The 109631-nt window shown below is 36.1% G+C and overlaps 13 protein-coding genes, 2 long non-coding RNA genes and 2 pseudogenes across 19 annotated transcripts; 9 read left to right on the top strand and 8 right to left on the bottom strand.

The window, feature by feature from the left end:
- The first annotated feature begins 8937 nt into the window (after window positions 1–8937).
- Window positions 8938–12970, top strand: LOC137748583 (uncharacterized). The gene is made up of 9 exons (XR_011070083.1): window positions 8938–9448; window positions 9549–9660; window positions 10119–10169; window positions 10940–11081; window positions 11204–11314; window positions 11423–11489; window positions 11587–11669; window positions 11984–12083; window positions 12307–12970. It is a non-coding gene; the product is annotated as an uncharacterized lncRNA (long non-coding RNA).
- Window positions 12971–14346: 1376 nt separating this feature from the next.
- LOC137746951 (KRR1 small subunit processome component-like) lies at window positions 14347–16587 on the bottom strand. The gene is made up of 6 exons (XM_068486954.1): window positions 16500–16587; window positions 16314–16390; window positions 15804–15917; window positions 14832–14888; window positions 14703–14741; window positions 14347–14520 (listed from the first exon to the last, which is right to left on the bottom strand). Exons 1-6 carry the CDS (start codon window positions 16585–16587, stop codon window positions 14347–14349), a joined length of 549 nt encoding a protein of 182 aa, XP_068343055.1.
- An 855-nt stretch (window positions 16588–17442) lies between these two features.
- Window positions 17443–20193, top strand: LOC137746681 (KRR1 small subunit processome component-like). The gene is made up of 6 exons (XM_068486686.1): window positions 17443–17484; window positions 18292–18396; window positions 19044–19133; window positions 19475–19531; window positions 19634–19672; window positions 19766–20193. The coding sequence occupies exons 2-6, from the start codon at window positions 18304–18306 to the stop codon at window positions 19913–19915; spliced, it is 429 nt and encodes a 142-aa protein (XP_068342787.1). The 5' UTR covers window positions 17443–17484; window positions 18292–18303; the 3' UTR covers window positions 19916–20193.
- Window positions 20194–33993: 13800 nt separating this feature from the next.
- Window positions 33994–34562, bottom strand: LOC137747094 (uncharacterized). The gene is made up of 3 exons (XR_011069915.1): window positions 34405–34562; window positions 34119–34301; window positions 33994–34015 (listed from the first exon to the last, which is right to left on the bottom strand). It is a non-coding gene; the product is annotated as an uncharacterized lncRNA (long non-coding RNA).
- A 9031-nt stretch (window positions 34563–43593) lies between these two features.
- LOC137746982 (ninja-family protein mc410-like) lies at window positions 43594–47027 on the top strand (annotated as a pseudogene).
- Window positions 47028–48996: 1969 nt separating this feature from the next.
- LOC137746503 (E3 ubiquitin-protein ligase ATL42-like) lies at window positions 48997–50453 on the top strand. The gene has a single exon (XM_068486524.1). It carries the CDS (start codon window positions 49012–49014, stop codon window positions 50308–50310), a length of 1299 nt encoding a protein of 432 aa, XP_068342625.1. The 5' UTR covers window positions 48997–49011; the 3' UTR covers window positions 50311–50453.
- Window positions 50454–51121: 668 nt separating this feature from the next.
- LOC137746601 (E3 ubiquitin-protein ligase ATL42-like) lies at window positions 51122–52471 on the top strand (annotated as a pseudogene).
- Window positions 52472–54691: 2220 nt separating this feature from the next.
- On the bottom strand, window positions 54692–61827 carry LOC137746916 (protein phosphatase 2C and cyclic nucleotide-binding/kinase domain-containing protein-like). Its single transcript, XM_068486926.1, has 15 exons — window positions 60120–61827; window positions 59770–59901; window positions 59435–59665; window positions 59210–59335; window positions 58634–58696; window positions 58458–58540; window positions 58078–58309; window positions 57687–58003; window positions 57421–57508; window positions 57246–57312; window positions 56714–56991; window positions 56524–56589; window positions 56279–56400; window positions 55553–55709; window positions 54692–55448 (listed from the first exon to the last, which is right to left on the bottom strand). Exons 1-15 carry the CDS (start codon window positions 61152–61154, stop codon window positions 55203–55205), a joined length of 3243 nt encoding a protein of 1080 aa, XP_068343027.1. The 5' UTR covers window positions 61155–61827; the 3' UTR covers window positions 54692–55202.
- Window positions 61828–65458: 3631 nt separating this feature from the next.
- LOC137747162 (probable lactoylglutathione lyase, chloroplastic) lies at window positions 65459–68173 on the top strand. Of its 2 annotated transcripts, none has more exons than XM_068487196.1 (9): window positions 65459–65631; window positions 65938–66142; window positions 66262–66386; window positions 66523–66587; window positions 66751–66963; window positions 67087–67134; window positions 67447–67554; window positions 67638–67778; window positions 67892–68173. In XM_068487196.1, the coding sequence occupies exons 1-9, from the start codon at window positions 65493–65495 to the stop codon at window positions 67931–67933; spliced, it is 1086 nt and encodes a 361-aa protein (XP_068343297.1). In that variant the 5' UTR covers window positions 65459–65492; the 3' UTR covers window positions 67934–68173. The 2 variants fall into 2 exon arrangements, with proteins under 2 accessions (XP_068343297.1, XP_068343296.1); XM_068487195.1 differs by having other exon boundaries at window positions 65935–66142.
- Window positions 68174–68906: 733 nt separating this feature from the next.
- LOC137747263 (probable RNA methyltransferase At5g51130) lies at window positions 68907–72053 on the top strand. Its single transcript, XM_068487339.1, has 8 exons — window positions 68907–69401; window positions 70113–70227; window positions 70564–70611; window positions 70760–70961; window positions 71335–71422; window positions 71591–71656; window positions 71752–71820; window positions 71915–72053. The coding sequence occupies exons 1-8, from the start codon at window positions 69276–69278 to the stop codon at window positions 72002–72004; spliced, it is 804 nt and encodes a 267-aa protein (XP_068343440.1). The 5' UTR covers window positions 68907–69275; the 3' UTR covers window positions 72005–72053.
- A 354-nt stretch (window positions 72054–72407) lies between these two features.
- On the bottom strand, window positions 72408–76856 carry LOC137747261 (casein kinase 1-like protein 3). Of its 3 annotated transcripts, XR_011069937.1 has the most exons (17): window positions 76641–76856; window positions 76520–76560; window positions 76249–76318; window positions 75987–76135; window positions 75615–75710; window positions 75459–75529; window positions 75255–75316; window positions 75115–75178; window positions 74877–74961; window positions 74679–74805; window positions 74363–74430; window positions 74203–74260; window positions 73984–74099; window positions 73657–73841; window positions 73411–73534; window positions 72862–72938; window positions 72408–72557 (listed from the first exon to the last, which is right to left on the bottom strand). XR_011069937.1 is itself a non-coding variant. In XM_068487337.1 (15 exons), exons 1-14 carry the CDS (start codon window positions 76714–76716, stop codon window positions 73665–73667), a joined length of 1260 nt encoding a protein of 419 aa, XP_068343438.1. In that variant the 5' UTR covers window positions 76717–76856; the 3' UTR covers window positions 73186–73534; window positions 73657–73664. The 3 variants fall into 3 exon arrangements, 2 of the variants coding, with proteins under 2 accessions (XP_068343438.1, XP_068343439.1); XM_068487337.1 differs by lacking the exons at window positions 72408–72557; window positions 72862–72938 and having other exon boundaries at window positions 73186–73534; XM_068487338.1 differs by lacking the exons at window positions 72408–72557; window positions 72862–72938 and having other exon boundaries at window positions 73186–73528.
- Window positions 76857–78100: 1244 nt separating this feature from the next.
- LOC137749037 (uncharacterized) lies at window positions 78101–78917 on the top strand. The gene has a single exon (XM_068489220.1). The coding sequence runs from the start codon at window positions 78269–78271 to the stop codon at window positions 78683–78685; it is 417 nt and encodes a 138-aa protein (XP_068345321.1). The 5' UTR covers window positions 78101–78268; the 3' UTR covers window positions 78686–78917.
- Window positions 78918–79245: 328 nt separating this feature from the next.
- LOC137746573 (probable xyloglucan endotransglucosylase/hydrolase protein 26) lies at window positions 79246–80720 on the bottom strand. The gene is made up of 4 exons (XM_068486590.1): window positions 80531–80720; window positions 80300–80400; window positions 79946–80139; window positions 79246–79819 (listed from the first exon to the last, which is right to left on the bottom strand). Exons 1-4 carry the CDS (start codon window positions 80688–80690, stop codon window positions 79411–79413), a joined length of 864 nt encoding a protein of 287 aa, XP_068342691.1. The 5' UTR covers window positions 80691–80720; the 3' UTR covers window positions 79246–79410.
- A 1701-nt stretch (window positions 80721–82421) lies between these two features.
- Window positions 82422–85561, bottom strand: LOC137748675 (aldehyde oxidase GLOX1-like). The gene is made up of 4 exons (XM_068488844.1): window positions 84820–85561; window positions 84397–84557; window positions 83668–84239; window positions 82422–83104 (listed from the first exon to the last, which is right to left on the bottom strand). Exons 1-4 carry the CDS (start codon window positions 85453–85455, stop codon window positions 82509–82511), a joined length of 1965 nt encoding a protein of 654 aa, XP_068344945.1. The 5' UTR covers window positions 85456–85561; the 3' UTR covers window positions 82422–82508.
- A 3452-nt stretch (window positions 85562–89013) lies between these two features.
- LOC137746614 (protein SPEAR1-like) lies at window positions 89014–91271 on the bottom strand. The gene is made up of 5 exons (XM_068486623.1): window positions 91027–91271; window positions 90801–90911; window positions 89835–89914; window positions 89633–89711; window positions 89014–89295 (listed from the first exon to the last, which is right to left on the bottom strand). The coding sequence occupies exons 1-5, from the start codon at window positions 91246–91248 to the stop codon at window positions 89179–89181; spliced, it is 609 nt and encodes a 202-aa protein (XP_068342724.1). The 5' UTR covers window positions 91249–91271; the 3' UTR covers window positions 89014–89178.
- Window positions 91272–101292: 10021 nt separating this feature from the next.
- LOC137746773 (polyprotein of EF-Ts, chloroplastic-like) lies at window positions 101293–106991 on the top strand. 2 transcript variants are annotated; one of them, XM_068486780.1, is made up of 5 exons: window positions 101293–101445; window positions 102296–104171; window positions 104484–104690; window positions 105170–105881; window positions 106065–106991. In XM_068486780.1, exons 2-5 carry the CDS (start codon window positions 102356–102358, stop codon window positions 106702–106704), a joined length of 3375 nt encoding a protein of 1124 aa, XP_068342881.1. In that variant the 5' UTR covers window positions 101293–101445; window positions 102296–102355; the 3' UTR covers window positions 106705–106991. The 2 variants fall into 2 exon arrangements, with proteins under 2 accessions (XP_068342881.1, XP_068342880.1); XM_068486779.1 differs by having other exon boundaries at window positions 104415–104690.
- Window positions 106992–107098: 107 nt separating this feature from the next.
- Window positions 107099–109419, bottom strand: LOC137746775 (uncharacterized). Its single transcript, XM_068486782.1, has 9 exons — window positions 109255–109419; window positions 109101–109157; window positions 108816–108913; window positions 108581–108650; window positions 108288–108336; window positions 107940–108028; window positions 107755–107802; window positions 107572–107631; window positions 107099–107448 (listed from the first exon to the last, which is right to left on the bottom strand). Exons 1-9 carry the CDS (start codon window positions 109312–109314, stop codon window positions 107353–107355), a joined length of 627 nt encoding a protein of 208 aa, XP_068342883.1. The 5' UTR covers window positions 109315–109419; the 3' UTR covers window positions 107099–107352.
- Between the last annotated feature and the right edge of the window lie 212 nt (window positions 109420–109631).

The raw sequence follows: 109631 nt of genomic DNA, 5'->3' as shown, positions 1-109631 counted from the left end.
ATCCCATAAATTATGGAGTTCTATTTTAAATCTCATTAATATAAATAACTATAAATTTCATTTTTAAGGTGAAAAATATAATAACCTACATAGAACTACATTATTACATTAATGTCAAAGACTTCGATAAAAAACTAAAAACCACAAAAGGTTTTAGTCAAAGAACATTTGTAGTTAGAAATCGCATCTAAAGTGTCCCATACACACACACACACACATACATGTAGGAAGTTAGAGAGATCAGCTAGAGTGAACCAATTGCCAACCCAACAAGATTAGATTGAGCTGTTATGCTTTTATATATTGGTACTAATTTACAAATTATTTAGTTACCTATATCTTTTATTTTTATTTACATTTCTACTACATAAAACAAAACTTGTTGAAGAATGGAAAATGACCTGCATCTGCATTGACTAGTTGTAATATAATTTAAGAAAATGATAAACAAATACTTTTTTTTAGGTTCTTACACGTCTTTGTTTAATCATGATTGTTGATTATGTTTGATTTATTCAATTTAATGGTTAAAAATCAAGAAGAATATGTTAGAAGCTAAAAATTATATTTGAAAATCACTTCCCAAAATTTATTACTAGTATATGCCCACACACAAAGTGTGTGAATTTTTTTTACTTTGGTTGTTAAAATTGAAGGAGAGAGGAAGAAAGTGAGAAGGAATGTGGGAGTGAGGAGAGAGAGAGAGGGGGAGATAGGTTGTTTTTATTATTATTATTATTATTATTATATATATTTTTTTAAATTAGAGATGATAAACTAACATGTAGGTGAGGTTAAAAAAAATAGCAAAAATTTGTTTTTTGAAATTACGTTAGTGTTCTTAACTTTTTTGTTGTGATAGAAGACGAAGATATATTTTTACCCTATTTCAGTTGACAAAAAAGGTTTCATTAATGTAGTTTTTTTTTTTTAATTAGAGATGATAAACTTACATGTGAGTGAGGTTTAAAAAAAACAGTAAAATTTTGTTTTATGAAATTATATTACTGTTTTTAACCTTTTTTTTTTTTTTTTTTTTTGTGATAGAAGACAAAAATGTAATTTTATCCTCCTTTGATTAATAAAGAAAGTTCATTAATATAGTTTTAGATTATCATCATTTTTTTTTATAAATAGAATCTTGAATTTAAGCATTCAAGAATTCAACTCTCGTGTCTGGCTTTTTCCTCCACACCAAAAACCCAACTAGGTCATGGACTCATCATGCTTTTTTTGTCAAGTTGAGCCAAACTTTGGCTTAAATTTGGGTCGCACTTCCCCGATGACTAAATTAACTGATCATAATATTAATTCAATCTTATTTTATAAATAAAATTGTAAAATCTGATGGGAAAGTTGATAAAAATAGCAAACTGGAAGATAATATCGTATGTGGAAAGGAAGATTACCAAAACTGAATGTTTCTGTGTGAAGCCGCATGACAGGGGATGGGGAGGAGTGCATTCCGGATATTATCCAGTATTTGGATGAAACTTGAAAGCAGAATAACAGCTACGTTATTCATCTTAACTGTCAACCTCTACGAGTCCACAACCATTCGGATAAGGGATAAGGATTAAGGAAGAAGATGAAACAATATGACCAAAGTCTGAGTGTATGACTGGCACAAGCCATTTATCCAATCTGGTAAACCGTGCAATTCTAGAAAGAAATATTACTAGTAGGACTATTATTTTCTCCATAAGAAATCACACTAAATTTTGGTTGATATAATTTTTCATGAGTCGTTTGTCTCTTTGCACTTGCTTGATGAGGATGAACAAATAACATTATAATTTAACCAAAAAAAATACACTATCAAAATTAAAATTGAAAAGTAAAGCCTATATATTCTTAATATAGACCTTGATTGAATCAAAAAGGGAAGGAAAAAAAAACCCTTGATAACAAATTAAATGATCAAATATAATAATTTTTAAGACTTTATTCTCAAATTATGCAAATCATAACCGACAAACCAAAAGTTGGCAATTGTCACAAAATGATAGTGAGAGATGATCTGTCACTTTTATTCTGTATGCGGTTGGCAACTGCTGATTTGTACTCACAAACCATCAAACCCTACTTTTGAGTTTAATCAAAGCCCTATAAACTTTTAGATGAAATATTGTTAAACGACATGGAAAACTATCTGGTGATGTTATCAATTTATATATTATAATATGAATAAATAACGAATTTATGTTTTAGGGTAACTAATAAGCAATTTGTAGCCATTAAGTGTTACAATCTAGTGGTATTCCTTTTCATTTATAAGTGAAAGGTTTTAGGTTCGATTCTCGCCAAGGACGAATTTGAACCACATTATTGATAGCCCATTGTGAGGCTAAGTCCACTCCTCCCCTTAATGTAGCTAATATCGTTGGTTCAAACAAAAAAAAAATGCAATTTGTATGTAATTATGACACTTGTAGATTGGTTATATCACATCCTAGGACTTCCTTAGTAGAGTTTTAATTTTACCAAAATTGAGAGAGTTTATGGAGCTTTGGTATTCGAGCTTAGGCCTTTAATGGGTTCATCTTTGGGCCTGGTAGCTTTTCAACTAAATCGACCTAGAAAATGAGGTAATTTGGCCTTCCTATTAGGCACACTCCATATGAAGATTAAGAAAGGGATTCGAATCCCTAACCAAATCTAAAACAGTAGCATAACTTTTGTAAGACAACACCTCCTCATTAGTCATTGGTCGCCAAACATATTCTGATTCCAACCCAACAGTTGCTTCTTTGTCAAGAAACAGCGTAAAGGCCCTATTTCCTCTTTAACTCACTCTTCTCTTTTTCTTTTTTTTTATCTTCCCTCGTCCAAACATTAACAACTTGTGAAGAGTCTTCACAAAACCAGCCAAGAAAATTTTCCCTTCGCCCTCATGAATCCCAAGAGAAATACGAGATTGGGAGAGAGCTCTAGGCAAGACATGGATGATCAAGACAATGAAGAAGACCCTAATTATAAAGACAAAGCGATGACAACGAAGGAAGGCGCTTTAATTCTTATACATATGAAGCATAAGGTTTTGGATTCCGATAGTGCGAGGGAACTGGAAGATATGAAATGCAAATTTCTTGGTTCAAATTATTGGAAGAAGAAATACTCACGTGAAGGAACCAAGAGAAAACGTATAATCCAAGAAACTGAAGCTCCAGAAACCCTAGATGCTACTAACAATGTTGCTGCTGCACAAGGACAACAATCCTGCCCTCAAGAAGAGGAAGTTGAAGGAGAAGGTTTGTTCTATGGGAACTATGCCCCTCCTGATGTGCCACGTGTTCCAAGAATACAGCACTTAATTCAAGTGTGCAGCAAGCCCTTTGAGAAACAACTCACAAGTAGTGATGTGAGGGATAACCAGTGCAGGTTCGCCATTAGCAAAGAAGACGTCGAAAACCACATCTTCCTGTTGTTGAAGAAAGGTGAAGACACTAGCAAGGGCATCCATGTCACAACTTATGATGTGGAAGGTAACGATTACCCGATGGTATTCAAACTTTGGGCGGGTAAAATTCATGTCCTTACTGGAGGCTGGAAAAACTTCGTTCATGATCATGGACTCGTTGAGAAGCAAGATTTTGTGACGTTGTGGGTTTTCCGGAATGCCGAGAATGGAAGCCTTTGCTTTGTGATTAGTTCAAGAAGGTTGCCGGTGTATGAAACCATCAAGAAAAGAAGATTGAGGAGTAATTGAGATTGTGGACCTCATAAAAAGGGTTAATGATATTAGATTTATGGTTTTTCTCAATATTTCTGATTTCTGACATAATATGTCCATTTAGGATTATCAGATTTTGGGCATAATGTTCAGTATTTAATAGCAGTTCATTGATATATATTTTTTTTTCCAATTTTGTTGCTACAACGATGTTGGTGGAGTGTACGAAATTTACATAAATTGCTTTTTATTTTATTAGTTTATTCACAAATATATATACCATAAAATTTGGAATTGAATCCCATGTGTCGCGACTAATTAGTAAGCGAGTCCATCACATATGCTATATATATATATATATATATATATATATATATCTTAAATCTCATTTATAATAGTAAAAACTAGTGAAATATAGAACATTGAAAATATTTTATTAGACGCTATATATCTTTCCTTAAATTTAAGCATCTCAAACTAATAAAGCTAAATGACAAAGGGTTGACATGCGATAGATTGTACGGTATCAAAAATATACTACTAGAAGTGACTTGCTTTAAACGTTTCTGTAAGTCGATCTGCTCGTTCTTCAATCAGTAGGCTAGTCTCATTTCAATACGTCTAGGATGAAGAAATCTGAGCTTTGTTTCATTGTACTTAAATTATATTTAGAAAATCTTTAGTTTGCACTAGTATCTCACCGAAATTGAAGTGTTTAAATCAATTGTAAATACTTAATTATATATAATTTTGAAAGTCTTGTTTGTCATTTATACAAACATGCGATCAGAGTTGTATTTGCTTGCCCTACCTTATCAATTTGAACAAGCATTTAAAATTTTATTTTATCGTACCATGTCATGCGAAATTACAAATCGTTCTTTGTATAAAACACTTGGATGTGTGGTCTTTTTAGGCATACATTACGTGTTTTCAAGAATAATTGAATAACAGAAATTGAACTATGAAATAGGAAGTGAAATAACTCAGATGAAAAGAAAGTCATGTGAGATAACATGTTAAATTTTATCACCAAAAAATTGTGTATGGCATCTTGAATTCAACTCTAATGCTGGCTTTTTACTCCATACCACCAAAAATTCGAAAGCAGTAAAGACCAACAATATCTAAACATAAGTGCATATGTGTAATATGTGGTTTTTTGTCACATTTTATTTTGTTAAACTCGTACAAATCAAAAGCTCCAAAAAAATATAATTTAATATAATTTTTGACATCACCGAATAGTCATTCCTGGAACCCAAAACTTTCTGTTCCCTTAACAAAGCGCAAAGTACCATAATAAGCCCTTGCACTTCAAGTTCTAATCTTGCCAATAAGGTGTCCAGCATGGATTTTGTAATAGATACAATCTTTCCACAACTATACTAGCCTTAATCCTTCGAATGAGCCCCTAGCAACAACTGTTTCGGTCTTCCACTAATCATTTTCACGAAAATTAAGAATCATTAAATAGACAAAGGGTAATGTCTAATGTAGCAACCAAAATTACCAAGAAAGATTAACACTTACATTAACGACGATAAAACAATCTATCAGTTCTGTAATTGCCTACATCCCAATCATATTTGGTCAACAAACAGCTAGGAGAAAGAATTAACTAAATAAAAAGGGTGACCCCAAGCCAACAAGGCTTGTCGCTTTGCGAGCGTCAGGAGAAACATCTATCGTACGGAGTCATACACTTGCTTTCCAAAAAAACTGTTTTCACGACTTGAACCCGAAACCATTCAGTCACAAAGAAGCAACATTTCAAAGCACCAAGGCTCACCCTCCAGGAGAAAACCAACTATTCAATTTCCTTAGGGTTTTCCATTTCGTTTCAAGACTCATGGTTTAAAATTTAAGTCACTTGTATTCACCTTTATGTAGATAGCATCGGGGCCCGTGAGAAGTTCCTTCAATTCAACAGGTTCCACCTGCATGTGATTGTAGAGATTTATCCTTCGATTCAACAGGTTCCACCTGCATGTGATTGTAGAGATTTACATAGCTGACTAAGCTCACTCTATTCTCACAACATTAGTAGTTCAAAAATTCATGAAACCTTCTTGATTCCAAATTTTGAGATAGGCCCCTAATCTTGACTCCCAAACTTGATGATCTCACACTGCCTTGCATTCAACAATTCTATTGCCTGAAATAATTAAAAAAAAAAATTGTTAAAAAGAATACAAAATAGAGATCACATAGGAGAAAAGGATAATTTCCTGGCAAAACAAAAACACTACACTTACCACCTATTAGTAAATTTCTCTAATAGAAGTAGGGCCCGCAACGTATGTGAGTCACGTCGGCCGGCCTGACCTTCAACAACAACTGAACCGATGTAACCTGTGATCAATGTTTTCTACACACTAACATTTTTAAGGTAGTGCACGAATAGTTTTGCTTTTTTGTTGCAACTTAATTTATTTAAGGAGTTTATTTAATTCGCAAAGTTGTCTTGAAGAATCACACACATATATAGTTACTCTAGTATTACATGCATAAAGCTTGTTTATCCCAAAAGCGTCCCTAAGAAAACACCTTTGTTCGGTGTTTTTATTCTTGGTGTTTGAAGCTAGATAGTCTATTTCTTTTCCCTCTTTTCCATTGTTCCATCCAAGATAGCTCTGCCAACGGATGTGCCAGAACATTTAGATCGAGATGGCGACATGCATCAACCTCAACCTTCTCAGTTAGTTGCCCAGATAGATGTCGATGAATTTCGTAGCCTAACCCCCGAACAACTTTGCAGTAACGATTTGTGCTTAATTCTTGTTTTCCAAGATTTTCTCTATTCTATATATATTTTCCTTTATTTTTATTTTTATGAATTGTATATATTTTTATTCTATATAAATCTCCATTTTTTGGTTAAATGTGATAGATGATCTACAACAACTATATTTGTATACAGCAATAGAGAGGGGGCCCGGCGGTCATGATCTTCCGGATCGATGAGTCTACATTGGACAAGATCCCTTGGATAGAAACATAATTCTTGGATGGTGGATCTCTAAGATATCTAATGAAAACATATTAAGAATAAGCACGGATGATCATGAACTTCAAATTTCAATTGGATACAAGAAGTCTTATGTATACCATATAGGCAATAAGCGAAAGTATGTTGTAGGAACACACTGAATTGTTGGGACAATGTTATTTATATTCAGTGTGTTCCTACGAGAGCCTTTCGCTTATTGCCTATATGGTATACATAAGGCTTCTTGTATCCAATTGAAATTTGAAGTTCAGGATCATCTGTGCTTATTCCTAGTACATTTTCTTTAGATACCTTAGACATCCACCATCCAAGAATTATGTTTCTATCCAAGGGATCCTGTCCAATGTAGACTCATTGATCCGGAAGATCATGACCGCCGGGCCCCCTCTCTATTGCTATATACAAATATAGTTGTTGTAGATCATCTATCACATTTAACCAAAAAATAGAGATTTATATAGAATAAAAATATATACAATTCATAAAATAAAAAATAAAATAAATAAAGAAAAAAAGAGGAAAATATATATAGAATGGAGAAAATCTTGGAAAGCAAGAATTAAGCACAAATCATTACTGCAAAGTTGTTTGGGGTTTAGGCTACGAAATTCATCGACATCTATCTGGGCAACTAACTGAGAAGGCTGAGGTTGACCGTTTATCCACCTATTCAAGAAGTACAAGATTAATTCTTGGTCTGACGGCTCATCAATTACTCTATCCCTTATCTCATTAAGAAGCTGATGCATGTCGCCATCTCAAACTAAATGTTATGGCACATCCGGTGGTGGAGCTGCCATGGATGGAACAATGGAAAAGAGGGAAAAGAAATAGACCATCTAGCTTCAAACACCAAGAATAAAAACACTGAACAAATGTGTTTTCTTATGGACACTCTTGGGATAAACAAGCTTTATGCATGTAATAATAGAGTAACTATATGTGTGTGTGTGATTCTTCAAGGCAACATTGCGAATTAAATAAACTCCTTAAATAAATTAAGTTGCAACAAAAAGCAAAAGTATTTGTGCACTACCTTAAAAATGAGGTAGTTAGTGTGTAGTACTACGTAGAAAACATTGATCACAGGTTACATTGGTGCAGCTGTTGTTGAAGGTCAGTCCGGCCGATTTGATACCGTGGGAAGAGAAAAATCTCTTCAGTGCTGCATTTTATCAAACAGTGGATCTTCATGATCAAGAACTCCAATTTTCTTGGGAATCGGATGATCGTACTTGCCCAATTTTATCTCAAAAGTTGTACAAACCAGAGAATTGAAAAGAGAAAGAGAAATTTTCAAGGAGATTGCAGAAGCGCCGGATTGTTTCTTGACGAGGATACCATGTGAGGACTGAAGAAATGTAGAAAAGAGTGCATAGAGAATTAGAGAGAGAGAGAGAGCTTGAGAGTTTTGTAAATTGTTTTACAAAGAGAAAAGCCACAAGTGCTGAAAGATCAAGGTACTAGACCCGTGAATCAGCCCAAGAGATTTAGTAGATCGAGCACTATCTCAGTGATATGTAACGAGCATGAGAATCAGCCCAAGGGATTCAGACATGGATTGTTTGCCAACTAAAAGAGACGAGTACAAGGCTTAAATACTTTCGACCGCTCAAAATGCAGGTCAGTTATGTTACGACTTTAATAATTTAAAGGTTATGGAACCTGAGGATGTTAAAAGCGACATATGAAGAGAGGGGCAAGAGACAGAGGAATGCAGAAATTCTGTATGTTCCAAATGCTAACGGTGGTGTGTTAGCTTTGGTTCATCTGATGAGGGTTTTTGTTTGTGAGGAAACTCTCTCTCTTACTTGATCACAATGTAATAAAGCAGATTTGATTGGTATTTCTAACTTTGTCTAACAAAAGTATCTTGGTAAATAAAAATACCTAAAATAAAATATAAAGTTGAGATGTGTTATCCACACATCATTAATAAAAAAATATATACAATTCATAAAAAAAAATAAAAAATAAAAAAATAAAAAAAACGAAAAAATATATAAAATAGAGAAAATCGTGGTCTTTAGGGCAAAGGTAAAAGTTTTTAACCGAAAAGCCACAAAAAATTTGTTAAAAAAAATAAAATTACAGCTTTTGTTCAAGATTAAAATTAAATGAAAATTATACATATACTTAAAACCCAGTTTCGTTGGCACTGTTTTCACTGTTCGTAAACAGTGAAAGTCGGAAATGCCCTCGAGTTTCTTCTTTAGATAGCTACTGTTTCATTTTTATACAGTAAAAAGTCTATTTTGCCCTTCCCGGTCACGCGTCTTTCATCGTTTCTTTCTATGCTTGGACCGCATCTTTTCTACTTGACCTTTCCTCTTTGTTTTTCACCTTCCTTGCTGTGCGATTTTCTCCCTCTTCATCGTTCCCTCTTTTGCTGCCAAATCTTTGCTCCTTCTTCGCAGAATAGTCTTAGAAGAGATCCTGACTTTAATTTTATTTTGGATTTGGTTTCGGGTCTTCTCCGGTGTGCAACCCTTTGTTTGATTTTATTGGGTGTTTTGTTTCCGGTCTTCTCCGGTGACGAACCCTTTGTTGGTCAGCGTTTTGTTCTCATCTTGCCATCGTTGGGATCAAAATTGTAAGGTAGTCAAGGTTTTGTCGAAGCTTATAAAATTGGTTTCGAGCGTTCGTGGCCGTTGGTGCAAGAATTTCAGAGTGTTGGACTCTGTTTTCATCGGCGATCCCGGAGTTGGGACTGAGCACGGCGTGCCTTTAAATTATCGTCGGGCAAATTGTATTGAACTCTGGTATCTTCCAAAACTGCTGCATAATATTTTTTTTTTTTTTTTTTTTTTTTTTTCAAATTTGTGTTCGTTTGAATGAAACCCAAACAGTTTCATTTTGCAGTGAGTTGTAGCGGTTTGTTGAGAATTTTTCGGCTAAGGCATATTCTGTGTTTGGCTTCCTCTACTGACAAGTCTGAGAATTCGCATGAGCTGGAACGCTACTGTTGGTTTGGGTATGCCGTCCCTGCCTCCATTTTTTCACAATTGTCTCTCCGTTTCTTATTTGGATCAGTGGAGTTTGTGTTTTTCTTTTTAGTGTTTAATTTTGTGTGATTTTATTTGCTTGGATATTGGGTTTGATCGGATTACATGCTTATTTTGTAATTGATAATTGTTTTTCAATTAATGGGGGTATTTCGAATGAACCAGAAAAGTCAATCGGTTTATGGAGAGCATGTTTGTAGGTTGATAAATTATGAAATCTATGAAAACTGGGCAGATTGATAAATTACATACGTGCTCTTTGTTTGTAGAATTACATACATTATTTGATGCATGTTTGTAGAGCCAGTTTTAAACAAAAACACCTAAAAAATTCTCCCAGCAAGTAGTTAGCAATATTTCTGACTTTTCCAGTTCTGAAAACAATTTGATGCATACAAATTTATTCCTGCTTATTGTTGTTTTACAGCATAACCAGCTTTTCTGTATAGCATGGCCTCCAATCATCATTCATTTGAAGGTACACCATTCTTCCACTATCTTTTATTTATTTTGATAAAATTATCTCTCATATGTTTAACTTATTAACAATAACATGATTTCATGTACTAACTAGCTACCAGGATGCTTGCTTTTTGTATGATTTCCATTATTTGAAGTATCTGAGTAGAGTTTTGTTCGAATTAGAAAAATCAATTTAAACTCAAGCTTCTTTACAAGCTTGAGAAGAGATTTTAGTCTTATAATAGTTAATAATTAAGAAACAATTAGAGCCATACATGTACTACACATATTGCTAACTATCCTAAACAAAAAGTGTTGTCGTTGCTGCTTAAACATACCAATCAGTCTACATTGTGTGATTGCATATGATGACTGAGCAGTTTAACCCTCAATTATAACCTCATTTGTAAAGCTTTTGCTATCCCAACTAATACACACCTGTAATTTTGTATTTACACCATACTAAAACATTATCTTTTTCATATGTTCAATCAAAATTTTATCTAATGTACATTCCAAAAAGACAAGCGTGCAAAAATTTGATCACATCGTATAAAATTGCTAGAAAAAAGGTCATTCCCAAATCATGCAAAACCAGCCTTCTTTCCTGCACAAAAAACTGGGTAAACACAATCTATCCTTATTTTATTCATGATATAAGGTAATTAAAACTAAAATATCTTTTTTATGAACACCAATCAGCTTCTCTGCCCGCTAGGTCCATTGTTCTTCATTTCGCATGTCTTTATAGTTAATACTCCTCAATTTGGGATTTCTGTGTTGTAGATTTTGCAACAGCGGTTGCATGGGAAGCAGGGAAGCTGTTGGTGATGGAGAGGGTGAAGGTTGCTCCGCCTAAGGCCATGGAAATGAGGATAAAGGTCAAATATACCTCAGTTTATCACACTGAACTCTACTTCTGCCGAAGGTCAGCAATAATATCTACTACATACATATAATATACATAATATATATATATATATATATATGATTTTATATGATTAAGCTTTGAGAATTGCAGATTTGTAAACTACGAGTAGAGTTTTCCAGGCACATTTACTTCGAGTGAATACATTGTTCTTCATTCTGGCCGTCTTTCCAAAATCAAGCCCCTTGCTCAGTTGGACAAAGTTTGCATCCTTAGTTGTGCCATACCAACAGGTTTGGTGTCGTACTCAATGCTTTAGAGCCTTGAATTATGCATCCTCAACTGATACTACATATTGAATCGTTTGCATTATTACTGAATATTTTGTTTTTTAATATCAGGTTTGGGTTCCCCTCTCAATGTTAGCAAAATGAAAAATTATCCTCAGTGTTGTTTATTGGCCGTGCTGTAAGTTTGGACAAACTTTGTTGATCCCGAATTCTTTGTTCTAATAAATTGCATTTACTTTTTTTTCCGTATTTATACTGATACATGGATGATCTAGGCTACTAAAGGTGGAAAATTTTCTGAGGCGCCAGAGTATTGGGGTGGAGTCGGTGGACTTGAAGCCCAAGAGGTTTGACGAAGGTATTTATCTTTTATTTTTTATTTTTTATTTTTTATTTTTGACGTTTGGCTTTGGTTTAACAGGTAGTTTAGTGGGAAAACATAGAACATATTTTTGCTTAAACATTCTTTCCCTGGCCATAACTAAGAAATTCGGAGTAAATGAATTTGTGAATTCTAGTGACAATGACAAACCAGTGCACAAGATGAATAATGATTCGCTATTCTTATTATGTGTTGGACATGAATCAACATAGATAGTTAAGTTGTAACTTTAACTTATATTTTTATTTTCTTCTGCTTCTCATCTACCCAAGTTTACAACGTACATACAGCTAAGGAAAAGACCGAGACATCAACCAGTGCAGAAGCTCCTGATAGGACTAATTGCAGATAGCACTACAAATGAGCACTACAATTTTAAGCTTGATGTTGGTATGTAATTTCCACTCCATCTCATCTTTTTTTTTTTTTTTTTTTTTAATGTTAGTTTAATTTTCAAACCTTTTGTACGTATCAAGTAATTCTCCATATAATTGAATAATGGCCTTTTTTTTATGTTTCTCTTCACTCTTCCATCAATTCATTGGTTAAATAGGTTGAAAAAATTTATTTGTTTTATATTCAATTCTTACTGATTCCAATTCTTAATATATAGCAAGAGAAAAATTGTGGACAAAGCAAAAAATAACATGATGACCAAGAAAAAGATGGTCATTCCCAAACAAGCAAGACCAAAAGATTGACCAGGAAAAATCATAAACACTGAGCAGATGTGTGGTGCCAAGCTTCTGATATGGACATGATTTTTCGTATTTGAACGATTTTGATATTATGAACTTTTGTACATGAATATAGCTTTATAACAGTGAGGAATTGCACACTGCCAATCTCTATCTTAGGTATATAAATCTAACTTCAATAAATTCTGTTTTATGTATGTACAGATTATCTATCAAAATATTTTAAACACCCGCAACAACGCACAGGCACTTTTGCTAGTCTGACACTAAAAGGCTATCATAAAACAAATGGCACAAATAAATGATAAAATGCAAAATAAGGTGTGGATCAACATTGTGTTTGTCTAGCCACGTAGAGTTGGTTTAAGATTATGGTGCTTCTAAAAAAAACAGCTGATTAAAAATTTGGAGCAACACAACAAATGTGTTTGGAAAAAATAAAAAAATAAAAAAAATTTCTAAAAACTGTAGTCAATGATAGTAGAAAAATAGAAGTAGAGTTTACCATGCTTCTAAAAAAAGGTTTTTTTTTTTCAAAGAATAGTGAATAGTGCCCATTTAACAAAATTTTCAAAGTATACCTCCACATACTTTATAAAATTAAAATTTTTGCCCTTGCATTATTCTCTATGACAACTATTATATCACATTCAATACCATATCATTTTAGTCATTTAACATATCCACATTAATTTTATATAAAAGTTTATCAAACACTTGGATACTGTTTTTTTTTTTTTTTTGTTATAAGCACTTTAAAAAAAAAAAAGTTTATCAAACACTCAACAACTTTATTTTACAATTGTTTATTCTCAAAGCACAATAGAAACAATTTTTTTTTTTTTAAAGCACAACAATATCAAACTTGCTTTTAGTATTTCAGTCTAGTGGTATTTCTCTTCACTTGTAAGTGAGAGGTTTTAGATTTGAATCTCGGGATTTGCAAGTCGCAACCAATTTATTCCCTAACCCCCTCAATGTAAATATATTATAATTTTATTCGAACTTATGTTTTGTATCTCTACAGTCACATTCTATTTGATTTTTTTTAACAAACGATATTTATCTACAGTAAGGGGCTAAAGAGTGGGCTAAGCCTCATAGTGGGCTAGTAATAATGTGGTTCAAATTCGCATTTGGCAAAAATCGAACATAAGACATTTCACTTGCAATGGGTTAGCAATACGGTGATTCACATTCTATTTGATTTATGTATTTATTATATCGTTGTATCCAACATTAGTTCCTAAAAACCACCCTTGCTTGTGAAAACCCAGCTCAATTATCTAAACTTCTTTTTACACTCAACTAGTTCTCATTAATTATTAAGAAATGCAAAAATTAAAGGCGACTCGAATAAAGAACAGAACCCTAACAAAATTAATTTTCGGTTGCTACTAGAAAACCCTAACAAAATTTTGATCCACCTTTTGCCCACATCAGCATAATCCATACGCAATTATAAAGGTTTTGCATAACCATACTCCTTGAATGGTGATGAACATTGTAAACAAGGAATCCGGGTGACGACGTATGATCACAATATTGCTGGTGTAGGCGGGAAAAGTTTCCACACCAAAATGGTCTGGTAGATTGACACAGAACCAAAAATCTTACGTCTTATGGGTGTTAATTAACCAAATAAACTGAAAACCTTTACTCTGTAATCTGATACGATACTAGTGTAGTTCTTGTAATTGATCGTAGAAATTTTATAAATGTTGGAATAATGGGTGACATGCCTGCCAAATTAGCTATTGTGAATTGATTAGCTGAGAGTACAGGGTTGTTACTTGGTTAGTTAGTGGCTTGGCTTGCAAGTCAAGTATATAGCTTGTCAATTGTGCAAAAGGCAATTAAGAAGAATGTTGTAATGTCTTAGTAGTATACTTAGCCAAATATTCATAACGTCTAGAATTCTCATTGAAAAGAAACCCCATCCAGATCTCAACAAATCATATATGCAAATCTCGAATACCATTCATCGCATTCCAACCATGCAAACCCCCTTCCTTTGTAACCCTGGCGATAAGGGATTCAGCAGAAACTTTATAAACAAAGCAGTCTTCCACAACCATCCTGACTATCCTTAGTCCATTAAACGAGCCCTTAGCAAAGACAACGTCGTCCTGATCATTTACAAGCAAATTAAGACTCATTTAGTAGGGGGGTAATTTGCAACAATCACAATTAGATCAAATGGAGGTTTTGTTAAGATCAGGTCGACATGACCATATATATGTTTTAGACTAAAAAGACGTAGAATACAGACATCTTTATATAAAATTAAAAAAGGAACAATAACACTTACATGAACAACAACGAAACAGCTCGTCAATTCTTGAAGGGCCTACATCCCAATTATATTTATGAAATTTAATTAAACAAGTAGAAGGAAGGAATTAAACATGTTCCTAACAAAACGTGAAGCTATATGTACCTTTAGATAGGAACAGTTAGGGCCTACAAGAAATGCCTTCAGTTCAGGAAATAGTTCCTGCATGCACACAAGATTATACCAAGCTGAAAATTAGAAAGTTTTTGCATATCTTAAGCATTAAAGAAAGGGGCCTAGACCTGTCTAGGCACTCCCTAGGTCTCAACTCTCACTTAGACAGAAAATAAATAATTTTAATTTGTATTTTCTTTTTTCAATACATTATATGAGACTTGTTAAATACTTGATTGAACACTCATTATACACTGTCCACCTTGTTTTCATTACGTTTCAATACTTTATAATTTATATATAATTCTACTCCATGTTTGCAATATGTTTTAATATTTTAAAATTTATATATTATTCTATTTTGCAATTTACATATCCCAGTACAATTATATGTTTTTTTTTTTAAGTATAAGTAGAAGTTTAAATTTATATGTTGTCTAAAAATTAAAAATTCGCCTAGGCCCCAGCTGACGCTCGACTAATACCTAGCATCTTTTAGAGTTTTGGTTACACATAATGAGATATGTAAAAGGACAATTAGTGGTGATCCGATTATATGTTGTTAACTCATACGATTAGTCATTGATAGGCCTTCTACTCTCCGTATTCTTCGCATCTAATGTCAGTGTCAATGGTCAAGTTTTTCATGAAGTGAGTTGGCAGACACCATAAAAAAATGAAAGGAAATCTTTAAGAATTATACATACCCTCTTGATCCCATATTTTGAGCAAAGCCCGCCCACTTGAAACCCAATTTTGATGATTGAAAATAAACGCACACCCAGATATTTTATTGCCTACAATCAAATATTGTGCCCTAAAATCAGAAAAGTAAAACGAAATAGCTCAAAATCATTGTCATGTTGCTACCACAAGAGAGAAAAGAAATTATGTTTTATGAGATCAAGGAGAGTTCAAACGCGATATGAAAAACTACTTCGAATCATAAAGGATCTGACGAACCTCAGGTGCTGAAACAGTACTTGTTGAAAAAAGGAAAAGAACAATCCTAGCCTGGATAAAAATAACTTCGCTCACGTGCCATCTGAGTGCCGAGATTGTCATGGAACCCTCAACCTGACCATATGTACTTTTAATAAAGAAAAAGAGAGGAGATAAAAAAGACAAATGGACAAGATCGTCCGTAAATCCCAGAGAAGCAAAATTGTGCATAATTGGAATTTAACTACTAATCAATCTGAAGTTGATTTCACAAAGATCTATAATTCATGCATATTTAAAAATTCAACACAATTAAGAGCTTTAAAACAACGTCTATTAGGACGGTAGGACATGGCAAAATTTGTTTTCTGAAACAACAATGTATAATTTATGAGTAAGGAAATTTAGGTTAAACCATATCATGGACACATATAATAATATGCGGTATTGAAGTCGAATCTAAGACCTCTCACTTACTAAAAAAAAAAAGAATAACAATACTAGATTGTAGTACTAGTGGTTGAAACATACCAGATCTAGTGAGCATGAAATATCATAAAATTCTAGAGCCGATTTTACCATGGGCCAAGCTTCTTGCACATATTTTTCTACACATAGCAACGGAAAGATGACTCGCAGGTGAGAACATTTTGTTCTAAAAAAAATATGGTAGAAATAAGAAAAGATAACAATGATAAGAAAAGGAGAGGAATTTACCTTTGTCTTTAGGGAAGTGCGCAGAGAAAGAGAAAAAATTAGACGAAGGATAAACCTTCTCGATCTCCCTCAATTGTTCTGTTTTCATGGCGTGGATTTAGTAGAGAAAGATGTCAGTGAGATTACGGAAATTCCCTATGTTGAAGATTATAAAGTTAGGGCTTTGTGGAGGTTTTGGATTGAAATTCCACCGGCTTGAGGTTTATAAAGGCTAATCTCCTTGGGGGATTAGGATTCTCTAATCCTGACCATTCACATATATCCAAGGGTTAAAATTTCTTGCCACGGCTTTAACGCGTGTATTTTAATTAATTTGTTGCCCTTTCCCTTCTGACTCGTCTCTTTAAAAAGTTCTATATATGTATGTGTGTGTGTGTCTAGGGTTATAAGAAATGTTGATTAAGAAAAGGGATTCAAAAACAACAGCAGTAACAATGGAAATCGAAGAGAACAGCATCCTTGAGAAGCATAATGAGTTGGAGCCGTGGGACGAGGACCCAAACTTCTATGTAGATAATATCTATTATCGTTCAGATTTCACTAAAGATGAGGGTAACCTTTCTACCTAGTTTCTTATTTATTTGTTTATTAAACTGCTTTGAAATTTATGGTCCCTTCGTTTGGAGGACTTTAGGTTTGCAATTGTTTTTAATGTCTCATAAACCTGAATTCTTATTGTTTGATCAGCAATTTTAGTTAAGACTCATTGATCATCAAACCTATGAAAATCCCTTCGGACGGTTTAAAACTGAAAACTACAAACTATGCCATATCTTTTTAAGAATATTGTAGGAATTTAAAAGATATCCTAAGGCTGCCATTATTGGAACAAGTATTTTCTGATGACCAAAAAAAAGGACCAACTATTTTCTCAACTTATGGTCCTTAATTTTCATTGTTACGTGCAGAAAATTATGTGTTAGGTGCTTGGCCGAAGGTGAAATCTTTTTTAGAAGATCACGGTGTTTCGTGCGAATTGCATCTGGTATGGTATTCTTTGTGAATAAGTATATCGTTGTTACAAATCTACTCTAGGTCGATACATTGCAAATTATAAACATTAGGTTCAGCAGTAAACCAATTTATAGTTATAAGTGAATGAGGTTCAGAAGTAAAACACTTTATAGTTTATTAAGTGAATGAGGAAGAGCACGTGAGCCAGACAAAGTGTTAGAGACTTTGGGATAAATTTCAAAAGCTTTTCAAGATTGGAGATTGATCAATGTTCCTTTGGGGACTCTATATCTATGAATCACCCAAATCGAAGTAGATAACAACAACAGTCAAGCTTTATCTCACTAATTGGACAGCTGTATAAATCTTAGAACGCCATTGTGCTCGGGTTTGTGCCAAGTACTCCATACTTTTTCTATAGTCTTTTTCAAAGTTTTTCTACGTCTTCCTCTACCTCTTTTGCCCTAAGCTTCCGTCTCATAGTCACATATTCTAACCAAAGCATTTGTAGGTATTCAGTTCACGTGTCCAAACCATCTCAACCCATTTTCTCTCATTTTATCTTCAATTACGGTCACTCATACTTTACCTCGAATAACCTCATTTTTAATCCTATCATTTCTTGTGTGCCCACATATCCAACGAAACATTCTCATTTCCGTTACATACACTAATTTTTGAAAGCTGATACGGAATGCATTAAAATGTGGTTAATTAAAATGGTTTAGGCTATATTTTCTTGGTTTGTTTTGTATATGGATCCATCTTGGCTTGTTATTCTCTTTAGTTTTGTTTTTCTTATATATAAAAATAAAAAAAATAAAAAAATTATGGGCAGGCTGAGGGTTTCATGACAATTGCAATAGCGAGGACTGTGGAGCAAGATATTTTCGATAAGGCTAGGGTTGTTCTTGACCTTTTGCCAAGTGATCTGGCTCCTTGGGTACGTATCTTTTATTTGTTATGCATCTATCATCTATTCTACGAGGTCAAATGGTTTGAAGTAAGTTCTAAGGTTAGAAGATAATTAGTTTTTGAACCTATTTGGGAGATTTGCTTTTAAATGGGTTAAAAGTGTTCTCTAACAATTAAAAGTGCTTCTTCTCCATAACTGGTAGAAGAACTTAAAATACCTACGGGGAAGTGTTTTAAAATGATTGAAAATGTGTTTGATGAAAGTATTTTTGGAACCAATCCTTAGTAAAGATGCAAGTACATCCTGAAAAAATACTTGAAGTGTTTTCTGCAAAAAAGAACGTAAATGGTGTTTCTTCCAAGATGAAGTGCTTTTGAAACCTAAAAACACTTTCACTAAAAGCACTTCCAATCATTTAAAAAATATTTCCAAACATGCGCGTAATTTGCAGGAAAACAACCTGGTAGGTGCTTCTTCATGAAGCACGTAGATTTTTAATACATATTTTGACATGGTTATAGTAGACAAAATACAAAGAAACAGACTCAAACTGTCAAACAACCCCTTTAATCTTGCACTGAAATTTTCCTTTGTTGAGACAGCATACAAATGATTAATTTTTGCATTTTTTAAATTTCTTTTTCTGATTTGAGTACACAACATTTTGATTCCAGGCAATAAAACTGCTGAATGCAAGGCAATATGAGATCATCAAGATTGGATATGAAGATGACGGGCTTATCGCAAAATTTGGGATCGATGAGGTGTTGCTTAAAATCCCTTCCAGTATAATTACCCTGGACATTTCTATGATTTTTCCATGCAAGAAATATAAGCTACTAAACTCTTGTCGTTTATGTGTTTGAATCATTCTTTTTAATTGTGTTGCCGTCAGTTTGTGCATTTTAATATGTTGATTAGTTGAAACTTTTTGTTTCATGTTAGAATGGTTTGAAGTTTATGTAGGCTTAAAGAAACATGAACTAATGTTGTGAGAATACAATGAGCCTAGTCAGACCCAAGGCTTTTTTCTAATAAGCTGGTGATATGCAAATACTCACACTTTTCGGCTTGTTCTTTCCAAATATACTACTATCGATTGCAGAGGGAATGTGATGAACGGAAGGAACTTCTCCTTGGCCCAGATGATATCTACATAAAGGTGCCTATAAGTGACTTGAATTTAAAGCATGTGCTCAAAATAGTTTCATTCTTTCTGCTAACTGTTTTCTTATTTTTTTTACCATATATAACTGGGATGCAGCCACTTGAAGAACTAACAGGATGTTTTGTCATCGTTAACGTAAGTGTTGATGTTTTCTTTTTTATTTTGATGGTCGCATCGCACTGGACTTTTTTTCTTCTACTTAATGACCTTTTTTTGGTAAATGATTAGTGGAACACCGATACTGTTATAGCTACGGGCTTGTTTGAAGGACTAAAGCTAGTCAGGATGATTGTGGAAGAGTGCATCGTTTGTAAAATTCCTGCTGTCGACATTATCAGTAAGATTAGAACTCAGGGCGCTGGGGCTTTATTATGGTGATATCTTTCTTGTTTCTGAGGTGATATACGTATATGAACTCTTAAGGTCCAAATCAGTTCAATCTATCAAAACGTCACGCAAAAAATTGTATTTGAAAACGTCACACAAAAAATTGTATTTGAAGGATCAAGGATAATATCTTAACGCAGTTTTATCAAGGTCTAGTAATACTATCTCTGATGTTGGAAAACTTCCTAAGTTTGAATCCCCTACAACCCTACCCTCCTGATAAAAAGAAAATAATGAATAATAGAAATTTTCCTTGCCTTAGTATTTTATGTGTGTGCTCACCTGCAACATTATATGGCATTAGGGTTGTATTTGATCGATCAATGATAAATTGAATGCAATTCTACATTTGGCTGCAAAGACCAGTTTTTTGGTTTTTTGGGAAGATGGAGACCAACTCCAACATTTGGAAGGAAGTTTTTCGGCAGCAGCTGCTGCACTTTGAGACGAGAGGAATTTGTTAGCTTGCTCTCAAACGGTTCTTTTTTTTTTTTTTTTTTTTTTTAATGAAACGATAGTTGAATCTAATTATGAAAAACAAGTCAATCATGGCGGGGGGAATCCTCAAGGAGGATATCAAGGATTAAGTCCGCCCATGGGGGTGTACCCATTTACAATCATGATCGAAGTAAGACCATATATCACTTACAAGTGAAGATGAATAACACTAGACCGTAATACTAAGTGAGAGAGGTCTTAGGTTTGATTCTCGTCAAATGCGAGTTTGAACCATATTATTGCTAGCCTATTATGAGACTAAGCCAAAACCCCATCATCTGTCTTGTGTAGATAATATCGTTTATTAAAAATAAAAATCCAAAAGTATTTTTTCTCCTCCAATGCAAGATTATTAAATAATGAATTTAGGCAAGTTTTTTTTTTTTTTTTTTGTAACTTTTAAAAAAATAAATTTATGTAAATTATCCTAATTTATTTTTAATGAATATTTTAACTTAAAAATATTTAGATTCCAATAAATAATAAAAAATCACTAAACCAGTCGCATGAAACGTTAAAGTCATGGAACATGTGTTTTATGTAACTCATGGAGTAACACAGAAAACACTTTCTACATATGTACAAGGAAGTCATAAAACAAATGATAGAAATGTATAACACACGAAATAGTATGAAACACATGAAGCAAATACCACCATGGATATCTCCCTTTCTCTGCACCTTCTCTTCTTGTGTTTCTCTTTCCTAGCTTTTCTCTTTCAGTATTTTCCTTTACAGGCTAAAAATTCTATTAATTGGTATCAAAGCCACAGATCCACCATGGGTGTGGTGTGTGGTTCTGATCATTCGACGATTTCACCCCATCATCCCCACGGTTCAAAGTTTCATGGATTTCATGACTGCCGTCCAGAATTCCAACAAATATATTTGTACACACCAATAGTGCGGGTGTTGGACGATTACGATCTTTCTCTAGCAGCCGATGATTAAGCGAATTCATGACATACACTATGATCTTTCTCTAGCAGTCGGACGATTATATTTATTTTGAAATTGTTACTTTTGGGTCTTGTTTGGTGTGCCCAAAAGTAACCATTTCAAAATAAATATTCCAAACTTAGTGAAGTTACAAAAATGCCATTTCGTTCCATAAATTCCGGAACGGGTTTTCATCTTAATCTTACATATGGAACCCTTTAAATAGGAGGGTACCTTACATTAGTAGAATAGGCAATTAATAACATATTATAGTTACAATGCAACCTATAATTAAAATAGACAAAAGCATGGCTTTGATAGACGAGAAGCCACCAACATCTATATTTAATATAGGGACCATACTTGTTGTAGTGCCTACATCAGACTCTTGTTCTCCAAAAAAATTCGCCCTCGAGTGTACATTGGTCTTTCCTCGATCTTTCGGATGTCCGACTAGTACATTCCACAATAGCCAGTTTAGCACCAAAATTTTCCAATTCCATGAGCAAATCCAAATACTAGAATATTCCAAGTATTTTGCTTTCCAAAACTTTCTCAAATTATGTGCACCCCTTAACCGTTTCATGATAGCAACAATTTCTTTTGAAAATTGCTCATCAATCTTCTAGATTTCCTTTTGATATTGATGAATTGGAAAAATGCTTTGCTCCAAGTATATTTTCCTACTATGGAAAGCAATAAAGGATTCCCAAATGTAGTCACATATATAATGGGTATCAAGGTCAAATATTACCTCTTTATGATGATGCACACACCATTCTTTCACAGATGAACTCATTCTTTTGTCAACGTAGCAGTATTCATAAAAAATTGGAGTAGGATTGGCATTGACTCCAAGTTGCAAGCAACACTAGTAATTACCCACTGTAAACATAACCTTGTAATCTTCATCTTGCCAATCACAGCCATAAATTAGTAGAGAACACCCATCGAAAAATTCTCTTCGAGGTCGTTATCACCATCAACATACTCATCATAAATTGGTGGGGAATTCTAATTGACAACAGTGATTTCTTCAATAGTATGCTCTTTAAATAAATTGTCAATCACAGCCATAGTCTTCAACTGCAGCGAAAAACCTGCTCTAATGCCGCTTGATGCAGAAAAGACCAAGGGGTTCGAAAAGACAAGGGGAAGTAACCTGGGAATCACTCAACCAGGGGCAACAGAATCACTCACGTTGCTAATCGTGGAATCGCTCAACACAACCAAGTTTCACACTTGATTTTAAGGAGTAGAAAATCACTCTCTTTCTTAGATTGATTATAATTCATTGAATTGACTTCTTAATCTTACATATGGAGCCCTTTAAATAGGAGGGTACCTTACATTGGTAGGATAGGCAATTAATAACAGATTATTGTTACAATGCAACCTATAATTAAAATAGACAAAAGCATGGCTTTGATAGACGAGAAGCCACCAACATCTATATTTAATATAGGGACCATACTTATTGTAGTGCCTACATAATTTTCTGTTTAACGATCCTTAATTTTTCTTTTCATGTAAATGATTAGTGGAAGACCGAAACAGTTGTTGCTACGGGCTTAATCGAAGGATTAAGGCTAGTTAGGATAGTTGTGGAAGACTGCATCTATTACAAAATCCCTGCTGCACACCTTATCGACAAGATTAGAACTCGAGGTGCGAGGGCTTTATTATGATACGTTGCGCTTTGTCAAAGGAGCAAAGAGTTTTGGGTTCTAGGAATGATTATTGGGAGATGTCAAAATTATATTACGTTTTTTTGGAGCTTTTGATTTGTACCCATTTAACAAAATGAAATGTGGGAGAAAAAAACCACATTAATATCACATATGCACTTATAAGTAGATATTGTTGGTCTCTATCATTGGGGCATATGTATCGTAGATTAAATATAGTTTTCAGTACCACATTTTTCTTAATCTACCTCTTTCGTAAGTTCTTTTTGTGTTTGCTCTATAATGTAATCCACCTCCATTTATACAAATCAATATTTTATTTTCTAAAAATATTAAATTTTTTTGTGTTTGCCCTATAACGTAGGCATATTAACATCATACATGTATATTAACCCTAAAATGGTGGTATCATATGCTTTCATCGTTTTTCAACCTCATTGATCGATCATACATTCAATAGATAGTCATCATGCATATATGCCATATTAGTTGGTACTCTTTTTTCAAATCCTCGCTTACAAACTAGTAGACATAATCCTACATCAAAATCTCAGAAAGAATTACACAGAACATTTCTTAATCTCATATCATAAGAATTCAGAACTTGTATCTTGAGGTAACTTGCTGCAGAAGAAAGTTGCCTATTCATATCGTACTGAGTCAATATCTTTTGGGGTGTATACCTTCTCAGTGTTGGCAAACTGAAATAAGTATAATAAGTAAGTTCTATTCCAACCCTATTCTCAAGCAAACCAAACAAAAACAACTGATATACAAATTCAACATCTAATTCATACTTTTGAAATCAATTTTTTAGTAAATAAATGCAAATTAGCACCAAAAGATAGTACCTTAGTGTGAAACGACAGGGCTTGGATCTTCAATTATCTCTTTCATGTATAACATCAGAAAATAGCCACATTCTACCCCACCTTTTTATTGAGGAGTGCCCTGTTGAAGTTGTCAAAGAGTCTAGCTGATAGGTTTCCTTGTTTCTAGGGTTCATTCCCTGGACGTGCTAATAACCCTCCTATACTTGAGGGACAAGTTTGTTATCTGTTTTGAATTAGTCGTTTACCACGATTCTAGGGTTGTTGTTATCGTGGGCTGTTATTCCTTTATTGATGTAAAGCTATTTAATAGCTGGTTGAAGTCTTTCAGTTCAATAAGAATGCTTCTGAGTTTTCAAGACTAAAATACTTTTTGTTCATATTCATACAAACTTCACGTAAACCTAGTTCAGTTTCAACATCTGGTATCAGAGCCCCATCACAGGGGCCTGACCAAAACCAGCAAGCACAGTTGCTTACGTGAAAGAACAAGAATATGACGTCCGAGAACAGTTTTGTGCAACCGGCCATTCCAAGGCTCGACGGGCACTACGATCACTGGAGCATGCTTATGGAAAACTTTCTGCGTTCCAAGGAGTATTGGAACCTGGTGGAGACGGGGATCACTGCAGTCGCAGGAGGAGTGGACTCGAGTGATTCACAGAAGAAGGCACAGGAGGAACTGAAGTTGAAAGATCTTAAGGCTAAGAACTATCTATTTCAGGCCATTGATCGTTCTATCCTTGAAACGATCTTGAAGAAGGACACGGCAAAGGACATATAGGACTCTTTGAAGCAGAAGTACCAAGGGACTGCACGTGTGAAGCGAGCTCAGTTGCAAGCACTTCGAAAGGAGTTCGAAGTATTGCATATGAAGGCTGGAGAAACTGTCAATGATTATTTTGGGAGGACACTCACTATAGCTAATAAGATGAGGATACATGGCGAAAGAATGGAGGATATAGTGATCATTGAGAAAGTTTTGAGGTCTATGACGTCAAAATTCGATTATGTGGTCTGTTCGATTGAGGAGTCGAATGATTTGGATACTCTATCCATTGATGAACTTCAGAGCAGTTTGCTTGTGCATGAACAAAGGATGGGTCAACATGTGATGGATGAACAAGCTCTCCAAATCACCACTGGTTTCCAACAAGGAGGAAGGAGTGGTGGCCGTGGCTCCTATCGGGGAAGAGGTAGAGGAAGGGGTAGATTTGGGTTCGACAAATCTATCATAGAATGCTACAATTGTCACGAACTAGGACACTTTCAATGGGAATGTCCTAAGAAGACTAGGGACTCCAATGCTCACTTTGCAGAAACAAGTGAGGAAATGCTGCTAATGGCGTTGGTGGATGACAAGGAAACTGAAACGGAGCAGATTTGGTTTCTTGACTCAGGATGTAGCAATCACATGTGTGGCAGAAAGGAAGCATTTGTCGAAATAGATGCTAATTTTCGAGAGTCAGTCAAGCTGGGAAACAACTTCAGTCTCAGTGTGCAAGGAAAGGGAAAAGTACGAATGGAGGTGCATGGGATCATGCATGTGATCACAGACGTTTTCTTTGTCCCTGAATTAAAGAATAACTTGTTGAGTATTGGTCAACTGCAAGAGAGGGGACTCGCAGTGCTCATGCAACATGGAAAGTGTAAGATTTTTCACCCTGAGAAAGGTCTCATTCTCGAAACTGAGATGACATATAACAGGATGTTTGCCTTGAATGCTCGCTGCCCAGGAAATGAACAAAGTTGTCTTTCCATGACAACCACAGATCAAGCTGATCGCTGGCATCGTCGATATGGACATTTAAGTTGGAGTGGTCTGAAGGTGTTACAACAAAAGAACATGGTTAAGGGGCTGCCAAAGCTCAAAGCTTCTCAGAACGTGTGTGAAGGCTGCCTTGTGGGGAAGCAACATCGTGAATCTTTTCCTAGGGAAAGTACATGGAGAGCCTCAAAGATCCTACAATTGATACACGCTGACATCTGTGGTCCCATAAACCCAATCTCAAACAGTAAGAAGAGATATTTCATCACTTTTACTGATGACTATAGTAGAAGAACTTGGGTTTATTTCCTGGTGGAGAAATCAGAAGCTTTCACCGTGTTCAAAACATACAAAGCCAAAGTGGAGAAGGAAACTGGATCATTCATAAGAGGTTTGAGGACAGATCGAGGTGGTGAGTTCACATCAAATGAATTCACAGATTTCTGCAATGAGAATGGGGTTCAAAGGCAGTTGACAGCTGCTTATACACCCCAACAGAACGGGGTTGCTGAACGGAAGAATCGAACCATCATGAATATGGTTCGATGTATGTTATCAGAGAAGCGAATTCCAAAGACCTTCTGGCCTGAAGCAGTGAACTGGGCTGTCCACGTGCTAAATCGAAGTCCAACGCTTGCAGTAAAGAGCAAAACACCTGAGGAAGCTTGGAGTGGGCGCAAACCCTCAGTAGAGCACTTTAGGGTTTTTGGTTGCATCTCTCATGTGCACGTACCAGATAGCAAGAGATTGAAGCTTGATGACAAAAGCCTCAAATGTTTACTGTTAGGGGTAAGTGAGGAGTCCAAAGCTTATAGACTGTTTGACCCTATTTCAAATAAAATCATTATAAGTCGAGATGTAGTGTTTGAAGAAGATCAACTATGGAATTGGGATGACAGTCATGAGCAAGATATTCTAGCTGATCTTGATGAAGAAGCAGGTACTGGAGATGAAGGAAATGAAGAAGAAACTGCTGTTCATGGGTCAGATGACAATAATTTGTTTGAATCAGAAGAAGATGCCATAATTGAAGGCAGTGCACCTCCAGAGGGACGGACTCGAAGGCCACCAAGTTGGATGAGAGACTATGACACTGGTGAAGGTCTTTCTGATGAAGAAGGTATGAACTTGGCTCACTTAGCTTTGTTTACAAATGGTGATCCTACTAGCTATTGTGAAGCTGTGAAAAGTGAGAAGTGGAAACAAGCAATGGATAGAGAAATAGAAGCAATAGAGAAGAATCATACATGGGAATTGACTGACCTACCAACAGGAGGAAAAACCATTGGAGTCAAATGGATTTTCAAGACAAAATTGAATGAAAATGGGGAGGTGAACAAGTATAAGGCCCGGCTTGTTGCAAAGGGATATTGCCAACGATATGGAGTGGATTTTTCTGAAGTATTTGCACCAGTGGCACGAATGGATACAATTCGAATGGTAATATCCATTGCTGCACAAAGGAGCTGGAAAATTTACCAACTCAACGTCAAAGCAGCTTTCTTGCATGGAGAGATCAATGAAGAGGTTTTCGTTGAACAACCACCTGGATATGAACAGAAGGGAAGGGAAGGCAAGGTTTATTGTCTCAAGAAGGCACTATATGGGCTCAAGCAGGCTCTACGAGCATGGTATAGTCGAATAGAGGCATATTTTATCAAAGAGGGATTCAGCAAATGTCCCTTTGAACACACACTGTTTGTCAAGACAGCCAGTGAAGGTAAAATTTTGATTGTATGCCTATATGTTGATGATCTCATTTTTACTGGAAATGATAGTGTGTTGTTTGAGAAGTTTAAGAGATCCATGATGACAGAATTTGATATGACTGATCTCGGGAGTATGAGATTCTTTCTTGGCATTGAAGTAACACAGAAACCAGATGGCATTTTTATAAGTCAGCGTAAATATGCACAGGAAGTGTTAGACAGGTTCAACATGGGTCAGTGCAACTCAGTGCACAACCCTGTGGTACCTGGATTCAAACTCACTCGTGATGAAGGGGGAGCAAAAGTAGATAGCACGCTGTACAAGCAAATGGTTGGGAGTCTTATGTATTTAACAGCTACACGACCTGATCTTATGTACGCTGTAAGTCTAATTAGCAGGTATATGGAGAATCCCACAGAGACACATTTGTTGGCAGTCAAAAGGATCTTAAGATACGTGAAGGGAACTGGTGACTTTGGGGTATTTTACAAGAAGGGAGGAAATGAAGAACTCATTGGCTATACAGACAGCGATTATGCTGGTGATCAAGATGACAGAAAGAGTACTTCAGGTTATGTATTTATGATGAATTCAGGAGCAGTTTCATGATCCTCGAAGAAGCAACCAGTGGTCACTCTTTCTACTACTGAAGCAGAATTCATTGCAGCTGCTTCAAGTTCATGTCAAGTAGTGTGGATAAGAAGAATTTTGAGTTGCTTGACTCTGAGGCAAACTGGTCCAACAAAGGTTTACTGTGATAATGTATCAACCATTAAGCTGTCAAAGAATCCAGTAATGCATGGTCGCAGTAAACATATAGATGTAAGGTTTCATTTTCTTCGAGATCTTGTCAAGGATGAAGTAGTGGCGCTACTGCAGTGTTCTACTCAGGAGCAGATTGCAGACGTGATGACAAAGCCACTGAAACTTGAAGTATTTCAGAAACTGCGAGACCAAATGGGTGTATGCAGATGGCCTGGAATAAACTGAATCAACAGTATTCAGTTTAAGGGAGGAAATGTTGAAGTTGTCAAAGAGTCTAGCTGATAGGTTTCCTTGTTTCTAGGGTTCATTCCCTGGACGTGCTAATAACCCTCCTATACTTGAGGGACAAGTTTGTTATCTGTTTTGAATTAGTCGTTTACCACGATTCTAGGGTTGTTGTTATCATGGGCTGTTATTCCTTTATTGATGTAAAGCTATTTAATAGCTGGTTGAAGTCTTTCAGTTCAATAAGAATGCTTCTGAGTTTTCAAGACTAAAATACTTTTTGTTCATATTCATACAAACTTCACGTAAACCTAGTTCAGTTTCAACATGCCCTGCATTTGTGCACCAAGGTCCAAAATAGGTGATTGTGTATTAAATTCTTAGTGATAGATTAATCAACTAATCGAATGATATAATACCCTAAACCCTAAAATCTTAGTGATTGTGTATTAAATTCATCTAGCAGCCGATGATTAAGCGAATTCATGACATACACTATATCTTTGCTCCTATTAATAATTGTCAAAAACCAATGATTTCTGCAAAATTGAAATATATTATTAAACGCGCCCTATATCATCGTCTACCGTGGTCGTCGTTTCCGAAAACCGCCGCGAATCCTGCCTCTCTCCCACCTCCAGGACATCATTCGGGACTTGGTGGGTAATCCCTTCCCTAATTTTTTTTATATATTTTTTTTCTTCTTATGAACAATAGATAGTAATTAGTGACTCAACTTTTTTTGGGTTTTGTCTTCGAAATGTTTTCAACATTAAAAAAGAAACATAAAATATAAAAGTTAACCTTGGTTAGACACATGGCAAGATTTAAAATGTGTGGTGAACATGCAGAGTCTTTTAAAATCAGAAGGATTCTCTCCTATCGTATTCTAATCCTTTTCTCTTCTCTCCTCTCATACTTTATTTTTTATCTTATTATCTCTATAAAAAAAATCAATATAAGATGTTGACGTAACCTAACCGTAACGTTCAAATAGGAGGAGATGTCAGTGAAGAGAGATTAGGAGGAGAGAGAATCCTCCTCCTTTAAAATCTCCTCAAATTCTAGTTTCACTACACCTCTTAAAGTTTAAAACCCTAACCTTAATTCTCCTCTTATTTTGCAGCGTTAAAACCCTAAAAGCTCCTGAATTTTCCTCTTCTTCCCCAAAATTTCCCACAAAAATACCTTCTCCTAACCATTACCTTTGGCAACTTTTCCACCAAAATCTTCAATCCGTCTGGTCTCTTACGTGCTTGGGAAAAAAACAACACAGGAATTAATGGAAATCGAGAAGGATTTCCCCTCGTCCGATTTCTTCTTTGCAAAGTATGATTACTTAAACAAGGGTAACGTCCTCTCTTGTTCTTATTATTTTTAATTGTTATCCTTACCATTTATTCAAACAAATACTCTGACATATGAACCTTTCCATGACTATGTGCGCAACAAGACCTGCTAGAAGCTCAGCCCGTACTGAAACATGCTCTACAATTTTATGATATTTCATGCACACTAGATCTGGTATGTCCTAATAAATGAAAACTTATATTCTTTGCGCAATCCACTCAAGATTGATGAGAGTTAATTCAAATATATGGTCAGGATGAGGGTTTCATGACATTGTCGGCACTCCGAAGGCATGTGCACGAAGACATTTTCATCAAGGCTAACGTTGTTATTAACCTTTTTTTCGAAAATAATATTCCGAAAGTAGCCAAGTTTCAATCAGCAGATCCTTTGCTATCTGTAAGATATGAGTTTAATTGATTTGAAGTTAGTCTTTCAATGCTTTTTCTCCTCTTTTCCGGAAACAGCATATGAAGGAAATGGATCTATTCTGTATAAATTTTCTAACTTGTTTTACTGCAGGCACTAGAATTTCTCCATAATCCTCAATATGACATAATCAAAATTGGGTATCAAGTGGGCGGCCTTTGCTCAAAATATGCAATCCCAGAGGTGTGTATTGCTTACATTTCGTACGTGCCTGCAAATTTTTCTTATAAGTGATAAACTCTCAATATTATATGGAAAACTCACTTTTGATCATATTGGTCTAATAATTGAATGCAGAGCCATTATTGGGGATTGAGGTCAATTTTTCCGGGTCCCGGGGGCTGCTTTCTAAAGGTGCAACGAGGGATTTAAATTTGAAACCATGTTTTTCACTGTTCTCGTTCATGAAAAGACACAAATAGAGATATCAGAAGGCAAAAATATATCTCACGTTTTGTTATGGACATATTTAATTCTTTCTTCTAGCAATGCTTTACAATATAACTGGCGTGCAGGATCTACAAGAATTGACGGGTTGTTCTATCGTTGTTTGCGTAAGTATTGTTCCTTTTTCTTTCCTATTAATGTTTGACTTGTATACCTCTTTCTGGTTTTGTACATCTTAAACAGAACCACGAGATGAAGTGAGAGTTTTTTTTAATGTAATTAGTTTTAAATTCTATTAAATTAACAGGGGGACGATGTTCTTGCTACGGGTTCATTTAGTGGTCTAAGGATAGTCAGGATGATTGTGGAAGACTGCTTTGTTTATGTTGTTACAGCCAAGTACCTTATCAATAGGGTTAAAGAGGCGGGTGTTCATTGTGCCAGGGTGATGAATGGTATTCAAGATTCGCATATCTGAATTGTTGTGATTTGTAACTGCATACCCTTCTTTTTCTTCTCATTATTTTCTATATTCGTATCATTATTAATTTACCTAATTGATTTCTAGTAGGGTTTCAAAACAAGCAGCATGTACCATTGGAGGTCGACGAGAACAACATCCCCCCGAAGCGCGACAACTCCAAGTCAATTGAAGAGGAGTCGAACAGCTGTGGAGATAACATCTATTACCGTACGAATTTTCCTAAAGACAAAGGTGACTTCCTCTCCTCTTATTATTAATTTGTTATCTGTTTGAATGGAGGAATTAGGATTTGGTTGTGTTTTTAAATTGTTGCTTATAAATTACAATCATACAGTTTGAGATAACTGATTTCAAATAAACCTTCACTGTTATATGCAGAAAAATATGTGCTAGAAGCTTGGCCAAAGGTGAAATCTTTCTTAGAAGAGCATGGTATTTCATGCGAACTCCATCTGGTAATTCATTATGACAAATCTTCTAGTGAATATGTACATCTACGATCTAGATTAGATGCCCTTGTTAAAGCCTTGTTAATTGTTTCAAATTATCTACCCTAGAGAGTTAGAGACTTCATTTAGCATAAATTTCAAAGAGGTTTCATTGTTTGAGATGGATGAGAATTCATTTGAGGATTCTCTAAGAATACAGATTATAGCCAAATGTTTTGGCTATTAGGGTTAAGGTTATGGACATTTTGGCCACCTTAATTGGCTTCTTACATATCTTCTTTGGTTTGTGTCTTGTACAAAAAACAATTTGGCAACTAAGGTTGAGAGTTTTATGACAATCTCAAGAGCGAAAACGGATGTGGACCAGGATATTTTTGATAAGGCTAGGGTCGTTCTTGACCTTTTGCCAAATGATCGGGCACCTCAGGTACATAAGACATCTTTAATTTTATTGTTTTCTTGCATCTAATCTGTCATCTATTCTGTCACATAATTTATTTTTTGTTTTGCCAATGAAATTATCCTTTTCTCCTCTGTGATATCTATTTTGTATTTTTTTTTTCTGATTTGAGTAACAATTTTTTATTTATTTCAGGCAATAGATTTGTTGAATGCAAGGCAGTATGAGATCATCAAGTTTGGGAATCAAGATTACGGGCTTATCTCAAAATTTGGAATCAAGAAGGTTTAATAAATTTTTGAACCACTAATGTTGTGAGAATAGAGTAAGCTTAGTCAGCTACGTAAATCTCTTCAATCGCGTGCAGGTGGAACCTGGTGACTGGAAGGAACTTCTCATAGGGCCCGATGATATCTACACAAAGGTAAATAAAAATTACTTAAGATTTTAAACCTTGAGTCTTAAAACGAAAAAGATAAACCCTAAGGAAAATGAATAGTTGGTTAATTCTTTCTCTTAGCTATTTGTTTACCATATATGATTGGGATGCAGGCACTTACAGAACTGACAGGTTGTTTTATCGTCGTTAATGTAAGTGTTAATCTTTGTTTGTAGTTTTGGTTGCTACATTAGACATTACCTTTTTCTGTTTGATGATACTTAATTTTTTTTTTCACGTAAATGATTAGTGGAAGACAGAAACAGTTGTCGCTACGGGATCATTCGAAGGATTAAGGCTAGTCAGGATAGTTGTGGAAGACTGCATCTATTACAGGGTCCATGCTGGACACCTTATTGACAAGATTAGAACTCGAGGTGCGAGGGCTTATTATGGTACGTTGCGCTTTGTCAAAGGAGCAAGAACTTTTGGGTTCTAGGAATGATTATTGGGAGATGTCAAAATTACATTACATTTTTTGGGGCTTTTGATTCATACCTTGATCAAAATGAAATGTGAAAAATAAACTACATATTAATAATAACATATGCACTTATAAGTAGATATCATTGGTGTCTATCATTAGGGCATATGTGTCTTAGATTAAATATATTTATCAGTACCACATTTTTTTTAATCTACCTCATTCGTAAGTCCTTTTTGTGTTTGCTCTATAACGTAATCCACCTTCATTTATTACAAATTAATTTTATTTTTTACCTATATAAAAGTAAAATATAAAAGTTTTTTGTGTTTGCCCTATAGCATAGGTATATTAACATCATGCATGTATATTAACCCTAAAATGGTGGTGTCATGTGCATTCATTGTTTTTCAACCTCATTGATCGATCATACATATAGCAGATAGTTATCGTGCATATATGCCATATTAGTTGGTACTCCTTTCTCAACTCCTCGCTTACAAAGTAGTAGATAATCCTACATCAAAATCTCAGAACGAGTTGCACAGAACATTTAATGATCTCATATCATTAAAATTCAGAACTTGTATCTTGAGGTAACTTGCTGCTGACGTAAGTAGCCCATTCATATCGTACTGGGTCAATATCTTTTGGGGTGTACACCTTCTCAGTGCTAGCAAACTGAAACTAGTATGAGAAGTAAGTTATATTCCAACCCTATTCTCAAGCGAACCAAACAAAAACAACTAATTATACAAATTCAAACTTCATACTCATGAAATCAATTTTTTTTTTTTTTTTTTTTTTTGGTAAATAAATGCAAACTATCACCAAAAGATAGTACCTTAGTGTGAAACGACAGGGTTGAATCTTCAACTATCTCTTTCATGTATAGCATGAGAAAATAGCCACATTCTACCACACCTTCTTGCTGAGGAGTGCCCTGAATTTGTACACCAAAATAGCTTTATTTTGTGATTGTGTATTAAATTCATAGTGATAAATCAAGTAATCGAATGATATAATACCCTAAACCCTAAGGTACCTGCAGGATTCTCCACTCTGGTACTTTATGTTGTCTCCCAGTTTGCTCATTATATCCTTTAATCCCACTACAATACCAAAACAGAGACTTAACTTATAGTGAACGATTTTTAATCACAAACTTTGGATAACTTGCTATGATAGACTAACTCACGTATTGATAACATTTTTCCAGTTTTCGTCCAGCGGCCAATTATTAATTGAATTCATGACATAGACGATATCTTTACTCTGACTTATGATTGTCAAAAACCAATGATTTCTGCAAAGTTGAATTAATGTTATTAGACGTGCTCTATATCATTCTCTCTACTGGACCACAAACTAAAGGAAAAGTAAATAAAAATTGACAAAGGTTAACTTACGTAGGATTATATGGTATAAGAAAGATACTGCTCGATGTCACTTGCATCAGTCGTTGTGTCAGCCGGCCTGCCCGCTCTTGAATCTGTGGGTTCTTCGAATTCCCAGTGTTGCAAACATGTGCGGGATCCACAAATCTTACCACTGAAGTTGTGGTTGAATTCTTAGACTGCTCATATAAGTGGCTGTCCAAAATATAAATGTTGTTGTTATTCTAAGCGACTGAACATACAGTTTTACTAAAAGAGTTGTATTTGGATCATATTCTAAAACAGAGAGAAACGTTACCTCATGTAAGCCGCTATAACTTCTTGTTCAAGTTGCCGCATTTCAATTAAATCCAAAATACTGCTTCTTCCAAGCAACACAATCCTTGAGTGACCAAATGCTTGATCTTCGGCGGCGAAGTCGACAAGCGAACCATCATGCATCTTGTTCTTAGCGTGGTCTTCTAAATCCTTCCATGACTGGGGTCGGTTATCTTGAACGGCCTTAAAGCTTTTTCCTTTTAAGCTTCTCTCTTTTGGTACCTGCTTTTCCTGTAAAACCATATGTTAAACGCAGTCATGGAAGTAGAGCATCTTCATCCATTCCTTTGGTACGATAGAGTACGGGAAGACAAGTTAGGATACAGAAGCCTAGTAAGTTGTACAAGTAAGGTAATTAATTACACACCTTCACCCCTTTTTTTAGCATGATAACAAGATCCCTCGGCCAAGCTACAATAGACTTAACGGCATCGCCAACAGTTCTCATCTCTCCTCCAACTGGGATCGGAAGTAGAGCATCTTCATCTAAGGCGAGATTAATAGCTACTCGCACGTTGCCCTCTCCAAGTGAAACATTATGAATATTACTACCGAGCGTTAAGATCTGGCCGCATGCAACTGCTTTTTTCTTATCACCCAAATGCAGTACGCAATGTGTCTCCTAACAAAAATAGAGAATTATATATATGATAATCAATAAAGTTGATAATAATTAAAAAAATCAATAATATAAATAAAAATATAATGGAAAATTAAATTAAGTCATTATCAAGCAAGATGATAACCGACTGAAGCACCACGATAAAATCAACCGAATTATTTCAAGTATACAAGTCATCATCAGTAAGCCGAAATATATATATGATAATATATATATACACACACATATATATAAATTTTCTATTTTTGTAATATTTAATTTTGAACAAACTTACATTATTGAATTCATCAAAATCCAGTGCGAGATCTGCGTCTTCTGGAATAGTTGGATCTCGTGGAACATTAATTGGACAACTTCCATCGTGACACTGAATATAAATAACATTGTCCCAACAATTAAAACGAATATCGTAAGATGAATATGATTAAGCATTGAAAAAACGTCATAAGGTTTGGAGCAGGTTCTAACATATTCTTATGCTAAAAATAAACAACATTGTAAATAAGAAATTAACCATGCTATATAGCAAGTGATTCTTTATTCTTTATTTCGTATGCCTAAAGTGACTATTGACATTGCAAAGTGGTTTCGACAGAAGAAGGAAAAAAAAACCAAACCAAAACCAAAACAAAACAAAACTATATAGAAAGTAAAGAGATTGGTTAAACGTCATATCGAAAAGAAAAAAATAAAGACACTAGAAACTACAGTACTGTGAGTGTATATAAAATCTCTAAAAACTTACCTCATCAGCATGCACATTATTAGAACCACGACGTTGCCTAGTAGACTTTTTCTTGCCAAGATATATCCTTTTTAGCGACCAATTGTACAGCTGCAGTACACATACTAATTAAAAGTGTTAGGAGTAGAGATATCACATAGGTTTTAGTATACGTACTAAACAAGTTACCGAATAACTTACAATTCCTGAGCCCTTTGAGTTTGAATGATCTGGTTCTGTAGTATACTCAATCATATGCCAGTGTGTTCCTACGGCATCCTTTCGCTTATTGCCTATATGGTATACATAAGGTTTCTTGTATCCAATTGAAATTTGAAGTTCAGGATCATCTGTGCTTATTCCTAATATGTTTTCTTTAGATACCTTAGAGATCCACCATCCAAGAATTCTGTTTCTATCCAAGGGATCCTGTCCAATATAGACTCGTCGATCCGGAAGATCATGACCGCCGGGCCCCCGTTCTATTGCCGTATACAAATATAGTTGTTGTAGATCATCTATCACATTTAACCCAAAAATGGAGATTTATACAGAACAAAATATATACAATTCATAAAAATAAAAAATAAAAAAAGGAAAATATATATAGAACGGAGAAAATCTTGGAAAACAAGAATTAAGCACAAATCATTACTGCAAAGTTGTTCGGGGGTTAGGCTACGAAATTCATCGACATCTATCTGGGCAACTAACTGAGAAGGTTGAGGTTGACTGTGTATCCACCTATTTAAGAAGTACAAGATTAATTCTTGGTCTGACGGCTCATCAATTACTCTATCCCTTATATCATTAAGAAGCTGATGCATGTCACCATCTCGAACTAAATGTTCTGGCACATCCGGTGGTGGAGCTGACATGGATGGAACAATCGAAAAGAGGGAAAAGAATTAGACTATCTAGCTTCAAACACCAAGAAAAAAAACACCGTACACAGGTTTGAGAAAAGTCTGAAGTTTAGTTTGTAAAGAACAATCCTAAACTAGGTTATATATATCCAACATACCCTAATCAATTGGGAAACACAAAGGGAAAATCCCTGATCAAAAAAGGGAATGCGAACAAAACCAAAACGGTAAACGAATCAGAAACACAAAGTTAATTACCTGTTACGGCGTATCCTCTCGAATAACTTTAATTTGAAGCGTTTGAGGCTTGATATCGGAGGACCTAAGGATTGAATTTAACCATCTTGCCCATAAGATCAGTTACAGAAAATTAAAATTTGGTGATTTCTTACGGACGCTCTTGGGATAAACAAGCTTTATGCATGTAATACTACAGTAACTATATATATATATGTGTGTGATTCTTCAAGACAACATTGCGAATTAAATAAACTCCTTAAATAAATTAAGTTGCAACAAAAAAGCAAAAGTATTCGCACACTACCTTAAAAAATGAGGTAGTTAGTGTGTAGTACTACGTAGAAAACATTGATCACAGGTTACACCGGTGCAGCTGTTGTTGAAGGTCATGCCGGCCGATTTGATACCGTGGGAAGAGAAAAAAAAATTCACTACTATGTTTTATCAAACAGTTGATCTTTGTGATCAAGAACTCCAATTTTCTTGTAAATCGGATGATTGTACTTGCCCAATTTTATCTTAGAAGTTGTACAAACTATCGGATTGAGAAGAGAAGAGAGAATTTTTCAATGAGATTGCGGAAGCACCGGATCGTTTCTTAGCGAGGATACCATGTGAGAATTGAAAAAATGCAGAAATTATGCAAAAAAGACTGCATAGAGAATGAGAGAGATAGCTTGAGAGTTTTGTGAATTATTCTTTCTTCATGAACAAGTAATTGTTTTTCAAAGAGTCTTATATGCTAATCCACTACAAAGCTTGCTAGTTAAGTTAATACAATGTGCTAGCACCATATTACAACAAACTACAATCCTAACAATCTTTATAACAACCCTCTTCATCTAGTGACGAAGACCTGTATTTTCAAAAACAATTATATAGTAATTATATGTTATGTATATTTATTAATTTCAGAAAGTTTTGTCTTTACTTCTTATTTAATCGTTAATTCCTTTATTTCATTTTTTCTATACTCTAATTTAATATTATTTTGAACAAAATAAGTTTACCACACCAGTACGGTAGTATTTGAACTATATAGTCATATTATTCATTTTCTTTTCTTTGATATTATTTTATTAAGCTGCATGTTTTGTTCTATTCTAATTGGACCAAAAATCATAGCCAATTAAAGGGCTTTTAGTTCATTCCTATCTAAGAATCTGCCGACTTTGTATGACCATAAGTAGAAACCCAGGGCTGTAGAGCGGTGCAGTCTGCGAGAGCGAGAGAGAAGATGATAACTGGATAAAAGAGGGGACGTTTACAGAGAAAGATGTAGAGGCACAGAGGGAGAGATTAATTTGATGGAAAATACAAAGTGCTAAGTTGTTTATGAGGCTGTGGTATTGAGAAGGTAACTCTTAGGGAAATAGATGAAAACGCAAGAGAGGGAGGTGTTGTATAATCAGTAAGCCACTGCTTGTTCTCGTCTGCCAGTTTACCAAAGGAGTATTCGGTGTCTGAAACAGGACTTTATCAAGGTGGTGGATTCTTGTGTTAATAACTCGGAGGAATGCTTTGGATCTAGGTAGGTGAAATTCTCGGGAAATCTTATATATGAATATTACTGGCTTCATACACATGGTTATGCGATATATGTTAATTGGTGCAATTGTATAACTATTTGATAGCATGATTGAAGTGCTTATGAGTTTGGCTTTGGTTGATATTTCTTGAAGAATATTATTCGTTTGAATTATCATTTGGATATTGTTTCATAATTATCATGAACGATAACTGTATCATGCATTGTGGACTTATTGGGAAAGTATTAGTGGAATTGAATAACTATGATCATTACATGATCATTTGTTGGAGTCCCCAATTGGGAAAGTATGTGATTTATGGAAAGATGGAACTAAAAGTAGTTGAGTCCGCTCTCATGGCACCAAGATATTTGTTCAGCCCAAAGTGCACGAAAGTGAAACCCTTTCAGTTAGAGTCCGATAAAACAATCTATTCGGGTTTCGGATTTGGGACTAATAGTTTAACAAGATGACTAATGAAAAGAAATGGGGTTATTTGTTAACTGGGTTAACAAAAGTAGGATGAAGAGGCAACATTACATTCATGCATCATCATTGTTTCCGTTTTGCTAAATGCATTGTGGTTATTGTTCCTACTGAGCTAGTAGCTCACCCCTTATGAATTATTTGATAGGTGTTGAATTAGAGATCTGAAAAAGTTGTTGACTTTCATGGGAAGTGTAAAGGACTCTTGTAACTAATGTAAGTTAGAGTGTGATTGTATTGTTATGTAACGTTCTGATGTAAATATAAGAGATGATTAATTTCTTTTCTTATTATTTGCACTTTTATTCACGCACCGGGTACGGGGTCATTTATTCCACCGACCTCAGGTCTGGCGTGTGACATGATGCATGGTACAATCTTAACCAGTGTATTCTTTTCACTTGGATTATCACTTGGATCACTAGTTTTGATATCCTTGCAAGTTTGACCTGTACGACGAATTATGATTGGGCGAAGATTAATTATACTGTTAAGATTTTAATCTGCACAAAATCTGAACCCAAATTTGTTTGATTAGGTACTCGGTTTCAACTTTTTCTTTCCTGCGTATAAAAGTATTTAATTGTCCTTGGTCAATTTATTTTACCCTATATTTTTTTTCTTTTCTTCAGGATTGAGTCAACCATAGCAAAATCAACGAACAAAATAAAACTGAGGATTATTGCAAGAGGATTAAAGCCGAATGTGACAATCACTTTTCTTCTTTTAAACACACGATATTGTACATATTTTAACTTAAGGAGGAGGGGCAATTTTAGGCTAAGCCCACATGAATATAATTAAATTGAACTACCTCGTTGACGTTTGATTAATGGATTTATTCCAGTGATTAGGCTTTCATGTGAGGTATTAACGTGATGACTTTTTAACGCAGAGTCCTTTTGAACTTGTTGAAACAATAAATAGTTGTAAATCCTTCGAGATGGGCCTTAAGTGAAAAGCCACAAGTGTTGAAAGATCAAGGTACTAGACCCGTGAATCAGCGCAAGAGATTTAGTAGATCAAACACTATCTCAGTGATATGTAACGAGCGCATGAATTAGTCCAAGGGATTTAGACCGCTCAAGGCAATGGATTGTTTGCCGACTGAAAGAGACGAGTGCAAGGCTTAAAGTACTTTCGACCGCTCAAGATGCATGCCAGTTATGTTACGACTTTGACAATTTAAAGGTTATGGAACCTGAGGATGTTAAAAGCGACATATGAAGATAGAGAGGGGTCAAGGGACAGAGGAATGCAGAAATTCTGTATGTTCCAAATGATAACCCTTAGTTTATGGTGGTGTGTTAGCTTTGGTTCCCTCTGATGAGGGTTTTTGTTTGTGAGGAAACTCTCTCTCTACTTGATCACAATGTAATAAAGCAGATTTGATTGGTATTTCTAACTTTGTCTAACAAAAGTATCTTGGTAAATAAAAATACCGAAAATAAAAGATAAATTTATAAGTTGCGTATAATCCAAGTTACTAAAAACTTGTAAGTTGCTCGTAGTGCTCATGACTAGGAAAAAATACTCTCACGCGTGCTAGTTATTATTATATGCAAACAATCTTAGTGAAGGGGGCCGGAATTTCAAATCGTGGTCTTGAGGGCAAAGGTCGAAAAGCCACAAAAAAATTGTAAAAAATAAAATAAAATTAAAGCTTTTGTTCAAGATTAAAATTAAATGAAAATCTTACACTAAAAGGCTGTCATAAAACAAATGGCACAAATAAATGATAAAATGCAAAATAAGGTGTGGATTAACATTGTGTTTGTCTAGCCACTTAGAGTTGGTTTGAGATTATGGTGCTTCTAAAAAAAACTGATTAAAAATTTGGAGCAACACAACAAATGTGTTTGGTAAAACAAAAAAAAATATTTTTCTAAAAACTGTTGTCAATGACAGTAGAAAAGTAGAAGCAGAGTTTACTATGCTTCTAAAAAAGTTTTTTTTTTCTTTTTCAAAGAATAGTGAATAGTGCCTATTTAATGAAATTTTCAAACAATAAGGATACCTCTGCATACTTTGTAAAATTAAAAATTTTACCCTTGTATTATTCTCTTTGGCAATTATTATATCACATTCAATACCATATCGCTTTAGTCATTTAACATATCCACATTAATTTTATATAAAACTTTATTAAACACTCATACACTTTTTTTTTTTTTTTTGTTATAAGCACTTTAAAAATAAATAAAAAAGTTTATCAAACATTCAACAACTTTATTTTATAATTGTTTATTCTCGAAACACTATAGAAACAATTTTTTTTTTTAAAGCACAACAATATCAAACTAGTTCTTAGTATTTCAGTCTAGTGGTATTTCTCTTCATTTGTAAGTGAGACGTCTTATATTTGAATCTCGAGATTGGCGAGTCGCAACCAATTTATTCCCTAACCCCCTCAATGTAAATATATCATAATTTTATTCGAACCTATGTTTTGTATCTCTACAGTCACATTCTATTTGATTTTTTTTTAACAAACGATATTTATCTACACTAAGAGGTTAGGGAGTGGGCTAAACCTCACAGTGAGCTAGTAATAATGTGGTTTAAATTTGTCTTTAACGAGAATTGAACATAAAGACATTTCACTTACAATGGGCTAGCAATAAGGTGATTCACATTCTATTTGATTTATGTATTTATTATATCTTTGTATCCAACATTAGTTCCTAAAAGCCACCCTCGCTTGTGAAAACCCATCTCAATTATCTAAACTTCTTTTTACACTCAACTAGTTCTCATTAATTATTAAGAAATGCAAAAATTAAAGGCGACTCTAATAAAGAACAGAACCCTAACAAAATTAATTTTTGGTTGCTACTAGAAAACCCTAACAAAATTTTGATCCACCTTTTGCCCACATCAGCATAATCCATACGCAATTATAAAGGTTTTGCATAACCATACTCCTTGAATGGTGATGAACATTGTAAACAAGGAATCCGGGTGACGACGTATGATCACAATATTGCTGGTGTAGGCGGGAAAAGTTTCCACACCAAAATGGTCTGGTAGACTGACACAGAACCAAAAATCTTACGCCTTGTGGGTGTTAATTAACCAAATAAACTGAAAACTTTTACTCTGTAATCTGATATGATACAAGTGTAGTTCTTGTAATTGATCGTAGAAATTTTATAAATGTTGGAATAATGGGTGACATGCCTGCCAAACTAGCTATTGTGAATTGATTAGCTGAGAGTGCAGGGTTGTTACTTGGTTAGTTAGTGGCTTGGCTTGCAAGTCAAGTATATAGCTTGTCAATTGTGCAAAAGGCAATTAAGAAGAATGTTGTAGTGTCTTAGTAGTATACTTAGCCAAATATTCATAACGTCTAGAATTCTCTTTGAAAAGAAACCCCATCCAGATCTCAACAAATCATATATGCAAATCTCGAATACCATTCATCGCACTCCAACCATGCAAACCCCCTTCCTTTGTAACCCTGGCGATAAGGGATTCAGCAGAAACTTTATAAACAAAGCAGTCTTTCACAACCATCCTGACTATCCTTAGTCCATTAAATGAGCCCTTTGGCAAAGACAACGTCGTCCTGATCATTTACAAGCAAATTAATTAAGACTCATTTAAGAGAGATCAGGACGATACGGCCATATGTTTTAGACTAAAAAGATGTACAATGCAGACATTTTTTAAATAAAATTAAAAAAGGAAAAAATAAAATAAAATAAAAAACACTTACATGAACAACAACAAAACAGCCCGTCCATTCTTGAAGTGCCTGCATCCCAACTATATTTTTGAAATTTAATTAAACAACTAGAACGAAGGAATTAAACATGTTCCCAACAGAATCTGAAGCTATATGTACCCTTGATTAGATAGGAACAGTTAGGGCCTCCAAGAAATGCCTTCAGTTCAGGAAATAGTTCCTGCATGTACAAATTATTAGACCAAGCTGAAAATTAGAAAGTTTTTGGATATCTTCAACATTAAAGAAAAAATGTCTAGACCTGTCTAGACATCCTAAGTCTCGACTCTTACTTAGACAAAAAATAAATAACTTTAATTTTACATTTTATTTTGTCTCCATTCCAAATTTATTCATCCTACACATTAATTATCAATCAATCCGCTATTCAATCTCCAAATAAGTGAGATATAGCATAAGCATTACTATAATAATTATAAACTAGCTATAGCAAGGAAAGAAAGTTGAGTCGAGGAAGATGATCATCACTGCCACAACAATACACCACTAGCACAATTTACACTATATTTGGATTAAGAAAATAAACTTTGAATTTTGACAGAAGTAAGAACGTATAAAGTGACATGCATCAATTCCCTTATTTGGATTCATAAACAAAAGAATTTAGAATTTCCACGTGAGAGTTTAAAAACAAACAAAATCTATACTTAAATTTCATTGTCGTTTTAGGTCAACCAAACAAACAAATTCTAAAATTAAAATTCCTTCATTCTAAAATTTCTTCATTTTAAAATTCTTTAGCAATTTAAAATTTTTTTATCCAAACACAGCGTCAGATTTTTTATTGGTGCAAATCAAAATAATCCAAGGCCAGCACAAAAACTAGGATGACATGAAATAAAATAAGTATTGTGTCAATGAAAATGACCTAAAATAATTTTCATAATATTCACGTGCGCTAAAAAAATTAATAAAATGCAAAACAAAAAATAAAAAATAAAAAAAATGTAAGAGATGTTTTTGAACATCTTCTTCCCCATTATATTTTGTACCAAATTTTACATCTCTCTCCGCCCCTCACTCTTCTCTGCACCAAGCAGCTCGATTTAGGGCTTCACCACTTCACCATTTCTCTTCGAATCAAGGTCTCTATTTCTCTCCGTATTTTGTGTTCCTCATTGTATTTTCGTATTTTTATGCTAAAGTTTCCAATTGCTTGATTAAATCATTAATTAATCTTTCTTTTTTTTCGTGAAATATTTGGGATCGGTCCAGAAAAGGATCGAATCGCATTCATTAGCTAATTTTCCATCTCATCCGATTGTAAATTGGTTTAATTGAACTTTAATTTCATTGTTCAAAGTTCCTAGTTTCGGTTTCGTGGGAAAAATTCCTATTTAGTTGAAAAATAGGCGTTCATTGGTAATCTGGGTGAGGAGCAGATCTGGGTTCCATTGTTTGGTAGCCGAGAAAACGTAGGAAAATAAATCTTAATAAAATTTTGTGACTTTTTGCTTTTGTGTCCAGTAATTTGAAATCTTTGGCTCAGCCGTGCTGTGTATTAGTTAGGTTCAGTTGCATGGATTTTGTTTTTAAGATCAGAAACAATTTGAGATTGAAATTTTTGTTTTTTTTTTTCAGTCCGTAGTTATATTAGTACTTATTACTAGATGGAGTCTAAGATCTTGGATCGAATTAATGGTGCACATCCCTCCGAATTTTTGTTTATATTGTAGAGTAGATGTATTCGATCCTCGGTTGTTCACGGCATAACTTGCTGAGTGCTTTTGTAGTTTAGCTCTACTAATAAAAAGTGTCATTGCAAATGAGAGATTGCTTTCTCTTTGTGATACACTGATTTCCTAAATTGTTGTCCAAATATCTGTAATGGTTGATTATGGCTCGCATATGACTGATATCGGGAACCTCCTTAACGATTTCTGCCATTCTGAAGTTTGGACCTGGTTGTATAGCTAATGTTCTAGTCTTAGAACACTTGCAAAAGCCATTCTTTCGGTGGTAGTCCCATTATACCAGATGATCGAATCGCCCCCAATGTTATAATTGCTGTTAATGCTTAAGAGTTTAGCCTAACCAAGCTACATTTAGTTATATGTTGATACTTAGATTGCTTTGATCGTTTCATATGTTTACTTTTTGTTCTATTCTTTGCAATGCATACCATGATGTGGTTTCATCTCTGTCAAATTGCTTTTGTGCAGGAATTACTTTTTGGAATGATTGCTCTTTGTGTTGGTGTCAGTGTGGTTGGGGATATCTTCTGAATAGAATAGAGGATCGGAAAGGGTTATGCTCGATTTCTATTGACAGTTATTCTCTGTCCAAAAAAAAAAAAAAAAAATGGAGGATGATAATGGACTTGAACTTAGTTTGGGTCTCTCTTTTGGTGGATCATCTGCCAAAGCCAAGGGTAAAAATGGTGCTTCCCCAAATGCTAGAGCAGAAGAAGGTGATAGAAGCAACAAACTAGTGGATGATTTTAAGGACTTTCTTCATGGTGGGGCTCAAAAACAAGAATCTAGTAGTAGCTCTCAAAGAAGTGATTCAGTGAAACCTAAAGAAAACTTCTTCAATGACCTTTCCAAGGCCAGTGTTGATGCTGATGCATCAATAACCTTGAACGGGAGAGGAGTCTGGGGTGTAAACAATAACAAGTCTGATGAAACAGAGGAGGAAAAACAGACTGAAGCTGCTAATAAACGCAAGAATTTGTTTGACGAGATGAACCATCAAAAGAAGCATGAGAGAGAAGCTCATTACTCTGATATGCATGACAAGACAAAAGCATCACACATTTCCATTACAGAAGATGGCTCAACTGCTGAAAATGAAGACGTGGCAGATTCTGAACTGGAGGGTTCATCCTCAGTGCCAATTTCTCAACATGTTGAGGGTGCCAAGCGATTTGTTGGATCTGGTGACTCTTCTGATGCTCAGAAGGAAGTTTGCAGGTTTGCTGATTCCAAGGTTGTGGACCTAAATGGACAGAAGGGGTTCGATATCTCATCAGAAAATGAATACAAGCTTGGGAATATGGCGTATGGGAGTCCGTTCTCAGTGCAATCAATAAAGATGATGAACATGCCTTATTCTCTCCCGACAAAGGAATCTAATTCAGTTGGTGCGACCACCACATCAGGACATCCAATGCATGGGATGATGCAGGCGATGCCTACGGTTACTGGTGAGCGAACAGGGACTCAACCTGTGAATCCTAAAAACTTGCCAGTTATGTTTGGCTATTCACCTGTCCAGCTCCCAATGTTGGATAAAGATAATGCCTGGGGTGCGATTCCTCATACTCAACAATTCCATCCTGCCTATGCTGGCAGAAATCCTCCAAACTCAGGTGACAATAATATGGATTGGAACTTCTTTGTGCACGTTGGACTAGAGAGCATGGAAACACCTTACGGTTGTGGTGTACTCATCTGTTTTATAAAACGTATTGGATGCATCTCTTTATGTTGGATATGTTATATCTTATTGATAGATATTTTCCATTTCCATACATGAATAGCACTCTGGGGGTGTTCTTTTGTCAAAAATTATACTGATATTATTAGTGATACTTGACCAAAAGAAAATAATATTAGTGATACTTTTTTTTTCTTCTCCGGTTGAATGTGATCTGTTCAGTATGGTTTAAGTCCAGATGGTTGAGAACAGATTCTTATCCTCCTTGTGCTGATGCAGCTATGATGCATGTCGCTTCAAATAATTCATCTGATATTGCACAATATGATGGGAGGATGTTAGAACGGGCGAGAGGTGATGGCAAAAAGAATGTCACTGAAGAGGATGCATCTTCTCAGGCAGAAGAAGACACAAAAATAAGCAGCGCGAACCTCAGGATGAAAGAGGTACCTGACCGCCCAACGGCAGAGGACTTATCTCTTAATTTTTCATCTATAAAGCCAGGTATTGCTGCAGACATAAAATTTGAGGGATCTGGTTCCTCCCCGAATCTGCCATGGGTTTCTACCAAAGGTCAAGGCCCAAATGGTAAGACAATTTCTGGTGTAACTTACCGATACAGTGCAAACCAAATCAGAATAGTTTGTGCTTGCCATGGCTTGCACATGTCCCCTGAAGAGTTTGTTCGTCATGCAAGCGAAGAGCCTTCTAATCCAGAAAGCGGCACTGGTTTGGCAACATTTCCAAATGGCAATCCCGCTGCCTCGGCTCAGACCTGATTCTGTACCATGTTCGCAGTACGTTTAACCAGACTAATAAATATTTATGCTCGGTCTGGAAATCCTGGCGATGTTTTTGAACGCTTAACTCGTCGTTGTGCTTGTGTAGTAATAACCTTCTTCAGTTCCTCTCAGTTTTCTCTCAACTGCTGCAATCAGGAATTGCAGGTGTATGTAATAATATTCCATCATTATTCTATTGTGATATGAAGGCCAAGTATTTCAGTTCTACTCTATTTTGTGATATATATATACGTATAATACCGGAAAATACAAAAACTGGAAACTTGTATACGTTAACCTGCAAAGATGATTAGTTGATTAATGATTCTTATTAGTTTCAGATTAGCAATCTACAGACACTTTACAAATGGAGAATTCATGGATTAAGAGTCAACACTTAGGTTAGGGTTGAGCTGCTAATTTGTATCATTTAACTCTTGGATTTTTCTGTTCACTCACCATCCTCCATGTAACATGATGGAAACACTGGCGGATTTGTTGCTTCTATGTTACGAAAATGATTCTCTGAAAAATTGTATTTTTTTGGAAATAAAATATAAAGAATTGTTTAATTACTGGCAAGGACAAAGCATTTCTCTTGTTTATGAAAGAAGGAAAATGATCTACGCACCCTTTATCTTTTTGACCGATTTTTTTACTTTTTTTTAGGGGCCTCGGAAAGGTTGTAATTCTCTCTGTGTTCTAAGGGGATACGGTCATATACAAAGCCCTCAGTTTTGGTGGAATTATCCAAAGGACTTGGCCGTCAACAACGTTGAAGAGGTCCCTTCTTCTCAACCAACAATATCCCACAATCGGAGCATACCTTCTATCTCTGAGCATTCCTATTTTTCTTCATAGCCATTAAATTATATTATTCAAAAGAGAATCAAAATATTAAAACGAAAACACACAAAGGTGCAAATGAAGAAAACAAGAAAGTGAAGATCACTACATGGTAGTAAATACTTGGCTTTAGTTTTTTTTAATTCATTAATTTATCTGCATGCTTACATTAGAAAACTTAATTGTAAATCTTTTTTTTTTTTTTTGAAGAACTTAATTGTAAATCTTTGACAGGATGTTTGCCCTTCTTCTTCGTAATTAATTGAAAACTAAACACATTCGTGAAGGTGTAATTACGTGATGCAAAATAGTATCTTCGTAATTAATTGAAAACTAAACACATTCGTCAAGGTGTAATTACGTGATGCAAAATAGTAAAGAATTCTATCATCAATTTTGTCGAATAAAGAGCTAAACTAGTCTCAACATTATTTTTTTCGAACTGTGGTTTTCACTTCCGTTTTCTCTTCCTGCACGGTATGTTTGTTTATCCCGGAATGTCAACTCAATATCAAATTCAGACCAGTTCAAGCTTGTAGTTGGAAAACACAAAAAGCATTATTTGAGTTAGTTTCATCCCTAATTGATGCTCTATGCAATGAGGTCAGCAAAGCTCGATTCAACAACTCAACCCTCTGACTTTCTCAGGTTATTTGCATGCACCATACGCAACTAAGAACTTTGACTTTCATCCTACAGTTAAAAACCCTAATAAACTCTTTAAAATTAGTCAAATCACAAATTAGTAGTCTCATTACTAAACCTTTGAGAAGACAAAGTAATCCAATGGAGGGAACAAATTACATGTGAACCTCGTAACAAAATTTCACCTTACTAGTCGAGTTATATTAGCATCAGTTGTCCACACAAGCATGAATAACTGTAAATTAATGATAAATCGTGAGCAACAATAGTATAAGAAACTTATGTGTAAACCGGTGAGACTAGCATTTTTTTTCTTTTAGTCGGAGTTTAACCCGTCGTGTATATGCAACACATTTGTTTATGATTTGTCTTAACATAATTGATGTCATGTTGCAGGTGGTGCTTATATAAATAATGTAGCCTGACATAAGAAGCAATATTTGTTTACATGCTCAACTCTCAATTATCTTATTAATTAATAATTAATAAACTCCAATACTATAAAAATGGTTTTATCAAATTAGACAGACATGAACAACCCAAGAAGTAAAACAGAAAACGAACACATCACGAAACCAGATTGATATATACCCTTCCAGGAACAGACATTTCCACCCTTTTCCCCTAAACATCAACTCCTCGACAACCATATATCTATATATACACACATATACATACATACATACATATGTATATTTATAGTTCCTTCTAGCTTCCAAAGATGATTAGAATTTTGGGTCAGTCTCAAATTTTCAAATTTCCAATGTTTCATTCAAGTTTGATTGGTTTTTGGCTTCTGAATTTTCTGGTGTTCCATGTAGAAGCACAGCCTACAGGGATAGAATATTCTACTGATGAACAACTAAACTTTCAACCAAGTGTTGCTTTGGTGATTGGAGTTCTAGCAATCTTCTTTGCACTGACTTTTTTCTTTCTTATATATGTGAAATTCTGCCACGGAAGGGCTTATGTGGTAGGAAACAACCGTCTCCAGGCAACAGGACTTGTCACCGCAAGTGCTCGATTTTCCGGTATTGACAAGACAGTGATTGAGGCCCTACCCTTTTTCAAATTTTCTTCACTGAAAGGGTCGAAAGAAGGCCTCGAATGCACAGTCTGTCTGTCGAAATTCGAAGATATTGAAATCCTCAGGCTGCTTCCCAAATGCAAACATGCTTTTCACATCAGCTGCATTGATCACTGGCTTGAAAAACACTCGAGCTGTCCTCTCTGCAGACACAGGGTTAGTTCCGAGGACTTAACTTCCATTACCTACTCAAACAGCATGAGATGGATTAATCAATCAGAGTGCCGCCAGGACTCGAACATAGAGCTCTTTGTTCAGAGAGAGGAGGATCACCACGGTTCTTCAAGATTCAGTGTGGGAAGCAGCTTTCGAAAAGTTGAAAATGCGATTGATAAGGAACTGTTGATCCAAGAAGTTGCTGATGTGACAGAGGAAGGTCAGAAGATCCTGCACAAGCACAAGCACAAAATTGTTGTTTCGGATCTTGAGTTTAAGAACAGATGGAGCAATGTGAGTTCCTCTGACCTCCTGTTCTTGAATTCTGAGATGCATAACACGATGTCAAGCGATAGGTTCTCTTTCAGACAATTAAAGGATGAGCAGTTTTCGCCTGCGAAAGCAACAGGAAATCAGGAGATTGTGAAGATTAGGGAGGAGATGGAGATGAAGAGATTGTTTGAGGACAAATTTAGTACAATGAGCAAACATAGTTCAGCTTTGGTTCCTTCTGCTTCAGATAGCATAGAGACGTCAGCTCTTGCCTCAAGTTCTGTGAATCAAGGCGAGAAAAGATCCATGTCCGAAATCACTGGTCTTTCGAGATTTGGGACTTTGGGTTTTAAGAACAGGACTAGAGAGCTTTCTCTGCTTGAAAACAATGCGAAGGAAGAAAGAACAAGGCGGCTTTGGTTGCCGATTGCCAGAAGAACAGTCCACTGGTTTGCCAACAGAGAGAAAAGGTCTCCACAGCCTCAACGGCCTTTAGATGTATAAGTTGGATCAAGAGAAGATTTAGGTTTCATAGGATTTAGGTAGTTTGTTTCGAAGTTTTAGAGGATTACACGCACTTTCAACACTGTTTTATTTTTCGATTCCTTTGTAACAATACATCGTTCTAAAATTTTAAAGACACTTGTAGCTTCTATAGATGTCAATAGGAGTCTTATACAGATATCAACTTCTTGAATCAATGAAATTATATGTTGTCGTTTGTTTTTGCTTCGAGAACATATTGCTTCTTTGCCAAGAAAGGAATTTGGATAACTGCAAGACAGTACCAAAATTTTTAGAAGACAAATAAATCACATACAAAACTGAACTGAAACATAGAGGTGACAAGCTACCTGCGAGAGCTCGTAACAAAAATTTCAATCTCTTTAACCGGTTTTCACCCTGCGTGCTAACGACTGCATTAGCTTATCTTAACGTGATATGTTAATGTTTTCTTTTTCCTAGCAGGCATATTCCTCCTTTTCCATCACAAAAATTCTCTAAAGCTCGTAACGAAAATTTCAATTTGTGCAACGGGTTTTCACCCGTCGAGGTAATGACTGCATTAGCTTAATGGTTTGTATTAACAGGACTGATGTCATGTGGCAGCTGGTGATTGTATTTATAGTGTAGGATGATTCCAAAAGAAAATCCATAAGAAGCCACAGTTGTCTAAACCCTAATATACTGCAATATGAAAATAACTTATCGAATTAGGACCCACAAGAACTGCCAAAGAAGAAACCAAGAAAGCTGAACTATTACAAACCAGATTGATATTTCCATTAAACTTCAATTTTTCCCACAAGCATATATGTCTATATAGTTCCTTTTTTCGTTTGCAGAATGCTTCGAAAAGATGATTAAAATTTTGGGTTGTCAATATTTCGATCTTCCAATGTTTCATTCAAGCTTGTTTGTTTTGCTTCTCAACTGTGTGGTCTTCCATGTTGAATCACAAGCCCCAGATGTGTCTTCTGATGAAGGAAATAAATATCAATCAGGTGTTCATATGGTTATCGGTGTTCTATCTATCATGTTTTCATTAACTTTTGTGCTCCTAGTGTATGCCAAATACTGCTATAGAAGAGTTCCTGTTCGACAAAACAGTCTCCTGGAAACAGGACTTATCAGTAGTAGTTCTCGGTTCTCTGGGATTGACAAGACAGCGATTGAGGCACTTCCCTTTTTCAGATTCTCTTCTCTCAAAGGGTCAAAGGAAGGTCTCGAATGCGCAGTCTGCCTATCGAAATTTGAAGATATTGAGATTCTTAGATTGCTGCCAAAATGCAAACATGCTTTTCACATCAGCTGCATTGATCACTGGCTGGAAAAGCACTCAAGCTGTCCTCTCTGCCGGCACAGGGTTAGCTCTGAGGATCTTACATTCGATACCTTCTCAAATAGCATGAGGATCTTGTCGAATAACCAATCAGAGAATCAACATGACTCGAGCATAGATCTCTTTGTTCAGAGAGAGGAAGATCACCGCGGTTCTTCGAGATTCAACGTAGGACGCAGCTTTCGAAAAAGCGAAAAGGTGGTTGAGAAGGAAGATGAATTGTTAATCAAGGAAGAAGCTGCTCGTAGTGATGTGACAAAAGAGGATGACAAAATCCTGCACAAGCACAAACACAAAATTCTTTTTTCTGCTCTCGAGTTCAACAACAGATGGAGCAATCTGAGTCCATCTGATCTTATGTTCTTGAATTCGGAGATGCTCAACACGGTGTCAAGCAACAGATTCTCTCCCACAAAATTAAACGATGAGCAGTTTTTGACCGCGAAAGCAACGGGAAATGAGGAGATTATGAAGATCAGGGAGGAGATGGAGATGAAAAGATTGTTTGAGAACAAAGTTAGCACAATGAACAAAAACAGTTCAGCTACAAAGTCAATTGTTCCCTCTACATCTGATACTACAGCAACTTCAGCTCATGCCTTGAGTTCTACGAATCTAGGAGGGAAAAGATCAATGTCCGAAATCACTGCTCTTCCGAGATTTGGGAACTTGGGCTCCAAGGACAGGACTAGAGAGCCTTCACTGCTCGAAAACAATGCGAAAGAGGAAAGAATGAGGCGGCTTTGGATGCCGATTGCCCGAAGAACAGTCCAGTCGTTTGCCAATAGAGAGAAAAGGTGTCCACAGCCCTTAGATGTATGATGATTTTGGTATCAATTCATGCTTTCAGTTTCCATAGATTTTAGGTACTTTATTCGCTAGTTCAATATAATTGCTATCAAATTTCAAGTACCAACTTCTTGAGTCCATTTTTTTTTACTTTGACAAGACGATATCACAAACTACTCTATTCTACATGGTGTGGACTTCGAACTTCGGTTTTTTTCCAAGAAAACCACCCTTGTTCCATGAACAAAAATCATGCTATTTCCCTCAGTTTCAACAATTAATGATTGAATCTCTTTTTATATATCAAACTCTTTGATGAAATAATGATGAAATTGTTAGCCACCTAAATTTACACAAACCAACAACAACAAAGCCTTACTTCACTAAGTGGAGTTTTACTGTATGAATCTTAGAACGTCACTGCACTCAGTTTTGCGCTAGGTCTTTTGTTAACTAAGTACTCCTTGTATTTTCTTAGAGTCTCTTTCTAATTCCTCCTAAAATTACACCAAGCCAACATCAATTTATTTGTAGTTGACTTAAAAAAAAATTATAAAATTACAGCTCCCACATTTTTAAGCCAAGTAAATTAATCTAATTAGTCCTTAAACTTAAAACGTCATGGTTAATCGTGTCTAATGATGATCACATCTGAAAACGACTTTGATGAAAAGATTAAAGAAGATGCTCTTTGAAACCATCGGACGGACCATTTTGATCTCTTTGGTTGGAAAAATTCAACTTTCATCTGTCACTTGTTGTTTTCTCATGAAATTTAGAATCCTGAAATGTTATCCATTATTTTTTAAAAAGTCAACAAAATTACTGGTCACGGTTGTGGTAATGATGTCAGAGCTTAGTCTGCTTCATTTGTCCTCAAGGAAAGCAGTCACTAATCAACTTTGCATGTTTATCTTAATTATGTATTAATCTTAATTTTTTGTTTTTGTCCTTACAAGTTGTCGTCGGCTTGATCCTCTTAATTATTATTTTATATTTTTCTGCAATTCTTATATTATGAAATTAGTTATTGGATTAGAATTCGTTTTGAAGTATTTTTTTTAAATGATTGAAAGCGTTTTTATATAAAATATTTTTGAATATCAAAACACTTAAAAGCACATTTTTTTCAAGATTCACTTGCATATTACTAAAGATTGGTTTTTAAAAAATTCACCAAAAGCATTTCACATATTTTAAAGCATTTCCAAACAAGTTCAGAATAACCGTGACTTGCCACCAATTATCTATTTTAAACAAAAATAATAATAAAATAAAATAACTCCTGCATTATATAAATATATGATGACCCCATTTGTGATGGTACTTCGATACTTAATTGGAATGGGATCCAATAGGTGCTCTCTTCTCTTTGTTTGAAAATCCTTCTAGAATGGTTAAGAGCGTTTTTTGATAACTAAAATGCTTTAGCAATATTTGGCAAAAATAATTAAAGGCGATTCTTGATTCTAAAAGCAATTTTCGATGTTTTGTGGACAATGTGCTTCTTCAAGAAATACTTCCACTAGATTCTTCATGAAACAAAATAAATAAATAAACAAAAATTGTTGCCCTCCAAGATAATTTATAGCATGAATCATTGAACCCGTATAAATGCAAGTACATCATACAAAAGCAAGCATTACTCGCAATAATTGTGCATAAAGCGTATGTAAGTGACTTTTTTAAGTCCTTCGTTGAAGCTCAGGCTCAATCCTGGACAGACGGTAGAAACTACCAAACTGGAGTAGAGTAGGGGTAGAAAGAATTTCTGATGGAGCGGTGAAATACGTAGAAATCAAAAAGAACACCAACGAATTAGTTTGACAAAATAAACACATCATGTTGATGAATGTCGCAGACCCACATTTAAAGGTGGTGAGGTTGGTTCCGTCGGTTCTTTAGGATGCTCTAACATACCTGATATTTAAGTTGTTTTAACCATTATATCTTTATTTAAAAATACAAAACTAAAAATTTAACGATTAAAACATCCGGAGCACCCAAGAGTTTTTGTGGTTCCATTTGGAGCTCCAAGTGGCACTTGCAACAAGTGAAGCAAGTTCATGGTCAAGAGTTGAAGAACATGTTCGGCCCCACACACAACACCACCCAAGTCCGCGATGGTGTCCCCACCCTATGGCCGAACAACCAAACATTTTTAAACCTTGGCCCTTAAAATTGACAAGCTATATGAGAATTTGAACAATCAAAGCATCAGAGAAAATGAGAACAAGATTTAATAAAACTTGCTGGAGATCAATCAGTAAGGTTTTCCATAAATCAGAGATTCAAGTATTTACAACACATAAGAAAATGTTACAAGCGAATTCCAATAGTAATCGATAAGAACAATGGATACTGGGAGACTCGCGAGCCGCAGAAGTACAACTGGAAAACTATAATTTCATCAAGGAATTACCCCTCATTCATCTACACATATATGTATTTACAGAGGGGAGAAATTCGCCGAAAAGAAAAAGAGTGAAAGGAACAGAAAATTCATGAACCGGCCTCTCCATGAACTAGTCAAACGGCTATCAGTAGCGGCCTGTGATCCCAGAAGATATATGCTCTTCTAATGCAGCTACTATGTAATCACGTAAAATATAACAGGACCACAGGCAAGGTGAATCTCAGGATTGTACGTTCTGCATTTCCTTTATGGGTTTTGTATGTCCTGCGAGTCAAATCTCACAGCAGAGACGAACCCCCACCTGGAAATTTTTTACAAATGTGGGAATTCGTGTATTTTTTTATCCTTCTACCAGTCGTCAAACCATTCAGGAGTGTCGAGTTCTTCTCCATTTCGAGATGGAGAAGCTGGAGGAACAGAACAGTTCTCGGAGTGACTTCCCAAATGTTGAGTTATGCGAGAGGTGATCTCATGAGGAACGGGCAAACTACGGTCTTTGATCCCTTCCCAGTCAGTGCCATCAAACCAGGGATGCCTTTTGACAGATTCATAACCTTGGCTCCCTAGTCTGGTGTTTTCATCAACCTCGAGTAACTGAACATATTATTATAAATAGAAGCATGTGAAAATTCCTTAAGAGAGAGACAGAGAGAGAGAGAGAGAGAGAGAGAGAGAGAGACTAAAGATTCCTACAATACCTTAGTGATGAGATCAACAACTTCAGGACTAAAAGTTTGCGGTAGAGTTAGCTGTCCCCTTGCGATCTTTGCAAATGTATCAAGCTCACTTTGTCTCCATGAGCCGAATGGCATTTCACCCCGTAGCATGAAGTATATCAACACTCCTAATGCCCACCTGCAAATTTACAAACAAGTTCAGGACTGCAGGAGGTCTCAGAAAGATACTGTCAAGACAACCATAAAATAAAACAATATGAAATATATATACAACTTAGATCTCAATGCCTAAAACTGCAATAATTCCACCGTTACCAACAAAGGAAGGGGTCTGTTTCCATCTTAAAACTTTTTCCAGAGATCTTAAACAAATCTAGATACTTGCAAATCTCACCGGGTTTCCTAGTAGAATCACATCTTCTAGCAAATATACACTCAAGTCCTCTAGCATATATTCTCACTATACCATTAATCCTAATACTGATTTTGTAATTTTATGAATATTTCTGTCGAGAATTTTATATCAACGCTTAGTGGGATAATGCCTTGTTGTTGTTGTTGTATGAATATTTCTGTCGAGCATTTTCCTCGAATTTCTCGCAAATTCTCTAAGCCTCCATACTGTCTAATCCTGAATAATTTACTTCTACAATTTATTTCACATTTTCATGAAAAGCTACATAAACTTTTTTATTGATGTATAGAATATCTAGTTTAGGATAAACAAAGAATGTATTGCCTTATTACCAGTCGGATGGAAAACCATGGCCTTTTCCCTGGACTACCTCTGGAGCTAAAAAGTCCACCATTCCACAAATTGTATATGTTCTTTCGCCGGATAACTTCTTCCCAAACTTGAAGTCCACTAGCTACAATATAGCAAAATTTTAGTAATTAAGCATATTTCATCTTCCCCCTCTTCAATTATTCCAGCGTCAATCCAGATACTATGAATGAACACGATTCGGTATGAAAAACAAAACATTACAAACCTGTAAATATCCGGTTTGGTCCAACATTATAACATCATGAGACAACCCTCTGTAGAGAACGTCATTCTGAAAGTCAAATTACAAAGAAAAATAAAATGAGAGATGTTGAGAAAGATAGATGTTACTTAAACAGTCACGGGACTAGGAGTTAAAACAAAATGGTGGAATAAGCTATTTCCAGACGATGGACCTTGTGGAGATCTGCCAACCCAGCAACTAGAGAGGCTGCAAAAAATTTAGCAGACGGTTCATCAAGGGGAGTGCGAAGTATCGAAGCCAACGGACAAGCAAGGCAAGTATTAAACAGTATGCCAGCATGTGTCTGATCAACACACGTGCACAGAAACTGTGGCACACACGCTGAAGAGCTCATACTCTTGATTAGATCCTTCTCTTTTAACACTTGCGCTTCCTTTCCCATCCTTCTGACCATTTGCTTTGAAAATCTTTTCAAACTGAACAATTTTTCTGATAGGCAATCAGATTTAACAAGAAGAATTCCCGTCAGCTTACGTACTGTTTTAAACAATAATAAATTCTTCTCAAAATGTTGCATCTACTAATTGGTCTCCCCCATTCAATGCAGTATGTGTTATCGACTTCTTTGTGTAACAAATGATACATCATTTATTACTTCAACATAAATCCTGCATCATGTAGAAGCCCAATCTAACAAAATAAAACCAAAAAATGAAACGAACCCGAAAACACAAACAACCAACCTGAATCTCTTAAACGAACAACTCCAATTTCACTGCAGTCAGTGCTATACAAAATTGTTCTCCATTCCTAAAATGGAAAAATATATAGCATCAACGAATGACACAATAACTCAATTAAGCATTTATCCTTAGAAACTCGGAAACGTATAAACAAGCAGGACACTCAATTCCATACTAGATCAGACAACTGGACATCAGAAAGAGCAGACATATCAATATTCTTGGCAGATTCCTTTGGAACTTCTGAAGAATAATCCCTCGACCTACAAATGACATCAACCAACAGCATCAGAAATATGCAACAGTCATGAGATATCCTGTCTAATAAAAAAATAACTTTAAGAAACTGTCATATGCCATTAGAGAGTTCCAGTGTTAACCATGGACTTCAAAAAGGTAGATTAGTAAAATTTATGAACTGAGACTTCCAGAGTAACATACTTCTGATCATCCTGAGAAATCTTTGTCAAAGGGCCAACGGCTGAATCAAAATTTTCCTTTGTTAAAACAGCACAGGTGACATCTCCCACAGCAACTGCTCTAAACAAATCAATATGTTCTCCAAGAAGTGCCCATTCACCAAAGCAGCTTCCCTCCGTCTTCTCCACTGAGAGCTCTTTACTGCTCTGAGGATGATCATCTTCTTTTTGATAGTCAGACTTGAGACTCCGGACAACTGAACTACTAGCTGAATTTGCATCACAAGTAATCCTGACTTTTCCCTTCTGGATAATGTATAATCCAACTAGGTCTTCACTCTGCATATACGCGTGAAATACACATTATATATAGGAATAAAGAGTAAATGATATTCTTAACGAAAATAAAGTACCTTACTGACTATTGTCTGGCCTTCTGAAAAGGAAACTTCAGACAGAGAATCAGCGATATGGCTTAGCTGTAAGATTGTCAGCCTCGATAGAAGATCCACTGATCGAAGCAACTTCAAATATGACAAATTAGAAAACTCTGACGTTAAAATTCCACGAAAGTCTTCTCTTTTCAAAGCCCAAAGAGTTCCACTGGTCACAGCATGAACGGAGGCCTGCAGTGGTTTGTTATGCCTGTAGTACCATATATCCCAGAATCAATTGAATAGAAATTAGAAAAACATATGATGCACTATTACAAGGCGAATCAGACAGACCAAGGAAAGCCTAAACAACCATTTCCTAAACCAACAGATAAAAAAGGTAGAAATAATTAACTCACATTAGCGCTAGTTCTCCAAAGGATGACAGCTTATCAGCTGTATAGTGCTGCAGAACCCTCGGAAGCTCTCCATCTTTTTCTTCCTGCCATGATCGTATCCAGTCAACAAAAAAGCTGTGGGGTCTCATGAAAATGACCCAAATGAATTTCAAGTAGAAAAAGGATATATTTAAAACCTGGGTCGCCAACACCTCAAATTCTCCACTGCCAACAACATAAAAGCAGTCACCCTCACCACCCTACAAAATACAATAATTGTTACAAGTAATATAACCACACAAAATCGTAACATTTAACTTCTCTATATTTTGTACATGGAGTCTGTAGGCTGTTTTTGGCAATGGATCAGCATTGTGAATGTAACTTCAAAAATTAAACCACTATTGCAACCCTACGGACCACTCATTTACTAGGCAGGAGGTCCAGAAAATTAGTTACATAAATTGTAAATAAGTCTGTTTTAGTTACATAAATTTCTTGGCCATAGGGGTAATCATTAGTTTGTATATACTATTTTCTTCTTTCCGTAGAAGTTCACGATCCTGAATCCTGCTGTTGGAAAAGCATTCCAAGTAAATTTCAACTACACCTGAATTGATAGTTTATTACTTATATTAATTCTTTTCAGATTGGTGATGTCATAAGTCCATGGCTGCCACTCATGACTCTGCCCAAAGCACTACAATTATGCGCAAGAGCTATGAAAGGCTATCACTATAAACAAGAAAAAGGAAAAATTAAAGAAAACGAACCTGTCTAACAACAACATCTCCAGGCTGGAACTCAACCCTTTCCATGCAATCCAATAACACCTGACACTGAGAATCGGTGAGCTTTCTGAAGAGGAAATGGTCATGCAAAGCCCGCTGAATGTGTGCCTATTTACCACAAGAAAATTTTCAAAGTAAGAACTCGCGGTAAAGAAATTGGTATCATTTCCGCTCTTTCATACAAATCACAACAAACAGAAAGCATACTTCTTCCTCCCAAGTCTTTCTGTGGGATGGAGGTGGAGGAACCCAAATTTGCCCATTTTCTAGAGAACTCTCAATCACACGAAGGCGTGCCCTTGACAAATCATGTCTGGTGCGCTGGTTGCTAGAGTTCCACCCAGTGGGTGAAGGAGATTCGCATCTTGTAACCTCTACAACTTGAGGAACAGTTGGTCGTAAAGCAGCAGCACAGCTTACTGATTGACCGATGGACATCTATAATAAAAAGACATTATTAGTTGACTACATTTCAGCAAATCATATTTACATGAAGACTATGCACAAAAAAACATCATTGTTTGGACAGCAAGTCCTCTTACATCAGTCAGCCCATTCACATGCACAACGATCACTGTAATATCATCTGTACGAGTTTCATACTGCAGCCAGAGTTTATATGATTCAGCTACAATTGCAGCACAAGCATCACGGGGATCTTTAAATTTTGCAACCTGTAAATATAGTAACAGAATCAAGAGAAGTGGAAAAAATAGAAAAGACCATGAAGAAATGCTCAACCAAACTAAACTCGTCATGCCCAACAATAAGAAAGCAAACAAACAATCATAATCAGTGGCAACGAACTTATAAGCGTCGAATAATCAGAGATAAATAAGTCTTAACAGATTCCACACTTGAATTGCAACAAAGAGAAAGCAGGATACCTTACCATATCCACCACAGCTTGGCTAGAAAGGAACTCAAAAACTCCATCACTAGCAAGCACAAAGAAAGGATTATTCTGTGTAAGCTCTAAAACCACGATTTCAGGGTTGGCAACAACCCCAATTGTTTCAGCAGTCGAATCACCAATACTCCTCGTAAAAGCTGTTCCAGGATACATTCCGTTTGGCACCCACAATCTAGGTGGATCACCATCATCGCTTTCTTCGGTTCCCCAACACTGCACATCTGGATTCTTCAGCCCTTCAATCTGATCCAATGTAAGAACTCTTGCACCACAAAGCTTAACCCTTTCGAGCTCGTCCACTCTAAATGGGGTTTGATCAATTGAAAGATCCACAGCCACGATGTCATCCCCTTTCCTCTCTGCTATAACAGCCCTTGAATCACCCGAATTCGCAATGCATATTGTCCTACCTCGAACCAAAACTGTAATTGCAGTTGTCCCGCTCATGCTATCATCCAAACTATCAGCGTGCAACTGAGAATTGGTTGCAATAAACGCAGAATGGCATGCCTCGACAGCATCCACTTGAAACTTACTATTCCTAAGCAAATTCTCACACAACTTTCTTTTCACAAACTGCGAACACTGAGCTCCGAATTCTCCATGACCGTCAAAGACCCCAAAGAAATGGTCATCCGGATTTGTCCCGAATGGCGTGTGGATGCAAAAGCTATCTTGGTTAGCCTTATCAAGAGCATCAGGGTAATAACCTCTCTGAGACAAATAAGAATACCGCATTTCGAAGTTTCCCGAAGGAACCTTGACAGTTCTTGACCCATTGGGAGGCAGAAACTGTGATGAAACCCTACGGAGCCTAGTGATACCCACCTCAGCATCCCCAGTTAAGCCAGACTGGTTGAACTGGTCTTGAAGCTCACCTACTTCTCCATTGGAGGAAGTAGGAGAGAACACTGGGATCTCAGCCCTCCTCACATCCTGATTCTCTTTCAATTTCGGACCTCTCGGAGAACAAACCTCTCCAATGCAAACTCTCGAATACACACAACCCATCATTCAAAAACACAAGTTGAATCGAACCCAGATGCCAAATTTACCTGAAAATTCATCAGTTTCAAGTTCGAACGAGCTCAATCACTCTGCAACCCATCGCTCGAAAAAGCAAATCGAAAGGAACCCAAATGCCGATTTACCAGAAAATTCATCAGCTTCGAGTTTGAACGAGCTCAATCACTATACAACCCATCATTCAGAAATGCAAATTGAATTGAACCCAGTTGCCAAATTTAGCTGAAAATTCATCAGTTTCGAGCCTTCGAGTTCGAACGAGCTCAATGACTATGCTTCCTCTGCTTCTTCGAGCAAAATAAATGAGATTTTGTTGGATTTTTCTCCGGCCTTATCTTCCACAGCTGCCCAGAAAACTACACTTTCAGAGAATGAAAGGAAACCGACCCCCCCAAAAGTATTAATTTCCAAAGCCTTTATGAGATATTCAAACTGTTAGATATTGTACAGCAAATTGGAAAGCGACGTTCTTGATCTACTGTGCCTCTCACAACAACCGTTACAATAAAATACAACAATAATAGAAGCAAGTAGACGCACTTCTGGAAAAGCACTTCTGAATCGTGAAATATTGGAAAACAGAGAGTTGGGTTCTGCCGAGGAAGCCCAGAAATCTGTTTGCTTGAGTGACAAACTCAGCAGGTACTTCGCTTTTGCTTTGGGGAAGAGTTTGGGATCGGGGGAAGAGGGAAAGGGAAGGCGCGTGGGGACAGGGAGTGGTGGGGGTGCGGGTTGCGGATTACGGATTAGGCCGGTGTCACGTGTCAGTGTTGGCCTATGCAAATGTCACTCTGCATGTGTTTTTGTGGACGATGCTATTTCCACGCGCCGTGACGGGAAGTGTTCTTCACTTTCATGTTTTTATGGTATGTTTGTTTGGAAAAGTAAATTTAGAGTAATAATCACTTCACTATCTTAAAGTATTGCATTTTTTTAACTTTTATTCATTAAATTTTTTCTATTTCAATTTCATACCTAAAGTTACGTTTTTCTTCCATAGTCATACTTTCGTTAGGTTAATTGTTAATAAATTTGTTGGTAAATGGTGTCAAATGGTGTCTAGTCATGAGAGTGTGTGCCAAATAGCATCCAATCATGAAAAAATGAAAATTTTCAAACTTTAATAATAATTCCGACAATCCAGCTTATTGGTCACGACAATGCCTAACATTTTTCAAATCTTATCTTTGTAACTTAGTGTTGTCTTGTAAAAAGATTAGTTTTTTTTTTTTTCTCATAATAATTCATAAAAATTCTTTTCTATATATAATTAAAATGATAGATGAAAAATGATGCGACCATTCTCTAGGTTTTCTTGCATATGTAGATTAAGAATGATGTTGAGAGATCATCTACTTAAATTATATTTTGAAGATCACATGATACAACGGTTGTTGATTGTATTTTTTTTTTTTAATTATTTAAACAAGGAATTCAACAATCAACCGTCAGTACCACTTTTACAAAATAAGATCTGTAAACTAAAAATTTAGTGGTTCTATGGGAAATGAAAACGACTTTGTAGAATGCGTCCCTTGTCACACTTAGCCTTCTTTTTTCATGCAATAATTGAATTATGCTTTTACAAAAGTGTGTATGCATATGACTATCTTCCATACTTTGAATGAGAAGGCCTCCCACGTTCACTCGTAATCACATAAACTTTCCCTAGTGGCCCTTCACTTCAAAAAGATATGCATGCCCCCTTCAATTAACCTTCATTAATTTTTTTTCAGGTTCCAGAATAGTAGACTGTAGTAACTAAGCCGCCAGCTAGTTTCTTTTTGAAAAAAATTAAAAATTCATGTGTAGTTTAAATGTGACTAAAGGTGGGCAGAAATGCCTTTAGCCTTTTCAAATCCCATTTAAAATTAGTCCTATACACTACTGATCGAGTGTGGGATACCTCATGCTTCGACAAAAACAAACAAACAAATGGTATGATCTTTCTTTTATTCAAGTGATACTAGCTATAATCTGATCTAAATTACTAAAAATGTGAACTTGTGCGTAAGATGACACGTTACCTTAACCAACTTGACTACGTGAGATTTGCGATTTGTTCCCTTTTTAGACTTTGCCTGCAAGCAAGTGATAAGAACTAAATTCTTTGCTTTACTTGCATCGTGATTCTTCATGATATGTTCAAGTAAACCATGTAAATGTTTCTGTGGTGAGCTTATAAGTTACGTGCACATTATAAAAACAAGAAATTGTGTGACGCTGCTTCTGCTTTTTAGCGTATACTTTTAAGACGAGAACATGGATCATGATCGCAATCCTGTGGGCGTGGGAAAATGGTGGAGCAACCAGAAAAAAGGGTAAATGTGCAGCTGTGGATGGCGTGGCCTCTTAATGTTCTTTTACTTTACTTTATGTGGGAAGAAAAATTATAAAGAAAGGGACAAGTACAAATGAATGAGTGAACACTCAGCAGGTAACAAATTAAATAGGGTTTTGTAATAAAGTTGTCATCATGATTTTCAATTAGATTAAATAGATAATAATCGGCAGCTCTTCCCTAAACATTGTATACGCTTTAGCATAAGCACATATTGTTAAGCCGCTAGTAGTGAGAGTAGGCTGATTAATGAAGGAATGAATACGCAAGGTTCAGTATTCGAAACTATCTAACAAAGTAAAGTAAAAACGCAAATGATCGATGTATTATTAAGCAAGCACAAATGACATTTCTAAATAACATGTCAATTACGACACGTATCGACATATTAAAAAGTTGATTAGATAATTTAGGTATCCATGTATGCTAAAAGTCAGACGTGATATAAAGAATTTTGATAATACTAGACATGTCTAAATTGTGGGACGGAGACTTTATGACATAGTTTGGGTAGGGTTGTGTGAGTCTTGTGACCAAATTGCGAGTCAGTGTCAATTGCAATGGCGGTGGAGATCAGATGACGTGCAATGGAAGTGATCAGAGCCGTGACTCATGAGAGGGAATGAGATTCGCTCTAGATTATCAAGAGATGTGGAACGTTTAAGAGAGAGAAGGTGATCTAGGTTATTCAATTTTTTGAATTTTTGTGAAGTGAATTAGTAGAATAAGCTAATAGTGGTCGTAAAATTAAAACTCAAGTATCCTGGTCCTCTAGATCACATCAGCTTTGGACAAACCCTAAACCCCACAATTCCCACCCCCAACTTAAATTTATGGCCACAGCCATGACCTAGCTACTTAGATCAACATCTGCATGCACATATATGTTATATGATATATGCATGTACGTGTTTCTTGCTCATTGGTCGGTCATAACTCATGCATATTGCATGGGAAGTACGTCACTTGTTTTTCACAAACAATATAATTTTAGGGGTTGGAGAATAGGATCTCCATCAGACATGACAAATTAATACACAAATTTTGCACCTGGTAGTTTAAATCATATCTCTATTTCGGTTTCGGTACAACGAGAGAGAGTTTACTATATAAGAGTTTCTATGCCTAATGACATTACCGAAGTTTTTTGTGATAAAATTCAATAACCAGCAGTAGATGGTTAAGTTGAGACAATATTAGTAATATAGGGTGATGGATCATGCTAAACCTAAAAAATTTGTTAACAGGATCTACACGAATTCATTTAAAATATTGAGAGATGAATTTGAATAAAACCTCGAGTGTAAAAGCAAATGTTTTTACCAACACACATCCATCTTTTAACTATATATTAGCTTAAAGGTGCAGATCTTTTAACTATATTTTTTAAGTAAATGTTGTCATGTGTATTAGTTGAGTCAAGACATGTGCTCTAATGTCGTCATAAATATGGTATTAAGTTTCTACTCATGTGTCTTGTGGTCTCGGTTTTGAAACACTCTTATATTCTACATTTATGTAACAGTTTCGAAAATTTCCTTTACTCTGTAATAGTAAATAAATTTGTTAAAAAAATGGTATTAGTTGAGTCGAATACTCAATGTTGGAGCCCAATAAAATTAATCAGGCTTCCTATACATGTTTATGTGCGTGCTTTTCACACACAAGTTCTTAATAACATTACACTTGAAAAATTATTGGGCCTTGGGCTGGGCCCAAATTGAAAACAAACCAGAAGTAGCTCCACCCTCCCCCACAAGGGGGACGCATATCATATCAGAGCCAACCTCGTCCACGACCGTTGGATCTCCAAAAAATCGCAATCGAATCGGAATACAAAGCGGCAATACTTCTCCTCTCACTTCACTCCACCAGTCACCAGACCTCCAGGCCTTCTGTATTCCCTCTCCTCCTTTTTTCCCAAAAAAAAAAAATAAATAAATAAAATAAAATAAAATCTTCACGCTCACAGAGGAAGGAGAGAGATGGTGGGGATAATTCCCATGGCGTCTTCAATCAGACCTTCGCTCTCGACGTTGAGGTTCGCCGGAGCTTCTCGTCTGGGCCTTTCCCTCGCTTCCTTCACTCCTTCACGGCGACTCGCTTGCTTCCAACTCGCTAGTGGTAAATATATATACGAAGTCTGCCTTTTTCTGCTTACCCTTTTGTGTTAAATCCTAAATTTGCTGTCTTTTTATCTGAATTCGTCGATTTTTGGTTGAATTGGGGTTGTGGGGATGTTAATTTGGTTGTATATATGCGTAATTTGATTAGTGTGGAAGTACTTGATTGGAAATTTTATAGAAAGTTTAGGATTTAATTGTTGAGACTCTATTTGTTCTTGACAATCAAGTTACGGCATCGACAATGTGATTTGATAAGGTTTTGTGATCATTTCGACCTGCTTGATGATTTTGAATTGTATACCAGCTGTGCCTCAGTCGCCGTCTGTCGGTCTGAAAGCTTCTAAGCTGTTGAGAGGAGATGGTAAAACCACGGGGGTGGCTGCTGCTGGAAATGCCGCACAAGCTAGCACGACAGCTTCCCCTGAAAATGTCCTTGAGTGGGTCAAACAGGACAAGCGGAGGATGCTCCATGTTGTTTACCGCGTTGGAGATTTGGACAGGACCATAAAGTATGTCTGCTCAATACATCTTGAACCATCCTGTTGATTTGATATACTATGTCCTGTTTTCATATGATTATAATGAGACAACGCAGAGTTCAAACATAGATATGTGTTGTGCCCCGCAGGTTCTACACAGAATGCTTGGGAATGAAATTGTTGCGAAAACGTGACATACCCGAGGAAAGATACACCAATGCTTTTCTTGGATACGGGCCAGAGGATTCCCACTTTGTTATTGAACTCACTTACAGTAAGACAACCAACTAGTTTTCATCAATTTTTTTCCAAAATGAAAGCTTTACCTTCTTTGAACTACTTCCATAAGCACTTTTCCTTAAAAGTAAATTCATACGATTGATGTTCATTTCATTTGATGGCACTTCCAGATTATGGAGTTGACAAGTATGATATTGGAACTGCATTTGGTCATTTTGGTATTGCTGTTGAGGATGTAAGTCATTTGTTTTTTTGTTAAATTTTGTTCTTTAAGCATGCCTGATGCGGCAAAATTTTATGAGAATTGGTATTCTCCTGTTACTAGTTTTGTAGACTGTTCGGGATTGTCTGTTCTTAAAGGACGTCTTCTACAACCTTACATATGTTATTGTGGTTAGGTTGCCAAGACTGTGGAGCTTATAAAAGCTAAGGGTGGTAAGGTTACTCGCGAACCTGGTCCGGTCAAAGGGGGCAATACGGTAATCGCGTTTGTTGAAGATCCTGATGGTTATAAGTTTGAACTTTTGGAAAGAGGGCCTACCCCAGAGCCCTTGTGTCAAGTTATGCTTCGTGTGGGTGATCTTGATCGATCCATAACTTTTTATGAGAAGGTAGGAGGAGTTTGGACAGAAATATGCTGTTTGCCTTTCATGTTTTTACTCTTCACTGCTAATTTGTTTTGGAACTCATTTACTTTTGGTTCTCAATCCTTGTTTCCTTTTCCATTCATCTAGGCTTTTGGCATGGAGCTCCTTTGCAAAAGAGATAATCCGGAATACAAGGTAATTTTGCATTTTTCTCAAGACCGATAGCCTTTTATTTTTGTACACTGATTGATGGCAAAAGATTTGTTGGAATTAAGATTCAGATCAGAATACCCGATTGATGCCTCTCTCACCCACAAAGATGGATCAAGTATGATAAGATAGTAACGTGAGACTCTAGATTGAAGCGTGATGACAGAAGAACATAGCAGCATGCCCAACCAATATTTTTAGAGATTTGTACTTTTCATGTTGCCACAATTGTCACTAGTTACAGGAATCCTCTTTTGCACCATACCTTATTGACACAATTGTGCTCATTACTTCTAGTATACTATAGCAATGATGGGTTATGGTCCCGAAGACAAAAGCGCCGTTCTGGAGTTGACATACAATTATGGGGTCACCGAATATAACAAAGGAAATGCTTATGCTCAGGTAGACACCGGACCTCTCCCCACCTCTTCTTTTGCTAACATCCCTTCTTCTGTTGTAAAATGGTTTCTTTTTTCTCTCAACAGATAGCAATAGGCACAGATGATGTCTATAAAACTGCCGAAGGAATTAAACTCTGTGGGGGCAAGATTACCCGGGAACCTGGGCCATTACCTGGTCTCAACACAAAGATCACTGCTTGCTTGGATCCTGACGGATGGAAGTCGGTATGGCTCATACCTTTAAGCTTTACGTTTAAATGCACCCTGACAACCGAAAGTTGGTTGGCGGCTTATTACCCCATGATTACAAGGTCTCATCTCTCATCTTCATCTTGCAGGTTTTCGTGGATAATGTTGATTTCCTCAAGGAATTGGAGTGAGTTATAGATGGCTTACACGTACCCATGCTTGTGATACTGAAAACTGAAATCTCGGGCCAAGATGATTCTATGAAGCTGGTTCTCCTGAACGTACGTGTTGAATTCTGTTTTGTAGATAAAATTATAATTAGCTTTGAATAACCTTTGTAACAAATATTGATCTCACGATTAGCGTTGCAGACATTGTAAGAAAAAGGAAAACAACAATTAGTTTTGCAATGGTATTGTTAGTTTGAGATATCGTTATTATTTTTTCGTAATTCACCTGTCACTGTTGCTGTGGGAAGTTATCCTCTCAAAACTTCTGATCGATTCAGACTCTGCTCAAGCTGTTGTTTTAGTTTCACAGGCTTATATACATAATGTTCCTCTTGGTTTTTTCTCGCCAGAGACCTTTCCTGGCGGTCTGAGATTAGCATATTTACTAGGAGATGAATATGGTTGTGTATGGGATGGCCACTTTCGATCTTTCCTTGGACCCGGGGGCTTGGTGAGAAGAGAGTAGTGACAACATAAACCCTAATTTTGTTGTAATTTGGGTTGGCGGGAAGTGAGTAGGGCGTGTATTTCTTTTGGTGTGAAATTTGTTGCAATCATGGATCACGGAAAAAGGAAAAGAAAGGAATTGGAGAGCTTAAAAATAGGAGACGTAAGGAAAGGAAGTCAGGTCAGTTAGTTTTTCTTTGCTGATCTAATTCTTGATTTTGAGGTATTTGATTACGGATTTTAAAAGAAAGAAAGCTTACACTTTTCTTCTTCATTACTCGTAAGTAAAAAAAGTAAGGAAAAGTTAAAAAGGTAACTGAATCAAAATAATTTCAATTCGTATTTCTTGCACGTAAAAATACGCCGATCCAACTTAAAGTAAAGAAATACTAAGGAGATGCTCAAAAGTTGAATTTTCCATTATTTCATATTTTTTACATAATATTTTATAATATTTACACAATGTTATATATTGTTGGCACACGAATTCTGTAAAAAAATATAAGTTAACGAATAATTTAAAAAGAAGTCCATTTTGAGAGATTCTTTCTTCTTTTAACATTTCTCGTGTAAGAATTGCTCTATTTTTACGCTGCAACCAAAGTTTTGGCGCGTACCCAAATAAAAGAAGCAGCGTTGCGTAGGAATTTTAAATTACCGTTATTATTTTCCGTTTGTTTCCCCGATAAAAATTTAAAATTAAATCAAGGTGTTCATATAATATAAAACCCTAAACCTTCATATAAAAGCAATTAAACTCCCCATTCCCCCTCTCTCACCCTCCTTCCTTCGACCTAAGAAACTCTGAAAGACTGTAACTTTACTCCGCTTCGGCTACGAAATTCCGTTTTTGGCCATGTCCAGCTCACATAAACAGAAGAAGGGCGCAGAGGAGCGCGAACAGCAACATGGGCAGATCAGTAATAAGAAACGGAAAGAGATTTTCCCCTACGGAAACTACAAAAGCTACTACGGCTATCGGGTAAGTCGAATCCCCTCCTTCCCCCACAATTTTTAACTTTTGAATGTTGTTATTGCTCTGATGGGTTGTCAGGGAAAGCTTAAACAAGTTTAAAGACAACTAAAGGTTCGATTTTTTGTTTGGGATTTTCTGGGTTTTTTTGTTTATTTGGTTGTTTGAAGCTGATATTGAAGTGGGGTTTATGCATAATTGAGTTTAAGGATACCCAATTAGGTGTTTGTCAAATTTGATTAAAATTATGGTATTTCGTTCGAGTTTCTGTGGGAATTGGTGTTCTGGATTATCAATGCAGTGCATTTGTGAAGCTTCTAAGTAGTCGGATTGATATTATGGATACTGTTTCGATTTATGTTTTGAAAATTTCTTAAGCTAAATTTCACCCATGAATAGTGTTTTAAAAAACGCGGCTAGGCGGCTTTGGAGGCGAGGCGACATGAAAACACCTTTGCCCAGCGGGAGTTGGCTTAAACTCGACTGGACATGGTCCGACTGTGCCTTTTTTTTAATGGAGATTTGGCAACGAAGAAGATGGTATTACCTTTGATTTAGATGAAGAGAATTTGGATGAATGATTTCTTTTTTTGTATGTTTGTAAGATAAACTTGTTTGTGACGTGCACTTTTGAATGACAATGGATATTTGTTTAACCGTCTCGATATTTGTTCGCTCGATAGGAATGTGAAATCTTAGTGCCTTTATATTGTGTTTTAGATTGGTCAAGAAATGGAGGAAGATGCTAGATTGAAGATTTTCAAGAAGGAATGGTTCGAAGGAAAGGATTGTCTTGACATTGGCTGCAATTCTGGAATCATGACCATTCAAATTGGTACTTTTCTCTGAGTTTAAATCGTATTTGAAATTTTTGTTTTACGACTTTGTTGATTATACTATATCGTCTCTGTTTATCTTTCAGCCGACTCCACTTAGTGGGAAAATGTTTTGTTGTTGTTGTCTTTGTTAATCTTTCGTAAACAAATGGTAAATTTAATTCTTATTTGGATAGAAGTTCATAGTCTGAGTCGGCAAAATGTAGTGACTTTCTTGGTTTTGTCGAGTTTAGGCTCTTTTGTAGTTGCGGGTTGAAATGCTTTCTTTACGTATGTGGTTCTCGAGTGTGATTATTCTTGCCGTGGCATCGACATCTTTATGTGCTTGCCTACAGCCAAAAAGTTTTGCTGCCGGAGCATTCTCGGTGTTGACATCGACGCCAGTAAGATTCTGATCATGTGTTAGATTCTTAATATAATCTCATTGAAGTTCAAACAAGTTTAAAATTCTTTACTTTGTTCTCTAAATGTAGTCAGCTTGCTCGTGTATGCATAATTCCGTTATTATATCTCAATGTTGTTTTCTTTCAGATCGAATTCAGGATGCGTACTGGCACGCCAGGAAATTTTTGAGAACGGAGAATGCTAGGAAGACTCCCGGAAAGGCTTCTAAATTGGAGGGTGTAAATGGCTCTTCCGAGGAGAAAGATCTGCTCGACACGGTATCTTTCCGAAAAGAAGATTTTGTTAACAGTCGGGATCCACACAAAAATCATTACGACACCATTACATGGTGAGCTCCGCCGACACCTTTTTCTCAGTTATTCTGATATATTATGTTTGTTTCAGTCCTACTAAGGATATCATTAGTATGTGAAAACTTGCTATGATACTAAACGGGTTGACCAAATAAAAATAACGTAGAGTATAGATCGCCATCGAGTTCTGAAATTTCAGATTTTTCTACATCTAAGAAGTAACGAGGTATTGTCTATCCATCGACCATCGAAGAGTTGTATTAGTACTCCATGAACAAGTACCTCTTATGAGACAACTAGTGTTTTTTATGCAAAATTTGCGTCTTGACGCGTGCTTTTCTATACAGTCATGACGTCGCATTTGCTAGTATAACATTACATTCCTTATTGTGTTGTTCTTGAATACAGTTTGAGCGTGTCGAAATGGATTCATCTGAATTGGGGTGACGATGGATTGATTACGTTATTTACAAGGGTTTGGAGTCTCCTTCGTCCGGTAATTCTTATAACCATTGATGTGCCATGCTTGTTTCGTTTTTCTTTTCTCGCCTTCTGTCAACTAAGCATGGAATTTTAGTTTAAGATAATCTTGATTTATAACGTCCCCTGGTAACATGATAACCCTGCGGAGAAAAGTATGACGAATTTTTCTTCGTATGAGCAGGGCCGAATTTTTGTGTTGGAACCTCAACCTTGGACGTCCTACGAAAAGAATTATAGAGTTTCTGAGGTAATCGTCTTTTAAGGCATTTGTGAATTTTCGAGTTTTAGGTTTCATTGCTTTACTGGAATTGATTCTAAATATTTATTTGTTCCGTTGTGCAGACAACTAAAGAAAATTATAGAAATCTTATGGTGTACCCGAAAGATTTTCAAGACTTACTTCTGGATAAGGTATTTTCAATCGGCTTATAGTTCGAATTCAGGTGGTATTTTTGCTAATTATCGGTTTAGATCTGGGAATATCTGATGTTTCATATGATTACAGATAGGATTCAGAAAAGTGGAGGACATCACTTCAAGCGTGTCGGGCAGCAAAACCGGATTCAACAGACCAATTTTAGTGTTCCACAAATGACATACCTGGTAATGCAGCTCCGGGAGTAGGGCTGGTTGTTCCGTCTGAGAAGCCGTTGTTTATGTGCCAATAGATGGAACATGTCCTGTCCCAATTTTGCATCTGCTCCTAATATGTTGTACATATACATTATAATGTATAAGCGGGTTACCAATTTTGAAGAATATTTTATGTTTTCCTCCTCTTTACGTACTGTTTCACGATGGCGGAAAGGTTCATCGGCCACTCCCACATGTGAACTTTTGATGTCGAAATGAATTACAGAACCAGATTTACAGCTTAAATTTGAAGTTTATAAGGAAACTGAGACTGGGAATAGTTAAATAAGAGGCAAACAATCATAGTACCCGTTAGAAACGAATGATGAGGAGCTCCACAGGGTGTTTGATAGGTGATTCTTGGCTGTCCTGGCCCTCCCTCTTCCTATACATAATCTGTATAGGAAGAGGGAGATATGTCCTCGGGTGTACGCTAGAATCTCCCGTAGATGAGGTACTTGAGCACCAGCACCAACATCGCCTATATATGCACTCTCCTAGTTCAATGGATGTCCCTGAAACCCAACAAACGAATACCACTTCAACAAATAAGCCTCCATTGCCTAAGTAAATATATATAAAAGAAAAACAGACTCCGCTCCAATGTCGCACAAAGGCCATTAGTTTATACTCAAGCAAGTGAAAGTTAAATTGCAAAGATCGACTTTATTTAAAGACGAAATATTGAACAATCCTGGGCAGTCCAATACGATCTACAGTTCAAGCACATACATGATCGATTAAAACGTTGTATGTCTGTGTGTGACTGGGATCAATTAAATGATTAGCAGAGAGAGAGAGAGAGAGAGAGATGCGTACCTTACTATGGACATCCAAGAAGCGGAATAGGAATTCGAGTAATTTGGGAAAGAAATCTGCCATACCTGCCAAAAGACCTGTATGTAACATAAGTGCCTCTGACCTGTTTTCTGTATTTTTTCAACTTCTCGCAAAGTTTATAAAATATAGCCGAAAACATATGAAAATGTCAAATAGAAATGTCTGGTTCCGATAACTTAGTTACACACACAAAAAGAAAAAAGAAGGTCCATCATAAGCCAATCAGCTCCTGAAGCTGCTTCATTCGAAAAACAAATTTATTTCAGATGAATTTTAGGAATCTTAAAATAAAGAGACTGTAAATAAACATCAAATGGCATGGAGACTCCGTATTATATAACAACAATGAAAAAAAATAGCATCACACATCATTTGTGTTATGAGAAAAACTTAAATACAAGACACGGCTGTGTCACTTATGAGAACTATGTACAGCACAGAATCCAAGCTTTGGGTTTTCTGTATCTTATAACCAACACATTTCTAGTCACCTTATGGAAAAAAACTAGCACAAACCAAGGAACTAACTCAATGTCTACGAAGATGCATCCGTAAGATCTTCCTGAATAGACACATTGCATATTTGACAATTAAATCGCCGTACATCTGCAGCTTCAAAGATGTGCTCGAATCTTATAGAGCAAACCTGTTGCTAAAACACAGCGGAAAGCACCCGGTCAACAATAATGCTTAAGAAGATAGACGAGAGCATTAGCCGCAATTACAAAAGCAGCCAACCAAATGATGACCCCAAGTATGAATAAAATGAATTACCATAAAGGTCACTTGGCTGAAGAGATGCGCTGCAGTGATTGAATCCAGCTACTCGAAGGACCTACTTTATTGCCATGTCCATGACCAGTGTTTGTAGCTTCAGTGGGCAAAAGAGGTTTTGTGGGGTTCCTTCTTGAGGTGCCGGAAAATGAAGTAGACGGAGGAAGGTATGCTTCATTCGCAATCTAAAAAGGGAAATTTTTATCCGTGAGTTATATTTGGAACTAAATTTTGAACAATGTAACAGAGTAAAGATACTGCGTAAAAGGAGCGAGAAGAAAAAATTTCTTTTCATCACAGTAGTTACTGGACGGTAATATGACTTACATTCTTTTCAAGAGGGTTGTCATAACTTAAATTCCTGCCCGTTGTTGGAGATTTAAATTGCATGCGGACACCAGGACCAGTGGGATTGGTTGATCTAATTCGATCTGTGACCTCAGCTGGGTAAGATATGCAAAAGTTCACTAAAGGAAAATGCTCGCTCTGCTGTACTAGAGAAGTCAGTTATTTAAGATATGCAAAAGTCCATCACGAAGATCTAACCTTGATGATTATCTACCCGCACTGGCATTGCATGACTGTTGCTTCCTCCAGGAACCGGCTGAACATGTGGGACTCAAATTAGAAGCGCAGCAGTAACCCAACGTTCTCAGAGTCATACAACTAAAAAAATCTGAAAAGACTGAACAGCAATTGCACTTACAGAATCATTCTTTTGTGATTGCTGGTACTTAATGATGGTCCAATCAAATACGTAATCAAATTCATACCCTGCCATTTGGAGACAAACATCCAGAATACTGAATCCGCATCAAAATAAAGCTCTAAAATGTTCATAGAAGTATATGAGATATATAGTTCGTATATAACATAATTTATCATATGGGAATTTTAGGTAAGGGGAAATTTGGGAAATCAAACATATGAAAGCACATTGACTTCAAGCTAAGAGGACCTAAGCAACGTGAAGGACTTAATTTACAACATATGAAAAATCTGGAAAGTTCGAACACCAACACCTTCACGAGAAAACAAATCACGGAATAGGCGTTTCAAGAATCCGTAATCAGGTCGCTGATCAAATGTCAGTGAATGGCAGTAATGGAAATATGATGCGAACTCCACCGGGTGAGATTTGCATAGAACCTTTAGAAAACAGCAGTCAGACCAGTTGACACCAGATAAAAATTAAAGTGCACAGAGTAGTTGACACAAACCTCAATAGGCGTTGATAACTTCTTCTCACAAATTTTGTCATATTTTTGCTTTTTTGTGGCAGCTTTTAAACCCTGCCACGGAAGGCTATAAGCAGGAAAAGTAAAATTGTCAGGGGACAAGGGGGTCAAAACATAATATGGCATGAACAATATATCATCGGGTTCTCCTACTGTATAAGTTTTTCAATTCCTTTCTACAAATTAAAAGTAAAAAAATGGGTGGAAACAGAATAAGTACCTCCCTCTGAGAAAATATAGAAGAACATATCCAAGAGACTCCAAATCATCCCGCCGACTCTGCTCTAAGAACAAAACAATAAATAAGGTTAATGAGTATTTATGCCAACAGATTAAAGATTTTAACACCGAGCAACTTACCAATTCCAAGATGAGTATTGCAGCTTGCATAACGTGCAGTTCCTGTTAAGTTCTTATTCTCCCTGTATGAGGCAAGTGTTAAAAATAGTAATATAAAGCAATATAATAGTAAAAAGGTTGCATGTTATATTTCAATTGTTCCTCAAGCGTCTCAGCACACAGAGAAGAAAATAAGAGATCGCCTTGATATGAAACTGGAAATACCTGTATGGGATGTGACGATTGGTTGTCGCGTCTCGATATCTTTTCGCAAGCCCAAAATCAATTATGTAAACCTAATAAGATAAGTGAAAACAGATTGATGGCAATATAAACTCGAAATACATCTTAAACGATAAAAAGACAACGAAGATGCATCACCTGATTTGCTTTTCGACCAAGACCCATGAGGAAATTATCAGGTTTTATATCTCTGTGCAGAAAACCTTTCGAGTGCACAAACTCTATCCTCGTAATCTTGATACGAGCACACATAAACATTATATCATTCAGTGACATGAAGAATGCGAATTACAAAAGTGAAACTCAATAAAAGTAATGAACTTTTTCTTTGAAAAATTTTCAACTTTCACAAAGGGAAGAAATTTCATCACGAAAAATTGTAACTTTCATAACGAAAATGATCTGAAAAGAGTAAGGTAGCAAAGCAGATTAACTATATGCGAACGCATGTAATATAACGCATGAGCTACGCTGCGCAAGCTCCACTTAAACCCCGTCACAATGTATTACCATTTGATCAGCAAGCATTAAGACGGTCTTGAGCGAAAACTTTCTCCCACAATACACAAACAAATCCTCAAGACTCGGTCCCAGCAAATCGAGAACCAGCACATTGTCCTCGCCGTTGATTCCCGACCATTTTATGTTCGGAATACCGCCTGAACAATTACATACACTCAAATTAATCAAAACAGTAACGCTCAGTTGCTCACAGAAACACTAAACCAACAAGTACTAATATAAAATATACGTATACGTATACAGCACGTACTTCCTCCTTGAAGGATTTTGTATAATTTCGCCTCGTAAAGCAGCTGTGGATGCTTCGTTTTGCTGTTCTCCTGCATTGAGCAGAAATTAAAATCAACTTAATTACTTGAATTAACTGGTAATTAAGCTAAAAAAATGCTTCTTCACTAATTAAGTAGGCAAAAGACTTCAAATTTGATGACAATTGAAGCGCATAAACATAAATTAAATTAAAAAATCAGTTTCAACTGAGAATCGAGAAAAAAAACGGAGAGAGATAATTAGGAGCTTACAATCTTAACGGCGACGATCTCGAACGTCTCGGTGTGAGTAGCTGCAAATGAAATTCAAACAATTTACAGGATTCAGCCACTGTTTCTACGATCAACGGCTCAGATTCAACACGACACTCACCTAGGAAGATTTCGCCGAACGATCCGCTGCCGATCTTGCGGCCGAGCTTGTACTTGCCGCCGATGACCCGCTCCATGTCCGAATTCCCGGATCGGGTCACTCAACTCACAGACTTTCGGATTTTGGATCCGAATCGGAAACCAGAGAAATCGAGAAAAAAAATAAAAATTTAATTTTCGAAATTTGTATTTTTATACGTTGGAACTGAATAACTGAAGCCACACACTGGCGACTTGTTGACTTGTTGTGGCATGGATAAAGAACGAACGTAGAAGGGTAGTTTCGGAACTTTCGGTTGGTGGAGGCCATTGACTTGTTGACTTTGTAGAGATTTGTGTCGGAATTGGACAGAGAGATTTTTTTTTTTTTTTTTTTGATCAAATGATAACTTTTATTAAATTCTAATGTAAACGTTTACATCTTCAGTAAACATATTAAATAAAAACTCCAAACCAAAAACATTTCAACAGAAAGCACTTCCATGCGAGATAATATATGAGGCTACACCATGAGCAGTATATTTCCATTCCGCTTCACAAACACAAATCTCATCCCTCGAAGAGAGAGTTTTGGGGATTTTTGCTTTTCACTAAGGGTATTGTTGTCAACTCGTGGTTTTACCGCCAAATGAGTCGGTGTCAGTTCGGTAAATAAATTGGTAGATGGCGGGTAAATCTGGGAGGGCAACCACGTGATTCCCGCGCAGGTACATTCCTCTGCCGTCGTTTGTAGATTCCTTTCTGGATGCGCGCTCTTATGGGTTGTACCTTTTTTCTGGTTGGAGAAGAAGCGTTGGTGTTCTCGGGAAAATGGAAGCGTTTGCAGAGGATCTTGATTTACCGCCGTCGCGGTCTTGTTTTATTGCCAACTAGATTTGGTCACGTGGACCACAACATGCAATAACATGTGAGGTGGTTTACAATGCTACCCTTCACTTTATGTTTGGGGATTCTCGGAGACGAATTTCAATTGACGGCGATGTCTAAAATCGTAATTATATGGTTGAACGAATTTTAAACTTCGAACATATGTAGTGAATATATAGATATCTTAAAATTTAAATTAATTTAAAAGTGATAATGCTGTGAATACTAATACCATTAAAAATGGTGAACAAAAATACACTTGAAATTTGATGCAATCAGGTAATGAATTGTTTTGATCAGCTAGTCTAATTCACATTTTCGAAGATAAAGTGAGCGGTGCTATTCACAGATTCATTTTTATTTTTCACATACCTTCTTATTCTTCGATTTTCAAGTCAAATGAATTGAAAAAAATCAATGAACAAAAATTAACAAGAGTTTGTGAGACCTAAAAAAGATTGGGTGAATGACACTACCCAAAATAGAATGATAATCCTCTCTAGATCATCTGACGGTATAATATACGATAAACGGATACAATTTAAAAATCTCTATAATCCTCACAAAGAGGATCCGAAGATCCTCATTCCCCAAAACATTCACCCGTATAAGTTATTGCACAACCGAAATAACGAATCATCCAATGCGGCATCGTTTGGTTGCATTTAGTTGTAGTTTTCGTTGATTTCCCACCACCGGACCATACGGGTCAAGTAGCTGCAACACAGAGCAGAGACTCACAGAGAGATCAGATCAACGCCGATGATCGGAGACGTCGAGAAGATGATCGGAGTGGGCCTCATTTGGGGGGCCACCAACGCCCTAATGCGCCGCGGCGCCCTTCTCTGGGATCAAGCCCTCAAATCCTCCTCCTCAGCCCAGGCCCGTGCCCAGCCCGGCCCAATCCACCACAAGCTTCTCGCCTCCCTCACGGGCTGGCTCAAGCTCCTCGCAATTTGGCAGTACACAGTCCCCTTCTTCGTCAACCTCTCCGCCTCCGCTACTTTCTTCGCCATACTCAGCCACACTCCGATCTCGCTCGCCGTCCCCGTCACTAATGCGACAACGTTTGCCGCCACCGCCGTGTTTGGCTTGCTCTTGGGGGAGCAGACCCACCTCGGCCTGGCTATGTTCGGTACGGCTTTGATTGTTTTGGGCATTTGGCTTTGTATCAATTAATTGGATTTTAAAATTTTGCGTAAACTTTATGCGTAGATTAGCTTGTTTTGTTCGATTACTGAATGCTTGAGTGTTTGGCTGATGAGAAAATGAGGGAAAATCCAGAGGAAATTTTTGTCATTTTATTAATACATGATCTTTCTCTGAAATTTATTAATCTGAGGAACTGAAAAGGTAATAGAATGTGACAAATGTGAATGATAGATTAACATTTTAAATTGCAAATTTTACTTATTGGGTTCATTTACTTTATGAATTAGGTTTGTATAAAGTCTAGGCTTAGCATTTGATATGCCGTAGAACTCGATTTTATTCTGTTAAATATCCGTTAGATTACTTGTGTTGCATAGCAAGCTTGATTTGTTTGATTAAAATCGAGTTCCAAGGGGCATAGTTTGCTTGATTTGTTTGGTTATTGATGTTTGAGTGTTTGGCTGCTGAGAAAAGCAAGGAAAATCAACAGGAACTTTGTCGTTTAATTGATACTTCTTTTTCTCTGAAAGTTTATAACTTTATAGATCCATGTAACTGGAATACAAGTAAAAGAATTGTACAAAACAGCAGAATACAACATAATTGAAAATTTGAAACAGATAAAAACCGCGAGGAAAATTTATTTGTCAGTTGTGAACTGGAAGAGGAAAGCCAATTAAGGCTGCAGAATCAGTCGTCTGGTTGAAACCGGATTCGGGTTTCTTTCTGTAGCTTGATTGCTTAGCCTCAAATCAGAATTGTTGTTTAGAACATTCAGGTGGAGTATTTCCACTGAATCGTGTGGTGTCTTTGCAGTAGTCATAGATCATGTAGTTATTCCTGACCCATTGCAGCTGGCCGAGCTTACTGTTGCTCAGCTGGCTGTATATAGGGGAAGTCCACCAGTTAGCCTGGGAAGTGGCGGCGCATACACTAATGCTGGCAGCTCCATTCCACTTGCAGGCTCTTGCCCTGAAGTGTTTGAATCCGGCTGTGAAGGGCGCACTGGTCCAATTTATCTTCACTAGCCCACCTCTAGTCGCCCAGTTATCAGCATTCCATAAGCTGGAGTAAACCCGCATCCCTTGCTTGTTGGGGTAAGCAATCCCCTGGTTTTCGTAGTTTCGGAAAACACGAATGGGCAAACTATCAACATACCACCTGAAATCATAAAAATGAATTGAAGTTTAGAAATTGTTTGGTTCCATGACTCATAGAACTAAGGATGATTTCTTTTCACCCTGTTGAGATTGAAAGCAAAGGCGCCTCGGTCGTTAGGTAACTTACACAACTTCAGTAGGGTTCCAATGTATGGTGTAGTTGTGGAAATCAGCAGACGGGTCAAACCAGAGGTAAAATTGCTGCTCTTTGCTTCCATTTCCTTGTGTATATATGTTTGTGTGGACAATGTAAGGTTGTCCAGAAACATTCCCTAGGAATTCAAAATCTATCTCGTCGTGTTTGGTTCCTGTTGACGATAGCTGCACAAATTCGAGTATGAACAAATTAGCACACGTTAGTTTATTCTGTAGGTCCCTGGAATTGGGGATTCATCGTCAACGAAGAGAGATTATCTCACTCTGGTTTTTTTTCGGTGTTTTTATGAGCTATCTATCTTGCTTCAGTTAGTAATTAACTTACATAGTAGGCTGTTACTGTCCCAGCGGAATTCCCAGGTACCAACTTAATCAGCATCTCGATGCTTCCGAATAAGAAATTTCTCTTTGACATAGCAGCAGACCCTGCAAAGCAAAGACAGTATTAATGTAGTCTGGTTAGAGGAGATAACTTGATCATTACGCATTTATTTGCTTGGTTTCTTTGATCTAAGCACGTAGAGCACGAGAAATTTAAGGAGTAAGTTGTTCTAACCTGAAGTTTGATCGAGCACGAGGTTAAGATTCTCGCCTTGAATCACAGCGTGTTGGGTACCCCAGGTGAGGTACATGCTCTTTGCAGCAGTTGCATCAGCTACATTTTGATGGAACACAGTGATGCATAGAGCTACCAGGAATGCTTGCAAAACTGCCATTTCGACTTCAGTCCCAACTAGATTTTCCTCTTTTTTCTAGGACAACAATTTACTTGTTGGAAATGGGATCGATCGATGCGTCTTGCTTTGGATTCTTGATGGCTTTATATAACTTTTTGTTTTGCAGTGTGCAAAATATGCTCTCCTACGACGTAGTCATAATTTTTGACATTCTTGTTTTAATCAAAAACGTTGAAGCATGCTTCTCAAAAGTCAAAGCTTACAGTTCACCAAAATGTAAAAAATAAAAATAAAAAAAGTCAAAACTTACCAATTATATTGCAAATACATTTTTTATTTATTTATATTCAAGCGATACATTCTAATATAATTTACACTAGAGGAGAGGGATTCGAACTTGGATATAGAGAAGAGCACATTGTCAAACTATTTTAGCCGGATTTGAATTTGAGCGCAGAAAGGGGACATTGCCCTAGTAAGGTGGTAGGGAGGAGGGGAAGAAACAAAGATGCATAACTGAAACAAAATCTTAAAAGTGAGTTTTCATTTTTTTTTTTTTGTAACAAAAAGTTTAGGGAGAGATTGGTTACTCTCAACACCAATGCCAAAGCATACCCATAAGCTCGAGCTAGGAGAACTCACACTTGGCACCTAACTACCAGCTGCCAAGGGTATGAATTAAATTTACGTAAGAATTACAAGTCGTGCACTAACGAAGACTGATGATAGTGGGACTTGAATCTAGGTGGAGCGACACACAAGATAGGTATATAACCGAGCCAACCGTTGTTGGCATTTTTCATTTTCATTTTGTGACCACACGACATAATTTTCCAAGGTCAATTTCGTTTCTCTCATATATCTATAATGCAAAAATTAAACATAAAAACTAAAAACGAAATGACCATAAACGCTAAAATTATTGATTAATACGTTTGACTTCTAATTATTTGTTCATTTCCAATGTTTTCGTGGGGTCGTGGTGCAAATGTCATAGATGTTGTAAGAGTAGGAGAGAATGGGTGTCATTAGCTGGGACGCGGTGCGATTAGGAATTTAGGAGAAAATTGTGCTTGGGACTAATGCTAGTAGTGGGGACAGCTGAGCTGGCCAGCTGGGAAATGACGAGTTCATAATTTGCTTGGCCAGTTGGCCTGACGTGCAGCCCTGCAGAGAGGTTTCATACAAAGTTCTCAACTATTTATATATTTGGTGCTTACAAGGTTTGTTCAAGGAATTCGATCAAATAGTTCCCTTTTGCCTGGTTGAGCCTGCACGGCTTGGCGCCCGCTGTGAGTGACAGAAGGAAGATGATTCGACCGTAAAACTTCTTCCAGCATATTTTAGTCAACTCCTTTTTCTTGGGTTATAAATGAAAGATAATCTATATTTTAGTTATTAATCATGAGCAAAATAATCATAGATACTAGTGTTTGTGGTAATCCGACCCTTTAAAATTGTTGGTTAAGAGTATCATAATTATAAATTAGGGTTATATGTACCCGTTTAACCTCGAATGGAAGGTTCAAAATGGTGAGAATGTTACACTAATCAACAACTTTAACTCAATTCTAGTTATCACACCAATTTTGGCCCCCTTCAACTAAAATTTTTGTTTGGACTAGCATAATGATGTCTAGTCATCCAAAAGTTAGCGCATTTAGTGGGAAAATGTTTTGTTGTTGTTATTGTAATTTCGTTATAAATTTGACGTACATCGATCAAAATTAATATGACGAAGCAAATTAAGAAAAGAGAAAGATATCATGGTATAATCAAAATAATTAATTAATTTTGATTTAAACATGAGTGAAGCAGGCGATCATGAAGCTAGGAAATTAAGCCAGCCCTAATTAATTACAGAATCTGCACCCAAATTCCCACGCTAGGCACACCGCGATAGGCAACAAAAAGCAGGTAGTACCCTGGCGGAGCGAACATGCTCGAACGTGGCGCCGCCACTTGAAGCTTGTAAACACCCCGTGCCACCTTCTTCAAGTCATTCTTTCCCAAAATAACCAACCTCTGGTTCATCGAGAACCCGTGAGTCGTGAAAGGCGGCGCGTACATTGTCACCTTGATGTCTGCAATGGCCGCGGGGTTGTCTTGGAGCTGAAACTGGACGTTGAATGGCTTGCCGTACTTCAACTTGATGTCGGAGTTCTTGTCCATGATGGCAGGGCGGTGGATAGCCAATGCCGGGTCTAGGTAAGGCGGCGAGAAGTGCTCGATTCTCATCTCGGTTTGGTACTTGGCCTGGAACTGGTACCCTGGGTTGGTGTTGCTGCCTGCTACAAGGATTTTGCCATTAGGGAGGAGTGCGGAGGTTGAGTGGTACATTCTTGCAATCAGAGTCGGTTGCAAGTTCTTGAATCGGTTTCCTGGTTTGTTGTTGGGACTGTAAAGCACAGGAGTGAAGTTGGGTTGCTCTGCCATAGCCCATGCTGACACACCTGTTGAAAAAAACTAGGGTTACAAATTGCTGTATTTATATTGTTCTTTTGACAGACTTATGTTACTTGATATATTAGAAATTTAGAATATGCCTTTAGTTTGAGATTAGATTTTGATTATGGTTCTTAGGGTACAAGTAAATTGTTATAAGGATTGCATGTATGTTTAGGGTTTTTTTTAAAGGTTTGAAACTACTTCTGGAGAAATGAAAGGACCTTTATGTCATAGAAGCACACCCCCAATTGCATTAGAAACACTTAAGCTTTAATTTAAAAGTGATTCTAACAAAAATATTTTTAACAAAAGTGCTTATACGTGAGTGTTTTCCTCTTCTCGTTTGGCGCACCAAGACAATCAGCGTAAGTATTTTCTACCGAAGTAATTCCAAGCAAGCCATCATTATCATAATAACTTACCGCTAATCAAATGACATAAATCAAACTCTAATTTAACATCCGAACTTAATCAAGAAAACCATTTTATTTACCAAAAGATGAAAAATCTAAAAACCCCAGGGAAAATAAAGTTCAGAAAAACCTTTACGAGAATGAGGCAAGCATACCTAGTTGGGCACCGTTAATAAGCAAGAGGTCTCCAGTTGGGAGGATAAGTAGATCTCCCATGACACGGCGAGAGGGCATTTTTTCCTTAACCCACTTAGGGTCAGCGTCTGTAATCCGAAGCCTTGCACAATCTTGCAACGCGGGAATGAACTTCTGCTTGCCTGCAAGGGCATAAGCCCCGGGTTTTGCACCACCGCAAACAATGACCTCGGCAGGGACGAGCTGAGGGTTGGGGACACTCAGGTCTATCGGCAGCAGGGCTGACATCCCTGATGCCGGGTAGTTTCGCGATCCACCACCCAACACGCGGAACTCTTTGATTACTTTATTGGTCTGAGGGTTGAGCAGGACAGAGCGGCGGTTGGCGAGGATGAAGAGGTTGCCATCCGTCGAAAGGTGGACGAAAGGATAGAGGTTGTTTTCGTCTAGGTCGGTGGTTTCATCGAGCATTGGCAAGAAGATGGCTTGCTTGTTGGCTTGTCCTTCCCGTGGAACGTACTCAAAGCTGTATGCCTTGCGGCCACCGACTATAATGAATCTACCGTCAGGCAGGGTAACTTGTGTTGAATACCTATGATTTAAACAACAAAAATCTTAATTAACACTAAACAATCGTTTGTTTGAAAATATTTAATTTAAATTAATGTTTCGAGGTGTTTTAGTGGAAACCCTAAACCAATTCTTGGTGCACAAGAAACTAATAGGATTGTCCAATAATGTATACGTACCATCTTGGTTCTGCCAAAGCGTCGGGGAGATCCCTAAAGTCACATGTGGGGCATGCATCGAAGTATCTAACACTTCTAGTTCCATCCAACCAACCACCGGTGCTTATAAACCTACCGTCGGCGGTCAGCCCTCCTGACGAGCACCATGGGTCTGTAAGGACCTGTTTATAGATCACCACCGTCACTGTAGCCCGTATTTGGAAATAGATTCGTAAAATGATAAACTCAAAACTTATTTTTGAGCGTTGGCATGCGAACTAGCATGGACTGTATAGCAACATAAAATGCTTATATATGATCAAGATTCACAATCAATAAAATGTAAGCATTTATACGACACCAATATAAGTCTGATAAAAAAACGTTATTCATGTTGTAATATATGCATAAGTTGAACGAGTGCAATATGCATGTGATCCGAACCTTTAGCGGCCTGACTGCATTGGTTTGAACATCATATTCAACTGCATGAGCCCAACAATCTGTTAACTGCTCGCCCTTGTCATTCTTGAAGGGTATGCATTGTCCGTTAGGCAATTTAAGGTTGGAAATACGGAAGGCAGTGGCATCGTACATTAGGATCTTGTTGTTGGGGAGCAAATTCAAATGCATGGCCGACACGCCTGAGTTCAATTGAACAACTTGCCACGCCCCAGTGAATTGGGTTGGGAAGTCATGTGAAGGTACATCTGCCGCTGGCTTGCCAGGCTGAGGAACACCGGGAAGTCCCGGCAAGTCAAGCTTGGGACGCGCGGCACGCTTCTTATTGTGGAAGTTTTGCCTGCTGCGTTTAAGATCAGCAGCGGGCTCTGCCTTACCGGCAGTAGGACCATTATGGGGCTCTGGCCTATCAGGCCTTGGATCAAAGCCTTCAGCAGAAGCAAAATCCGCGCCCTCAACTATGCGACCATTGCCATCTCGTTCATCGAAACCCAAGGGGTGGAAGGAAGGGAATTGAGGGAAATGAGGCAAATGAGTAAAATGAGGTTCTGCGTCAATCCCATTAATTATAAAGAGGAGAGGGAGAAAAATGAGAAGCTTGTAATGCAAGGCAGCCATTGAAGAACTCAAAATTTCTCCAATAGCTCTTCAATTTCCTTGCTTTGTGCTTCTCTGTTTTGATTCCCAGCTTAACCCTCCATCTCTCCTTTTATAATTTGTAAGTATATATCGCCACCAATCGGTTAAGATCTTTTGCAAAAATAGCAATGTGGTTGTTAATCCTTGTTTGCAGGCACCCCTAATCGTGACTACTAATCATTTTTATCGGTTATCACCATTTCCTCAATTTGTATCGTCCCTTAATTTTGAATGTCAATTCAAAGGCACCAGTTCGTTTTAGGGGTGTAAACTAATGGCTATGGTGAAAACCCATTTATAGCAGTTCCATCGATCAAGAAGCAATTGCTATTTTTGTGGTGACAATTAATTTTTGGTCATTACCCCTTAATCCCATCGTAAAGTAATTTCCAATTTTTTTTTGGCTAAACCATATAATGGGCAACTTAATTTGGTATCGAATTCACCATCTACGAGATTCGAACCTAATACCTCTCATTTTCAAGTGAAAAGAAATATCATTAAACCATAGTACTGAGTGATAATTTTGGAACCATATTATTTGCCTTTGAATATGTCATATCTCTTTTACAACAACATGTGTTATGTACAAATTTTTTTTAAATAACGATATTCATTATATAAACTTCAACCGTACAACAAAAAATGATTTTTTTTTTTTAAATTATAGAAAACGATGCCACACTTAATTAATAGCTGGGTCTAATATATATGGTATCCAAACAAGTTGACAGCAATTTTCTTTTTCCTTTTTTTTAATCGAAAACAGTGACTTTTAACTGGAGGCCCCTCCACAAATGATAAATTTGGCAATCAATGTTGCACATATTTATATACATACACATTTCCTCGAACATTATAAATTAATGAAGAACTTTGTTTCTTGACTTCGCGTATCATATTTTTTATTATGCCTCATTTGACAACTCGAATCGTACTGACTATTTCAATCGAATAGGATAAATAATCATCGAATAATGCTAACTAAATTAGTTGAGTATTTAGTGCTGTGTCGAATTAATCTGTGCATCGAATAATATGTCAGACTAAAATAATTTTCTAAAAAAGTTCTACAAAATGAAAAGGGGAGAAAACCCAAAAAAAAAAAAAAAAAAAAAACCACAGACCAAAGACCAAGAATAATGCAAAGTACTTGTGTACGTTGAACTTTATAGGTGAGTCAACATGTGTTGACACTATGTTAAACATGTCATAGGAAGAGAACTAAATCTAAACTACCTATTAATAGAATCCGTTTGTCAACCAAAACTTTAAGAAATTACCATTATAATTCTCTAATTAAAATTGAATATAAATAAAAATTATAAGCAATTTATTAATTACACAAACACGAATTTTACTATCTTTACATGAGCCTATAGCCATGTAATAATAACATACCCTATTTAAAAATTCAAAATTAAATTAAAAAACCAGAAGCAAACAACCTCCAATCATACAAAAAATAGAATAATAGGCTTACGAAAAGAAGAGTAAGGTGGAGCGGTTGTTTGATACGGTGCGAATGGACGTGGGAAGACGGAGAAGAGGGTGTAGGATTCTTTCCTCTCTTTTTTTCTCTTTCTTTCCTTCTTTTCCTATTAGAACGGTCACGGTTAAGTTATGTCAATATCTTATAGTAATTTTTTATAATAGGAGAACGACAAAATAAGAAAATATGAGAAGAGATGATGAAAGGAGATGGAAAGAGGAGGGGAGAGAATTCTAATTTGGAAAAGAGGGAGAAAAGAAAAGCAAGGTTCAGTTCACTGCTCTCCCTTTTTTTTTTTCTTTTTTTTTTTTTCTTTTCCTTTTGCCCTTTTCCTTTTGTTTTTTTTTCAATGACAATCCCTACTCACAACAAGTCGTAGCAAAATAAAAAGACGAATTAGTTGCACGCCCAGAGGATACGTGCTGACTGCTAGTTTTATTGGAAACAGAAAAACGAATTATTAAGATCGTTACTGATGTATATCTCACACAGCAAAGAGTCCGGATCCTCAATGGATCCTTTTTGTGAAGATTCTGAAAATTCGTGAATCGTATCTATTTATCGTGCATTATGCGATTAGAAATTATTTTAAATATTTTTATTTAAAAATAAACATAAATAGTACTTGACAAAAACTTATCTCATAATGTACGATAAATGAACACAATTCACGAATCTCTAGAATCATCATTTAAAAAAAATCCGAAAAGGATCCTGTTCAACAAACACCTTCTAGCAAACTCTACATCCTTAGGCCTCTATTTTCCTTCTTTAACTAACTCCTAACTGACTTACAAAACCAGTTGTATAATCTGCTGACATCTGGCACAATCTTGGCTCTTCATTCTTCACCCTTTAACTGATCGAACCGTTGAGTCTTTGACACCTAAGCTCAAACCCGTACCGCATAAAAAGTAGACAACGTTATCTAATCCATATCCCACTTTGTTATTGAATTATTGCTTTTGTACGAAATCAGGGCAACGCATCAAGTTTGCCGACAAATAAACCTCTGACAGATTATCCATTCAAAACTAAGAATACTGAATAATACACACTGTTGAAAAGGGCGTCGATTGCCAAGTTAGACATTCGATTAGGTATTGTTCTGCAACTCTTCTATATACTTTCCAGCTTTGCAGGGAGGACCCTAAATTTAAAAGCAAGACTGGACTCCGGAACCCTAACGGTACTTTTCAAGTTTTTTTCATGAGAAAAACACTCTCAACCTGTGAGCCATGGGAATCCAAATGTTTTTTTCATTTTTTGGTTGAAAACAAACAGTATGAAGACTTGATGCATGTTATTATTCACCCATAAAGTTGATTTCTATATTTTGCTACATGATCTGAAGAAAGCTAAGAAGGCAACAGTTTTATTTACTTTCTATAAGCAAATGGAATGTATATGCTATGGGTTGGATTCGTTCATCTTGTATAATCACACTTTTCTTAATGTCAATCGACAATCATAATAAAGAAACCACTGAGTATTATGAAAATAATTGTATGATCTAGGTCGTGTATACAACAAGATTCTCTACTCATATTTTCTGAAATAACATGTGTTATGCTCTTTTTTTGTTACTGCATATGTGTAAATAATGGAAAGTGTTTTTCACACTATTGCATCATGTTTATTTCTGGCTTTTGAAATCAATGGACATGAATAAGCATAATATGAGGAAGAAAAATAGTGGTTTTTTTCCTCTAAAAAATGATTATATTCGGATGTTAAACTAATTACTAGATCTCACTTTTACTGAACAGATTTAGAATCCGCTTGACTCAATAGTAGTTAATCATATCCTTAACATATTTTCTTTATTTTAATTGATTCACTTTTTAACTTTCGTACAAAAGCTTACTAGTTACTATTGATTAATAGGACTTAGAGAGAATAGAAACATCCCTCAAACCAAGAAATCAAGAAAGTTTTACTATGTATCAAGGAAAATATTAGTACTAATGTTGTTCCTTCTTTTCTTAGGCAATATGAATTCAACGGTTCAAGAAGAATAATTCATCACTGTATTATGCAGACAAAGTCAATAAACTTGCATTAAATGAGCTTTTCCACATGAAAATGAAAATTAATTAATTTGTTGCCTATGCGCAATTTGAAGCGCCACATATTTTGATGATCAGCTTGAAATTGCAAGTAAAACGTACGTACGCATGTAGTTATGAACCCATACAGACTCGAGCAAACTAAAGTGAGAGTCTGAGCTCCAAATCTAGATCTTGGGTGTCACTTGATTCAGAGTTGTGACTGCTTGAGCCCATGGAGCTACTTCTATGTTTTCCGGTCTTCCTGTGCTGAGAGTCCTACAGATATAATAAGATCACCAAATCAATTCAAACTTGGATCACCAGTGCATATATATAGAAATGTGAAATAAATAGAATCATAGTTTACCAATTGAGAAATTATTTTTGCATCCAATTTTTTTTCTTTTTGGACATCTCTGTTTATTTTTGTTCATTGATTCTCTTTTGATTTAATCAAGCAAAATGCTAAATGGACAGGGATGTGCAATTGTGCATGTTAAAAAAATGGGTGTGCGGAACTCTATCACCTATTAATTTTGTTTCATTTTATCAGAATTAATGTGTCAAAGTAGATCTACATTTGATAGGTGAGAAAGCATGTAATTACAAGTACCTCTACTGGAGTTTGATTTAGAAGGTCTCCAGTCATGCTCGGTTGCACAAAATGTTTGGTGTCTAGGATGACGTCCCATCTGGTTTTAAGAAATTGAAATTACACGTACGGGTTAGAAACAAAAACAATTTCAGGAAAAGAAAAAACAATTCGCAGAAGTCACAAAGAATTCGAGAGAGAGAGAGAGAGTAAGCATACGCACCCTCCTGTTGTACTATGTTGGGAATTATGATCACCACCATATATCATGTTTGCTCTTTCATATTCACCAAGACCGCCCATCTGCAATACCAGGGAAATTTTAAGGAATTTAATTAATTAGAAACTCCATAAGATTGATCAGAAGTACTACTTGTTGAAATTGTTTTTAGATCGATGAGATGGGATCTCATTCTAACGACACCGATATTGTTCCCAACTTTACCACCTGCCTAATCCGTCAGGTGTGGAGTTTTACCACAAAAAATCTCGGTATTAGTTAGAGTAGGGTAATCATATTTAAAGCCACCCTTGTTGACTTCCCCCATCGATATGGGACTGCCAACATGCCCCCTCATGTGTAACCCCATTTAGTAGTTCACACGTGGAGATTCACATATCGGCAATTGAAACTCAGAGGCCGGCTCCAATGGAGTCCAGACTTGTTTTCAGTTTTTAAGAAAGTGCTTCTTAAGAACTCAGCTGATAAAGGCTGATCAAGAGTATGGTTTTTCAGAGGTAATGAGGTTTGACTATAGAAACTGGATTTATTGCAACATATGGCCTGCGACTAACTAGGGTTTGGAGCCAAATAACGAATAAAATTAAGTAACTTCCTATATGTAAGAAAAGTCAATCAATTAGGAGGAGGAGGAGGAGGAGGAGGAGGGGGTTGAGGGGGGGGAGGGCGGGGCGAACCACTATTGTTCTAATAAAACCACTATCGTTTCTATTAAACCATTATCGTTCACCTCAGAAAAGGGGGAAGAAAAAAATTGCTCCAATTGGGTAAAAATGATTGAATTGTAAGCATTTGTTGTGGGTGGTGATGATCATGACATAGATGAAGTTGGACACGATTTCACAATCATTGATCAACATATATGTGTGTGCATGGTGACCCATCAACAAATTAACTGGAAACGAAATTACGATTAACGAAAATTGTGGAAAATTACACAAAACGCACCATGATGTTGGGGTGGAAGCCATAAGAGAGTGGGGAAGATGTGGAGGATGGTGAAGAAGAGAAAGATGATGATGGTAGGGATGAATAAGCTGTTTGCACTCTGGTGTCCTCCTGCAAGATTATAATGAATTTACATTAAAACCCCATGAGACTTAAAATTCTCTCTCTGCAAATGAACCCAATTACGAATTACTCAAAGATGGAGAGAAAGTATATGCGTACGTACGTTGTTGAAACTAGTGGAGTATGGAGAGTGGAGGGAAGGATGATAAGTGGAACCCATTTGACCGTGTAATCTGATCTTCTCCAATTGAGCCACTCCAAGGCCTCTCTGGGGTTGCTTTGGCTTGTCTGAATTACTCTTCTTTCCTTTCCTTGAAGATGAAGAAGAAGAAGAACCACCACCACCTCCTCCCATGTTTGGCTCCCCAAAATAACTGCTTCCCATCTGATCAATCTTCTTAATTTCGATTTCTTCCTCGCGCTATGTATGTACGAGAGTATCAGACTAACCCTTTCACAGAGAGAGAGAGAGAGAGAGAGAGAGAGAGAGAGAGAGAGAGAGAGAGAGAGAATATAGCAAGTAGAGAGAGAAAGAGAAGATAGGTTTTGCAAATCCAAAACTTTGTGGCAAGCTACTCTGAGAAATCAGAGATCTCCAGTGACCCTTAAGCTGGCTTGCAAAGCCAGTAATTATTGCATCGCTGGATCAGATTGTATGTAGATTCTTATGTTTATATACTTAGATTTTATGCTCCTCCTCTTTTTTCCAGTAATTTCATAACTCATATAATTTCATTACTTTAATATTTTCCATATTTTTTTATATAATTGTCCTACAATATTGTATTCCATTTATCAAATATTTTCTTTTCCTTTAGATGTGGACTTTATAGACTACTACTTGAAAGCGATTGTCAATGTGATTTGAAGTGTTAAAATATTGTGCATCAATCAAACAAGAAACTACTCCAACACGCGCTGCAAATGAGTTGCATATGTCACTAGTTTATGCTGTCTGCAAATTTTATTATAAACATTTAGTTTTTTATGATAAATTAAGTTAATTAACAATGACCATTTTGCTTCCCGAACAATTTATAATAATTATCCTACAGTGTTTTATGGTGGCTGTCATATTTATTACATAATTTTTTACAGTAGCATCTTTAGCATATGTGGAAATGCGGGTATATGTAATTGGTAATAAAAGATAGTGGAAATTCAAAAAAATTTCTTTTATTTGATCAAATGAATGCAAAAAAGAAATATTACTTCTTCTCATTTTTTTTTATGGATATCTTTTCTGATTTTATTACAAACGATATTATTATTTTGAAATATATTGAAAATAAGAGGTTATGGATAATTCAGAATGCAATGAGTTAAAAACGAGGATTCTATCAATCAAACCATTAGAACAATACTTGGCTACTCAAATATAAATAGGAACTCCTACTTTAAACTTTTCGTGTTTGAATTACAAAGTTTTGTGCTTTTGATTTATAAGTCCTCTGTAAAGATAATCTCTACAAAAATGAATTAAAACTAAAGTTATTTAGTAAATTTATTATAGCAAATACAAAGACTGTTCGTAATACTTTTATCAATCTCGTTCGTCTGTTTTAATATAGTTCGATGACTAAACGACCTTAATTTTAATTGATTTTTTAACATAATTAATTTTACATAATGATTTATAATAGGAATCGATTATGATCATAAATACAAAATTCTAAAAATCGACAACGAATAATTTTAAGTAAAATCTTCAAATCATCATTTGAATTTATTCATCAAATAATCCGCCATTAGCATATCATTTCTGCCGATTGTGCAGGTTTAAACTTAAGGTGGGTTCCACATTTACTTGTGGTTTCCAGTTCCATGATAAAATTGTATGTATGTCAGCTTACGGGTGCCCTAAAAGCCCCAGCTGTTAACAACTTCAGATTTCTTTAAGCAACTTATTAAGAAAGGAGAAGGGTTTAAAATATATATTATATGGCACATTATGGAAGCTAGACCAAATCACATTTAATTTGTCTTCCAAAAAAGAAAAATCACATTTAAATTTAGATTCTAGAAATCTTTTTTGCAGCTTCATAGGGATTGTCTATTAGTGATGAGGATTAAATAATAATAAAAAATATTGGCTTCTCAAGCAGCTAACATGCTGTACTTGCGGATCGATCTTATATATTTAATTAATTAAATTTCACCTTAATCTTTTCCATATAAGATAATTAAGAGAGATCAATGTAAAATATATAAATTGTTAAAATTCTCAAATTTAAGTAGTTTCTCGAAAAGAATGGTTAAATATGGAGAATTGACCAACACATGGTGAGAAATTCGATTAGATATATATGTTTGTTTGTTTGTTTTTTTTTTTTTTTTTTTTTTTTTGTGGGAAACATATATATATATATATATATATATATATATATATGTGAATGGTTTAAGGGACCAAATCTAATTGAGCTGTTCCACGGATGATCTGTGGGTCACATTTTATGTGTTGTGTGGTGGAAAGTGAGGCTGCTCCATTTGGAGTATGATTCTACATCCTCTTTTTTTTCCCTTTCCTTTATTCCTCTCTTATTTGAACGGTCACAGTTAAATCACGTTAATATTTTATATTCATTTTTTATAGAAAGAAAAAGACAAAATAGAGAATGTGAGAGGAGATGATGGAAGGGATGGAAAGGGAGAGGAAAAAATCCTAGTACGCTCCATTTTCTTAAACAGACATGTGAACTCATGCAATTACCGAAAACCTCATTTTGAAGTTTCTTTAAATTTGCAGCTACTACTTAATATAACTGTTTAGTGGTATTCCCCTTTACTTGTAAGTGAGAGGTCTTAGGTTTGATTTTCGTTAGGCGAATTTGAATCACATTATTGTTAGCCCATTATGAGGCTAAGTCCCCTCCCTTTTAGTGTAGATAATATCATTTGTTCAAAAAAAAAAAAATCATGCAACTTGTAAGTTAGAGATTTTAGGTTCAAATTTTATCAACGTTGAGTTTTATATAATTTGCTCCTCAGTTTTAGTGTAATTATATAATATTGTATATAAGAATTACATGTATGTCATTAATCATAATTGGATCATTACGGCTTTAACTCGTTGAAGACATAAAATTATTTCCAATAATGCTCTGTATTCTATAGAAAAATTTTAGCTAAAATTATCAAGAAGTTATTCTATGGTCTCTCTAAAAAAGTTATTTTCCAATCATACTCCCGACTTTAGAGAGTAGTAATGGCTATGAGTCAATATAGCTAATAGGAAATGCCCCTATGAGTCTTTTTGGAAGTAGGTTGTCGTGAGGAAAGATGGGTTGTCGTGACGAAGATACCAGCTGACCTCCTTTTTAAAGAAAAAAAAATAGTTAGAAGGAATTAATTATTTATTTAAAACAATTAGCAAGAATTGTAGAGAGCCACTAAAAGCTCATTTCTCCCTCCCTAAATCTAGGACCTCCCAGATGAATCTCTATCTTAGAATGTAGATAGAGAGCATGATTGGAGTTAATTTGGCTAAAAAATCCTCTCTAAATTTTAGTTAAGAGCTCATTTAAAAAGTTCATTGGAGATCCTCTAATATTAATTTGTAAATTAAAAAATTCTTAGATGCTCCGAAGTACCTGTTAAAACACCTGGAGTTCTGAAATTTCGGGTACCCAAAAAATCCCTTGTAAATTAGGTCCTCGTCTTGAAATCATATTAATGAATCACATCTTTTACATAATTGAGACTATAATTGTATAGATATCTACCTAATAGAATATCGTCTTTATAAACGATGTACTTGACTATGTGATACGTATATCTAGTGCATGTTGTTGAATTTACAAAGTTTCAAGTTATATTTGTTTTTCTTCTGGCAAATTCATGATCTTGAGTTTGAGACGGGTGTTGGAAAATATAAAAAAATTAAAGGTTATATTTACTTAGAGGTTTTGTTTTATGTTATTTTATTAAAGGTCTAGGTTTTCCCTAGTACTTGTGGACTAAGGTTTGTTTGATCTATTTTCTATTATTGCTTCCCCGTACTATTATAAATACTATCTTATGAAAAAGAACAAAATAATTGAGTTTGTATTTAAGAATTATGAGATTGTAGAGAATTTTGAATTTTTAACACGTGGTATTGATTTAAGTTGGGGAGAAAAGTTAGTTCTTTTTTTTTTTTTTTTTGTTTGTAAGATTAGCAGGTGCCTTTGTCACGGCAATCCACTTTTTCGGAGACCGGATACACTCACAAAGGCATTTCAGCTCTTCATGACTACCATCGTGCGATTCACCAGTGTCATGAATTGAACCATGTGAAATACATGCTTGAAATTTATCCTCAACCACTAGGCCACCCCACCATGGTTAAAAGTTAGTCTATTTGACTTATTCTAAATTATGAAATAACCATTAACCTATTTAGAAGATAATTACAAGCTCAGCTGATCTAAGTCAAGCTTTATCCCTGTGTCAAATAATGGAGCCCAAAACATGCTGGAGGGGAATTGTAGAAAGCGTTCATATTTGGTTTTGAAACAAAGAAGCGAATAATTAATCGAGACTGAAAGATAAATGAAAAAAAAAATAAAAAATTAAGAATGTCACATCCCGGCTTGGGTTCCGACCACACCTTCACGATTTTGTTTTTGGGAACTCTCACGAGAACTTCCCAATAGGTCACCCATCTTGGGATTACTCTCACGCGCTACTCACTTAACTTCGGAGTTTCGATGGAACCCGAAACCAGTGAGCTCCCAAAAAGCCTCGTGTTAGATAGAGATGAGAATATACATATAAGGCTTACATGATCCACTCTCTTGGACGATGTGGGATGTTACAAAGAACACGTTGAATTCCAAAACGTCATTTTTGTGGTGTGCATGCAACGATTTCAACCATATCCATTTATTTAAATTAGAGTAATGCTAGGAAGACTAAATTTGTAAACTAAATGAGGTGTCACAAATAAAAAATAAGCACGTTTATCAACGATTAAGTAATAATCCAATCACTAACTTTCATGTCATTTAGTTTACAAAATTTAATTTACAAATTGAATCTCTCTAACATTACTCTTTAAATTATATTCGTTAACCAATGCTTGAAGCTACCAACTGTGCAAAATGAAGCAGGATTAGTTTCCTTCCAAATCTCTCTTTCTTCCAATCCCTTCTTATTTGAACAGTTATAGTTAAGTTATGTTAATATTATTATAATATTAATTTGAAAATGAGGAGATTTGGAGGTGAGAAAATCATTTTCGGTACAAAATGCATCTCTAATTAGAAACATTATTATAATAAACACATGAGCAGCACTAAGTAGACTGCCTGTAATGTACATTATGACATTCAACTGCTTGAGTAAATTATACATGTCGTGAATCTTATGATTAAAAACAATTATATCTACAATGGTCACATAATTTAATTGGATAATACTAGGAAGACCAAATTTAAAAACTAAATTTGTAAACTAAATGATGTGTCACCAATAAGAATAAGCACGTTTATCAACGTGTAAATAATAAACCAATCATCAACTTCTATGTACTTTAATTTTTTTAAATTTTATCTACAAATTTAATCTTCTTAATATTACACAATTTAATTTATTTGGTATTTTCCTATATCAATTTGAAGATGGTGTGATTTCGGAGGGCCCTATTAATATTGTGCCATGTGTAACGTTGTCATCGGGCACTGACGTCCACAATTCTTACTTACCAATAATGTTAACATATATTTAGTAAACATACATATAATATTACATATTTCCTTTGACAATTTGACAAGAAATTCTTATTCAATATTCACAAAGAAAAACGTACAAGAAACTAGATTTTAGATTATGTAAACATACCATTCGTGTCATATGCAAATTGTGTATGTAATGTACCTTATAAAATTATGGCTTATTAATTTTGAAGTGTTTTTGTATAAGGCGTTTCATTCAAGCACATTTTCCATGATTATGTTCAATGATAGAATATTTAACATTGTTTGATGCACACCAATTGCTTATTTAAATAGTTACGTGATTTTTTAAACTCAAATATATTTTTCTTATTTAATCGATCTAAACAAAAGAAAAAAAAAATCAATTAGTCATGTGAAGTCACTTTTAGAATTTGTCTGCAACACTCAAAAAGAAGAAGGAAAAAAAAACCCTAAATTTTTTTTCAAAGTGCTTTTAACCTAATTTGGGTTAGAAAACCCAAAAGGAAAAGGCATAAACAACTTTTTACCAGGAGAATAAAAGGATTTTAATAGTAGTAAGGGTAGTGGAAAAATGGGGGAATATATATGTTAATTGGATTTGATTTGATGAGTGATGGAGTTAGTACAGTAATATAATAGTAAGAAAAAAGAAAAAGAAAGACAAAGGGAAGTGGAGAGGGATGCAGGGAATATATGATATCTACTGTAGATTTGTAGGCACATGCAAACTTACATAGTGGATTACTCCGGACGATTTGCAAAGCAAAAGAAAAAGAAAGAAAAGGAGAGGTGAAACGATCTTTGGAAAACCCAGTGTTTGTTTTGCGTATGAAAAATGCTAATGTGACTCTTTTAAAAGAGAATTTTTTTATAAATTTTTTGCTACTTTATATTTGTAGCACATTGTATTATGATGTTGGTACGAAAAGTAATGTTAAACTGTGAAATATTAGAGAATTTATAAAGAATCATATTATGAGAAAATCTCATTAGCATTTCTCTTTGTATCTTCAGGGATTGAAAATTGAAAACCTAATTCTATGTGAGATTTTTCGTGTACTTAAAATAATAAATAAACGACTGAATTGATATATTTTATTTTTAAAGTAAAATCAAGTTACAATACGTTGTAAAATCTGGCCAAGTCAACCATCCACCATTTCTGTATCCATTCAAACCAGCCTTAATCCCATAGGATTTCCCAGAATTAAATAGTATTCCAATACAGCACATGGGGAGTTGCACCATAACTTCTCAACTGGTTAAGGATGTTAGGAAGGATAATTAAGAAAATTAAGTACGTTAATCAATTTAAATTTGTAAAATATGTGATGTTTTATTAATAAAAAAATAAATACATTAATTAAAATTTAAATAATAATTTAATTATTAATAACACATCATAGAATTTATAAATTTAGTTTAATAAATAACATCCTTAGCATTACTCGAGAAAAGCAAGTGACGAGGGATTATGGGTCGGGTTGGTGCGCGTACGTGTGTATGTGTGGGATTCATAATATTCTGTACAAAATTAAACTCTCCGTCTCTCCATAAACTTTTGTTGGATCAGTTAAAATTTGAAAAGAATCATCGATGATCTTGATAAAAGTTTGATCCAATGTCACACTAGCTTTGCTGCTACTACTCTCATGCCATACTTAATCTTTTATAAGTATTTATCCGTTGACCATAGAAACGATCTTCAAAGCAAAATAACAACTCTTGTAAAATATTAATATATGAAATCACTCTTTATTCTCTGAAAAGAACATATGATCTTATCAATAGAATTTAGTTGTGTTCCTTTTGTTTTTTTTTTCTCCACAAAAAAAAGGGATTAGTTGATGGTTTTATCTCGATAATATACTTTTTTACATACCGAAAAAACTTCTAGAGACATTTTAGTCTCCTCTTGATGAGTGATGACTAGTTGTGTTCCTTTTTTATTGGGTTTATCTGCTACTTCTCGTGCTTATCACCCATGTAGACCTTTTTTTTTGTTTTCAAGTCCTTTTGGTTTGGAGAGACTTATATATTCCCTTTGAAATTTGTACATTTTCTTGTTTTTTTTTTTTTTTTTTTTTGGGAAGCATTTTCTTGTTATTATAATAAACTGCTATTGTTTCACTGCAAAGAAAAAACGGAAAGTAAACAAAACCCTAATCATACTTCTAAGTAAATTAAAGATGAATAGGTCCAAGATATTGCATGTATGGATCGAAAATTACTTATATATGCCATTGTAACAACTTATGGTTTTGGTTGATTATGCAGGGGGTGTGCTTTTATATATTGCTTTGATTTGCTGGTGACCCTATTTTTATATTGAGATGCATGATTGAGTAGTTAAACAAAACCCTATTTTTATATATGCTAGTAATAATTTTGTAGCCAAATGGTGAGCTAATTGGATTATAAAATACCCCATGAATCAATGTTTAAACCTGGGTCGGAGATCCTCTTATATTTTTTATGCAATACAAAAGTGCAAGAAGGGTCTAAAGGACTTGTATAAGGGCACAGCCGGAATATGGGGACCTTGGAAACCACAAAGCTCCTAACCCACATGTGGAGATGCTAGAGAATTCAACACTTGGCCTCTCACCTCATTTTAGATATGAAAAAACTTTTTAGTGTGCCGGAAATATGGTTTAGTACATCGAGTATCATAATACATTTGGTTAGAAACTTAAAAAAAAAAAAAAAAAATCAACCAATTGTATTATGATATTTAGTATACCCGACCGTGTTCCCGATACATTAAAGAATCTCTCATAAATATGCAAGTCTTGGAAATGAAGCATAATATTAATGCAGTTGTCCTCATTGTCTCCTCCTTAATCACAAAACCAACATACTCAGTGCTCTTATGATCTATCTTCGATATCATTTCTGAATTATGATCTTGTTTTCATTTAATAATAGATAATTGTGATTACCCTAATCTTCAATAATTTAAATTATAATAATTCACTGTACAATATGATCATTGTTTGGTGTGCTTTGATTGTGTTTATATTTGGAGCGGATTTCTCATTATAATTGGAATTCTTTCCCTTCCTGTATCTTCCAAACTGATTTGGGATTAAACGTCTTCAAGTTCGAAACAATCAATCTATATAATCGCTCAAAACATGCAACAAATATTCTCCCATGTCACAAAAATACATTCATGAAAACTCGAACTTAAACTCGAATATAAACCGGATCCAACCTATCATACATTTCAAATTTATTGAGCCTAGCATTAAGCTTCCGTATGAAAACTCGAATATAAACCCAATTCAACCTAATTATATTTCTCAAATGATTTGATTTTAAGGAAAACTAATGAAAAGGGCTTGAAAACTTTGAGTTTTAATGATAAGGACAAAATAAAGGATAAAGTGAATAGTACCATGATTGACTTTTTAGGGTAAAAATATGGTTTTTCGTTAAAGTGAACAATACCGTAGGTTTTTCGTTAAAACTCCAGTGATTTTAAACGTGTTCAAGTTAAAAACAATCAACTTATGATCAAAAAATGCACTAATGTTTTCTCGTATGGTGAAAAATTATTACATGATACTGAAATTACAAATTAAGTTGAAACTCGAATCTAAACCCGATCCAACCCAATGATAGACAAGCCCAAGGAAACTATTAGCATATGAATATAGACAAGCCTAAACCCCATAATATAGTGCCATATATATCTTTTCTTTACACGTGTTGAAAACTTTTTTAAATTGGCATATGACATTGAGAATATCTTGACTATAAAGTTTTTTGCTTTACAAATTCAAACTATGTCATCTTCATGTTTAAATTATATAACTATATAACTATATATATATATAGTTATATATATGGGTGTGTGTATATATTTATATCTCACCCATGCTTATGTTTGTTAATTAGCTACTCTGGTGTTGATGAATCTATTGAATTTGCTTTTTCTACCCAACAATGCCTTTTTTTTTTTTTTTCCTTTTTTTTTTTTTTTTGTAAAGTTCACAACTTTATACTTTGCTTGCGTGCATGCATGTGGTCACATTTCAATTTAATAAACGTTATACTTATTGGTCTAGTTGTTTATCATGTAACTTTGTTTCTCTCTGTTGATTTTCTGAGTGTTGAAAAGGTTTCGCATGATGCAGTTTAAGAAGTTCAATGCTTATATAACACAATGAAATAACTAGTTTTAAACTTGGGCTGATATTGCATATTATGTTAGAATGGGCAATTGGTTAGGATTATGGGAGAGTTTAAAGTGCAAGTAGCACTATTGGTTTGGATTTTACTTTGTACTGTGTTTGTTTTACTTTGGGCCTTTGTACTTCTGCAAAAAATCTGTCAATATTCTCATTAAATTATCACGTGACAACATTTTTAGGGGTATTTTTTTGTTAAACCAACCCTTCACTTATTGAGGATATTTACATATTTTTTTACTGAAGGGCCAAAATGAATTTACGGTGAGCAAACCCAGGAACCACTTTTATCGATTTTCATTATCAGAGATCAAAATGAATAGTTATGCTAATGTCAGAAGGTGTTTTACCTAAAAACCAAAACAAACAAAAAAATTGTTCAACAAATTTTACCCTTCCGATGTGATCATAAAATGGACCAGCTAGCTTTAGCCTGTATGGCCTAAATAGGCTTTGACCCTTTTGAGTCCATCCCATTAGTGAGTTTCGGCTCCGGCTTAAACGGCCCAACGCAGCAGATTGAAACCGGACCGGGCAGAGACTGCCTAATCTTTGAGCAACGCAGACTGACGCCGTGCCACCACAAAAAAGATAAGGATTTAAAGCCCCACCTTTCAGTAGGCTCATATCATTCGCCAGCAGCATATAGATTGAATAAGCTTCACAGACTTGGGAACTCCAATTTGCCCAATTATTTTTTTTTCGAAGGTACAAAATTCAGCTCCATTTACTAAATGGGTGTTTTAAATTCTCCTCCTTTCTGTGTTTCGATGAGTTTTCAGTAATGGGTTTTTGATTTTGTGTTGATTTTTTTTGTTAGTTTTGATGGTTTTGCCTTTGGATATTGTAATTTCTCTGTTTTTTTTCCTCACTTTTTTGCTGGTTGTGTTCTGTTTGTAAATACTGGATTCTTGTAATGTTTGCTTGGTGTTCTTGTTTTACTTCAAGGTGTCATTGAAATGGAAGAGAAAGTTTGGTTCTTGTTTTTCAGTGATAGCGTACGGTAGTTATGAATGGACCCGGCAAACAGGATTGGGGGATTGGGATGATTGTTTGTCTGTTCAGTGTTTCGGTTTGATATGGATATAAATTAGTTCGAAATACGAGTGTTGATTTTGTTCAATAGTCAAATTTTTCGTTGCTCCACTGAACGTAATTAGGTAATCTACACGATAATTTTGGTGGAAGCTATCAAGTCTATATGTTTTAGCACTTGTAATGTGCTTTTGACGGAACTGTGGAAGGATGTATTCTCATGGCTTGGGATGTTAGCAATTGTATATGTACTTTCGGTGGAAACATGAGAGGATGTATTCTCGTGGTTTCGGCTGTGTTAGCACTTGTAATGTATGTTTTGAAACAACATTCTCTGTACATGGAATTTTATGACTCAGGTGAACCAGGTGCATTTGAATTGATATGTTATCTCTATCTTTATGCTCATAATGACACAACTTGCTCGATATCAGTATCATTTTGCGTTATTCCTAACAGTTTATTTTCATCGTACTTTGGATGAATCCTTTCGTTTCGTTTGTCATTTTGATATGCTGTGCAGGTGTGCAAGGAATGAAAGTCTTATGCTAGGAGGACTCAACTTCTACTTTTTCAAGTCAATATGACGCCTGTAATTCCGTATTCTATAAGCAATGTCTCGCATATACCTGGAACTGCCTTGACTGTAAGAAAGAACAATTGTTTAACAAAATTCAGTTTTTCGAGGAAATCTGCAAGACATACTCTATCCCCACAGAGTTTTCTTTTACCTTTTTCGACCTCTATCAAATCTTTTCCATTGTACCACAGCAGGTGCCCCGTGCATCATAAATGTAGAATCCCTGTATCTGCTACAGGAACTGATGTAGCGGTTGAGGAAGCAGACTCACCAGTTGAAGATGCAGCTTCTGGTGAAGCCAAATCCCCTGAGGATAGTCCCAGCCCATCTCAAGATGCTCAACCAAAGCGTACAAAACCTGTTAGGAAAAGTGAGATGCCGCCTGTGAAGAATGAGGAGCTGGTTGTGGGTGCAACTTTTACCGGGAAAGTAAGATCAATCCAGCCATTTGGTGCTTTTATTGATTTTGGAGCTTTCACAGATGGACTCGTACATGTTTCACAATTGAGTGATAGTTACGTCAAGGACGTTGGAAGTGATAGTTACGTCAAGGACGTTGGAAGCATCGTTTCTGTTGGGCAAGAGGTGAAGGTGACATTAGTTGAAGCCAATCCGGAGACTGGGCGAATCTCTCTCACTATGCGTCAACGTGACGATGGCAGTAAGCCGCAGCAAAGGAAAGATGCTTCTGCTGGTAGTGATAGGGGTGGACCTGGTAGAAGGAGTGGCCCAAAGAAAGGCGATAGGAAAAATGAGGTGAGAAAAACTACGAAGTTTGAAAAGGGGCAGGACCTAGTGGGCACTGTAAAGAATTTCGGCAGGGCTGGTGCTTTTATATCTCTTCCTGAGGGGGAGGAAGGATTCCTCCCTACATCAGAGGAACCTGACGATGGATTTGCAAACGTCATGGGAGAGACCTCCCTGCAGCTTGGCCAAGAAATAAACGTCCGTGTCCTGCGTACTACAAGAGGACAAGTAACCTTGACGATGAAGAAAGAAGAAGATATTCTAAAGTCGGACTCGCAGGTCAGTCAGGGAGTAATCCACACTGCAACGAACCCATTCGTTCTGGCGTTCCGCCAAAACAAGGATATTGCTTCTTTTTTGGATGAAAGAGAGAAAATAGAAAAAGCAGCTAAAGCAATTCCAAGCAGTGAGTCCGGTATTCCTGAAGTGTTGGATGAAAAAGCAAGCAGCGAGCAGGGAACTCTTGGTGTCCCTGCAGCGGTAGATGAAACTGTTGAAAATGGTGGTGCTTCTTCAGAGGACCAGGAAAGCCCAGTTTCTAGTACAATTGAAACACTAGAAACTACAGAACAAACCATAGAAAAAGAAGAGGTGAGTTCTGATATCGTGGCGCCTGAAGGGAGTACATCTACCACGGATGGAGTGGAAAACGCAATCGCAGATTTGTCTAGTGAAATAGCTAATCACACGTCGGCTTCAGAAATTCCAACAGGCAAAGAGGTTATAGAGCCTCAAGTGGATGATACCATAGCAAAAGGTGAACTGCAACCACCTACTTCAGAGAGCGAAATTCCTTCTGCTGCACTAGAAACTACAGAACAAACCATAGAAAAAGAAGAGGTGAGTTCTGATATCTTGGCTCCTGAAGGGAGTATATCTACCACGGATGGAGTGGAAAATGCAAGTGCGGATTTGTCTGGTGAAATAGCTAATCACATATCGGCTTCAGAAATTCCAACAGGCGGAGAGGTTATAGAGGCTCAAGTAGATGATACCATAGCAAAAGTTGAACTGCAACCACCTACTTCAGAGAGCGAAATTCCTTCTGCTGCACTAACTGAAGAACCAAAAGGTTCATAACTAAGTTTTTTTATTTAAGTTTAGTATTTACATTCATTCAATTGAATTCCAAAATTTTGCTCCAAGTCTGAGATGGTAACAACAAACATAAGATGCCTATAATGTGCAAAATAATATGCTATTTTGTGACCAAATACGCTCAAACTTTGCATAATTTAACATTTAGACGTTGAAACACTCATGCTATAGAGACATATTGGTTTTTTTACAACAAAATTAAAATTTAAAAACACAGATGGAACAAAAAGTGATAGAACTTCTGATCCTTCTGAAGAATTAGCTGATGATGACATCATTTTGACAGAAAGTGAGGCCACCAAAGTAGTAGAAGACCTAGCTGACAACATTACGGAGGAAGCTCAGATTCAAACATCTGCTGCTGAGAGTGAATTGCCGTCTATCACACAAGTGGAAGATGACAAAGTGGACAGTTCTCCCAAGAAGAATGGCAGTGTTTCTAATTCAAATGGACAATCTGACAATCCTTCCCCGAAGGAAAGTAAACCTAAAGGTTGTTTTGTCTTGCTCATTTTACTGCAATTCATAAAGTTCTACAGTAAACCAACGATTAGTAAAGGCCTGAAAACTGATGGCATGTGGTTCATGGAATATCATGTACAAGGAGATCCGAACACTTTTTGCTTTCAAGATGAAAATTAAACCATTGAAAACTATGAGGATCTGGACTAAATTCTAAGAAGAATATGTGTAGGATAGGGTAAAGGAATGAATGGTTATATTGATTTGTTGGGTTGAATAATATATTATATATATATATATATATTTATGTATATTGTTTTACTGTGCAACACCATGTTCCATGTGATGCTGAATAATGTTGGTAGTGGGTGAGTGAGGATGAATAAAATCCTCTTAAATATGTTGAAGGATTCTGTTAAGTCATTGATTTTCCATTTCACATTGCAATTGCGGTCTTCTATTACAAGATCTATCTGCCTGTAATTGTATGTTTTTATATGTGGATTACAGCTACTATATCACCAGCCCTTGTAAAGCAGCTGCGTGAAGAAACAGGAGCTGGAATGATGGATTGCAAAAATGCTTTGTCAGAGACTGGCGGGGACATTGTTAAAGCTACGGAGTTCCTCAGAAAGAAAGGTTTAGCAAGTGCAGAAAAGAAAGCCAGCAGAGCCACTGCTGAAGGAAGAATAGGTTCATACATTCACGATAGCAGAATAGGTATCTTGCTAGAGGTAAACTGTGAGACAGATTTTGTTTCTCGGGGTGACATTTTCAAGGAGCTGGTTGATGATTTAGCCATGCAAGTGGCTGCATGCCCTCAAGTACAGTACCTTGCTACAGAAGATGTTCCTGAAGAGTTTGTGACCAAGGAAAGAGCAATTGAGATGCAGAAAGAAGATCTTTTGTCAAAGCCAGAGCAGATTAGATCAAAGATTGTTGACGGGAGGATAAGGAAGAGGCTTGAGGAGCTGGCATTGCTTGAGCAGCCTTTCATTAAGAATGATAAGGTGGTGGTGAAGGACTTGGTCAAACAAACCATTTCAACTATTGGAGAAAACATAAAAGTGAAGAGGTTTGTGCGCTACAATCTTGGAGAGGGCTTGGAGAAGAAGAGTCAGGATTTTGCTGCTGAAGTGGCTGCCCAAACTGCGGCAAAACCAGTGGCCATGGAAGTAAAAGAGCAGCCTGCTGTAGTGGAAGTCAAAGAAACTGTTGAGAAGTAAGCAACTGCTTTCCATCTTTCATGTCTTGCTTTTATATTAGAGTCTCTAATACGGGGTCATTAATATAATAAATTGAATTTTTATTATGTTACTGTGGTAAAAACGAGAGTTCCAACACATGCCAGTATGGATGTATATTTTGTGTACGTCGCTGATGTGTATTTAACAACATATTGCAGGGCACCAACTGTAGCCGTCTCTGCTGCTTTGGTTAAACAACTACGTGATGAAACTGGAGCAGGGATGATGGACTGCAAGAAAGCTCTCTCCGAAACTGGAGGGGACCTTGAGAAGGCACAAGAGTACCTGAGGAAGAAGGGTCTTTCTTCTGCTGAAAAGAAATCCAGCAGGCTTGCTGCTGAAGGCAGGATTGGATCCTACATTCATGACGCCCGCATTGGAGTTCTGATTGAAGTAAACTGCGAGACTGACTTTGTTGGTCGAAGTGAAAATTTCAAGGGGTTGGTTGATGATCTAGCAATGCAAGTCGTGGCCTGCCCGCAGGTGCAATATGTATCCATCGAAGACATTCCAGAGAGCATAGTGAACAAGGAAAAAGAGCTTGAGAGGCAGAGGGAGGACCTTCTTTCAAAACCCGAGAACATTAGAGAGAGAATCGTGGAGGGGAGGATCTCAAAGAGGCTTGGGGAGCTGGCTCTTTTAGAGCAAGCTTTCATTAAAGATGACAGTATTTTGGTGAAGGACCTAGTAAAGCAGACTGTTGCTGCTCTCGGTGAGAACATAAAAGTACGCAGGTTTGTTCGGTTCACTCTTGGGGAGGCAGTTGAGACGGTTGAGGACACAGAAGCTGAAGCATGAAGAAAAGATAAAAACTTCGAGTTAGAATGGAGCCGAAGAAAGGATAGAAAGGTTGGCGAAACTAATTTTAGACGGAAAGAGAGTTTTGTTTTGGTTTTAGTCTCCATCTGCAGCTTACGGCTGATCGATGTGTTGCACGGTCGGAAAGAGACTTTTTTTTGTTGTACCAGTGATGGAAATACAGTTCTGTTGAGGCATTTTGAAACAAAAAAGTGTATAATCTTTACATGAGACTCAAATCTCTTTATAAAATGCAAGGAGCTTGTAGCTGAGTTGTTCGATAAGAATTTCACCTCCTGCGTTCCTGGTTTTGAGTTCGAGTCTCCATCTCCAATATCGTTTAAATCAGAATTGATAATGCTTCTGATCCAATTTAAGAACAAGATTACGGATCTAATCAATGTGATGGAAACTATTGAATCTCATCACCGAATTTCAACGTGCCACTAAACTTGGAAGATTACAATCTAAAGGGTGAAGAATTTTGTTCAACTGTTACGGAAGGTAACAAGAAATCCAATAAAATTTGACGAAAACAGAACAAATTCCTACATCAACTTTTACATGCGTGTTTGTTCACCTATTATACAACTTACGTGACCTCTGGCCGAAATATTAAAATGCACCATATATCATCTCGATGGGGTGCTAGATACTCTTGGGAACAAATCGCCAAAAGTCCACGGCAATATCCACCTCCCTTTTCTTGTGAAATTTGTACAGCTGTGGTACATCGTATCGAAGCTGACAAACAAAGAAGACGATAACTTTAATATCACGTCAACAACAAAAGCATGCGCACTGATGTCTTTAAACAGATGATCACAGTGGCGCAATGACAATTTGAAGATAACTGTAGTTACCCACCTCACATATAACTTCAGCACTGCTCGCATTGAAGTTCTGCAAGGCTGCCCTTTTCACATGCTGCAATTTACCACAAGGGAAGTGATCTCATCATGTGGTCACAGTTAAAAACCCTCCAAACTAAAGGTATCAGAAAGTAAATTATAACTGCATGTCAACGCAAGATGTGTGTAAGTGATTTACATCTCTTGTGGAAGTCTTGTGCAAGGAATAAACTGCTTGAGAAGCAATCTGACAAACGAAACAATATGAGGAAACATTTAGAACAAACAAGATAGAAGATTTCAACTTAACCTGACCCAGCATAGTAACTGCTACCAACCACATTACATGACAAAAGAAAATCAGAGATCAGCTGATGCACTTACCTTCAAGGCTACTGAGAGGAAATCCATGTCAGCACCCTTAATCCGAGTTCCAAATGGAGGATTCATTACGACAGTATCAACAACGCTACCTATATTAAGGATAAAGACCATTAGATGAAGATAGAATTTGAAGGTTTATGACTCCAATTGAAACATGAAATTCTAAAAAACGCATAACAGATATCACATAGATATTCACAAAACATGAAACTTTGAAGGGAGAAAGGAGCCAAAATTTCACTAAAGACTGTATCAAACATAAAAGAATCAACACGTGTGCTTACATATAAATTGTTTCCGCTACAAATACATACGTAAAAAGGCCACTGAACAGTAGGGTTCTCTTACCTCTCCATCCTAAGTTCTTAATGTTGCACTGAATAAAATTCATGTCCAACTGTGGGATTACCAACAGAACAATATATTAGACGATCAGCAGCAATGCACAAAATGATTCAATACAGCAAATTGTCGGAGCTATTTTCATCCATGAAATGCCTATTTCTATTAAAGACAAATATATAATTACTAGCCAAAGCCATATACTGCATACAATCGATTATATGAATACATCTTCGAAGCAGAGCAAACCATAAAAACTATGAACATCACTACCGTAGAATTCATGGAAGTAACAGTACCTCAAGATCCTCGGCATTTTCCACAGCTATTTCAAGCGACTGAGCATCGATGTCAATGCCAATCACCTGTCTGTTCAAAGCAAGAACACATTAAACCGACAAAAATGAACACAAAATTCACAAACTTGATCGGTAATACCCATCAATTTCCAATTTTCGACTAACAAAGTTAAAAGGGCTGTCGAAATTCAACTAATACTCAAGTAAAAACCACATTCGGAAAGATGAAACTCACTCCGCGCCCAAGAGTGCAGCTGCAACACCCAATGTACCGCAACCGCAACCGAAATCAGCCACTACCTTCCCACTCACGTCTCCGAATGAATTCTCCGCCTAATCAATCGAAAACCCACGTTACCAACGGGACGAAATAAACCCCAAATTCAAGAATTTAGCAGAATAATCAATACTTTAAACAAAAAGTCAGAGACTTTGAGAAGAACCAATGAGCTAGTTAATTAATTTAGCCTATGAAATTTCAGAGAAACAAAAAGGAGGGAATAAGGAGCAGAGCAATTACAGTGAAGAGCATGCGAGAAGCAATGTGGGGTCCAGTTGGGTATTGCTCCAACTCCACCTGCAGTGAAGAAGAATATCCATCAGTATTCAGTTTCCGTGTGTTTGAGAGAGAGAGAGAGAGAGAGAGAGAGAGAGAGAGAGAGAAAGAGAGGGACCTTTGGATTGGAGAACTGTTGAAGACCGCCAAGGTGGCCTTCCAACTGCTTCAGCTTCATCTTTCGCTTTGAAGGGACGAAACGCCGGGGAGAAGCGAAGATTCCACCTTCCCAAAAGTTACTCGTCCCCACACTGTTTTTCCCCTTTTATTTCTTCCCTATAAACCCTAATTTTAACAATTTTCCAAGAGAAATATTAAAATGTGATGTAATTCAATTCTATTCTTTTAAAATGACCATGACCATGATTAGGAACGAGGAAATTTAAGGTAAAGTATAGTGATCGCAATTGAAGATAAGATGTTAAGGTGATTTAGATATGTGAAAAAAAAAGACCTACAAATACTCCAGTTAAAAAATACGACAAAGACTCAAAG

Source organism: Pyrus communis, chromosome 10 (genome assembly GCF_963583255.1).
Source record: "Pyrus communis chromosome 10, drPyrComm1.1, whole genome shotgun sequence".
NCBI classification, from domain to species: Eukaryota; Viridiplantae; Streptophyta; class Magnoliopsida; order Rosales; family Rosaceae; genus Pyrus; species Pyrus communis.
The sequence above is the reverse complement of the archived record's forward strand: the minus strand, read 5'-3'. Positions and strand labels throughout refer to the sequence as shown.

Bases quoted from the DNA above. Each gene is read 5' to 3' on its own strand.
- LOC137746951 (XM_068486954.1), bottom strand. From the start codon at position 16,587: ATGAAAACAGAACAATTGAGGGAGATCGAGAAGGTTTATCCTTCGTCT. The intron at 16,391-16,499 runs GTAAATTCCTCT...TGCTATGTGTAG, and splicing joins GCACTTCCCTAAAGACAAAG to AAAAATATGTGCAAGAAGCT. The intron at 15,918-16,313 runs GTATGTTTCAAC...ACATATGGTCAG, and splicing joins TTTCATGCTCACTAGATCTG to GTTGAGGGTTCCATGACAAT.
- LOC137746681 (XM_068486686.1), top strand. From the start codon at position 18,304: ATGACAATTGCAATAGCGAGGACTGTGGAGCAAGATATTTTCGATAAG. The intron at 19,532-19,633 runs GTGCCTATAAGT...ACTGGGATGCAG, and splicing joins CAGATGATATCTACATAAAG to CCACTTGAAGAACTAACAGG. The intron at 19,673-19,765 runs GTAAGTGTTGAT...GTAAATGATTAG, and splicing joins GATGTTTTGTCATCGTTAAC to TGGAACACCGATACTGTTAT.
- LOC137746503 (XM_068486524.1), top strand. From the start codon at position 49,012: ATGATTAGAATTTTGGGTCAGTCTCAAATTTTCAAATTTCCAATGTTT.
- LOC137746916 (XM_068486926.1), bottom strand. From the start codon at position 61,154: ATGATGGGTTGTGTGTATTCGAGAGTTTGCATTGGAGAGGTTTGTTCT. The intron at 56,401-56,523 runs GTTTGTAATGTT...GCTATATTGTAG, and splicing joins ACCAAACCGGATATTTACAG to CTAGTGGACTTCAAGTTTGG. The intron at 55,449-55,552 runs GTATTGTAGGAA...TAATATGTTCAG, and splicing joins TTGTTGATCTCATCACTAAG to TTACTCGAGGTTGATGAAAA.
- LOC137747162 (XM_068487195.1), top strand. From the start codon at position 65,493: ATGGTGGGGATAATTCCCATGGCGTCTTCAATCAGACCTTCGCTCTCG. The intron at 66,143-66,261 runs GTATGTCTGCTC...TGTGCCCCGCAG, and splicing joins GATTTGGACAGGACCATAAA to GTTCTACACAGAATGCTTGG. The intron at 67,135-67,446 runs GTAATTTTGCAT...CATTACTTCTAG, and splicing joins GAGATAATCCGGAATACAAG to TATACTATAGCAATGATGGG.
- LOC137747263 (XM_068487339.1), top strand. From the start codon at position 69,276: ATGTCCAGCTCACATAAACAGAAGAAGGGCGCAGAGGAGCGCGAACAG. The intron at 69,402-70,112 runs GTAAGTCGAATC...ATTGTGTTTTAG, and splicing joins AAAGCTACTACGGCTATCGG to ATTGGTCAAGAAATGGAGGA. The intron at 71,821-71,914 runs GTATTTTCAATC...ATATGATTACAG, and splicing joins AAGACTTACTTCTGGATAAG to ATAGGATTCAGAAAAGTGGA.
- LOC137747261 (XM_068487337.1), bottom strand. From the start codon at position 76,716: ATGGAGCGGGTCATCGGCGGCAAGTACAAGCTCGGCCGCAAGATCGGC. The intron at 75,179-75,254 runs GTAAGTTGCTCG...TTTTGTTCTTAG, and splicing joins CAATACTCATCTTGGAATTG to AGCAGAGTCGGCGGGATGAT. The intron at 74,431-74,678 runs GTGTTGGTGTTC...TCCAAATGGCAG, and splicing joins TGATTTGTTTTCTCGTGAAG to GGTATGAATTTGATTACGTA.
- LOC137749037 (XM_068489220.1), top strand. From the start codon at position 78,269: ATGATCGGAGACGTCGAGAAGATGATCGGAGTGGGCCTCATTTGGGGG.
- LOC137746573 (XM_068486590.1), bottom strand. From the start codon at position 80,690: ATGGCAGTTTTGCAAGCATTCCTGGTAGCTCTATGCATCACTGTGTTC. The intron at 80,140-80,299 runs GTAAGTTAATTA...GAATTTGTGCAG, and splicing joins GGACAGTAACAGCCTACTAT to CTATCGTCAACAGGAACCAA. The intron at 79,820-79,945 runs GTAAGTTACCTA...TTATGATTTCAG, and splicing joins TGGAACCCTACTGAAGTTGT to GTGGTATGTTGATAGTTTGC.
- LOC137748675 (XM_068488844.1), bottom strand. From the start codon at position 85,455: ATGGCTGCCTTGCATTACAAGCTTCTCATTTTTCTCCCTCTCCTCTTT. The intron at 84,558-84,819 runs GTTCGGATCACA...ATCTATAAACAG, and splicing joins ATGCAGTCAGGCCGCTAAAG to GTCCTTACAGACCCATGGTG. The intron at 83,105-83,667 runs GTATGCTTGCCT...TTTTTTCAACAG, and splicing joins TATTAACGGTGCCCAACTAG to GTGTGTCAGCATGGGCTATG.
- LOC137746614 (XM_068486623.1), bottom strand. From the start codon at position 91,248: ATGGGAAGCAGTTATTTTGGGGAGCCAAACATGGGAGGAGGTGGTGGT. The intron at 90,912-91,026 runs GTACGTACGCAT...ATAATCTTGCAG, and splicing joins ACTCCACTAGTTTCAACAAC to GAGGACACCAGAGTGCAAAC. The intron at 89,712-89,834 runs GTGCGTATGCTT...TCTTAAAACCAG, and splicing joins CAACATAGTACAACAGGAGG to ATGGGACGTCATCCTAGACA.
- LOC137746773 (XM_068486779.1), top strand. From the start codon at position 102,356: ATGACGCCTGTAATTCCGTATTCTATAAGCAATGTCTCGCATATACCT. The intron at 104,172-104,414 runs GTTCATAACTAA...TTAAAAACACAG, and splicing joins ACTAACTGAAGAACCAAAAG to ATGGAACAAAAAGTGATAGA. The intron at 104,691-105,169 runs GTTGTTTTGTCT...TGTGGATTACAG, and splicing joins GAAGGAAAGTAAACCTAAAG to CTACTATATCACCAGCCCTT.
- LOC137746775 (XM_068486782.1), bottom strand. From the start codon at position 109,314: ATGAAGCTGAAGCAGTTGGAAGGCCACCTTGGCGGTCTTCAACAGTTC. The intron at 107,632-107,754 runs GTAAATCACTTA...GGTAAATTGCAG, and splicing joins ACAAGACTTCCACAAGAGAT to CATGTGAAAAGGGCAGCCTT. The intron at 107,449-107,571 runs GTGGGTAACTAC...TTTGTTTGTCAG, and splicing joins GTGCTGAAGTTATATGTGAG to CTTCGATACGATGTACCACA.